Raw genomic sequence first — 144,179 nt, forward strand, 5'->3', positions numbered from 1 at the left:
GAGCTCATTAATTATTTTGGACAAATAAGTAAAGGTCTAGGAATGGGGGAGGAAAGTAAAATTTGAACATGAAGTAATGATCTAAAGTAATCCATAAGAAGGTGGAAATCATTGGAAGAGAAAAGACTTAAGATATGGGGCATAAAGACACACAGAAATATTTACATCTTCTTCCCCAGACTAGGGGGGGAGAATGTGCAGGTGAACATGAACTTTTCTTTCTTGGCCCATCATTCAGCTTAGAGAGGTCCAGCTGTTCACACCATCACCATCTCTCATGGCTCCCACTTAACAGCTCCAAGTTAATATCCGTGACTGCTGTGGAGAAGTCCTGTGTGCTCCAGAACACATTTGTTAAGTCCTGGCCACCCAGGTGTCAGGGCTGGGACCTTGGGGAGGTGAGGAAGATGGGCCCTCATGAGCAGGATGGCTGCCCTTCTAAGAGGGGCCCTCCGGTGCTCTCTGGCCCCTTCTACCATCTAAAGACACAGCAAGCAAAGAGATCCATCCACTACCCAGAAATCTTCCTCGTCAGGCTGGAAGATTGAACTTCCCAGAATTTTGAGAAATAAATGCCTTCTTTTTTATGAGCTACCCAGTTCATGGCTTTGCATTTGAGTGGTCTTAGTGAATGCTCACCCCTTCAGTCAAGTAACTTTGCAAATTATAGACCTCATATGTTGCCTTCCATTAAAACTTATCCTCCAAGCCTCATCGTCCTCTCAAAAGAAAACAAAAACAGAACATCAACCAAACATCTCAGCATGGCCTGCCTGCTGGGTTCCCCACTCTTACCTGTCCATTGCCAAAGCACCCAAGTAAGTGCATAGCCCCTGAGTTTTATGCGTTTCATGCCTCTCTGTGGACTGTAACTCTTCCCTCTGTCCTCCTGGCAACAACATCTTGAGTCTTCCAAACTCAGCTCAAAGTCAAGACCCTGGAGAACCTTCCCTTCCCTCCCTTCCTCTGTGGCTGGCTTAGTGGGCTCCTGTTGTGCCTCTCTTCTTCAGTGGGATCACCTCATTCACATGATGGTCCTCTGGAGCAGGTCTAGTTCATCCAGGTATCCCAAGGACCCAGGCATCATCTGCTACACTGTAGGTGCCTAGTTTATGTCTGTGAGGCTGAGTCAGTGGAAGCATTAGCTTAGACTGCCATGAAGAGAGAACTGAGGCAGGTGTGGTGCAACCCTGGCATCCCAGTACTTGGGAAACTGAGGCAAGAGGAGTGTTGGTTTGAGGCCAGCCTCAGCAACTTAGACCCTGTTTCCAAATAAAAAAATAAAAGGACTGGTGGTATAGCTCAGAGAGAGAATGCTCCTGGATTCAATTCCGAGAGAGAAAGAGAGAGAGAGAGAGAGAGAGAGAGGGAGAGAGAGAGAGAGAGAGAGAGAGAGAGAGAAAGAAAGAAAGAAAAGGAGGAGGAGGAGGCGTGCAGGGCATTTTCAAGTGATGGAGCTGAGAGATGCAAAATGGCTGTTTAAATTTAAATTCTAGGGACCATGTATTCTTTGCTTTGTTTGTTTGTTTGTTTGTTTTGTTTTGTTTTGAGTGGTACCAGTGTTCCTGGAAACCCTTCTACCTCCAGGCTACATTCCCAGACACCTATTTTTTATATTTTTATCTGGAAACAGGGTCTCTTAAGCCAGCAAGGCTGGCTTCGAACCTGCACAATCCTCCTGTCTCCGCCTCCCAAGCGTGGGGATTACAAGCGTGTGCCACCATGCCCAGCAAGAGCATGTATTCTTAAGTAGCATGTATGGTTCTTGGTCAAGCCCCTCTTCCAGTCCTACAATGGTGGTTCTCCACGTGGAACCCCCAGACCAGCGGTGTCCCCCGCACCTGGGAACTTCTCAGAATTGGGGTTTCTCTAACTAATCCAAACTCAGAGGCCCAGGGTGACCAGCGACCTGTGTTTAAAGGAGCCCTCCAGGTGATTTGGAGGGAGCTTCAATTTGAGTCATTCTTTTACCTTGAATTCAGCATAGACTAAGAAGCTTACACAAATCTCCTACGTGAGCAAACCGCTAGCGACCACCTGCATCTTCCTTTAGTCCCTAAGACCCCTGCCCTCTATGCAGCTCCACTCTCCCTTCTTAGACTAAACTTCTCACACCCCATTGTTTCTAATGGCAGAGCAGAAAGTTCTGGAGGATAAGTTGGAGAGCTTTTGATTAATGGGAAAAAGAGATATCTGGAATGAAAAAGGCCTGTTTATACTGGAACAAGTCCATTGGCTTCTGGGTTTATCCTGCTGCATTGGAAGAGAGAAAGAGACAGCCCTGAATAGCCAACAAATCGCCAGCTTGCAGAAGTCGGGGGCGTTCAGGTACTGCCCGGGACACACTTGAACTTAAAACATCATTGTTGCTTATCTGAAACTCAGCAATGACTGGGTATCATGTGTCTTTCTGTACTAAATCTGGGGCCCCTTGGGTAGAAACAGTTTCGTGGTGTGGCTTTTCTTCTCCCTAATGTTTTAAAAAATCCTTTCTTTCTTTCTTTCTTTCTTTCTTTCTTTCTTTCTTTCTTTCCTTCCTTCTTTCTTTCTTTCTTTCTTTCTTTCTTTCCTTCCTTCTATCTCTTTTGTGGTACAGGGAATGGAACCCAGGATCTTTCTATCTCTGTACTACACTCCCAGACCTATTTTATATTTTATTTGGAAACAGGATCTCACTAAGTTGTTGAGAGCTTTGCTAAATAGCTGAGGCTGGCTTTGAACTCGTGCAATCCTTCTGTCTCAGCCTCCCAAGTACGGGGATTACAAGTGTGTGTTGCCATGCCCGGCATAATAAATGGCATTTTTGAGTGGAATACACTGGACACACCTCATGGGGAGACCCAGTACTCCAAGGACACACGGAGCTAGAGAAAGAACCTCATCTAACTGAGTTTGGGCATTTGGAAGTGAGAGATGGTGAAACAGGTTGCTATATGCTCAGATTCCCAGCTTGGCCAGCAGGACAGAGCACACCTGTCTCCTTCCCTCCTAACCAGATACCTCTGGAGATACAGTAAGAGCCATTGCCCAGTTCCTGTGCCCTGATTCACAAGTACGGGTAGGTAGCACAAGCAACAACCACTTTTTTTTTTTTTTTTTTTTGGTAGAATTCTTCAGTGTTTATTTTTCTCTGCCAAACGTGTATTTGTAGGGTAAGGAAGCTTTGCTAAATCTAGTAAGAAAGTTGGGACTTAAAGTAGTTTGCTTATTCCTCCCCCCAACCTTTTGAAAATGGTTAGCAGTTGAATTATTTAAACTAGAAAGGGAGTTGGAAGGGAGGGCTGCCTGCCCCAGGCACAGCCAGGGGAGGTGCTAACTGTGGTTATCAAGAGATCAAAGAGCCCAGAACAGACTCCTTTGATCTGAGGCTTGTCAGAGTTGCAATTAGATCTTAGGGGCGCTCCCTCCCTCCTTCAGTATTTTTTCTTTCTTGTGGACACCTGGAAGCTACACCAAGACGTGTCCTAGAAAAAGCCCTTGCAGCAATGGGAAATCTAAGTGTGCCTTAGGACATGACAGGCATAATCTCTCCCAGAGGAAAGCCCCTTTTAGAAATGCAGTTGCTTTCATGCATTATTTTTGAGGGGTAAAATGTGAATTGTGACCACCACCACCCCAGACACACACCCATTTATACCTGCAAATGCACGTCTGTCCGGGTGTACTTTCAATCCTTTTTCTTTGATGCAAATAGAAAAGAAATCAATTGGCAGGGACTAACATTTGATAGCCTGGGTTTTCCACATGTCTGTTGGAGGGAAGATCCAGTAGGAGGATTGTCAAATCTAACCAAAGTCGGCTACATCTGCAAGACAAATTCTACCCCTTTTGATTTCTGTGACTTTTTTTTTTAACTCAGGGGCATTTTACCTCTGAGCTCTACCCCCAACCCTTTTGATTTTTTTTTTTTTGAAACACGAAATCACTGAGGGTTTTGCTAAGTTACCAAGGCTGGCCTCAAACCTGAGATCCTCCTTTCTCAATCTCCCAAGTATTGGGATTACAAGTGTGTGTCACTCTGCTGGGCCTTCTGTAACTTTATTTGCTGAACAGCATAGAACTATATAGTCATATTTAGAGCCTGGCTGTTTCTTCCCATTACCCCTTTTTGGGGTCTTTAAAATCTCAGTTATGGAAATCTCTAGAGCCTTAATTTCCTCTAAGTATATCCTATACAACTTGTTCTGGTCCAAAAGTATAAAGAATAATGGTTACACTTCTGTAGCTGAGCCAGACACTTCTCTATCAGTCTCTGTGTGATACAGAATGTCTCGTGGTTTTAATGTTTGTTTCTCTAATGGACAAGATTTTGATATGTGGTCTCCTAATCCTAAGTCATTGAAATATTAGTTCTCATCCTGACCTGGTCTCCCGGGAACAGAGCCAGCATATCTGAATCTCTGGGCTCTGCATTTAGACTGTCTCCCTGCCGACCTAGCCTAACACCAGGATGAGATTAGATTTGCTGGAGAGGGTGGAGAATGTAGGTCCCTGTGAAATAGCAGTCTAGCCTCCTTTCTACTTGACAGAGGAGGGCGGCCATCTCTGCCTTCTCCAGCCCGTGTTATCATACACTTCCCCTCACATTCTTCTCGCTTCTTCTTCTTTTTTTTTCCTATTTGCTTTTAAAGTACGTGGGCTGTCTGGTGAAAATAGAAAAGAATTCTTCACCAAAGATTCATCTGAATTTCTGAATGAGATTGTCTGAGAAAATGTAAAGTGTTTTATATAGAAGCTCAGAGAGATGAATGAATTTATGCCACATTGAAAGATGTTTGCTGACGTGAAAAAAAAATATTATAGTGGCCTTCCTGTGACTTTGTGATCTTTAAATAGAGACGAGAGATGGTTGGGAACCATTTTGTCTCAACCTGGCGCTGGGCACCATGTCCGATGGGCTATAATCCCATCCTATTTGAAGGTGGGGAGGTGGAGAACACATGTGACCAGTTCCTCATACATCAGTTCAACCTCCTGGAGCCATGGCAGTATTTAGGAGACAGAGGAGAACCCTGAGGAGACTGATAAGTCTTCCCATCACATCCTTCATGTATACTAAATACTTCTTGAATCCCTTCCTCCATCCTCATCTCTTCCATCATTTTCCCAGTTTGGGCAGCACAGTGATTCACCTGATAAACTTCTAAGGGGCCTCGTTTCTCTGACTCATGTCTTTTAATATTCATCCTCCAGAGGGAGTTTTTGAAAACACCTACCTGTGGGCCATCCTTTAAGGCTCCCGATCACTCAGAACCCCACCATCCTTATCTAGCATATGTGGTTGTCCAGTCTGACCCCGTCTCCCCTGCAGGAGCATTGGCTTCTTCCCGACCCCGTCTGGAGTTTCCCTTTCCAGAAACACTGCACCACAGCATCCCATGCTTGCCTTTGCTAATGTGGTTCGTTTCTCTCCGAGGTCCAGTCTTTTCTCTTTCTCTCTCACTACTTCTTTGCAACTGCCCTCCAAAATATCTCCTCCAGGAATCATTTCACAGCGGGCTCCTTCTCACTAGTAAGTGCCTGACCTTTTTCTTCCTCAGTGGTCCCTGAGTTGGTCTCAGCCCTCAAAACATACCCATCACCGGGCATGGTGGCGCACGCTTGTAATCCCAGCATTTCGGGAGGCTGAGACCGGAGGATCATGGTTTGTGGACAGCCTCAGCTACTTAGTGAGACCCTTTGCAACATAGTGAGACCTTGTTTCAAAATAAAGAATAATAAAAAAAAAATAGGGCAGAGGGTATAGCTCAGAGATAGAATACCCCTGGGTACCGCAAAACAAAACAACAACAACAACAAAAGAAACAAAAATAACCATTTATTTATCAGAAAGTATATGTTGATAATTTTTTATATACCAGATACCGTGCACCCAGGAGGTTAAAGTAAGAAAACTTGCCCTAATGAAGCTTTTGTGAAAAATAATCCATCTGCCTAGAAAAATTCTTCTAATGAGAAATATGCTTATCACTGACTCACCAGTGAATGAGGTATTTTATCAACCAGATTCCTATAAATCATGCACATTGGCCGGTATAAAGAGCTATAGCCGGTAAGCATGTGTGAACCGCCAAGGCATTCCTGGAACTCTGGGGTTTGTTACCTGCAACAGAAAAGCCTACAAATATAGAAAGCAATTGTTGAAAATATATTAGTTGACTCAGCGAGCCACCAGGACGGCAGCAGGCCCAGGTGTGGAGCTGAGCAGAAACTGAGGATAGAGAAGCCCTGCTCCGTGGCTGGTGCTCCTCTGCAGAGCAGCAGGGAGGACGCTGCTGAACCACTGTGCTGGGCAGTCACTGTGCTCTGGCAGCCAGAGCACAGCGACTCTACTTGGGCATCGCTAGTCCCTCCGCTGCCACTAGGAGAGAGTTACCCTCTGTCCTCACATCTGAATGTCACGGGCTCCTGTTCTTCCTGGGGCCATCTCGTTGGTGAGCCCTGTGTGAGAGCCTGCAAGGGATGCTGGGAGTCTGGGTGCAAACCCCAAAGCCCCCAGGGGTGGGGAGGACTGCCTTCTGGGGTCTTAGGCCTGGGGGAATTCTCCACATGCAGGAAGGGTCTGTGGGCATCCCAGATGGTGACCAGAGTGCACGACAGATTTTCTTTTTTTAAATCAGAGGATTGTGATATCTCACCCATGGCCACTTCATACAGTCTGAAAATAAATATTTGTATTTTTCCGGCACTAAGAATTGAATTCCTGAACTTCCTTTGGGGATTAGATTCACTTAAGTTTATAGAAATCATTTCTGTAGAAAGGGGTTTATGGAAAGAGGGATCACAATTCAATCACATGCCTGACTCTCTGGAAGGTGTAAAAAATTAAACAAAATAAAAACAATGCAACAAAAAAGTATTGGGAAAATATCTATTTTTCCTCCTGTCATTTTTCCTCCATCTTGGCCCTCGTCCTTTGCTTAATCCTTTCATTTCCCTCCCTCCCTTCCTTTCTTCTGTCTTCTCTTTCCTTCCTCCCCTTCTCTCTCCTGCCCTTCCTTCTTCCAATACTAAATTTCTCCTGTTATATGTCAGGCACTGAGAACTCAAGGAGGAGTAAGCAACTTCTTTGGGTAGATCCTAAGATAACATGTTAGGTTTGGACCATGTTTTCTTGTTGTTGTTGTTGTTGTTTGTTTTTGTTTTTGTTTTGTAGTACTGGGGATGGAACCCAGGGGCATTCTACCTCCAAGCGATACCCCCAGCCCTATTTTTTACTCTTTATTTTGAAACAGGGTCTCACTGATTTGCAGAGGGCCTCACTAAGTAGCTGAGGCTGGCTGTGAACCGCGATCCTTTGGTCTCAGCCTCCCGAATGCTGGGGTTACAAGTGTGCACCACCACGCCCGGTTGACCACGTTGGTTTTGAAGAGGCTCTGGATCATGGTGGAGGGCATGTAGCATTGGTGGTTGGATATAAAGGGCATAAACTTGGGGGAGAGATCCAGGATTAGGGTAAAAGATAGAGATTTCGTTTCTGAAGTTATCTTACCAGGAAATCCCTAGATCTCCTAGTGACTAGAGAAACCTAACAATATATGTCTCAAAGTGGGAAATCGGAAATCTCAGGCTTAGTCTCTAAAGTCTAGTATAGAAGCTAAAGTTTGCATCCTACTAGGTCTCAGTCTCTTTAAAGTTGAAAAAAATGCATTTAGGAGGAGTTTCAAGGGTTGACATTGGAAAAGATACCGAACTGGCAGTTGGCTCTGGGTCCTTCTATACAAATCTACCTATTATTCACTTTGTGAAGGGCTAAATTAACCTGGACTTGATTAGCTCCTCTTTACAAAATGAGAACTAAATGATCTCTGTGGATTCTTGTGGTTCCAAATTAGCCTGAGTGACTACAGTCTCAACCTAGATATGCGCGAAGCTATGTTCTTGTGTTCTGCAATTTAAACTTGTCTTGAACTTCCAGAGGTTGGCATGGCATGCAGTCCCTTTCTAAGTCATCCAAGTGACTCATCCTGAAAATAAACACCTTTTGGAGAGGAAAAGAAAAAGAAAAAAAAAAAAAAACATGTATGACCAGTACATCCTCAGACACTTGTGGCTGCTGTTGACCTGTGGCCACCTTCTTGCAAACCCACATAGTCCATTTAGGTGCATGCCTGTGGTGGCGCTATTGCTGGCCCAGCTCTTTGCACTGTGTGACTCTTTAAGGGATGGTCTTTATGTGTTTCCAAGGCCTCCCTCTTGGTCTGAATTTCTGGCTTCAGCTGTTTCCCCCAACATATCCATCTTGTCCCATGGTTGGGCCTGGAGAACTTTGACTTAAGGCCATTGGGGACACGGCTCTGGCAAGGGATGGAGCCCTGACTTAGTTCTTGAGAAAGATTCTTATGAAAAGAGCGAGACTAGCCCCTCCCTGCCCTTGGTTTCCTGTCCTACCATATGATTTCTCTCTTGGTCCTTACCAGAGCCCAGCTGATGCTGATGCTATTAGCCTCCAGAGTGTGAGCTGAGAGAACCTCTTCTCCTCATATGTATCTAGCTTCAGGCATTTCCTTATAGTAACAGAAAACAGACCAATACAGTCAGTTCACTCCAATCTACCAGAAGAGAGCAATTTGTAGACCTCCTTGTTTACATTAAAGTTATTTTTCCCAGGTCAAGAGAACCTCCAAGAGGATTTGGCTATCTCTAGGATAGAGAAGTTGCTGGCAATTTTTTCAGTGGCTACATACTTTCATATGGAATAAGTTAAAGAGTTCTGATTAACAATAAGAGAAAGAAGGGCTCAAAAGGTAGAATGAGAAAATCTCATTCTGAGAAGGGAAATTCTGTTAAGCAGATACACTGACTGGTCAGAACTTATCTACCAGAATCTGACATTTCAACAGAGCCTGTGGGAAATTCTGTGGTGTGCTGGTCGGGGATGTTTTTCTTTATGACTGAGGACAAACAGAGGTCATTACCTCCCACTCAATGACTGCACCCCGTGAACCCCATCTGCAAGTGGTGGCCACAGGTGGTAAACAGTCCTCCATACTTTGTCTCTCCTAGAAGATAAAAGTGAAGGCCGACCACAGATGACCCACGAGGGCTGGGGGTGAGATGTTCACCCACAGCATAACCCAGAGTGGGAGGGCTGAGTGATTTTCAAAGAGAAGGCGGCCTGGGAAGAGCCAGTCGGGGTGCTGTGTAAGAAGACAAAACAAACTAGAAACTTTTTCACCGGCTCCATCACCCTCTGCAAGTGTGTTACCCCACAGGGGACCATCCGTACCTGTCCATGATGAGCCAATACAGCTCATTAAAGTGGTTTCTCACTCTTCCTGAGCCCAACATGACCTTCAACTAATATCCATCCCTTAACAGAAATAATGACCTCATAGCCTGAAATGCAGGAAGATTTTTATTTTCTTCATCATCAAATGGAAGTATGGATCTAGAGCCAGAGAAAGAATAGACTCATACCAGTTGATTTGGTACCTAATTTCTCTTTTTTTTCCTATTTTTTTTTGTGGGGTCCTGAGGATTGAACTCAGGGTGTTTTACAACAGAGCTACATCCTCAGCCCAACTTTATTTTTTATTTTGAAACAGGGTTTCACTACATTGCTAAGGGCCTAAGTGTCCGAGACTGGCCTTAAACCTGCAAATCCTCCTGTCTCTCAACCTCCCAAGTACTAGGATTATAAGCATGTGCCACAACAACCAACTCGATATCGTACATTTAAAACATGTATTTTTGTAAGCAGCCTCACAATCCTGGTCAACTGTTAAAGAATTTAGGTTTCATTGAGAAATCTACATCTCATCTTAAAGCGGGGAGATGATAGTATCTTCCACTCTATTTTCTAAAGATGAGGTTCACGATCTGTTAGGGATACTATGCATTGGTACAAGTATGATGATGTTTTTTCTCTGAGTGATACCTTTCCCCTTTGAGTAGACCTGTTTGTGAGGGTCCAGGCTGATGCCTGCTTGGATAATGTGGCTGCCTCAGCCAGGGAAACTCCACCAGAAGACTATTTGTGTCTATGCAGAACATACCATATTGGACAGACATGTTCTCCTATCTGACTAAGCCACACAAGGACAAACCGTATATAAGCCACAGCAACAAGCTGTTCAACAAGATTCTCTGAGCTCCACTCTGCCATTTGTGAGGCTGAACACTGGCTCTGTCAGTGCATTCCCTTGTAGCCACTGGGCTATTCCTCAAGATGACGGTCAGATGCTCATACACAGAATTCTTCCATCATTAAGCGATGGTAGTCTGTGCCACAGTGATATCCTGCTGCCGCAATCGGTGAATGACCTCTGGACAATGACCAGTTCTCCAGTGATTGCTCAGAGTACCCTGGCTGAGGCCCTGATAGTTAGGATCAGGATTTGTACTTCCCAATAAATTAAGTGGCCTTGACTTCATGCTTGTCTGAGTGTCTGTTGAGAATCCATTACAACAGTATCCTGGCTGTGCTTTCATTCATCCCGTATTTTGGGCAACCCAAGAGAACAGAGTCCAGCAGATTGACTTCAGCCGCCACAGGCTGGTTTCAGGAGCACAGTGTACACAGCCGGTCATTCCAGGACCCTACAACCCAAGAAGGTGACTTGCTTGGTTCTTGGCCTCCTAATTAGAAGTTAGCTGGGGAAAAAAAAAAAAAAAAAACAAGTGAAAAGGTGCATTTTCATAACTAGTGGTTTGCTATAATTAAAGTTAAGGAAGGGTTGTTACTTGGGCCAAACAATCAGCTGTAACTTTGAGCAAATTAAGTCCAATGCACTGTAGTGGCATGGTCCCCCTACCCCCTTCCTTTCTGGAAAATAAAACAACCTCGGGCAAGTGTCCTGTGCTTCCCGAGGAGCACCGTGGCTCTGCAGAGGCAGAAGAGCAAACAGTGAGCACTGAACTGAGCTGTTGACTTTGCCCGCAGGTTAATTAAGAAAGCTGTTAGCAATGAGGAAAAGCCTGCTCCTTCTCAGCTCCTATTGACAAAATCCATGACATCGGCAGAGCTGGTGTTTGTTCAATACTAAGAAGACGTGCTAGAGGCATTTAGGGGAAAAGGCTGACAAGGAGATCTTGAAGTCCCGTACCCAGTGTCCTCCGTTCCTGTCAGCAGAGGTGATGGTCTGAAATCCCTTGTGTCCTATACGTTATGTAAGCAGAGGGGTTTAGGGCTTTGGGTCTGCTCCAAGAAGCTGTCTGGTTTGCTTTTCATGGGGTAATCACAAAGGAGTACCATGCTGGGAGACTGGGTCCTGGTCCTCGAATGTGCTGGCTGGTATGGACAATGGGTTTGACTATTTGGATTTGTATTTTTAGTCTGTATCCCCTTGATACATCCAGTCTTGGGGAGCACAACAAATCTGCCTTCCCTCTGTAGCAACTTTCTTGGTGGGAATATATTCACATCTCCAGTATGGAATGGTAGAGATGCTTTGTCCATGAGATGGGATTTCTGTAATTGATAGACAGATGCATCTTGCTGCTACTGGGGTCTATGCAGGACTGATAAGGGATTTGAGAAGAGGCAGTGCTGGGATAATCCTGCACATGCATGGCCTCAAGGCTGACCTTGCCCAGAAAGAGGCTCCCAGGTTGCTAGCTAGCTAGGCTTTGTTTCTCTTGAGGGTTAGTTGCTCCTCTTCCCAGCCTTCATTCATCCTTTCTTCCCTGGAGTTTGCCCCCTCAAAAACACCAAGAGTCTTTTTCTTGTGGTCTGGACAGATACTCAAGGATTTGTGAAATTGCTTAGGGAAAATGGAAATAGAGCAAAGAATTTGCTAGACCTGAAATTGGCCTACACTCCGTCCTCTCTCTCTCCCTTAGGGAGGCCACCACTGGTTGGTTCCAGTAGGACTGGCCTAGGGAAGGAGGAAAGAGAAAGCCAGAGAGGAGGAACCTCTGTCAGGTGGCCCCAGGAAGGCAGGGAGACGGAATCGACGCACTCATTATGTTTTAATAGTTAACTCATGACTGCAGTAGATACCAGTTTACAGCATGATTTCTTAAGGTCTTGACTTCATCTGTCAATATTTGAGCATCTTTAGGGATTTGAGCTCTGTAGCTAATCCTGAGATAATGTGAGCCCCCCCCCTTTTTTTTAAAGTCTGGTGGTAAAAGGGGAAAATATTGACTCTCAAAAGTGAGTTCAGAGATTTGAGAAATAAGAAATTTATGTAACCTCCCTTCCTCTGGTGCTTAGCAACATGGATATTGTCTGCCTGGACAAAGTGACTAGCTAGTAACATTGAAGAACCCAAATGAAAATTAGGAGGAGAGGCCCTGCAAATTGCACGGGAGGGCCTGACAACGGCCTTGAGGACATCTTGGCAGCAAGAGAAGGAGACTGAGGTAGAGTTGGAGAGCCAAGGTTAGCGTAGGGGGATGAAAACGCAGAGTGAGGGAACTAAATGCACCATGAAGTAGATAAAAGAACGAACCAGAACCAGGTCCTGTGTCAGAGACATAGATAAGGAACTCTCTATTGGTTTTAGACAGAAAAAGTCTTGCCTGATAAATACCATTGAGTTCTAAATTTTAAATCAGTTCAAGTAGAAATTTTTAGCCCAAAGCTTTTTGCACAATAACATTTGTTATAGTTTGGACAAGTGTTCCCCTGAGGTCTACATGTTGAAGGCTTGGTCCCCAGCGTGGTACTGTTGGGAGTTGCTATGGATCTGTAAGCAGTGGAGCCTACGAGAGGTCCTTAGGTCATTGGGGGCATGCCCTTGACAGGGTTGCAGGACTCTACTCACCTATCTCTCTCTCCCTTTCTCCCTACCCCCCCTTCCTGTTTCAAGATGTGAATGGTTTGCTCTGACATGGGCTCCCTGCTGGTGCCATCTGAAACCCCCGGCAGAGGCCTAAGGTAACAGGGCTGCCAGATCTTAGACTGAAAACTCCAGAACTAGGAACTAAATAAACCTTTTCTCTTTACAAGTTTATTGCCTCAGGTATTTTATTTTATTTTATTTTTGGTGGTACTGGGGTTCCTGGAAGCCCTCCTACCTCTGGGCTACACTCCCAGACCTATTTTATACTTTTTAATTTAGAAACAGGGTCTCTTAAGCCAGCGCGGCTGGCTTCGAACCTGTGAGATCCTCCTGTCTCCGTCTCCCAAGCGCGGGGATTACAAGCGTGCGCCACCACGCCCGCCAGGTATTTTATTTTAGAAAGTGAAAGTTGATCAACACACCATTCCATTCTCACTTTTTTTTTTTTTGTCTTAGAACCACTTCTACCTAGATCCTAATATTTCAGGCTCTCCACCCCATACACTGTTTCTCTATTAATAGACACCCCCATAGTTCACTCCCTTTGTTCGGCTACTGAAACTACAGATATTAAAATTTCCCTAAAACCTCATTCCCCTTAGGAAATCTTTCCTGTTAATTTGCTTTTAAATTTCTGATGGCAGGAGGTTTTCCCATCTTCGAATCCCACAAGACCTTTACTTACATAGCTGTCCCTCGGAATCAATTCCAGGATCCCCAAGGATACCAAATCCAATGATGAGCAGGTCCTTTTTATAACATGGCATTGTATTTGCATAGAACTTACGTACATCCCCTCATATACTTTAAATCATTTCTAGATTACTTACTATGACTAATACCATGTAAGTGCTATGTAGAAAGTTCTTACACTGTATTGTTTAGGGACTAATTTTAGGAAAGAAAGTCTGTGTATGTAAATACAAATGAAATTTAAAAAATACTTCCATCCACCATTGATTGAATTCACAGATTTATAAACCATGAATACAGAGAGCTAACTGTATATCTCTCAGGTATTTCTAATATTCTAGCTTGAATCATAGTTATTTTTATGAATATCTTATTTCTGTTACTGACCAAAATGTTATTGACAAGAGTCCTCATCATATCTACCTCTGAGTATTCATCCCCACCTAGAATAGAGTCCTGTCTTTAACATACAGCACTCAAGGTTTATTGAAGGGAATCAGATACTACTGAATTGATTTATACCCACCCTCTGTGAGCTCAGTAAAAACTAATTGGAGAAATAATATAAACAAGAATACTAATTATGCAGCTGATTTTTTAAAAATGTCACTTCCATGTGAGAAATGCAGAAAAATGAAATTTTAACCATATGAGCTCTCTGGTAGTTCTGACTGAATGAAACTCTAGAATAACAATTGAATTGCATTGTAAACAATAGTATTGATTGCCTGGGAAGCCTCTTTGCATTTAAACTGTTAGAGCGGATCATCTAGATAGCCTGGCTGTGGTTTTCACTTGAGCGAAACAGTCAAATGCCCAGAGTCTAAAAGCAAATTCACAGCAAGATGGAAACAGAAAGACACTGCAGAAACTGTCCTACCAACTCACTTGATGAAATACTGGCTGCTGAGATTGGCTGCTGTGATGGGTCTAAGGAACTTAGGAATTGCCATTTTGGTTTGAGACAAAGATTCTACCTTAAGCTGTGGACTGGCAGAAGAATTAAAGCTCTTTACTCTCAGAAATCACGGGCTATGATCCTCGTACATTAGGGTAAAGACACAACCAGGGTTGGAGAGAGATTAGGACTTCATCATATTTTATTTATCTTACTCTTATTTAATATATTTTACACATAAAGATAGTGGTTATCAGAAGATAATAGTGTAGACATTCCATATAATCAGCATCTTGATTCAACATGGTATTTTTTACACAACTGCTTTCAACGTATATGAGACAAAACATTCCAGATGAAATGGACATCTCTCCCTCATTCTGTTCCCTCTTCCTTTCCCAGCAGTAATCGTTATCCTGAAGTTGATATATTAATTTCTGTCTGTGTGTCCCTACTGACACTACGTGAGGTGAAGCCATGAGGCATACACTGCACTGTTTTGTGGGACAGCCTGATGTGCGGTCTGATCTACTTGACCAAGGTTCCCACTCCATCCCTATTAATGATTAGCTGTGCAGCCTAACTCAGTTCTCTGTTACAAAATGGAAATGACAATCTCTTTCACAGTTTTTTATGATCAGTAAATGAGTTAAAATGCAGAAATGTTGTTCTTACTGCTGTTTCTGGAACATAGAAAGGACTATATAAGTATTTGCTTTGGGGAAGATGTTGACTATGATGATGATACTTTCAATTTACACACATTATGCAAAAATATCCCTCTACAACTTGCTTTTATGAGATTTATCAGTGTATCTGTATGTAGATCTATTTCCTTTATTAATTCTTAATACACTGTTATTGGAATATGCCATTTTTATCTTTCTGTTTCCCCATTGATTTCTTAAATTGTTTCCAGTTTTCTTTCTTTCTTTCTTTCTTTCTTTCTTTCTTTCTTTCTTTCTTTCTTTCTTTCTTTCTTTCTTTCTTGTACTGGCGACGGAACCCAGGGGCATTCTGCCTACAAGTTAAACCCCCAACCCTATTTTTTATTCTTTATTTTGAGACAGGGTCTAACTGAGTTGCAAAGGGCCTCACTAAGTAACTGAGGTTGTCTGTGAACCCAGATCCTCCTGTCTCAGCCTCCCAAATGCTGGATTACAAGCCTATTTTCAACTACTGAAAGGCAAAACAAAGTACCACTTTAGTGGTTATTTATTTCTGTGTCTTTATCCTTGCAGTTGAATACTAGTTTGGCTGGGTATAGAATTCTTGGTTTTGAGTTATTTTTCTTCATAGCTTTGAAGCTATTGCAATATTGTGTTCTTTCATCAGTAATATCAGTGTCTAATGATGATAGTCTGATTCTTGTACTTGGTAGATTTATGTTCCTTTTTGAAGCTTCTAGGATTGTCTTTGAAATTTTGAAATAGTACATCTGGGTAGAGATTATCTTTACTGCATTCATTATATTATAGCTTCTTTCAGACTGATAGCTGATGTTTTACTTCAAAACTGAGAAAATATTGTTATTTTCTGAAATATTGACTCTCTTTTAATCTCTTTACCCTGTTAATTTAGAAATCATATGATATGGTTTAGATCTGGAATGCCTCTGAAAGCCCATGTGTTGAAGGCTTGGTCCCCAGTGCAGTCATTCTCAGAGTGGGGCTTTTGGGAAGCCATTGGATCATGAGGGCTCTGACCTTATCAGTAGATTAATCCATTGAGAGTTGAAAGGACTCCTGCAAAGTGGTGGTATCTATAGATAGGTGGGGCATGAATGGAGAACACAGGTCTCTTGAGGTATGCTCTTGGGGTGATATCTTGTCCCTGACCATTCCTCTCTCTCTTTCTGTCTGTCTCTCTGCTACCTAGCTGCCAAGACCTGAGATTTCCTCTGCCATGCACTTCCACCATGATATTTTTGTCTTACTTCAGGCCCAAAGCAACTAATTCAGCCCACCATGGATTGAAAGCTCTGAAACTGAGAGTCAAAATAAACGTTTGCCCTGTGTTGTTCTTGTTAAGTTATTTTGATCACAGCGATGAAAAGCTGACGAACAACATCACATGAAAATGATCTTTGTTATTTCCAGATCTATTACTTATCTCAATACTTGTTTTGTATTTTGCATCTCTTATTCTGCGTAGTACCAAGAATAAATTTCTCTGCAAACCTGGAATTCACTGCTATCCAATTCAGTTAGGTTCTTATGGCTTTCTTGAGTTTTATTTTCAGTTCAGGCAGAATTTATAGGGCAAAATGTACAGCTATTCAGTATAAATCCAAAGACTTTTGACAAGTATATACACTGATCTAAACAACCTCAGTCAAAATCTACATTTTGATCACTCTAAGAAGTTTCTTTATAATGTTTTGCTGGCAACTCTCCTTCCAGAGGCAAGCTCCTAATCTATGGCCCATTTTGAGTTTTGTACATATAATAAGATAGGAAATTGAAGTTCTTTGGTGTGTGTAGTACCCACACTTGGGTGTGTGCAATACCCAATTACAGTGCCAGTTGTCCAACCTTTTTAGATATTGTTCTTTTGTGTTTAAAATAGCGTTGCTCTAGCCAGGTGTGTTGGCGCACGCTTGTATTCCCAGCATTCGGAGAGGGAGACCAGAGGATTGCTGTTCGCGGACAGCCTCAGCTACTTAGCAAGGCTTTTTGCAACTCAGTGAGACTGTTTCAAAAATAAAAAAAAGACTAAACAATATGCCTGGGGGTGTAGCTTGAAGGTGCAATGCTCCTGGGTCCCTCTCTAGTACCGCAAAAAAAAAAAAATTATATATATTGTTATTCTAGGAATTATGCATTTCTACCTACTTAATACTGCCCCATTTGACATAAAATATGAGTATCTTGCAAAGGTATACTTATATATATTACATATATCTCTGTTCTTTTATAAATCAGTCATAAATTTTATTTCTGTATATGTTACATAATCCCAAACACCATGTTTTTATAGTTGATTTAAACTAAATTTCCCTTAAAAATAATAATAAAAAAAAAACACCAGGCAGGCTTTTTTGCTTACCCACATATTTACCATGACTGGTGTTACTCATTTCTTCCTGTATAACTAAGTTTCCATCTGTTATTTCCATCCAACCTGGATAAATTTCCTGAGCCCGTCTTGATGTGTAGGTCTACTGGTTATAAATTCTCTCTGCTTTCGTTATCCCACAATCAACTTACATCTCATTTATTGAAGGATATTTTCTCTGGCTGTGGGCTTCTAAGGTGACAGTGTTCTCTGGGTTATCGATGTCACTTTATTGTTGGCTACCTTCATTGTTTTCCATGTGCATTTTATTATCCTTATCTTTGTTCTTTACCATAGAATTATTTTTCACTTCAAATGCTTTATAGTTTTATCTTTAACTTTGTTTTTAGCAGTTTGACTATGATGTGCTGACATGCGTTTCACCCTATTTTCTCTCCTGCCCTGTATCTCCATTTACAATATATTAGACCACCGGTCACTGAGGATTTGCTTATATTTATTTCAGTATTTTTATTCTGTCAACATTGGTTCTAAAAATGTGTTCAAGGTCACTGACAATGTCTTCTGTCATTCCAATCTGTTATTAAGCTTATTCAGAGACCTTTGTGTGTGTGTGGAGGGGTACTGGAGATCGAACCTCCCAAGTACCGGGATTACAGGCATGTGCCACCACACCTGGCTTTTTAGGGATCTTTCATTTCAGATTATTTCCTCTCTACTATTTCCACTGATTCTTTTAAATAGTTTTAATATTATGGATGAATATTCATTTCATGTTTGTTCATGTTTCATTTTATACCCTTCAGCATATTTGTAATTGGTATTTAAATATCTTTGCTGCTGATCCCAACATCTGGATCATTTTAGGATCTGTCTCCTTTTTCTCCCCCATGACTATAAATCTAACCATCTGCTTCTTTCTGGTTCTAGTAATTATTTTTTTATTGCATGCTGGACATTGTAGATAATACAGTGTAGAGAGACTTGTTTCTACTTTCTTCTTTTAAATTGTGTTGTACTTTATTCTGATGGGAAGTTATATAATTAGTAAATCTTGATTGGATCAGACTTTGTTTTAGGCTTTGCTAAGATGTTCTGTTTCCTTTTAGTCCTGAGTTCTAGGGTATGGCCTTTGCTCTAGGGCACAGTTTGTATTCATAAGGTGGGGCTTTTCCATGGTCTCAATCTTATTAACACTTTATGTTTTCAGCAAAGTTTCTCAATTCCAAGGTTTCTACACATTGCTTGATCTCTGATATCTCTGCTCCCAGCAGCAACTTGACAGCGTCAGGATCCGGGCATGCACTTCTCAGTTCCTGGCCCCAACATCCCAGGGGAAGCTCACACCCGTTTCCTGGGCCCAGCTCTGAGCAGCTCCATGCAGTCCCCACTCTCGCTGGCTGGCATGCTTCCACTGATTCTAGTTGCCTCCGAAGAATCTTTTGAGTCAGTAGTGGTCATACTGGGCATCTTGATCTTGTTTCTGATCTTAATAGAAAGTTCTTGAGTATTTTATTATGTATCGACTTAGGATAAATCAGACAAATTGGTTTCCACCGTTTGAAAGAAGTGTCTTCTTCATTCTGCTTAGAGATTTTTCCTGTGGATACCTACTGGATCATATTATTTTTCTCTTTTGTAATCTAGTCAAATTCTACATTTTTTCACCCTTAGTTTATTAATGTAATATATTATGCTAAAATTTCAAATGCTCAGTTTTCTTGGGTCCCTATAGGTTATACATTATCCCTTAGGTGATTTTCTGCAGAATGTGCTTTTCAAACATTCAAGCCCTTAACATTAGAATTATAAAATGGAATAATAATAAGCTTTAAATTAGAGGATGCTTTTAAAAAAAAAGGAAAAAGGGCTTAAACCTACAAAGGTTAATCGATTTTAGTGAAGATACGGATTCTGCAGTCTCTTCTTGTGTTTCGAGACGATTACAAATTTAAGACAGAGGTAATATTGTCAACTGGAAAGGATTTCGCATCCTAGCTCTGCCACCTCTGAACTTGTTTAATCATTTATGCCCTCTGAACTTCAGTTACCTTCTTTACAAAATGGGGGTGGAGTCAGGAGCAGTGACCCACTCCCATAATCCCATGTACTCAGGAGGCTGAGTCAGGAGGATTCCAAGTTCGAGGTCAGCTTGGATAACTTAGTGAGACCTTGTCACAGAATAAAAAATTAAAAAATGGCTAGAGATGTGACCCAACGAGGGTTCAGGAGAGCTGGAAGTCAGCTGTCCAATGACCTGTGTTTCCAGCGGAGCCCAGACACCACAGTGCAAGCATGCCTGTCCCCAGTCTCCACTCTTAACACTGACATTCTACCAGATGGTTTTTAAATTCCCAAAATACTGTGGGTAGACTTACTCGGCCATATTACACCTCCCCATAAGAAAGTTCGAGATCAAAGTTTATCATATCGTGTTGGCTCTTGGTGCAATGTGGGGGATGCAAAACATGTGCTAAACTCTAAACTAGAATATTGTGGAAGTACTCTTGACTTTGAGATCAGATTCTTTCTATTCTTAACTTGGTTTCTGCCTCTCACTACTTATGGAACTGCTCAAGATTTGTGACTCTTAAAGAGAGAATTATATGTATTTCCACTCGTATAAGTTTTAGTGGGTGGGTATCGTGATAGTTAACTTGGAATGCCTAGATGACACATTATTTCTGGGTGTGTCTGTGAGGGTATTTCTGGATGAGCTCAACATGTGAACTGATGGACCAATACAGTGAACATCATCCAATCTATTGATGGCTCACTGGAATAGAACAAAAAGTGGAGGAATGAGTTGGGCGTGGTGGCACACGCTTGTAATCCCAGCATTCGGGAGGCTGAGACTGCAGGGTTGCAGTTCACGGACAGCCTCAGCTACTTAGCGAGGCCCTTTGCAACTCAGTGAGACCCTGTTTCAAAATAAATAATAATAAAAAGACTAAAAAATAGGGCTGGGAATGTAGCTTGGAGGTATAATGCCCCTGGGTTCCATCCCCAGTACCACACACACACATATACACACACACACACACACACACACACACACACGCACAGTGGAGAAATGATAGGCCACCTGCTCTCTCCCTGCCTGTGCCTGCCTGGGCTGGAACATCGGGACACTGGTCCTCTCTTGCTCTTAAACTGAGGTTTACATTATAGGTTTCCTGGTCTGGAATTACATCACTACATTTTCTGGGTTTCCATCTTGCAAATGGCAGATCATGGGACTGTTTACCTTCTCAAACCATATGATCCAACGTTTTAGAATAAATATCTCTCACGCTGGGCATGGGGGCGCACGCTTGTAATCCCTGAGCCTGGGTGGTGGAGACAGGAGGATCGCGTAGGTTTGAAGCCAGCCGTGCTGGCTTAAGAGACCCTGTTTCCAAATAAAAAAGTATAAAAATAGGTCTGGGAGTATAGACCGGAGGTAGAAGGGTTTCTGGGAACCCCAGTACCACCAAAAAAAAAAAAAAAGAATATCTCTCTTTCCCTCCAACACACACACACACACACACACACACACACACACACACACACGCACCACTTTTTCTATTGGTTCTGTTTCTCTGAAAAACCACAATGCAATGCAGGTATCAATTATAGGATAAAATCATATGGTGCACAAGTTTAGAAAACATATACAGAAATACACCTTGCAGGAATATAAATCACTAGCAGAATTTTCATTTTTCATCTCACTTATAAACTGGTATTAGCTGGGCGTGGTGGCATGCTTGTAATCCCGGCATTCGGGAGGCTGAGACCTGAGGATCGTGGTTCGCGGACAGCCTCAGCTACTGAGTGAGGCCCTCTGCAACTCAGTGATACCCGGTTTCAAAATAAAGAATAAAAAATAGGGCAGGGACTGTAGCTCAGAGGTCAAATGCCCCTGGGTTCCATCCTCAAATCTGCAACAACAACAAAAAAAAACAAAACAAAAAACAAAAAACTAGTATTGTATTGGATACTTTAGCGATGTGGATCATCCTGAAATTTTATTATTCACATGACAACTCACATGAATTCTGCTCTTTCTTTGGATTTGCATAAAGTTGATTAGAATTTTACCATATCACAGAGCATGGAATAAAACGCCTTAGAATACCTCAGATAAAATGTTCAAAATGAGATGCTCTTCCTAATTCCATCATTTAAAAAACACAGTTGATAGTGTTATCTTGTACACTGTAGCACTCATAGGTTTTCCAAGCCTAGTAATTAATGAATATTAAATGTCACTCTCCCATGAATTCTCACTACTGAAAGCCCCTAGGAATATCACCCCCACTTCATAAATAGATATCTGCCAGGAGACCTGTTAAACAAGTATAAAAATGCCTGTTTACCTGCGTCTCCAAGCTTGAAATCTGGATTCTTCCTCTACAGAAATAATCACTGTTTGGTCACATTTTTACCAAACATGAGTTCAACTCGTCCTATTAAAATTCATTAACAAAATCACAATGACACTACCTCCTTATAAAAGAATTAACTCTTAGGCCGGGCGTGGTGGTGCACGCTTGTAAACCCCGCGCTTGGGAGGCGGAGACAGGAGGATCGGCAGGTTTTGGCTTAAGAGACCCTGTTTTCAAATAAAAATATAAAATAGGTCTGGAAGTATAGCCCGGAGGAAGAAGGGCTTCCAGAAACCCCAGTACCACCAAAAAAGAAGAAGAAGAAGGAGAAGAAGAAGGAGAAGAAGAAGAAGAAGAAGAAGAAGAAGAAGAAGAAGAAGAAGAAGAAGAAGAAGAAGAAGAAGAAGAACCTCTTAAAGTTATTTGAACCAGCTAAGTGTGGTGTGACACACCTGTAATTCCAATACTTGGGCGGCTGAGACAGGAGGATCATGGTTCGTGGACAGCCTCAGCTACTTAGTGAGGCCCTCTGCAACTTAGTGAGACCCTGTTTCAAAATAAAGAATAAAAAAATGGGGCTGGGGGTGTAGCTCAGAGGTAGAATGCCCCCAAATTCCATCCCTACTACCGCAAATATATATATATATATTTATATTTATATATAAATGTTTATATATTTTTATATATTTATATATTATATATATTTATTTATGTATTTATATATGTTTATATATTATATATTTATATGTTTATTTATATATTATATATTATATATTTATATATTATATTATATATTTATATATATAAATATATATTATATATTTTGGCAGTACACTCAGCTGGCTCAAATTACTTCTTTTATAAGGAGATAGTGCCATTGTGATATATATATTTGAACCATCTCTTCTCATGCATTTTGAGGAATTTTTTTTCACATAGCCAGAATACTTTATAAAGAGAAAGAAATCCTACTTTCCCCTTGAATGTGTGGAGACCTAACCCAAAGCTTGATTCTGAGTAGTGGCGTCCAAATGTATAGCTATTTCTGTTGAGTGTTTTTGGAATTTCACAACTTTTATATTTTTCTTAATTTTTATTGTTACTTTGGGGGACTTTTTCCCGGACAATTGGAGTTCTCAAAATCATAGGACACTTCCTTCCATTTTTGTGGCAAATGTCATATCTTTTTTTTTTTTTTTTTTTTTTTTTGGTGGTACTGGGGTTCCTGAAAACCTCTGGGTTACACTCCCAGACCTATTTTATACTTTTATTTGGAAACAGGGTCTCTTAAGCCAGCATGGCTGGCTTCAAACCTGCGCGATCCTCCTGTCTCCACCTCCCAAGCGTGGGGATTACAAGTGTGTGCCACCATGCCCGGTCAAATGTCATATCTTGACAAGCAGGAAGACAAAAGTGATGGGTATAATAGCAGTTGGGTTGGAAGCAGATATCTTTCATCTACTTTCTGAGCTCCTGATTCTACATAAGTTCCTGATTCTCACCGTCACTGTGGGGACCGAGCTCTCCTACTTTGCTTCCAAACTGCTCTCTCTACTTTGCTTTACACATGCACCCTCCACCCTTCAAGGAATATTGTCCATATATAATCATTTACTTATATTTGGGTTATTATTTATGTAGAAGAGACAGACACTCTTCTAACCCTGAGAGGTTGAGATGCCCAAGGCGTCCAGACACACTGCTCTTCCTGTATCCAATGGGTCAGCCAGTGCATCCTTTTCTTCCAGAAAAGACTGGTAATTTGGGAGCTTCTCATGCCTTCTAACTTACATCAAAAGATGTCCTTTCTTCTGTGCTCTTAATTAAGAGTATCATTTACTACTACTGAGTTAGTGAAACCAGCCTTATGATAAAGAAAATACATTGAAATAATGTTTGTAGAGTCAGGTATTCACATTTGAGTTCCATATTTTTTAATAGAGCTCCATATTTTTAAAGGATATGAAATTCACTCCCATGGAGCCACAGAGGTGATGCCAAGTTCCTCCTGAGCACATGTTCCCATTTCTAATCCACACCTGACTGGACTCTTTGGGCAGCACCAAGACTCCTGTTTGTCCTGTATTTAAACTCATTTTATGAAATGAATGGGTAACAGAAAAGAGATTGACTATTGCTAAAATAACTATTCCTGGGCTTGGCGAATACAGTTTTTCCAAAAATGAACCCAAAACAGAATATTTTTAAAATCCCAATGCCTATATATAAAATGGAACCACAGCTTTGTGGTTAAAGTGTGGATTCTGAAGCAGTAGTAGCCCGGATACGTATAATCCTGCCTCACCTGTGATAGCTGCTTCACCTTCAGCAAAAGCTTAACCCTTCCATGGTCTACTGTTTTCATCTTTAAAATGGAGATAATAAGACCTGCTCCCCAAAGCACTGAGAACAGCATCTGGCATTAACTAAATGCTTAATTAATGCAATTATAAAATGCTATTATTAGGGTGATGATCAGGTACCATGCCCAATGCTATCAATAAAATGCTACCGACTGACCACAGAACAGATTCTAGAAATCTCCTGTTGGATCAAAGAGAAAGAAAATGTTTTGCATCTCGCTTTTTCTCTAATACACATTCCTTTATACTATCGGAAAGCTCTTTTGAGCCAGGCATGGTGGCACACATCTGTAATGCCGGTACTTAGGAGGCTGAGATAGGATCACAGGCTCGAGGCCAGCTTCAGCAACTTAGTAAGACCCGTTCAAAATTAAAAAAAAAAATAAAATAGGATGGGGGAGTGTGTGGCTTGGAGGGAGAATGACTCTAGGTTCAAACCCCAGTACCACAAAAACTCTTTTGATTCAGCCAATTTGTGAAAAGATACCGGATCAAGATAATATAGGCCAAGGGGCCGTATGTTTTAAATATGATAACAGGGGTCAGGCAGATCAGCATGTGACTCACACCACGTTTAGAACTCTGAACGCTAGCCTAAGCCCTACATTTCAGAAAATAATCACAGTGGGTGGCTTGGTCAGCTTCTCCACAGAAACAAAAAGCCATCAGAGGCCAGAGGGAATGAAGATATTTGCCTTCGCTGTAAGAATTCCTCATCCCACATATAAAGCGAGGATTGCTGTCACTACACGGAGCTTTGGGGAAATGATGATATGACTTGTGGAAAAAATTAAAACTTACTCATCCACAGCAGTTTTGCAACCTCATCCTAGGGGGAAGGGAAGAAAGGTCAGTATTTCTCTTATTTCCTCCCCATCCCGATTATTCAGATCCAACCTGACATTTCATCATCAGAGCTTATTTTCCAGGTCATTAATGTGATTTCTCAATGTTTTGTAGCCTTTAAAAACAGCAGCCTCAACATCAATCATCATTTGTACTTTTTTTCTTTTTTTGTCCCACTATCTTGTTTTTTTTAAATCTGTTTTTCATTGCTTTTTTTTGTGAGTATCAGATCTCTGTGCATCAATCCAAGCTAATCCAACTTCATACATCAATTTCAAATCTCCTACGAGAGACAGACCGAAAAGCAAGGCAGTCCATTTTGTGAATTATAGAAAATGAAAGAATAGCAAAATTAAAGCTTTAAAAAGTATATCTGTTGCTATTCACTTGCAAAGTGAGGAACCAGGCTACCAATAGAATATACAATAATAGAAATCAGAATACACACTATTACAAATGAAAGCAGAAGATGTTCTAAGTACGCGGTGCTACCTACCAGCCGGTTTCTCCTGTTGCTACCTTCTAACTCTATGTCTATTTCTCTCACCGCTGAACATGCTGTGCTCTGCTTATAAATAGGGAGGGCTTCTCTTTGCTCAAATTTAGATCTCCCAGAATACAGAAATCTTAGGTAAGCCAGGATTTAAGTTCAGCAGAAAGAAAAAGGAGAAGAGGAGAAACAGCTGAACCCCAGGTACTTCATTGACCTATTATCAAGGACATAAGTTAAATCAGTCCAAGGGAATGTGCAGAAATCCTAACCTTATCCTTAGTAGTTTTGTTACCCAGAGCCTTAGGTCTTGGGCATATGTGTGGGTATGTTTAATTACTATGTCTAGACATATGTAAAACTTGGGCCACTTAGCCCAAAAGAAGCTCAATAGGATTTTCTTTAGGGCATTTTTAACTGTGAAATTGCGTAGGACTCTCAGTTATTCTCACTGCCTGGTGTCAGGGCAGCTCTGAGTATCTAATGCTCAACTAGACACTTTGGACCTCTGAAGTATTTCTGTGGCTTTCCAAACAGGACCAGTTTTCCCCTGCTAAATATCATGAGATGCGATCACCATTCTTTCAGCATTCGAAAGCTCCCTTCCCACACAGCACCCTTCAGAAGCCTTGCAGTCACATGTTTAGGCGTTTCGAGTCTGAGCTAGAACAGAGTATTTGAAGGGTCTGTGTAGAAAGAGGTAGGTTATGATGTAAGACCTTTTTATTTTTTTTTAATCCAGCATGGATTTTTTTTTTTATTTAAAACAAAATTGTTTTGGCAGTTCAGTTTCAAGGCCTGCCTGTGGAAATTTATTCGAACTGTAAAGCAGTTGGAGTATTATTATATTTTGTGGTTATTTCTTGGGGAAAAATGAAAGAGTTTTACCGGGGACATTAGAAGCAAATTGAGAATTCTACCTTCACTGCGGTTCCAGTTTCTGGAAGTTATTTATGTCTTTCTCCTCCTTTCCACCTAGGACACATGCTTTTTCACTTTTTTTCCTTTTTTATTCTCCCACTCCAATGGAGAGTGGGTCACTTCTGCACTTCCATGCCTCCATAAACACATCCCTCTTGACAAGTCCCCAGCAGCTGGGACAGAGGATCCAGTGACCACAATGGTAACAGGGTCAAGAGGGAACCTTCCTCCAGCCCACTGCTGAGCTCAGAGTGCCCGTGTCAACTGTGTTAGTCCTCGGGGACCACTGGTCACAGGGGAGGCCACTGACATTATCTAATTACTGACTATTTATAGGATACATCAATAACTCTTGCCACATTTGATATTTAATATGCATATGAACTTTGCAAAATAGGTATGATTTTTACCACCATTGTGTGTGCGTGTATGTGTGTATGTGTTGTGTGTGTGTGTGTGTGTACTTGAGGATTGAACTCAATGATAACACCTATCTCCATTTCTAGAAAATGGGAAAACAGGTGAGTATATTTTAATTGAGGGAAGGAGAGAGAGGGGGGGGAGGGAGGAAGGGAGAGAGAGAGAGAGAGAGAGAAGAGAAGAGAAGAGAAGAGAAGAGAAGAGAAGAGAAGAGGAGAGGAGAGGAGAGAGAGAGAGAGAGAGAGATAGTTTCTGGGAGAAGTAAGTAGTAAAATAATGAGACAAGAGAAGGAAATTAAATTTTAGTTCCCAGAGACCCCCGAAGAAAGTAAAAATATAAATGAACATGGCTAATGTGTGTCTTTGCACTAAGATGGGTTACCATTGGCATACATAAATATTTTTCTAAGTTTTAGATCTATATGGGATGGAAAAAAGTAAAAAAGCCAGGTGTGGTGGCACATGCTTGTAATCCCAGTACTCGGAAGGCTGAGATCTGAAGATCTGTAGGTTCAAGGACTTAGCAAGTCACTGAGACTTTCATTACCCTAGTGAGACCCTGTTTCAAAATAAAAATAAAATAGGGCTGGGGATATAGCTCAGTGGTAGAATGCCCTGAATTCAATCCCCAGTAACACACACACACACACACACACACACACACACACACACCTTCAACAACAACAATAACAAAAAACCCACCACAAAAAATCAATAAGTAATAAAAAGTAGAATTCAAAATATTACTCTCAAGAGCCAAAGCAATTCTGGCTCACAATTTTAATATCCATTTGTTATTCTAGGACGTGGATTCTGCAGTGGCAGGATTAGCAATCTGTAATTCCTCCCTGGATGGGCACTCTGCCTCCTCCTGGAAAGACTTCCTCTCCTGGGGCTCTGCTCCCTCCTGGGAAGTGTGACAGCTGTTCTGTTTAGGGCAGGACAGAAAAGGTCTTTCCAGGAAACTACCTCTCCTTCTACCAAGAAAGATACAAATATTCTTTGGTGGGCATATACCTCCTATGCAAATTTACTCTGCACCTACTGATGTATCAGGCTTGTTTAACAGTTGGTAAATTAATTTCACATTCAGTCTCAGCCTCTCTGGCAGAGCCTGGAGCAGCCCCACCCCCTGGCCTGGCTGCCTGAGGTCCTTTTCTGCAGAGGCACAGGCACCGCCCCATGCTAACAGGCACTCGCCTCTGCATTGGCTAATCACCAATATGTTCTGTTAAGTGAGATTCATAGATGCTGATTGCATTTATTGCATAAATTACTTCATTATTTAAAATCAGGTCATTGGAGCCCCCAGACCATTAACATGAAGGCTATTAACATAATTTCATAAGCTAATAAATCAAGCACAGGAAAAGAATTAAGGGGGTTCTTCGTGATAAGTGTTTCTTCAGAGATTAAGGAACACAATTTTCTAACGCATATATTAACATTTTACGAGTGGATTCACGCAAGAGCGGGTTTCCCCCTCTGTATATACAAGGCTAGCTTCGTCTTTTCTGTGCTTGGCTTGTGAAGCTGGTTTTCAAAAAATTAAGGTGTTTTATTTATTTTTTCTTTCAAATAACCATAAAGCAATTTTCAGCAGGAACTATTAGCCTTCTGTGATGGGTGCTACCTATAAAATTCTTATCTCTTTACTTTTCTTAGACCGTGGGAGTTTTAGGGTAGGGTAAAGGGGCAAAGAAAAGTTAGAAGGAAAAAAAAAATACCTTGGATTGATCTTAGATAATGCGGTTTCCACTGGAGGTGAATTTCAAATGTATCGCTAGTCTTAAGAGGTTCTAGTGAAGTTCTAATTATCTCTCTAATTATAACACATACTGAGGTTAAGTGTTCTTATCAAATGGTGCATTAAAAATGGGTTTTATTCCCAGGCTGGATGTAATAGGATGTGATACTGGCCTGAACACACAGAAATTGGTTCCCTCGTTCATTTCACTCACCAGATTGTGAGGGATTCTGGGGGAGCCGGAGGAAACGTCATTATCCAGCGCGATGGTGTTGCCTAGAAACGAACATAAGTTCCAATGTAAATTAGACGATAACAACTTTATCCTTTGTGCAATTTGTGTGATGTTTTTAGCAAATAGTAACCGATGGATCATAATTGACGCGTGCAGCCGGCGGTTAGCAAGCACTGAGGGTGGTTTTGTAGGTGAACTGGGTAAGATGATGGATTGGGGGGTCTTTCTACGGACAGGTATAAGTGACCACACCACACCTTTTTCTCTAGTTGTTACTGATTTTGAATAGTCCCTGAACAAAGTTAAAGTAAAACTCCCCTGGCCCTCTCATGTCTGTTTGAAACCCTGCATTCGTTTCTCAATGCATTTTAACATTGGCAAAACCGTTCTCAGCATCCCTTCTGGGCACCGCGTGGCGGGACTGGCCTCTCGGGTTCAGCTTTGTTGGCTTCACGGGTCCCCCTGCTCTACTCTTTTCTTTCAGATCTTTTTAAGTGCTGTTTCCTTCCTACCACAGGGCCTTTGCATAGGCTTTGCTCTCTGACTCTAATGCCCTCCTCTGCCCTTTGAACACATTGATTCCTATTTATCCTTCAGAACCCAGCTCTCAAGAGCCACTTCCTCCAGGAAGGCTTTCCTGACCACTCAGGAGGTGCAGCCCGTCTCAGATGTGATAATCCTGGTATAGTTTCATTTGTGTATTTGTAACAACTATAATCATTTGTGTGTGCATGTGTATGTTACTGGGGATTGAACCCAGGGGTGCTCTATTTCTGAGCTACACCTCCAGTTCTTTATTTTGAAACAGGATCTTGCTAAATTATCACACACTAGCCTTGAAACTGAGTTCCTCTTGTCTCAGCCTTCCACCTACTGGGATTACAGGTGTATGCCACCACGCCGAGCATCAGCTGCAATTTTAATTTTGTAGTATTGTTATTTTTTAAATTCCTTTCCTCTTACCTCATTACTCTATCCTCTAAAGGTAGATATTATATATTAGTTTCCTATTTATCTTTGGAGAATTTTTTTTTTTGCAAGAACAAATTCCCCTATTGTTAACACACCCACACAACAACAACAACAACAACTATACTATGTGGCTTTCCTTATGATCTCCCCCTCCTTCAACAATATACTCTGGAGTCTGTTGTGTAGCAAGACATAAATAGCCTCCTCTGCTCCTTTTTATAGCTGTGTTGTATTCTAAGTATAACTGTTCTATTGTTTGTTTGTTTGTTTTTTTGGTGGTACTGGGGTTCCTGGAAGCCCTTATACCTCTGGGCTACACTCCCAGACCTATTTTTACATTTTTATTTGGAAACAGGGTCTCCTGCGTGGCTGGCTTCGAACCTGCGCGATCCTCCTGTCTATGCCTCCCAAGCGCGGGGATTACAAGTGTGGGCTACCACGCCCGGCTAGTTCTATTGTCTATGTAACGATTTTTCTTGCTGGGCTGTTGGGTTGTTTTCTTTTACTATGACAAATAATGCTACAATAATATCCAAGTGTATATATTATCTTATCCACATGTGGATGTTCCTTGGGGTAAATATATAGAAGCAGGATTGCTTTGCTGGTCAAAAGATAAATGCATCAGTGGTTTTGGTACCTGTAGCTGTGGGCTACATGGTTTCAGTTTCATCAGCAAAACAGTATCTTTTTAATAGCCTTGCCAGTAGTGTTGTTCAAGTCTTTACTGGGAGGTGAGAAACTTCTAATGTGGTTGAGAAACTTCCAAACATAGAGTGAAACCAAATGACTTCTCATGTGCTTAAGGACCATTTTATTTTTCCCTATGTGAACTGTCTGTCCATGTTCCTTGTCCATCTTCTCTGGGGTGCTTTGTCTTTTCCTTTCTGTTTGGTGTACATTTTCTCCTCTGGAAGCACAATCATTTATCTGTGATGTGTGTTGTGGGTAGTTGCCCTGGCTTGTTATTGGATGTATGAGCTTCCATGATTAATATTGGCTCCTTCTACTAAGATGCTAATACGGGGTAAGGGCAGGCCTCACATCTCTTCTGTTACCATTCTGTTCCCCAAAGCTCACTTCTTCATCTATAATTCCGTGAGACTCATGGATGGCGTGTAAAGCCTCTGCAAGCCTACAAACCTGCCTTCTCCTCTTACCTTCTGCCTTTCAAGGTCTACTGTGTCCGTCTCCCTCTGCATCTCTGAGGCTGGGCCGTGGTGGTGCTGCACACCAGAGCACGTGGTGGCCAACACAGGGTCACCCAAGAAGTGCCTAAGGGCTCTCTGCACCGAGTGCCCCGCTTCGCTCTCAGCTGGTTTCTCCATCAGCTATGTGCTCTCTCCTCCATCCCCTGACCCTGTTCCACCTTTGGGCCTTGTCTAAATCTGTGAGGGGCTCCAGGTTGTTCTGCCTGGCTCCTGTCTTCAGCGAACTCTCTGGTTAGATCAACCTTGCCCAGGGAATTCCCACCTACCTTTCTCACAGCACTGATTTCCTTTTTTAGAAAAATGTCAGGGGCCGAAACCATGAGGTCTCTGCTGCACTCTTATGGTGAGCCCCTGGAGCCCTCCCTGCTGCCATATCTCCATCACCCACCTCCACATTCTCAGCCTGTCGTTCCACTCGGTGCGCCCTCTTCTATCCAGCCCCAGCTCAGCCCATCTCTCGCCAGCTCTCCCCAGCTGGAATTAGATCCAGCCCCACCCCCCATTAATAGTTTGAATAAAAGATCACGTTGTAGATTATTCCTGGAAGGTTTGTGTAAGGCTTTCTATCTCCCAGAACAGAACCTTTTTTTGAGGGTGGAAATGTATCGTGTTCTTTGCAATCCTCCTAGTGGTCTGCAAGAAGTCGTCTCTAAGGCATTTATGGGCAAGAATTGAAATGCCATTTGCTCCTGGGAATATTTAGTTTTAATTTAATGTGAACAAGGCTCCTGGACTGGGCAGCAGGTTGTCTTAAGAAGATAAGAGTTAGTATGGCAGGTAGTTTTTTACATTATGGTCCATGAAGACATTATGTATGTGTGTATAATACACCTGTGCACACACTATTACATTCTGGGGGGAGGAGAAATATGAGCCTGTTAGAAGTGAAAGACAGAGCTGGGTGCAACGGCGCATGCTTGTAATCCCAGTACCTGAGAGGCTGAGACAGGAGGATCGCGGTTCACGGACAGCCTCTCACAGCTATTTAGTGAGGCCCTCTGCAACTCAGTGAGTCCCTGTTTCAAAATAAAGAATAAAAAATAGGCAGAGGGTGTAGCTCAGAGGCATAATGCCCCAGGTTTCAATCCCTAGTCTCTCTCACACACACACACACACACACACACACACACACACACACACACACACAAACACAGTAGTGAAGGACATTGAAAATACTTAAAAAAAAAAATTTTTTTTTTTTTGCATTTACCAAGGAGCCATTCTGCTCCTTCCTTAAACAGCCTGCCTCATGATTCTGCCAAAGTATAACTTTCCTGTGTTTTTGATTTGGAACAAAATTTCTCCTTGAATGTTTTGCTAGTTAACACGGTAACCATTGCTCAGCTGGTATCACCCTGACAGGTTAACACAGTTTTGCAAGTGTTTTTTTGAAAGTGTTAAGACATTGCTGAAGCAATCTAACATCTCACCAAGTTGTCTTGTGTCCCTCTTTGCTTGTCTTTGGATTCTCCTTCCTGAGATAGCACTTCCTAATTATAAAGTCTTCACAGAAAAAAAAATAGCTCATAAATATTCGATGGTGGAAGGATTCATCCGGATGTTTGATCTGGGATGGAGTCCAACGATCTTCCCCACGGCACTCTGATTAAGCTCTGCTCGTGGCTGCCCGAAATGTATACCACATTTTCCCAGCATCCCTTGCAGCACCTGTCTTAAGTTCTGGCCAATGAGATGCAAATACAAGTGTCACGTGGGATTTCCAGAAATAGTCCTGAGAGTAAGAGGAGGAGACTGACCACCTTTGAGACAGTTTCTTTCTGTTAAAGAGGGTGTTGACATAATAGATGAAGTCCAAGCAACCATCTTAGACTACGAGATGCTAATCAGTCCTTCACTGCAGATAGTAGGGTGGCAAGATGGGGAACACCCCAACTGATGACTTTCTTGAAAAACACCCCAGCCACTCCCTACTCAAAAGAGCAAGGAGACCTCTGTCCTGTGTCCGTCTCTGTTCTTTAGTTTCATTATTAACAGCTTACCCGAATCCTAAATCAACCGAGTTGTAGAAGAGAGCAGAACACCAATAAGCCCTCAAGACTCAAATCCATTCTCTAGCTGGAAAAAAAATTCATTAAAAGAGAACAACAACAAAAAACGACCCAAATTGTATGATCCCAGGCACAGTCTTGGCCTCACAGTTCACACTGAAGGGCCCCCCAAGGCTACTGTCTAGAACCCATTTGGAAGGTTCTAGAAGAGCATGAGCAAGAGGAGACCACAAAGGCACCTAGGAAGCTGGAACATAATGAACACGGGGGCATTTTAGACTGGCTGCGTTTCAAACACACAAGACCTGGGACCTAGAGGTGTGGTGTCCATTTCTCAGCCATGTCGTTAATTTTTCTTTATGGTAATGAGCATGTTAAAAGAACTTTGTAGTAATAATATCTCTTCTTATTTAAGCTACTCTTAATCTGGCATTACTCCACAAGGAATAATACCCCAAAAGAAAACTGCCCCAAGGAGGTTCCTAGCAGGAACGTAGTACGCGTTGCTAGAGAAGCCAAGTTCCAAAGAGGAAAGGATTCGCCCTAAACTACCCGCTCGTCAGTGGCTCAGAGAGCAGGGCATGGAATTCTGTTCCCTTGAGCTCTTGGGTCAGTGCTGTCTCCTCAGCACCCTATTTTATTTGCCCACCAAATGTACACCCAACCAGGGAAACTGGCTGCGCCCTAGAAAACTGAGTGCAATGGAACGTTGGGCTGTACCATGAGCTCAAGGTTAATGCACTCGGAGCTTTTACCTGCCATCCACGAGAAACTGAGCTTTCCAAATGGCCACTAAAAGTTCCTTCAGGTTACAAAAAAAGATTTTACATGTCTTTCTCAGGAAGTCTGAGATCTCAAAGGTACTGAGAGTGCGCAGATGGGCTGGGCATGGTGGCACCTACCTGCAGCTCCAGTATTGGGAGACTGAGACAACAGGATTGCAGGTTCAAGGCTGGCCTTGGCAACTTAGCAAGACCCCATTTCAAAATAATAAAATAGGGCTAGGGGTGTCACTAAGAGGTAGAATGCCCCTGGGTTTAATTCCCAGTAAACACACACACACACACACACACACACACACACACACGGATTGACAGATGAGCCAGTCACAGTGACAAAGTTTTGCTTCAGACAATGGAATGAAAAAATAAGTCTAACTTTTTTTTTTGGCTCTAGATGACCATTTTCCAAATCAACAGAGTTCATCAAACAATAATATTGCTGTTTTTCATGAAAAATTCTAGTATGTTCTTTTTTTCTGCCAAATATTTCAGTGTGTTCCTCACTCATTACAAATTTCTCACACCTGTCTTAGTATAAAGGTGCTAAATCCAAGTTGGATATAATTATTAGTGCTTGGAGATGATGCTTCTCCCTGGCCCTCTTCCCTGACTGCCTTGTAAAAGTCACCACATCTTGACATCTCAGGTTTTTAATGTTGAAAAAAGTCCTCTTAGTTCCATATACAAATAATCCAATGCCCTCATCTGCGAATGAGAAAAATCAAGGACTCAAGAAAAGAAAGATGGTCCCCAGGATTACAAAGCTAGTTGTGGTTTGAAGAAGACTTTATATTTTCGGGCTTTCATATTTTCGGGCTGGGTGCAGTGTCACATGCCTGTCAATCCTAGTACTTAGGAGGCTGAGACAGGAGGATCTGAGGCCAGCCTCAGCAACATAGGGAGACCCTGTTTCAAAATAAAGTTAGTAAGAAGGGCTGGGAGTGTAGCTCAGAGATAGCAAGTCACTGGGTTCTGTCCCCAGTAATAACAACAACAACAACAAAGAGTATCTTTTCAGTTGCTTTTGTGTCTTTGCAGAACAGATTAAAAAGAAACATATTTTCCTCTCCTGTTTTCTTACCAGGCATTGTTTACAGTCATAAATAGGGCACCAGGAGGTACTACTATATACAATTTCTCCAATGATGTTTCCCCCAGGGAACAAGATGTATCATAATCATTTATTTCTTCTTATTTTTCTTGTCAACTTTTTGTGCATGGCTTGAACTGGCTGTTCTTTACACTGTGTGTGTGTGTGTGTGTGTGTGTGTGTGTGTGTGTGTGTGTAGATTTCAGAGCAGAAGCACATCTTGCTTATGTAACCAGGCTTCTATGTCATAGTGGTGCTGGAAGCAGCTGTTGCTCCCAGGTGTGGACAAAGCCCATCACGACTGGAGACCCTGACCCAGGGCTTGGAGAAGGTTTCTGAGAGCAGGCAGCATCCTCTTTGGGCCTACCAAGTTGTTATGTTGAGCAACCTGTGCCTACAGTGAAGGCCTTTGGTACCCCAGCAGTAACTCCAATGCCTCTTACTAATATCTACATAGGATGAAGTGCTGGTCCCCAGACTCTTGCAGAAACCTGCAAATATACTTTAAAAAAGATGCTTGCAAAGAGTCATGATGCAAAGAAAAAGAGCCTGAGATTCAAGCTACCATGCTACCTTTTGTGGGATAATGTCCCCACCCTGTCCACCTATAGTGTCAACCAACATACTATATGGCCAAAACTGTATTCACTGTTATCAGGAAAGAATAAAACACTGAAATGGAATATTTTTGTGGAGAGTAGAAAGAATCATAGATAATATAACAAAAAGGTGGTAAAATACACACTTTTTCTATATAATTTATCTGACCCGCTCCTGGGAAATTCAATATTTTACGTCCATTGAAATTGATTAGGATGTGGTACTTTGCACCTCCTGCTCAGGATGTTTAGGAGATGTGAGCGGGCTTTTCTGGCTTAAACTCAGAAGAAAACAACTAATGAATTCATCAAGTATTTATTTAGCACCAGCTCAGTACCCAGGGGCCTGTGTGACTGAATACTGGCATTGTAGTTTGGGCCTGTATGATTCTTGGGGTACAGTATAAACATCACATAATTTTTTTAAAGTGGTACTGGGGTTCCTGGAAGCCCTTCTACCTCCGGGCTACACTCCCAGACCTATTTTATATTTTTGAAACAGGGTCTCTTACGCCAGTGTGGCTAGCTTCGAACATGCGCGATCTTCCTGTCTCCGCCTCCCAAGCGCGAGGATTACAAGCGTGCGCCACCACACCCGGCTAACATCACATAATTTGTACAAATGCCCCAGCAAGGACCTTCTCTGGAACAGGCAAAGCAGACTGTTTTTCCGTTGCTGTTTTGAGATTGACACTTGACGATCATTGCTTTTATTCCATTTTTTTTTTCTTCACGGGGAATACAAAAGTATGAAAATTCTTGTCACTAGTGTTTAATGAAAACTAATGGAAACCAGTTGTCATTCAGAACACAAAGACTATAATTGGTTCCACAATAACTCAGTGCATCTAAAATAAAAATAAAAAAAAAAAAAACAAGCCACAGGGACTTGTAGCTAAGCACATTTTTTTAACACATTAAAAAAAAATGATTATACAACCAACCCCTCTCAAAGTCCCACTCAGACGACAGGGAGAGGACAAAAACACACATCAGTAAGGGATCTAGGAACAAAAGAGGAATAACAGTATTGTGAAAGCTAAATCGCAGATGGATGGGTGATAACCAGCGTCTAGTTAGGAATAAGTTGCATGACGGGAGCCTGTCACGGGAGAGCCAGGGTGATGGAGCCTCGGAGCCCTGGGCCGCCGCAGCAACAGAAGCACCGGCTTCCTCTGGGAAAGGGCTGAAAAGAGGAGGAGAAGGATAAATGTGGATTGAGGGATAGTTGGACTTTTAGACTCTCTGTGGTACCTGGGACTGCCAGCCACTCTCCCATCCCCATTTGGCACGAGGCTGGAGCTTCATTCTCAGAAGATGTTGGCTGAGAAGGTCCTGGGCTGGGGAGCACTGGGATCATTTGGGAATTGAAGAAAGTAAGGGAGTGCCTGCCCACCAAACAGGGGCATCTACAGCATCCGTTTCCTCTTGTTCCTGGTGGCCAAGCTTGCAGCTGGGCTGGAGAGAGAAAAGTGAAACTCCCTCCCTGGGTAAATGGATTGGCATGTGAAAACGTGTTTGCAGATAGTGTGACCAAGAAGATACAGTCCGCATCTTGCATCTCAATGCTTGAACCTTGTGCATGTTAGGTTAGATGGCATGGGAAGGAAGGGGGCAGATGGAACTAGTTATCCAGGGGGGCTTGATACAATCACCAGGGTCCTTAAAAATGGAATAAAAAGCCAGGAGTGGTGGTGCCAGCCTGTAATCCCAGTTCTTGGGAGGCTGAGACAGGAGGATCTCAGGTTTGCAGCCAGCCCTGGCTACTTAGTGAGGCCCTCTGCAACTTAGTGAGAAAGACCCTGTTTCAAAATAAAAAATGAGATAGAGCTGGGGGTTTAGCCCAGAGGTAGAACAGCCTTGTGTTCAATCTTCAGTACCAAAACAAAACAAAGAAACAAACAAAAAAAAGCAAAATGAAAGAAAGAAAGAAAGAAAGAAGGAAAGGAAGAAAGGAAGGAAGAAAAAGGAAGAGAGAGGCAGAAGAGAGAAAGACCAGAAAATGACCTGGCTCCTGAAGCTGGTTTTGAAGATGGAGGAAGGGAATTAAAAGTCAAGAAATGTGGGTGACTTCTACAATCTGGGACAGGGAAGGAAACAGTCTCCCCAGGAGGTTTCAGAGGGGAGTACAGTCCAGCCAACATCCTAATTTTAGCCCCGGGAAACTGTATCAGACCTCTCACCCCCACAACTGTAGGATAATAACTTTGTGCTGTTTTACCTTTGTGGAAATTTGTTACTTCTGCAATTTTGGAAAAATAATACAGGTACTGAGAGGGAAACCCTTCCCCCCAAATATTAGAAACATAGAAAGACAACAGTCATCTGCAAAGCCCACTCATATATTCTCGGATACTATTGGTTTTTAAAACTTAGTGAGACCCTGTTTCCAAATAAAGTATAAAAATAGGTGTGGGAGTATAGCCTGGAGGTAGAAAAGCCCCTGGGTTCCACCCCCAGTAACACACACACACACACACACACACACACACACACACACGGACAGCCAACAAGTAACAGGTATTTAAAGGAAATTCTGAATACAACATGCAAAGACCAAAATTAATAAACGTGTTAGAAAGAAGAAATCGTCCATGGAGCAGAATAATATCAAAAGAAGCCAGCCTTCAGAAAGATAAAGTATACTGCATTCATGAAACAAGAATAGAGTATTATTTAAAGAGAATAGTCAGAAGACTTAGAGCATTTAATACTGAAATATTTAAAAATAAATACTAAACAGAAAAGGTTGATTTTAAATTTTTATTTATTTACTATGCTATTGGGGATTGAAGCCAGGGTTGCTCTAACACTGAGCTACATCCTAGCCACTTTTTGTATTTTATATTAAGACTTGACCTTGTGGTTCTCCTGCTTAAGCCCCATTGGGTTTCTAGGATTACAGGTACAGGCCACTGCACCTTGAACAATGTCTATTTTTGTTTTTGTTTTTGTTTTTGTTTTGTGGTGCTTGGGATCCACCCAAGTTCTTGTACATGCTAAGTAAGCGCTCTACCACTGAGTTATACCCCCAGTGAAGTAAAGTTTAAGAGCCTCCAAAAAAAAAAAAAAAAGACAAAACAGTTAAAGGAAAAAGAAAATTAAAGTATCTATAAAGGCTATTCAAGAGGAGTCTCAGAATAAAGTAAAAAAGTTAGCAGATTGAGTCAGTGTAGCTACAACACGAATAAATAAATGACCTCTAGCTGAGCGTTGGCTGCGCACACTTGTAATCCCAGTATTTGGGAGGCTGAGACAAGAGAATTGTGCAGGTTCGAAGTCAGCCTCAACTACTTAGTGAGGCCCTTTGAAACTCAGTGCGAGCTGAGCGTGGTGGTGCACGCTTGTAATCTCCGTGCTTGGGAGGTGGAGACAGGAGGATCACGTAGGTTCAAAGCCAGCAGATCCTGTTTCCAAATTAAAATTTAAAAAAAGCTGGTGTCTCTGGGAGTATAGCCCAGAGGTAGAAGGGTTTCCAGGAATCCCAGTACCACCAAAAAAAAAAAAAAAAAAAAAAAAAGAAAGAAAGAAAGAAAGAAAAGAAACTCAGTGCGACCCTGTTTCAAAATAAAGAATAAAAAATAGGGCTGGCTGGGAGTGTCACTCAGAGGTAAAATGCTCCTGGGTTCCATTCCTAGTACCAGAAAAAAAAAATGACCTCTACTGAGACACATCAGTGATTCTTCTTAGAATTCCAGTAATAAAGTGGTAATACTGCAGATGTCTAGAGGAGAAAATATGTGGGCTGGGTATGGTAGCATATGTCTGTAATCCTAACTACCTAGGAGGCTGAGGCAGGGGGCTCACAGTTCAAGGCCAGCCTCAGGAACTAGGCAAGACCTTATCTCAAAATAAAATGTAAAAGGGTTGAAGGTGGAGCTCAGTGGTAGAGCACCTCTGGGTTCAACCCTTAGTCAAACACAAACACACACACACACACACACACACACACACACAGGAGGGAGGAGGAGGAGGAGGAGAAGGAGAAGAAGGAGGAGAAGAAGGAGGAGGAGAAGGAGAAGAAGAGAGAAGAAAATATAATCATATACAAAAGATCAAACCTCAGAGGTCTCAAAAACATTGGAAGGCAGGAGATTAGCGCCTTAACAATTCTGAAGAAAATAATTTCCACCTTGGAACTCGTATTCTGACTGCCAAAGAAGTAGATACGTATTTTCAGACATTCTCAAAGACAAAGGAAAGGTCTGTTATAATAGCCTCGTATGTACTCTTTCTCAGGAATCTACTAGAAGGTACAGTCCTCCACAATGAGGAGGAGGAAAGAAAATGCCATGAGCCAAGAAATGGAGCACTCTACAGATGAGAAGGGGAAGAGAGGCTGGGAGCGAGACTCTCCAGAGGCCCAGGAGGGATGCGCCCAAGGCGGGACTGAGAGGTCATCTCACTGCTGTACTTGTTTACTGGAAGGGCCAGCTTATTGCAGAGAGTGCTAGCTGGTCTACTGGTTACCACACACCCCAAAAGAAGCAAACGACGAACTCCAAGCAATTACTTCCTCTGGAGCTCACAGCAGAAATCCTTACTAAGGAAAAAAATACTTTTAATTCACCAAGAGGCCTCATTATAAATAACTATTTATGAGTTGGGCGTGGTGGCACATGCTTGTAATCCCAGCATTCGGGAGGCTGAGACAGGAGGATTGTGGTTAGTGGACAGCCTCAGCTACTTAGGGAGGCCCTCTGCAATTTAGCGAGATCCTGTTTCAAAATAAAGAATGGAAAATAGGGCTGGGGGTGTATCTCGGAGGTAGAATACCCCTGAGTTCCATCCCCGGTATCGCAAAAAATAACCATTCATCACAATGATAGGGAAATACAGAATGATGATTTAGCTTGAGCTGGTGATGTGTGATGTGGTCCAGTTACGCAAGAGAGTGGAGAGGGGAGTGTGCCCTGTGCAGCCGGCCCTGGCGTCTGTAGACTCCTCACCTGCGCCATCAGCCAACCTGGGTCTAAAATACTTCTCAACAACTGCATCTCCACTGAGCACATACAACTCTTTTTTCTTGTTATTATTCCATAAGCAGTAGTTTTACAACTATTTAGATAACATTTACATTGGATTTGGTATTATAAGTAATCTCCAGATAATTTAAAGTATACAAGGCTGTATGTAGGTGTCATGTAAGTGCTATGCCTTTTTATATAAGGGACTTGACCACAGATTTTGGAATCCAAGGGATATCCTGAAACCAATCCCCTGTAGGCACCAAGGGATGATGGCATATTATTTATTACATGATAGATTGTAATTCTTCTATATTCTTTGCAATAAGGCTGAATAGCACCTGTCAAGAGTGCTATTTCTCCCCTCCAATGAGCCTAGCCTTGTGAGGAAATATGGAGGGGTCACCGGTACACCATTTCTGAGCCCGGCCCTTGGGAAGCTGTGCACACACCCTTTGGCTCTTCAGAAACCCTGTTGTGCTTTGTGTGAACGCGCCTGACCTAGCTGCAAGAGCATCGGTGGAAGAACATGAGGGCTCAGAAGAGCCATCTCAGCTGCGGCCACTGACTACCCAGTCCCTAGTCAATCTCATAACTATCACAGCTGCATGTATGAGCTCAGCCAAGAGCAGAAACATTGCCCTGCCAAGTTCAAATTGCTGGTCCACAATACTCTGAGTAAATGCATGGTTGCTTTTAGCCAATAAGTTTCGGGCTGGGTTGTTACACAGCAAGAACTAATTGATACTGCATGTGTGTGTTTGGAAGAAGGTGTGAATGAGATAAATCTAAATTTTTTATGTTTCTATGTAAGTCTAAAAAAAATCATGCAACCTATCAGAAGCATGTGATAGAAACGCAGAGACAAAACCAGTGGCCAGACATTTTTGGGGAGGGTGCTGGGGGGTTGAACCCAAGGGCATTCTACCTCTGAGCTATACCCCCCAGCCCTATTTTATTGTTATTTTGAGGCAGGGTCTCACTAGGTACACAAGAGTCTCACATTGCTGAGACTGTCCTTGAACCCGTGATCCTCCTGTCTCAGCCTCCCAAGTACTGTACTGGGATTATAAGTGTGCACCCCCATTCCTGGTTCAGTGGCCAGCTTTGAAAGTAGATAATCTAAAGCATGTCAGGCCAGGGTCAGGAAGGAAAATACTTTTTTCCTGCAGACTGTGCTTTTTTATCATAGGTTTGGTAATATTGTTTGATTTTTTAATCTTTAATGATGTATACATTTCATTTTGCTAAAATAACAAATTAAGAGGAAACCAAAAAGAAAAAAATAACTAAACTTGTCAACAATCGGTAGGCAGCCGGTGCATAGCATCTGCCGTCGCCAGCTGTAGTCATGCGCTTGACACATGCTCTGGCCGTCAGAGGAATTTTCAGCTACGATGTTGCCACGACAAACCCACATTTTCCTTTTGAATAGTATTCAGTTTTCATGCTTGTAGTTGGTGCACAGTGGGCAAATTGAAAATAAAAACATGCGTGGAAAAATTGGATGCCGTCTTTCAGGAGCTGCAGGTGTTCAAGTTAATTGTCTTCTCTCGAATAACGGAAAGCTGGCTGCACCTAAAAGCTGGGCATGAAAAAATGGGTCACTAACCACTTTTCTTTTGGCAATGCTGTTGTATTGGCATGATTCAAAAGTGGAGCAGATCACTACATTGAACATGGTGAAGGAGCATTGTCAGGACAGAACAAGCCAACAAGATGTGCACATAATGGCCACGGAAATGACTTATCAGACAGTCACCCTCTCCCCAGTACTTCTCTCTGTGCTTCAGATGTGTTGTTCTCTCTGGAATGATTGCTTTCCTGGGTTGGGAGGAACAAAGTACTATGGCATTGGGAAAAAGTTATAGAGGGTCAAAAACAAGATACTCGATATTGAGCGATATGTTTTGTTAGGATAGGTGAGGGTATGCTGCACTAAGGAAAAAGCCCCAAATCTCTGTCTACATGTACAAAGTGAGTCTGCAGAGGGAGTCTGATTATCCAGGTGCCTTGAGGATCCAGGATGATATAGGCTGCCATTACCACTTTTTCTAGGAGCTGACCCAAAAGGACGCACATCACTTCTGTGCATATTTCATCAGCCGAAGCCACTCGCATCACCTGGTCTAAACTCAGAAGGATGGGAAAATGGAATCCTGCCATGTACACAGGAGGACAACTGGAGTATTTGGGGACTCTTACAACTCAATTGGGTCTCGTCTATGCTCTTCAACACCAGATAGAATATAAGTTAGGTTCAGTTTTATCCAAAGCACACTCTTCCTAGATAGGATTTATATCAGAAAATCATTATGAAGAATCTGGCTGGAGGGAGGAGGGCCCGGAAGGTTATACGAGGTCCTAAAGTTATGTAAAGTAATGTGGCTTCTTTTTTTTTCCTCCTGTGGTTGAATGAGGCAGTGCAGTATTTGCACATCAATCCTGGTCTCCCTTAAGTGGCTTCTATAATAAGATAAATTTTTTTTTCACCCGTCACTAACCAATTTATTTTTGCTTGCCATGGGAGTCTTATTTGTGCCTGCATTTTAGAGATTGTGAGTCTAAGGAATACCATCTCCTGCCTGTTTAAGAACTGACCCGAGGTGCCCTGAAAATAGAAATGCAAAATGCACAAAAAGGAAAGCTTTATTTATCTCGGTCTCAAAGCAACACTTGGCTTTGAGAAGGAGGAGTGATGGGGGCAGGACCTGGGGGCCTGGAAGTTCAAAGAAGCGGAGTTTTTAAAATGAGACCATGTGGACTGGAAAGTGGTGGCAGCATGTTTCCAACCCTTGGGGACTAATAAGGAAAAGAATTTTCCTGGAATTTTGTGTGTGAATAACATCACCGGTGACCACTGTCCTCCTCCTGTGCATACAGATGGAAGTAGAGAAGTGGGGCTTCTGAACGTTTAGCCCAAATCCCCAAACCCTTTGATCCAACAACTTCAAATACTTTGTGCACCAAACCCAAATATGGTCAGTGCCTCCTTCACTAACATCCAAAGAACCAGAAAGCTGAAGTCATCGGAATTCTATATTACTTTGGAGTTAGAAAAAACAAAATCACATGGCACTGACACCCGCTGAAATCAGACGCACTTTTAAAAGGAAAGCAATTCCTAGCATGTTACGGGGTGAGGGATGATTTTGGTCAGCTTCTTAACTTGCCTGAAGTGCATGGCACACGCAGGCAGAAATAGAGCGTGGCAATGAACATTTACCTATTCTTCTGAACACCAACCCTAATGATGGATGGATGCTACCAATCAGGCTGAATTATAAGTGGTTGGTCTTAACCTAGGCATTAATGAGATGCATTGTGGGGACTCACATCCCTGGTCATGGGCCTCCAACTTCTACCCCTGTGTTAGGGCTCGAGTTCTTCCTCACTAACCTGCGGGTGTCCAGTCACCCCTGGGTCTGGGGGTGGTCTGAGCTGGGCTGCTCTGGGTTCTCAGCTCCCTCATGCCTGGGTCTCATACCACTTGCATGGGGGTACTCCTGGCCTCTGGCTCTTTATAGTGTAAAATGATTAAACATGTATAAATGACTAAATTGTATAGATTCCATTATATAGACATAGCTTTGTAGATTTTCCTCTTAAGGTCTTTTGATACTTTATTAATTGATTTCTCTAGACCAGTGTTTCTTAACTTTGGCACTACTGACATTATGGGCAGGTAATTGTTTTGCGGGAAGGCTGCCCTTTGCAGTATAAAATACTTAGCAGCCTCCGAGGTCTCTACCAATTTGATGCCAGTAGCACCCAATCCCCTCGTTGTGGCAACTAAAGAATGTCTCCAGACATTGTGTCTCCTAGGGACCCAAATTGGCTAGACTGGCTAGACTACCAGTCCCCAATAAAAATATAACACAAGAAAGAAATGGCAGCTCAGAAGTCACTTATTTATTTATTTATTTATTTATTTATTTATTTATTTATGGATGGAACCCAGGGGCATTCGACCTCCCAGCTACACCCACTGCCCTAATTTTTATTCTTTATTTTGAAACCGGGTCTCACTGAGTTGCAGAGGGCCTCACTAAGCAGCTGAGGCTGTCTGCGAACCGCGATCCTCCGGTCTCAGCCTCCCGAATGCTGGGATTACAAGTGTGTGCTACCATGCCCAGCTCTCAGAAGTCACTTTCTTTTTCTTTTTCTTTTTTTCTTTTTTCTTTTTTGGTGGTACTGGGTTTCCTGGAAGCCCTTCTACTTCTGGGCTATACTTCCAGACCTATTTTATATTTTTATTTGGAAACAGGGTCTCTTAAGACAGCGAGGCTGGCTTTGAACCAGCGCGATCCTCCTGTCTCCGCCTCCCAAGCACGGGGATTACAAGCGTGCGCCACCACGCCCGGCGGGAAAGAGATGATTTTCTTTTTCTTTTTTTTTTTTTTTTTTTTTTTTTTTTTTTTTTTTTTGGTATTGAGGTTCCTGGAAGCCCTTCCCAGACCTATTTTTACATTTTTATTTGGAAACAGTGTCTCCTAAGCCAACGCGCGCGGCTGTCTTCGAACCTGCGCGATCCTCCTGTCTCCGCCCACAAGCGCGGGGATTACAAGCGTGTGCCACCATGCCTGGCTCAGAAGTCACTTTAAAGAGGCTATACCAAACCAAAGGAAACTAAACTAGCAAAATTAATTTTCATGGTATTTTAACATAGCTAAAAGTTCAACATTCCATCAATACAAAACATTACAAATGAGATAATTGTTTCGCCTGTGTGTGTGTGTAGGTCAGGCGCATGTCAAGGGCTCAGTAGCCACATGTAGATATGTAGATAGTGGCTGTCTCTTTGGACAGTTCAGGTCTCGGTGGTTGCATGTTTGCAGCCCTCCAAATTCATAGGCTGAAGCATGAACCCCCAAAGGATGGTATTAGGAGTTGGGAGACGGTTACATTTTAATGAGGTCATGAGGCAGAGCCCTCACTATGGGATTAGTGCTCTTATAGGACTCTAATCCTAGACTCTAGAATGGAACTAGAGCTCTCCCTGTGAGGGTACAATGAAAAGAAGCCATCTGCAAACCAGGAAGAGACCTCACCAGACACTAGAGCTGCCAGCACCGTAATCTTGGATTTGTCAACCTCTGGAACCATAAGAAAGAAGCATTTGTTATTTAAGCCATACAGTCTGTGGTATTCTGTGACAGCAGCCCAAATTGATTAAGTCAATGGATTTGATTTTTCTCTAGTATTTTAAGCAAAAACTTTACTAATTTTGTTCACTGGTTGTCTGGATACCATGTGTATCAGTCAGGTTTCCATTAATGTAACACATACCTGAGACAATCAACTTATATAAAGAGAAAAGGTTTGTTTTGACTCATAGTTTTTGAGGTTTCAGTCCACGATCAATTGGCCCTTTTGTTTTGGTCTCTTGGCAACACATCATGGCAGGCAGGCATGGTGAATAAAATTGCTCCTCTTATGGCTGGGACATAGAAGAGTAAGGAAGAGACTGGCATCCCATAATTCCCTTGGAGGGCAGGCCCCTGATGACTTGAACTACCCCATTATTCACCATTCCTTAAGTTTCTACCATTTCCCAATAGCACCAGGCCAGGGACCAAGGCCTTTGAGGGACAGTCTGGTTCCAAATTCTAGCCCCATGATTCTTTGTCTCCTGCCTAGAGTGCTGGAGTTTACATTCTAGAAAGCCAAGGACTGTACCAGTCACATTTAAAGTTGTCCATTCATTTCCTAGCACAGGCCCTGACACAAAGCTAACAACATTACTGAATGAAAACGAACGTGCGTACCCACGCAGACAGGATGTATGCAATCAACCCTGACCTCTTTACTGCCCTGGTGATGGAGAGTGGGTAGCTTGGGCCACTCTATTTAGTCAGTTTGTGCCAACTGTGTGTGGATACATTGGCACCTAAAGGTTAGAATACTGAGAAATAAAGGTATGGCTGACCCTCAGCCATGGTCTATCAAGATGATTATATTCAGGATATTTCTACTGATGTAAACGTCATATGAAATGCTAAACCATCCACAATACTAGTCCATCACAATGTGAGATTAATAAAAAATTCTCTAGCAAGCGTTTTGGAAGACTAGTTTGTTGTTTTGTTTCATTTACTAATGGACGAATACTATTTCAGTGCTAGTTAATAGAGCCATGTAAGAAAGGAAACAAGAATCCAGTTCCCTTGCCTATAAAGAGACCCCCCCCCCACTGAAGATCACAATTCAGAGAGCTAAAGTGGGTCGCAGAAGAGCACCTGAATGTAAGCGCGTAACTGGTCCTGTCTCTTCCTGTGTAAGATTTAGATCTTCTTCTTCGTGTGTATTTTCCAATGTGTTCTATTGTCTGCAAATCTTCTTATCCAGAAAACCACTTCCAAAAGTACCGACAGGATGATGAGGAAGATGACTTCTCTTGAATTCTTTCATCTTAAATGAGAATGATTTGAAATCTTCCAACATCGTCTGCTTCCCAAACTTGCGTGATCATCAACATCCTTTGGGGGGGGGGGTTCTTATAAGACTAAAGGGGCAGGAAATATAGAAAGTAGAAGACAGCAACAATTAACAAAAAGACAAAGAGGTTTATGAGAAGCAAGAACTAAAAGCAATATGGAGTTGTGTCAGACAGTTGATGAGTTAAATTCTACATCTATATATTTATAGTTATATTTTTATATCTATCTCTCTCTATTTTTTTTAAAAGAAATCTAGAAGGATGCTCCCTTCAGACATTCGATTTTATTAGCTCTGGTGCAAGACATGATTATCACATGCTTCTAAAGCCTCATGAGTAATTTTGATGATTGACCACACTTGGGGACCAGTGACTAAATTTCCAGTATGAGTTAAAAATGGGGTAAGAGATAGGGAGTCATATCTGGAGATTTTTTGTTTTCCCCTTGTGAACCTTTCTCTGGACTAAGTAAGATCTTGCCCTGTGCTGGTGATGTCCTGGACATAAGTGAGATTTAGTGAAAAGAACTTTGAGCTGAAAGTCAAGACAGCTAGATTTGATTTTGCCTTTTATTGGCAATCTGTCTTTGGCCAAGTCATTTATTTTTGCAATCAGTTTTTCTACCTGCAAAATGGATTTTGTAAGCAATGACTCTTCATTTATGTCTGTTGAAAATGTGATTTGAAATGTATTGAGGCTGCACAGGATACATTCATTAAATCTGTTATGATTATTCACTGGTATATAAAACAAAAGATCAGAGTCTCTTCTCAATATTTCTCCCCAAATGTTCCCTGGCAGGCCTGTTCATTGGCAGAACATTGCTTTTATCATTCTCAGATGTCATCCTAAGGTCCAGTCTGATGAAGATAGAAACACAAAATGGCCACAGAAATATAGTAGAAATAAGCATAAATACACATGGTTTCTCTGTCTCAAATAAACTCAAATTAACATAAACTAGTCCCATAAAATTATTTTTGTTTCACAAACTAGTTCATTCATTCATTCATTCATTCATTCATTCATGCAGTACTGGAGATTGAACCCAGGGGCATTCTATTCTGGGTAGAATTGATCTGAGCTATACCCCAGCCCTATTTTTTATTCCTTCTTTTGAAACAGGGTCTCACTAAGTAGCTGAGGCTGGCCACAAACCTGCGATCTTCCTGTCTCAGCCTCCCAGGTTCTGAGATTGCAAGCATGTGTCACCATGCCTGGTTCACAGTTACTTTAAAATATATGCCTTTTTTATTTGAACAATATTTCATATTTAATGCAAAGATTTTAAAGCATCCTTTTGCTAATATTTTTAAATGATAGGGCCAATTGCAATAATATTACAGTTAATAACTAAGTATGAAAACATGGCTAGTTAGAATCAATCTGCATATGGAAATTTAATTAATGTTTATTTTGTTCAAATCAAATAATTTACATAAAATTTGAAAGGTATTTATTTCATGGCATGTTTTCATTTTATTAAAGCTCTGATACTTTATAAATATTACAATGGTTCTAAATAGTTATTACTTTGAACTAACCAGAATGGTATAATAATAATAGCTCAAATGTGGTAGCAAATTTATTTTCATGGATAGCATTATTATACAACCTATCAAGTGTTTTTATTTATTTATTTATTTTTTTTTTTGGTGGTACTGGGGGTAGAACCCAGAGGCTTTCTACCTCCGAGCTATGCTCCCAGACCTTTTTTTATTTCTTTCTTTTATTTGGAAACAGGGTCTCACTAAGTTGCTGAAAGCCTCACTAAGTAGCTGAGGCTGGCTTCGAACCTGTGCAATCCTCCTGTCTCAGCCTCCCAAGCGCGGGGATTACAAGCATGCGCCACCACGCCAGGCTTCTCTATCAAGTGTATTTAGTGTTTGTCTTTGAGATAAAGGGGGAAAAAACACATAACTATCTGTATGAAATCTTGGTGATCTAGAGAGATAGAAGGCTATCCAACCCTGGATGCCTCTCCGATTGGTTCCTTATCTAGCCCAAGAAGAGGCACACATGTGGAAACCATCTCAGATTGAAGCCAGAACCATTGTCTCTTATAAAATACCACCCTCCTAGACTGTGGAGAGAAGCTCTTTGTCCCCATCTCCATCCTTTTCCCTAAAACTTCTCTGAAGCTGCAGAACTTGGGGAAATAGTAAAGCTTCCTGGCTTGGAATTTGTCTCCATCTGGGATGCGGAGTGAGACGCCTGGCCCTGACATTGCCACTGATTGCTGGCATGTTCACAGGAGCTCCCCAGCCATGGGTGATTCCAACCAGTACAAGTCACTCCATCCACTGGAAAGAAATAATGGGGAGTGAGTCCCACCCCTGCAACTCCTGGGCTGTTTCTACTCACTACCACATTCTGTGCAGATGTCTTCCGCTGAATTCCAAGGCTGCTTTAATTTGGTCCCGCCCTGTCTGTGCCTGTCCTTAGCCAAATGGGTCTCACGGATGCCTGAGCAGACGCCTTTCTCCCTGTCTTCAGTGAGCTTGTTGCTCAGCCCAAAGCACAAACCTCAGAGAAATCTTGCCTGCCTCATCCAGCTCATACTATGGAACTTGTTCTAATCTAACAATTTCATCTGCAACAAGTAATTTAGAGGTGCTAGGTTGTATGATATACCCTTTGATGTGTGAGTTTTTGTTCCCCGGTTAAATTGTGAGCTCTTTATGGATAACTTTTTAGAAAAAAAAATTAAACATTTTTAATTGACATAATTGGACATATTCATGGGATGCACTAGGATATTTGAATACATGTGCATTTTATTGGTCAGATTTTTGTTGCTGTGACCAAAATTCCTGACATGCACAACATAGAGGAGGGATTATTTATTTTAACTCACAGTTTCAGAGATTTCTGCCCATGCACTTGGCTCCAAGGCAGAAACATCATGGCAGAAAAGCAGGGCAGCCAAGAGCTGCTTAGCTTATGGCAGCCAGGAAGGAAAGAGAGATAGACAGACAGACATGTAGTGGGGGAAAGGGAGAAGTGGAAGCTGAGAAGAATATAAAGCCCTTGGGGCACACCCCCAGTGCCCCACCTCTTCCAACTAGGTCCCACCTCATGGTAGTCCATTCAGCTATGACTAGATTACTCCATCAACTGGATTAATCCACTGATGAGATTGGAACCCTCATGAATACAATCATTACCTAAAAGCCCCACTTTTCTGTACACATGAGATTCAGAGGACATTCTAGATCAAAACCATCACATACACAAACATATAATGAACAGATCAGGCTAGTTGGCATTATCCATCATATCAAATGGTTATTCTTTTGTGTGTGTGTTGGAAATACTTCAAATCCCTTCTCCTCACTATTTTGAAAGATGTACACGATGAACTATTGTCAACCATAGTTACCATACCGTAGAGAGCATTAAACATTGCTCCTCCTAGTCAACTGCACCCCTGTACCTGCCAACTCACCTTTCTTCCTCTCCTTCCCTTCCCACCCTTCCCAGGTTCTGGCACCCATTCTTCTACTCTCAATTTGTATGAGATCAACTTTTTCAGCTTTCATGTATAAGTGAGAACATGCGATATTTGCCAGTGTTTTTCACTTAGCATAATGTCCTCCAGTTCCAAAGGATAACTTTTGTGACAAATGTCTTCTGGCTAAATTCTCATTTTCCTTTTTCTCCAATGCTAAACCCATGGTAGGTGTTTAATAATTCACAGAATCTTGGGGTTGAGGTTTTTGGAGTCCTGCTAATAAGAAAATAAACACTATTTTATTATATAATAGTTGATTTTATTATATAATATTTTATAAAGAAAACATAAGTATAAATATAAAATATAAAAACTATTTTTATATAATCATCTATTAGAGAGGTAATCCTTCCTCAACCCTCTTCCTCTTCCATCCCTTCTTTTTACATTCGTAAAAAGAATAGGGGAACTATTTTCTATTTTCTATTTTATTTGAAAACAGGGTCCCACTAAGTTGCTGAGAGCCTCACTCAGTAGCTGAGGCTGGCTTCAAACCTATGTGATCCTCCCATCTCGGCCTCCCAAGCGCAGGGATTACAAAACGTGCGCCACCACGCCCGGCTTCATATTCTCATTCTAAGATGAGCTTAGTAGTGTGGGGAAAAGATTTTTGGACTATTTTCTTGGTAAAAGAAGCAAAAGAACGCAGAGATGTAAAAATAATAAAATGAGCTGGAAAGTATTGCTTGGAGGTAGAATTCTCCTGTGTTCAATCCCCAGTACCACATCCCCCCAAAAAACAACAAAACAAAACAAAAGACACTGTGTTCTAAATTGGAACAGAATCAACCACATGCCAGCACTTTGCTATTTAACTAAGGCCTTTAAAAACATACACACAATTAATGGAAGCAGAATAATACAGAATTAACAATCTATATAAGGGATCAGTTCAAGGGAAACTTCCTCTCAGAGTTCCTGGATTTGTGTATTCTACAGCTGCTTTGCCATTGCCTGAAAGGTAATTAGGAGGTGATAATGATATGTGCCCTCCCTTATCAAAGTCATTAACGCGTTATTATTGTTGTGAAGCCCTGGCTATTGCTTGGTCATGGCGATGCTGCCTTAGGCAAGGGGTCCTGATCAGCCTACTGGGATTTCTGCTGTGATGGCGGAATTGCATCTTGGGGGTGCATTAGCAGGTTCCATTCTCTGTGATTATTTAGAGTCTTATTTCCCTAAACCTTGCAGGTTTCTGAGAACCCCTAGGGCTCTTCTGAACTCTGTATTTGACCCACAACTTCCCTGTCTTCCAAACTGTCCTCTGTGAAGCGGGGATAGAATAATCCGCCCTGCCCACCACGTTGCACGTCCGTGGTACTGGGATATTTGGCTCTCAACCCATATATCAGTGGAATTGTCCTTATTTGAATTTAGATTCGATAAAGACAGTACAGATTCTCCCAACACCACTTGGTTTCCCAGCTTTGATTATCATCATGTACAGATATTCACTCACATTGTGGTCATGATTCTGTAATTTATCTCTGAAAACAACCTAGAAAACTATGGGGATATGTGTTTATATCACTTCTTCACATTTTAAATATTTCTGCAAGTTGGAGAAGCAAATACATTTGGGTTGGTTCTAAGATCTCTGAGGCTTTGTTGTATTAGAAAATAATCCATATGGCTTTCTCATTTTTATATATCTTATTTTTGTGTTTTTAAATTACATGACTCTTGAGGGTAGAAATTTATCTGATTTGTTGATCATGAGCCTCCTGAGTAATTTGAGTTATGATGGCTTAATGGTTTTTAAAAGAAGCATGAATTTAAACAAATAAATGTACACATTTTAAGAATCAAATACTATGAAAGGCCTTTAAGAAATACAGGGGAAAAGAGAACACAGCAGTTCTCCTGGCCCACTCTCTTCACCCCCCGCACTCTAATTCCCAGAGGCAGCTATTTTTAATTAATTTCAGCTGTTTCTCCTGGTATTTCCCTCTGCCTTTCTAAATAATATCTATTCCTGGCTGCTTCATTGTTTAGTGACTCTTAGAGTTGGTGACAATTTGTCTCCTACCCCATAACACTGTTTTCTCTTGTTCTTCTTTTTGGTTAAATCAATATGCAGGGTTTATATTATTATAACTATGTAAATAATGTTCGCTACCGACCTAACACTATGCTATAATTACTTTTCTTTTCTTGTACAGATTTTTGTTTTTCTTTGAGTTAATAATTGCCTTTTTTTTCCTCCTCCAGCTTGGCTTTGTATAGAACTATCCCTACATCCTCCCACAATTTCCAACACACCCAAAAACTTTCAATGTAGTATTGCAGAATAGATCATCTGTCAGTGTCTAAAGACCTCCTTTTTGAGGCCCTTGTCTTTTTCTTTTTTTTCCCCAACCTAGACTGGTGTTTCGGAGGGCACTGTAGCATTGTGGTCATAGGGCTCTTCCCTCTGCCAACATCCGGGTGATTGTCTTCACTCCCTTCTTGTGCAGGATCCTCTCCTCACCTTCTCGGTTCCCATGTTTTCCTCTTTCTTGTTTTATGGCCTCATTTTGGCGGCACACCCTTCCTGAGAAAGAGTGCCCGTGAGGTAAATTTACTGAGAACTTTCCTGTCTGAAAATATTTTTATTCTACTCTTGCATTTGTTCGGAAGTCTGGCTAAAAATAATTCTCACTCTGATTTTAAAGGCATTGAACCATTCATTATCTTTTTAGCTCTTGGTGTTTCTGTTTACAAATCCAATGTTATTCTGATTCCCTGACATTTTAAAAATTTATTTATTAATCTACTTAAAAATAGTAATCACCCCTATTTCCTGTTAACATACATAGTATGTTTCCAATGGAAAAAATAAAAATCAGTGAGAAAAGTGGTGGGTTTTTTGTTTGTTTGTTTTTGTTTGCTTTTATAATTTTCTGGGTCTCTCTCTCCTCTCTCTCCTCCACCCCCCCCCCTCTCTTTTGCAGTACCAAGGATTGAACCCAGGGGCATTCTACAGCTTTACCTTTAGCCCTACTTTTTTATTCTTTATTTTGAAACAGGGTCTCACTAAGTTGCAGAGAGCCTCACTAAATAGCTGAGGCTGGCCGCGAACCTGTGATCCTTCTGTCTCAGCTTCACAAGTACTGGAATTACAAGCATGTGCCACCACACCTAGGTTGTGAATCTCTTTAAAGTGAAGCTTAGGTCGACTTCCGGGAAGATGGCGACCGAGAAAAGCGGGGCTTAAGAGTCCCGCTAACAACCAATCTCCATTACCACAAAAAGAGCGCCTTTCATAGCCAGAAAACACCATCACCAGAAAAACAAAAAAACCACCAGGCTCCAGAGAGAAAGCGAACTGAGAACAGAGCTCAGGGCCACAGAGGAGACACACGCGCCCGAGGACGCGGCAGCAGCGCCATACTGCCGGCGGCAGCGGCGAACTCAGCGGACGGCTACAGCAAGCCGAGGTGAGCCGATGCGGAACAGCCAGGCGGGATCTTTCGGCGCAGACAGCATTTAAAGCTCCCAGTGGCTGAGCTCAGCACACGCTGCAGGGATTCAGCGTGGAAATCAAAACCAGAGAAGAAAAAATACGCCAGCCTCATGGCCGAGGGCGTGGCAGAGGCGCCATATTGCCACCGGCGGCGGCAGCAGCAGTGAATTCACCGAGTCCAGTACAGCTACATCTACGTACTCAAGAACAGTGAGTCAAATTGCGGGCCACAGAGGAGAAATCCCAGTATTGTGCCTCCTGGGACTTGACCCAGTGAGAGAGTGGTGGTGGCAGAGATATCACACCATAGGAGAGCGTGCACCCTGGCACCCCCCATAGTTTAAAGCAGCCTCTATCGACTCCCTGGGTCGGAGACTCTGTGATACAACCCAGTAAAGGAGTAGTAGGGTCTGAGATAATACAGACTCGAGATCCAGAGCACCTTAAGTGAAGCCATAGTGACCCAAGCGAAGAACCCAGAGAAGGCACAAACCTCCGAAATCATGGGAAAGAGGAATAACACTGAAGTAATGAATGTGCACAACCCCACAACATCAGAACCTGATAAAACAGAAAATCAGAGATTTCTAGAAGATCAAATCAGGAAAATAACTGTAGAAATAATAGAGGTGCTTCGAAAAGAACTCAGAGAGAGCCAAAAAGAGATAAAGGATGCAATTAATGAAGTAAAGGCCTCAATTCAAAGCACAAACAACCGATTAGACCACATGGAGAACAGAATCTCGCTCTTAGAAGATGAGCAATCCAAAAATGAATGCATAGTTTCTAATCTAGAAAAAGATATCCAACAGCAGGAATCTGACATTGAAGAAATATGGGCCCATCTTAAGAGAGCTAACCTAAGAATAATTGGAATAGAGGAGGGAAAAGAAAGTGATACCAAAGGGATCAACAATCTCTTCAAGGAAGTAATAGCAGAAAATTTTCCAAATATAGAGCAAGAGGTTGATACACAGATCCAGGAAACTTATAGAACTCCCTTTAGACAGGATCCGAGAAGAGGATCCCCACGCCATATAATTGTCAAAATGACCAATGTGGAAGCCAAGCAGAGAATCTTAAAGGCAACAAAAACAAAGGGCCAAGTGACATTCAGAGGCAAACCAATTAGAATCACTCCAGACTTCCCAAACCAAGTCATGAGAGCCAGAAGGGCTTGGAGTAACATATTCCAAACTCTGAAAGAAAACAACTTCCAGCCAAAAATTTCCTATCCAGCAAAACTTTCTATCAAATTAGATGGAGAAATAAGAAGCTTCCATGACAAACAGAAACTGAAGGAATTTATGTCTTCAAAACCAGCGCTAGAGAAAATACTCAAAGAGATTAACTACAAAGAAGAAATAGGTAACACTCACCAGAACCAGAGAAACAAGAGTTTCCATCCAACAGACAACTAAGATTGGTTATCTGTGGAGATTCATTATTTATGTTAGTCTTTTACCTATCTCTAAATTGTATTGTTTGCCTTTATTGTTGTTAATTTTTAGGATTTCTAGTTGGAATATTAATATACCTTCAGATATAGCATTTGGAAATATTTTATCCAATTCTATTAGTAACTTTTAACTCTGTTTACATTGTCTTTGGATATACAATATTTTCTTTTATTTTTTAGGGAGTTTGTATATTCTTCTGTTGCCTGTGCCATTGAAATCATATCCAAGAAATCACTGCCAATTTCAATGTTGTGAGGTTTTATGACCCAGATTTTCTCCTAAAAGTTTATAGTCTTAAGATTTATATTTAGGTCTTTTATCTAGTTTGAGTTAATACTTGTATGTGGGATTAGGTAAGGGTCCAATTTTATTCTTTTCCATGTAATTATTATTTTTCAACAATATTTAGTTAAAAGATTATTATTTCTACCACCAAATCTTCGTGGAAACCTTGTCAAAAATAACTTGACAATATAGGGAAGAAGTTAGCTCTAGGCTTGTATTTAACTCCAATGGTCTATATATCTGCCTTTAGAACAGTACTACACTGTTTCAATTATTGTAGCTTTATATGGTTTGAAATCAGAAAATATACATCTTCTAGCTTTGTTTTTGCTTTGAGATTGTTTTGGGTATCTAGAGTCCATATTCCATATCAGGATAGATTTTTTTCTGAAAAATAAATATATGATAGTTTCACCTAAAAAAAAGAAAAAAATATTCTCTGGTAAGAAAGAAAGCAAAAAGAAATATTGAAATGTTATCTTTAAGTCATCAAAAGCTTGGTATCAGACAAATGAAACTGTTATGTGAGATTATCATTTTTAATTTTGGATAAATTGCTATAATACTAGATGTCAACCACTAAGCCAAGCATGGGAGGGAGGGATGGGGAGAGAATGGGATGGGGATCGGGTGGGGGCTGACTGGGCGATGTGTGCATGTATGTCTACAAAAGTTTGTATCCCACTATGATGTATGAATACAGTGCACCAATAAAATAAAATTAAAAAAAAAATAAAGTGAAGCTTAAGGGACAAGAGTTAGATTCTCCTATCTGTTGCAATATGTCACTTTGATTGAAATAGACGAAGAAAATCTGGCCTCAGACAAGTAGTTGGAAATCGGAAGAGTATTTTAGTAAGCTTTCCAGTTAATTGGGGCTTTCCTCTGACATCTCAGCAAAACATGGCATGAAATAGTTTCTAAAAGTTTAGTTGTAATGTGGAATCTGAAATCATATTGATGAACTTTTTATACTTGGTTATACCAATCCATTGATCTGTTATTCACATTATTGTTTATTATTATTATTATTATTATTATTATTGTTGTTGTTGTTGTTGTTGTTGTACTGGGGTTCCTGGAAACCCTTCTACTTCTGGGCTACACTCCCAGACCTATTTTTTATACTTTTTTGATTTGGAAACAGGGTCTCTTAAGCCAGCGTGGCTGGCTTCAAACCTGCGCGATCCTCCTGTCTCCGTCTCCCAAGCGCAGAGATTACAAGCGTGTGCCACCACCCCCGGCCACTTTATTATTTTTTATTGGTGCATTGTTGTCATAGCATAGTAGGGTATGAGATGGTAGAGGTATACATGCACACGTCAATCATTTAGCTCTTTCCCATTCCCCTCCCTCTATCTCATGTTTGGCTCAGTGACTGACGTGTTTATGCATGTAAGGCATGCACATTAGGAACTTTTCCTCTTCCCCTTTCCCATCCCCTTTAGTTAGATTACCTTATTTGCTCATCTATGTATTCTTTTCTTTTACTTTTTTCTTTTTATTTTTTTTGGTACTGGGGATGTAACCCAAAGGCACCGGACCTCTAGGCTACACCCATAGCCCTATTTTTTAGTCTTTTTATTTTTATTTTTTTTTAATTTTATTTTATTGGTGCACTGTATTCATACATCATAGTGGGATACAAACTTTTGTAGACATACATGCACACATCGCCCAGTCAGCCCCCACCCGATCCCCACCCCATTTTCTCCCCATCCCTCCTTCCCATGCTTGGCTTAGTGGTTGACATCTAGTATTATAGCAATTTATCCAAAATTAAAAATGATAATCTCACATAACAGTTTCATTTGTCTGATACCAAGCTTTTGATGATTTAAAGATAACATTTCAATATTTCTTTTTGCTTTCTTTCTTACCAGAGCATATTTTTTTTCTGTTTTTTTTAGGTAAAACTATCATATATTTATATATTTATTTTTCAGAAAAAAATCTATCCTAATATGGAGTATGGATTCTAGATACCCAAAACGATCTTGAAAAAGAACAAAGCTAGAAGATATATATTTTCTGATTTCAAACCATATAAAGCTACAATAATTGAAACAGTGTAGTACTGTTCTAAAGGCAGATATATAAACCATTGGAGTTAAATACAAGCCTAGAGCTAACTTCTTCCCTATATTGTCAAGTTATTTTTGACAAAGTTTCCACGAACATTTGGTGGTGGAAATAATAATCTTTTAACTAAATATTGTTGAAAAATAATAATTACATGGAAAAGAGTAAAGTTGGACCCTTACCTAATCCCATATACAAATATTAACTCAAAATAGATAAAAGACCTAAATATAAATCTTAAGACTATAAACTTTTAGGAGAAAATCTGGGTCATAAAACCTCACAACATTGAAATTGGCAGTGATTTCTTGGTTATGATTTCAATGGCACAGGCAACAGAAGAGTATACAAACTCCCTAAAAAATAAAAAAAATAATGTATATCCAAAGACAATGTAAACAGAGTTAACAGTTACTAATAGAATGGGAAAAATATTTCAAAATGCTATATCTAAAGGTATATTAATGTTCCAACTAGAAATCCTAAAAATTAACAACAATAAAGGCAAACAATACCCTTTAGAGATAGGTAAAAGACTAACATAAATAATGAATCTCCACAGATAACCAATCTTAGTTGTCTGTTGGATGGAAAATCTTGTTTTTCTAGATCTGATGTGTGTTACCTATTTCTTCTTTGTAGTTAATCTCTTTGAGTATTTTCTCTAGTGCTGGTTTTGAAGACATAAATTCCTTTAGTTTCTGTTTGTCATGGAAGCTTCTTATTTCTCCATCTAATTTGATAGAAAGTTTTGCTGGATAGGAAATTTTTGGCTGGAAGTTGTTTTCTTTCAAAATTGGGAATATGTTACTCCAAGCCCTTCTGGCTCTCATAACTTGGTTTGGGAAGTCTGGAGTGATTCTAATTGGTTTGCCTCTGAATGTCAGTTGGCCCTTTGTTTTTGTTGCCTTTAAGATTCTCTGCTTGGCTTCCACATTGGTCATTTTGACAATTATGTGGCGTGGGGATCCTCTTCTCCGATCCTGTCTAAAGGGAGTTCTATAAGTTTCCTGGATCTGTGTATCAACCTCTTGCTCTATATTTGGAAAATTTTCTGCTATTACTTCCTTGAAGAGATTGTTGATCCCTTTGGTTTCACTTTCTTTTCCCTCCTCTATTCCAATTATTCTTAGGTTAGCTCTCTTAAGAAGGGCCCATATTTCTTCAATGTCAGATTCCTGCTGTCGGATATTTTTTTCTAGATTAGAAACTATGCGTTCATTTTTGGATTGCTCATCTTCTAAGAGCGAGATTCTGTTCTCCATGTGGTCTAATCGGTTGTTTGTGCTTTGAATTGAGGCCTTTACTTCATTAATTGCATCCTTTATCTCTTTTTGGCTCTCTCTGAGTTCTTTTCGAAGCACCTCTATTATTTCTACAGTTATTTTCCTGATTTGATCTTCTAGAAATCTCTGATTTTCTGTTTTATCGGGTTCTGATGTTGTGAGGTTGTACATATTCATTACTCCAGTGTTATTCCTCTTTCCCATGATTTCGGAGGTTTGTGCCTTCTCTGGGTTCTTCCCTTGGGTCACTATGGCTTCACTTAAGGTGCTCTGGATCTCGAGTCTGTATTATCTCAGACCCCACTACTCCTTTACTGGGTTGTATCACAGAGTCTCCGACCCAAGGAGTCGATAGAGGCTGCTTTAAACTATGGGGGGTGGGTGCCAGGTTGCACGTTCTCCTATGGTGTGATATCTCTGCCACCACCACTCCCTCACTGGGTCAAGTCCCAGGAGGTACAGTACTGGGATTTCTCCTCTGTGGCCCGCAATTTGACTCACTGTTCTTGAGTACGCAGATGTAGCTGTACTGGACTTGTTGAATTCACTGCTGCTGCCGCCGCCGGTAACAATATGGCGCCGCTGCCACGCCCTCGGCCGTGAGGCTGGCGTATTTTTTCTTCTCTGGTTTTGATTTCCACTCTGAATCCCTGCAGCATGTGCTGAACTTGGTCACTGGGAGCTTTAAATGCTCTCTGCGCCAAAAGATCTCGCCTGGCTGTTCCGCAGCAGCTCACCTCAGCTTGCTGTAGCTGTCCGTTGAGTTCGCCACTGCCGCCGGCAGTATGGCGCTGCTGCCGCGTCCTCGGGCGCGTGTGTCTCCTCTGTGGCCCTGAGCTCTGTTCTCAGTCCGCTTTCTCTCTGGAGCCTGGTGGTTTTTTTGTTTTTCTGGTGATGGTGTTTTCTGGCTATGAAAGGCGCTGGTTTTGTGGTAATGGAGACTGGTTGTTAGCGGGGCTCTTAAGCCCCGCTTTTCTCGGTCGCCATCTTCCCGGAAGTCTCAGTCTTTTTATTTTTGAAATAGGGTCTCACTGACTTGCAAAGGGCCTTGCTAAGCAGCTGAGGCTGTCCGCGAACCATGATCCTCTGGTCTCTGCCTCCTTCGGAACGCTGGGCTTACAAGCATGTGCCACCACGCTCAGCTCTTATCTATCTATCTATCTATCTATCTATCTATCTATCTATCTATATTGGTGGTACTGGGTTTCCTGGAAGCCCTTCTACATCTGGGCTATACTCCCAGACCTATTTTTATATTTTTATTTGGAAACAGGGTCTCTTAAGCCAGCGCGGCTGGCTTTGAACCTGCGCGATCCTCCTGTCTCCGCCTTCCAAGCTCGGGGATTATAAGCGTGCGCCACCATGCCCAGCTTATCTGTATTTTCAATGGATGTTCTTCTTTTGAGTGACTCTGTAACCTCATACAGTTGTTACTTGGAACATACTGATTCACTGATGTATACATAGCTCCTAAATGTTGATAGGTTTTTATATGAGAACTGTGTTTTCTCTGCAGTTCTGAAACTTCAAAATTCTGTGCCTTGGTTGGGTCACTCCATGATCATTTTAATCTGAAGGTCTATGGAATTTCCTTTTACTGTTTCTTTGACAACTGTTTCCTTCTCATTCCCTGGATTTCTTTCCTGGAACTATTCCTGCTCATCCTTTTGGCCCTTCTGGATTAGTGTCACACTTGCCTCTTTTTTCTCCTAATGCTTGTTTTATCTTTTTGTTATACTTTGCTGAAGATTCCATCTACTTTATCTCCCAAACTTTATAGTGAATTTTTATATTAGGACTCCTACTTTTTGGTTTTTAGAAAGTCTTTTCGGTCGTAGGATTGCTCCATTTTTTAATAGTGCCTATTCTTGTTTTCTGGCTGCAATGTGTTCTAATCTCTCTGTGGAAATGAATCATGCTCTATTGGAAGTATTTTTTAATCTCCACATTGTCTTTCTTCCTCTGATGCTCTCATTTGCTGTGCCCTTATTTTGTCACTGTCTTTCCTATCAAAGTCTTTCCCCAAACACGTGCTCCTTGGCTGTGAAGAGTGCGCTCTCACCAAGTGCTCCACAAGGCTGCTGACTGAAGGATGCTCTCCCGGAAGAACTGTCAATAAACCAACAGTTTTAATCAGGGCACATCATATTTTATGCACTTCTTCCTTTAAAGCCCTTTCATTTTCCCGCAGAAGAATCTTTTAAACATCTTCCTGGGGAGTATAAGCCTTTCTGTACTACCGAGATGGTAGATGGAAGAAGATGCCCAGAAGAGTTTGATGATCAGATGCCTACTAATGGCCCCTATTTCTGTGCCTAGAGGCCTTGGTCCTGAGCCTGTCTGGTTGAATTTCTGGAAATAATAAACCATCTGGCTCTGGGGATGGGACGTGGTGATGATGGTTGATCTAAAGAGCTAACTGTGCTTTCTATTGATTTTCAGTCCACCCTTGACCTCGTGTCTCTGCCTTCTGAGGGCCCCAGGCCTTCAGTTCCTGGCTTTTCCAGAGCTCTAAGGAATGACTAGCTTGTTTGTTATCAGGCTGCCTCTGTGGATTCAGAGCAGCCTTTTCTGTTGTGCTTAAATGCTCCTCCCTCCCTCAGCAGCTTTCCATCCAGAAGACATTTGTTGACATCCTCATCCACTGATGTCCTTCCACTTTGCTGTTGTGTTCATTCTTTTAGATTTAAATTTTTGTTTTATTTTACTTAAGTGGGTGTGCAGGATGAAGTGGTGATGTGTGTGTGTGTGTGTGTGTGTGTGTGTGTGTGTGTGTTGTGTGTGGGTTTTCTATGTCCACATTTAAGTGGCTATGCATTTTATAATTTTGTTGATGATTACTTCTGAGCTATTTTTAAAGAAATGTTGACCTTAACATATTGATAAAATGGGAATGGGAATTTACATGCCATATTTTCATAACCTTTATTTCAGTGTTGATACCTGCAAAGACTGAGGTTTCTCTTATTAAATCAGACTATTAACACGTGAAAGCTAGATGTGCTAACCAGGACCGCAGTTTGTCATCCAGGCTTGTGTTACCACAAACCTGGGACTTGGCATGAAGCTTTACAAATAAAAGCAAAGCAAACAAGAACAGCAACAAAACAACAAATTAATACATTGCATTTTTCCTTCAATATATATTTTAATGATTACCTACTCTGTGCAATGAACTGTTATATGAGTGGGATATGTCACGATGAATAGAAGTGTTTCCAAGCTTAGAGCCCACAGTCTAGTGAGGAAGCCTGTCAAGAAAACAGAAAAATATTATGTAATACATTTAGTGTTGGTGAAGAAATCTGAACCCAAAGAAATGGAAGTAGCAATCCCCTTTTAGTGACAAAAATGCCTTGGTTACATTTTCGTGATTCTCTTCACATAGGAAGCAGTAGACTTGAAGGTTGTGGCTACTGGGAGAGTTGGGAATGGATGGGTGTAGGTGTGACATCTTATCAGTCTCTGTACCTTACAGAAGATATCACAGAGATGATAGGAAGCCTCCCACACATCTCAGGAAACGCCCCGATCTTTGTCCTTCAGAGTTGGTCTAGTGGCATACCTGGATCCAGTGCCAAGAAGAGCCCCACATAGACCTGGAAGTGATATTATTATTGTAGAAAGCATATCATCGTCATTAGTTGTAAACATGTTCGTGTAATCTTGGAGGACAGGTGGAAGGTCCTACTCAACTGCGGGGAGCCAGATGGTACAGGAGAAGAAGCATGGGCTTTGAAGCCAGGGCAGCTGGGTTGGAATTCCATGTGTTGTTGGATGTGAGGTTTGGGTCAAGTTACTTGATCTCATTATACCTCAGTTTTCTATCATATTAAACTAGGATGATAATACCTAACTCATGGATTCATTCTATTAAACAGGCAAAAGCTGACAAAGGGCCAAGAGCAGTTCTTGATGGGACATGTGTGTAAAACAAATGGAATATATTCTTCCCTTCTTTGCCACGAGATCTCTCAAGCATCACTCGATGCTGTTCTTGCATGTAACCTTGCCCTGCATGCACTGCTGGGCTTGAAGCTAGCTAGCACTTAATGCATTTGTGGAATAAATGAATTAAAAATAAAAATGGTTAGCCGGGCGTGGTGGCGCACGCTCGTAATCCCCGCGCTTGGGAGGCAGAGACAGGAGGATCGCGCAGGTTCGAAGCCAGCTGCGCGCGCTGGCTTAGGAGACCCTGTTTCCAAAAAAAAAAAAAAAAAAAATGTAAAAATAGGTCTAGGAGTGTAGCCTGGAGGTAGAAGGGCTTCCAGGAATCCCAGTACCACCAAAAAAAAAAAAAAGTTTGAATTCTGTGGGTTGAGGTAGTGACCTGCTAAATGAATCACTGTTTACCCCTTTTTTTCCTTTAGACTGGACCTTCTTAATAATTTGCTAGTACTGATATACCGGTATTCTTTTCTGAGCTCCTAGATGACTAGTTCTGCCAACAGAGCTCAGGAACACTAGCACTGTTTTGAAATGGCCAAATAACACCTCAGATCCTGCCATGCTATGTGCACTGTGGTAAGGAATAAGACAAGTACCTGGGAAGTAAAAGAGCTGTCCAAAGCTCTGGTCTGTCTTCATTCTTCATTGCAAAGGCCATTTGGCAATCATTCCCTCCGCAGCCCCACAGAGGATAAGAGAGGCTTTGGCTGCGAGGCCCCATGTTGTTGACAGTAAAGAAATGGTGGGACTTGGAACTCGCGTGCTTTTTCATGTTGGCAGCTTTCATCCACAGAGCTGGACAGTGGTACATTCCAGTCCTGTCTTCCTTTTGCTTTTATATTTCTAAATGCAGGAGCAATGTTTGCATATCTTGTGTGTGTATGTGTGTGTGTGTGTGTGCGCGCGCGTGTGTGTGTGGTACTGGGGATGGAACCCAGAGGCATTCTATCTCCTGGGTACAACCTAGCCATATTTCATTTTTACTTTGAAACAGGGTCTCTCTGGGTTGATGAGAGTCTCACTACTTGCTGAGACTGTCCTCAAACCTGTGATTCTCCTGTCTCAGCCTTCCAAGTACTGGGATTACAAGCATTTGCCACCACACCCAACTATTGCTTATCTTTAAGTTGTTAATATCTAACTTAAACCATTGTATAAATAATGAGGGCAATTAATAAAAAAATTCTCACCTTGATGCTGTTCTTACAGCAGCAGTGATCTGGGTGGTATCTTCCTCCGCTCCCTGTGGGGTCAAAGTTCCTTGGCAGCCAGCACCTTGGACCACTGCAGAGGACCTCGCTGCTGGGAGCAGCATCCTGCAGTGTAGAGTTTGGCGCTGGATTTTAGCCTCACTACTGGTTGGTCTTCTCCACCCTGTTAACGATACTTGGTGTGCTAAGGCCAGACCTTACTGGTTTTCATTTACTCCCATTGTAATTAGCGCCCCTTACTCTGAGGAGACCTACAAATCAATGGTCTCTTCTCCCTGTTTTCCCAAGCTCTCTTAAAACTTTATTATTATTAGCCGGGTGTGGTGGCGCACACTTGTAATCCCCGCACTTGGGAGGCTGACAGGAGGATCGCATAGGTTCGAAGCCAGCCTCAGCTACTTAGTAAGGCTCTCAGCAACTTAGTGAGACCCTGTTTCCAAATAAAATATAAAAAAGGTCTGGGAGTATAGCCCAGAGGTAGAAAGCCTCTGGGTTCCACTCCCAGTACCACCACAAAAAAAAAAAAACTTTATTATTATTATTATTTTTAAAACTCTCTTATAGAGATTATTTTGTGCTACAGCTTTTTGGTTCTTTTTGCTTCTCCAATATTATTGCTTGATCCTTTAATTTTTTTTTAATTCGGAAAAATAGATCTCCAAGGCCCCACTTATTTCTCCTATGCTAATGACATAATCTGCATGTACATTTCCACCTTCTAGGAAATTCATAATCAACATAGGTAAAAAGCAAACTTGCTATCTTTTTGCTCTAATCAGTGTTCTTCTCTTTTGGAATTTACTTTAGTCTACTCCATAGTTACTTATTTTAGTTGGTTTTTCTTAATTTTCATATCTCTCTCTCTCTCTCTCTCTCTCTCTCTCTCTCTCCCTCCCTCCCTCCCTCCCTCCCTCCCTCTTTCCCCCCCTAGCTACTCAGGTTAAACATTACTAATGTGATATCAAATGTCTAGAAATCTAAAACTTTTTGAGTATTGAACTGATGTCACAAATAAAAAAATTTACATCAGGAGTCTTTGTTTCATTCACAAAATAACTAAAAACATTATATAAAATTACCTCCAGGCTATATGTATATATTTATAGAGTGTAGATATATATAAATATGAAACATTTGTGTTTAGACTTGGGATCTATTGCCAAGAGTTCTCATGTATATGCAAATATTCCACAATCCAAAAAAAGTGTAAAATCTGATTCCAAGCATTATAGATAAAGGGTACTGAGTATGTACATATCAACCCAATTCTATATCTTTTTCTCTATAGATTTATCCCTAAAACTCCCTTGTCGCTTGATCTATGTAGATGACTTATGAATATCTGATGACTTACCTTGATTCACTGTTCCCGCCCTTGCATTTAATAAGGTCAGGCCAGAAGGGCAGTGGTAGTGCTTTGAACTGAAGATCCTTCCATCCCATGAAGGCAGGAGGGCAGGTACAGTGAGTATTTTCCAGAAAAGACTATATGGCTTCAGACAAAAGAGATTTAAAATAAAATTCTGAGTACTTAAATATACAACATTTTTAAAGTTAATTTTTTAAGAATAGGACCATCTCAGCTTGCCTAAGTTGTCTAAAATAGCCGAAGGTTGGATTTTTGAGCTGTCTGGTGCAGAAATGTGAAATGTTTTATGCATCTCATAGAGGATGTGATTTAAGTCTTAATTTTCTTTCCCAGAACAGTTTTGGAAGAGTACAAATTTTCATTATTTCCCAGGGATTCAGATATGGTTGGTAAAACTCAAGAATAGACAAGACTGCCGGGTGTGGTGGCGCACGCTTGTATTCCCTGTTCTTGGGAGGCGGAGACAGGAGGATTGCACAGGTTTGAAGCCAGCTTCAGCTACTGAGGCTCTCAGCAACTTAGTGAGACACTGTTTCCAAATAAAATATAAAATAGGTCTGGGAGTATAGCCCGGAGGTAGAAAGCCCCTAGGGGTTCCACCCCCAGTACCACCAAAAAAAAAAAAAAATAGACAAGACCATTGAGTGGCCTTGAAGAGTGAGAGTTACACAGACTCACATTATCTTGAGCATGGGGAGGGAGAGGTCATGGACCACTTCATCTCCAGCAGGTGTTGTTGATGCCCAGCGTGATTATATAGAGGAGAGCAAGCTCACCAAGCAGAAGGAGGGGTTGCCTGCTGAAGCCCTTTACTATTGCAGGACTTTCCCAGAAACCCCCTTTTCTGCCTGCAGCTGTTCATGAGATTCTTCAGACTCATCAGTGGTCTTTGTACCCACACCTCCCAACCTTGTAGAGACTGAGGAGTAAGGGAATCGAATCTCAGTCAGCCTCTTCGACTCTGAGTGCTCTCCCTGGAACCTCCAATCTGGTCTCTGTTTGGACCTTAAAATGTGAAATGTGGCCAGGCGTGGTGGCACATGCTTGTAATCCCCGCGCTTGGGAGGCGGAGACAGGAGGATCGCGCAGGTTCGAAGCCAGCCCTGCTGGCTTAAGAGACCCTGTTTCCAAATAAAAATATAAAAATAGGTCTGGGAGTGTAGCTCGGAGGTAGAAGGGTTTCCAGGAACTCCAGTACCACCAAAAAAAAAAAAAAAAAAAGTGAAATGTGATGCCTTTTCTCCACCAGACACTGGAAAAGGAGGAGGGGGGCTATGAAGCTTACACTGCAGTTCATATTATGGCAAGAATATTTTAAAGAAGTGGTTCACTGTGTCTAAGAAAGCCGCTTTAGTTAACTGGGATTTCGGTCACTGTTCCTCAGGATATAGCGTTAAGAATAGCTGGCTGCAGCTCTCTGTTCTGGGTTTCCCAAATGCTTTGTTTCTTGAGCTACATTATCATAGACTTTGCTACCTTTTCAAACAACGCATGTAATAAATGACTTCTCCAGGAATCACTGTCAGGCTTACCTGGATCTTTCTCTCCTTGTTTTGCCCTTAGTAATCTGTTGCTTACATTTGAAAGCCTTCTGGGGACTGGTTTTCATCTAGCTCACTGGAGAGAAGCAGTTACTCATGGAGAATTTGGTTGTCGAAGGGACTGTTATTCCTGCAAAAATCTTGGCTCATGGGGTCTGCGTACAGATACAGACACATTCGCCTGGGGTTATCTCGGTTCGCTCTACTTATGATGGTGGGTTTTTGTTGAATCCTCAGGACCTGTATACAAACACTGGCATGCCTCAGATCTTTTCCTTCAATTGCTATTTATACCTGCAGTATCTCCAGCTAGAGCCTACAATATTTACTCTTAATTGGAGAAATTAGAAACAACAGAACTCACCTCATGACCTTGAAGTGGAAGTGTATAAATAAGAGGATTGTGGTTGTCTGGCAGAATTTCTAAAAGCCGGCCTACCTGACAGCAATGGTACCAGATGGTTGAGTAGAAAGGTTGATGGACTTGCAGAGCTTTGGAGTTCAGTTCGCACAGAGTGCAGCTCTCAGCTTCTTTGAGACCCATGCTGTCTGTAACCAGACATAATTAAAAGATTAAAGAGACATTTGGAAACGGGAAGCTGGTCACTTTTTAATCAAGGAGATTGATTTTTCCAATCCCAATGCGGAGGTGGAATTTTAAATAATTTATAGAGTAAAAATCAGTGGCTTGTCACAACTTGGCTAAAAGAATAAAGGCCAGGGGGAGGAGAGGGCTGTGTTTCTCTCTTCTCCAAGTGCCTTATGGACAGGAACACATAAAGGAGATTGTAGATGAGACGTTCTCCAGTTCTGCCTGAAGAATGAAGATTAGCTTCTTCCCCTCCCTCCGGCTTCCATTTCTCCCTCTGGCTGGAGGTCTGGACACATTCTCCTCACTACTCAGCAACATTTCTCTTTTATCCCACAGATACCAGGCAGGTTCCAATCAGGTTCAAGCCAGAGTCTCCAGAATGGGGATGGAGACTAGAGCCCAGCCACAATGCTTGATGTTCTCGTTGGCATGAGGGGGCATTCCAGGGGCAGCATTATTGAATTTCTTGTAATCACAGTCAGCAATTCTATAGGCTAGAATGGAGGGTTCTGTGTTCAGGGTCCTAGATCAGGATCCTTCTGACCCTTAAAAGAAAAAGAATCCTCCAATATTAGTGTAGGTGCCAGAAGATACTGTGATAAATTATAAAATATGTTTCTAGAAATCTTGGTGTGGAGGGGAAGAGTTGGTTGGAGGTGAAAAATGCCCAGGAAAGTCTACAAGAAAAAGATTATCATCAGAGGCTACTCTATTTTGTGTTATTTGTTTGTTTTTCTATTTGTTTGTTTGTTTTGTGGGGGAGAGCATTAGATTGAAAAAGGATTAAAGAAATTTCTCCTACCCCAGCCTGAGTTTTCAGGGCCTCTGGAGGGCTGGCAGATCCTTCCTATGTTGGGAGACAACTGGATACTTGAGTCATGTTGGAGCTCCTTTGAATGCATCTGTTCTGTTCTGTCACCTCTCCATTTTCCAGATGAATTTTCAAGGCAAAAGCAGATTTACCTTCAGACAAACAACAGTCTGGGTGAAATTCCAGGATCTGGTTTGCCTTGAACCAAGGTCTCTCTGCAGCTTTTAAAGTCCGGAGGGGCTTTGCCAAAGTAGAGGATGGAATGGCGAAACCCTTTTATTCCATAGATTCCCCAAGGAGGTGGCCACTGAGTGTGGCTACATTGCCACCAAAGTCCATCAACCAACAAACAGAAGCAGCCGATGACTGGCCCTTTCCCACCAGCTCCTAGTCACCTGCTGTGACTCTGGGTGACAGGGGTGGAGTAGAGAAGATGGTAGATAGATGGAGGATACATAGTGTGTACTGTGGTAGTGGGGGGGGCAGGAAGAAGTACCACCCACAGAGGGAAAGAAGGTGGGTGTGGTGGCACATGCTTAGAATTCCAGTACTTGAGAGGCTGAGATAAGAAGATCACAGGTTCAAGGACAGCCTTAGCTACTAAGATCCTTGCAATTTAGTGAGACCCTGTTTCAAAATAAAGGATAAAAAATAGAGCTGGGGGGGGGTAGCTCAGAGGTAGGATGCTTCTGGGTTCAATCCCCAGTACTGGGGAAAATCAAACAAACAAACAAACAAACAAACAAAAAACTGGAGAAAGAGAAATACAGAAGAAGGGAGGAGACAGCCTCATATGGTATCTGTCTGCCATCCCTTTGGCCAGCACAGTTAGAAGCTGAGAACCAGAACATTTGTCACTCATCAAGAGACATCAAGAGGACAATTTATTTATAGGATATTTTTTCCTGAAGAACTTAACTGATTAGAGGTGTTGCTGGAACAGAGGCTCAGAGCCCCTTCGTGGGAATTGGCTAAGATTCCTGGCTTTCTCCTCTGACTTCTGAGGTAGCAGTGAACAGATCAAACGTAGGGACAGAAAACCACCTGTTTTCATACAGACTGTGGGGCTGAACAAAGCAGTGAATTCTAAAGATGAACTGTCTTGAAGGCCACATTTCACATCCATGCCTTAAGTACGTTCATTTGTGTTCCTGAGAGAAGGGTGTCGCAATATTACAGCTCTATCGTTTCGACACTCGGGCTTTTTGCCTAAAACTCTAAATTAGGCTTTCTCAACTGTAGCAAGATTGACATTTTGAGCTGGGTAATTCTTTGGGGGATGTCTTGTACATTGTAGAATATTTAATAGCGCCCCTGGCCCCTACGCACTCAATACCAGCAGACCTCCCCTACAATTTTAATTGTGTCAGCCAAAAATATCTCCAGATATTTCCAGTAACCTCTGGGAGAGCAGGGCAACATTTCCCACAATTGAAAATCACTGCCTTAAAGGAGCCTATAATTTGTATTAAATTAGTGAGCCAATTACAAATCAGGTTGAATCGCCACTTATTTATTACGCTTTCATATAAACAAATAATAAGACCCACTGGGCATGTGCTGTGGGTTTGAGCCATCCTGAAATTATTCTTTCATAATTGTTACCTACTCTGCTGGCACTGCCCTTTCAACACAGCAAAAACATGGTAAAATGTCCAGCACACCAAGTTAATGGTAAATTTTATGTTATTGCCTTTGTTCAGACTCTCTTCCTTTTCTGGGAGTGCCAGATACCTCTTTGGCCTCCACATCGCCTTAAATATGAGACTGCTTTAAAGAATTCCCTGGCAGTGGGGCTACAGGCAGCAGGACTCAGGTGGTCTGGGGGAGACATTTGTATAGAGACCCCTCTACTTTTCTTAAGCTATTCCAGACAGAGGCCACCCAATCCTCATATGTGCCTGGTTGGCTCAGTGAGAGCAGATCCTGCTGTTAGTACCCATTAACCACTGGCAAGGACGCTCAGAGTCTGTATTGGTTTCATGGAGAAACAAGTCTGGCTCCAAAGAGAAGGACCTTGTCTTAAAGGCTCTGGAAACATTTTGCCCCAGAAAAGGAATAAAAAGCGATCAATGGCTCTCATAGAGCTTTCTGCTCAAGTCATTTTGGTAGGATTAAGGGTGCCAATAAACCGAACAGTGTCGCCATCATAGACTAAAACATGCAGAATCTAATTTTAACCACGTTACCAGTAAATGTAGGAGTTCTGGGGCAACAATGAGGAGTCTGGCTGAGTGGGAACCCAGGGAAAATTAGTAAGACCAAAAAACCAACAGTAGCCTGTAGGGTAGCTGTGAAGAACTCTTTACTTTAAAACTTTGAGAACAGGCAGAAAAATTTCTTTTATACTTTGCAAATCCATTATATATGATCAGATACATGTTGGAGAGGCCACTATCCTTAAGCATCTTCCAAAACTTAGGCCAGTTAGAAAGGAATGGGTATTTGGGGGTCATTAAAACTTAACATACCCAAAGGTCAAGTTCATTGTAACTAGTCCTTTCCAATAATGGAAATTGGTATTTCTTAACCTTTTGCTGGTTGAAGGAGTAAAACAACAATGATCTTGTTGGGTAAAATTACTCATTGCTACACATTCTGAAAAGTTTCTTCGAATGTCTTTCTAGTAAATACAAATGCTTATTCCGGATAATAAAATGAAACGGAATAAGACGAAATAAACTCCTAGCTGGGATCCTGTCCCCGTAAATGCTGACTCTCTTTCTTGAACCATTTTGAGAGGCCTGGTTAAAAACTGGGTCTGGCATATAAATCTTGCTGAGTTTCCAAAGCTGTATTATGACTTCTTCCTTCCCCACATAAATGATCTGCTTATCATAAGACGTGGGGCTGTCTGGTTTTTAGTTGACTTTCAAACACGATGTGACTCACTTCCGGACGATCTCTTTCTTTTCATGGTTTAAATATCAGCTCTTGCCTCAGCCCTCTCCAATGTACCTCCCCAGTCCGGACTTGCACCTGAACTCCTGCTTCTTACACCACATCACTTTGTGGATACCATAAATCAAACCGAAATTCAGAACCCGAATCCTTGATCCTCACCCAGCAACCCTTTTCTTTCTGCAGCCCTCCCCAGCTCAACAAAGGCCAACCATGCTTTTCTATTTGATCAGGTCAGAAATATCAGTGTTATGATTCCATCTCCCATTACCCACCTCCAATTCATCACCAAACAGTTGACTCCACTTCAGAGAGCCCTGTCTAGACTCTGGATGTTTCTAACTGCTCCCATGCCTGGCCCAAGTCCCTCTTGACTGGTTGAATACACCAACTCCCTACCTCTCTTCACACTTCCTCGCTTGGCCTGTATGGTCCATCTTCATGGCACAGCAGCAAGAAAGACCCTTGACAAATTGCTGTTCTGTTCAAAATCATCCCAAGCCTCCCTGTCTCAGAGTCAAGCCACACATGATGCTACCAGGGGCATCTCCTGACCCACTTGCTCTGGTTCTTGCTGTTCCAAGTCTAATGGTCCAACTTTCCTCCTTGAACCCACCTGGAATTCTTCTTTATCAGGGATGCAGCTCTTTCTCTTTACCTACTTGGACTATGGTTTCTCTGGAGGCGACCTGGCTCTCTCTTTTACTAACTAGGAATCTGTTCTATTCTCTTCTTAGCTTTGAGGGCCTCCTGACCCCTCTGTGTAAAGCAGCAGCAGCCCCTTCGCCCCCATATCTCTCTCCCTTCCTTCCTCCTCTCAGCCTCTGCATCATTCAAAACCCATCCTGCATGTTCTCTTTATCCTGTGGACTGTGAGGCTTAGGAGGGCAAGATGTTATTCTGCTCATTACTGTATCCCTGGACCCTGAGATTCGATGGCAGCTACATTCCAAGGATGTAGGACACATCTGTGGAATGTGTGGTCCTCCAGTCTCACCCATGCATGGCTTCCACGCTCCTCCGAATCTGGCTGGAATGTTCCTCCCCCAGTGGTCTCTGCCTTCTCTTGACATGTGATTGCTGCGCTACACAGCGATTTCATGGTTAATTTATGAAAAACTCCGTGGGGCTGGAGTCAGTTTATATTTTCCTTGCTGAGTAGTTGCAAAGTGGCTGGTATGTTGTTGCACTGGAATGTTAAGTTGAATACATCTTATATTCCATCAATATATGTTTTATAGATTATATGTACCCAAACAGAGTTTTACAGGCTTATGATTTTTCATGCACAACATGATACTTAAGCTCCATGACCATGAACTCTCAACAATGAGCCCAAATTCTTTTCCTATTCAGTGAGGATTTGGGGGGGAGGGGTTGTTTTTTTCTATCCTTTTTATTTTTCAGTTGAGTTAAGATTCAATTTAACATAGAATTAACCTTTTAAAAGTATACAGTAATTCAGTGGTATTTAGTACATCCACAGTGTGGTGTGATTTTCACCTCTATCCAACTTGAAAACATTTTTATCATGCCCAAGGAAGCTCTGGTACCATTAAACAGCCATTCCCCACTCCCTCCTGCCACAGCCCCTGGCAGCCACTAATCTGCTTTATGTTTCATGGATTTTCCTCTTCTGGATAGCTCATCTAAGATTATATAATATGTGACCTTTTTGGTTGATGAGGATTTTTGTTGTTGTTATTGGGTTTTTATTTGTTTTTTTTTTATATTTTATTGGTACTATGAATTGAACCTAGAGGCATTCTGCCCCTCAGCTATACCCCAGTCTCTTTTGTTTGTTTGTTCGTTTGTTTGGAAATAGAGTCTTGCTAAGTTGCTGAGGCTGGCCTCGAACCTGCGATCCCCTTTTCTCAGCCTCCCAAGGATTGGGATTACAGGCGTGTGACACCATGTCCAGCTTATTTATTATCCTTAAGCAAGGTTTCACTAGGTTGTTGAGAGCTAGCTAAGTTGCTAAGGCTGTCCTCAAACCTGGGATCCTCCTGTCTCAACCTCTGACGTATGGGTATTATAGGCTTACACTACTGCACCTCACTTTGATGAGGTTTTAATATATGTGACTGAGATGGTCTCCATTAGAACAGGACTTTGTCTTTGATTCTATTGGCTTGGACAGCAATATCTTTACCCATTTTTTTTTCCTCTCAAGTACACACCACTTTCAGAAGCCAAGTAAATGAACACAAAGAATGTTCGCCTGAGTTATCACTGGTGTTTACTGTATTTCCAACCTTCATCTCGTCTCCCTCCCTTCAGGGCCCTTCATTCTCCCTTTACCTCCCTATTTGCCCTCCTTCTCTTGCTTCATGCCTGCTGGGATGAAGGCATCGCTGATAAAAGGCTGAAGGCTGAAGGGATCTGATGAAAGTCCATAAAACTATGAAAGGTGGGGAAATCCATGCAAGAACTTGCTACCCAAATCTCAGAATCTTTTTGAAGCCTAAAGAAAAAAAAAAAAAAAAGCTAATTTAAGGGAAAAATTAAAAAGCAGTTTTACGTATGTAGTTGATTTTATACACACAAAAGTTGTTGCCCTGGTAAAAAGATAAATACCTTTAGGGTTTATACAAATATATAGACAAAAAAAATCAGTAACTGGCCTGGTTTAGGAAAGTGGGGAAAGGGATTGCACCAGAGGGCAGTTACCATCCTCTCGCACAAATCACCCCCCTTCGCGGCAGGGCCGGCTCATGGTGATTAACTTTACCCCATCAAGTGACCTGATACACTGTCTCTTCCGCAGAAATTTTCCTGGAGTTGCAGTCAGCATCAGATTCCCAAGACCAAACTAGAAATGGTCTTGGGTCAGATATTAACATTTTCCTAAGTTTGGGCTGTTTCAGAACTTGGACACGAGACAGTAACAAAGGAAAAGAAAGCCTTCAAAGCCAGCAAAGTATTTTCCTTGTTTCCAATGATAGAGGCAAATTTTGATTTGAGAGGAGGCAAAAGTCAGGTTTTTCACATTACTTTAGGTTATTTTTTTTATTAGATAAAAGTTTATAGCACAAAGTTTTTTTTGTAGTACTGGGGGTTGAACCCAGGGTCTTTTACTTCCAAGCTATAACCTCGGTCCTGTTTTTTGCTTTTGTCTTTTTTGCAGTATTGGGGATTGTTGCTCTGTTCATTACCAGGGCGCATTGAGAATTAGCTGAGTAGTTTTGAAAGCTTCTGTTTGTGTAAATACCTGTGGCAAAAACAACAGTTCCCCTTTTCTGCTTTTACCTCAGCATGCGTCTTTGCATTTAGATTTTGTAGTGATTTACAAGTGGGGAAAGGGAGTGGGTGTCGATGCACATAAAATTATCCTGGACCTGTTGTGTTTAATTCCATCTACTGTAACATCCCAGTACTACGTTCCAATCTTGATTTGGCCACCAACCATTGCATCATTTACAAGACTAACGGTAATATGTATGATGTGCCCTAGGATACAACTAGACTCCTATGGAACAAATAAATGGACACACCGAATGTTGTTTCCTTTTGCCAGGGAGAGTTGACAGCCAGATGGGTAGACTCAAATGCCCACCACAAATGTAGAGAGATGGGTTTTCATAAGCTGAGGCCTTTGCTGTGTGAAATTAGAACAACTCAAGAGTTTTAACTTCTGAACTTGAGGGTGGGCTGGATTTTTAAGTCTGGTGAAACTTAGCATAAAAGTGAAAATAACATCAAGATTTCAGGCATCAGGGAGAGGCTATTAATCTGGAAACAAAAGGCATTCGGCCAGTTAAAATGGTGATTTTTAAAGGAGGAGTCCAACTTTCCGAGCAGTGGCTCAAACCCAATCAGGTCTTTCCAAGTGGAGTTGTAGTTCATTCTCCCAGATTATGTGGTTTGGCAAAACTCAGAATGAGTAAACTTACTTAGATGGGGAAAATATAATCAAAAGAAAATAATGTTGTAGAGTCGTCTGGCCCAAGCCAGTATTCATGAATGGGGAAGGTGTGTTCACTAGTCAGGAGAACATGTCCAAGCCAAGGCAGGACAGTCACTTGAGATAACAAATCAATGACAACTGTGTTGACCTATATGCTTTACAGTAGGAAATAAGTAAGCAATGGGCTCCTATTTATTTAGGATCTGTTTCATGTCCAGTACTAATCTAGTATTGTTTGGTCTGCAAAAGCTTCTCTCATTTAGAATCCTTACATCAGCCACCACTGTCACCTCCAGCACAATTATAGGGATTTTTTTTTAATGCCATCTGTTGACTAGTTTTCCTTAAGTAGAATAAAACCAAGATGAGAGGTCTTCAGTATTGTTCAATCAACAAAACTTCAAATTCAGTGGTAAGAAACCAGACAATCTTCATGGCTCAATTAACACAACTATCTATCTCAACATTAAAATCAAACATTATGCATTTTCAACATCTACTAATCTTCTTAGTTCTTCCCGACTTAAAATATCTATGTTAAGTCTTTTTTTTAGTTTTAGTTCTCAATTTTAGGGAGAAGTTTTAGTCAAAAGAAAATGAGTTTTTCTTTCTCCATAAGGCAACTAAAGGACTTTCTCCCATTATATCCTCAGAACCCTATTATCAATAAATGTGGCAGCTATTTTAGGTCATCTTGAATCATCTTTGGAGCTTTAAAATGATTTTTCACTGTGCACATACATTAACGGCATCTTCCATTCTCCAAATGCACTTCCTAACAAGGAAAGTGCATTTCATTTTGTCTTCATTTCAGCTAATGTTTATTTGAGGGACCTAAACATTTTTGGAGGGATATCATTCACATATCATACAATTCACCCTTAGAGTATACAATTCAGTGGCTTTTAGTATATTCACAAGATCGTACCCAACACTATCAGCTGATTTCAGAACATTTCATCATTCTCAAAGAAGCCCCATAGCCACTAACATGAAGTTTATCTATTTGATTTAAATGGCATCACAAACATGTAACTTTCTGTATTTGAATTTTTATGAAGCATATTTACAAAGTTCATCTGTGGTGTCGCACGTCTTAGTAACTGATTCCTTTGTGTGGCTACATTATGTTCTGTATGGATATACCATATTTTGTTTATATACACATCAACTGATTGACATATGGTTTGACCTACTTTCAGGTTGGTATAAATACTGCTATGAACATTTGTATCTAAGTTTTTGTGTATAAAGCTAGAAAATACATTTTTAATACTGTTGAGTATATACCTAGGAGTAAAATTTCTGAGTGTCTGATAATTTTATGTTTAACTTTTTTAATATCTGCCAAACTGTTTCCTACAGTGGCTGCACCATATTACACTTTGATCGATATGGAATGAGCTTCTAATTTCTCCACACCCTTGTTATTATTGTTTGTTTGTTTTAAGTAGACATAAAGTGGTATGTCATTATGATTTTTTGTTGTATTTCCCTAATCACTAATAACGCTGATCACCTTGCCATGTGCTTATTGACTTTTGTATATCTTGCATATCTTTCTTTTTATGGAGAAATGTCTACTCAGGTCCTTTTCCAATTTTTAAAATTGGATTTTTAACCTTTTTATTGATGAATTTTAAGAATTCTTTATATATTCTGGCTACTATATCCTTACTAGTAAATCACATATATCATTTGCAAGTATTTTCTCCTACTCTGTAGGTTATCCTTATACATCCTTGATGGTGTTCTTTGAAGCACAAAAGTTTTTAGTATTTATGAAGTCCAACTTGATTATTTTCTGTTTCGCGTGTGTGTGTGCGCGCGCGTGCGTGTGTGCTTTAGGTATCATTTCTAAAAGATCATTGTCTAGTTCCTGGTTTAAAAAAAAACAAAACCTTTGTTTTCTTCTCCATATTTTATGGTTTGCTCTTACATTTAGATCTTCAGTCCATCTTGAGTAAATTTTTGCATACGGTGTGAGGTAGGATTCCAATTTCACTTTGCTTTTCTACTTCTAAAACTAAGTATCTTGACAGAATAGACGAGCGAGTAACAACCCAGACTCTAGTGTCTGCCGACCTGCTGCCTCTTAAATTCCTCTTCATTAGCGCTTAGTTGTGTGATCTTAAGAAAGTGCCTCGATTCCTCTGTGCCTTCCCTTTATCGTCTTGTGAAAGGGGATATATCATCACTTATGTCACTGAGATGTGTGTATTAAAATTCAAATCTCAAAAAATTGTCATCACAACTGAGTCTGTGCATTTAAATCTGATGCTATTTATAATAAGCACTGACGATTAGCTATTATCATCCCTGGCTCCATGAACTCTCCTCACATTTGAGACTATCTCATTATCGTGTCTAAGTGTGTTCAGTTGCAGATTGATTTATTTACTCTTCTTCTATCTTATCATGAACAGATACATTTTAATGTACCTTAACTATTTTAGGAGGACTGTTTTTGGGATGAGTTTATAGTAGTCGTCCATCACAAAAAGAAGCAACGTATTTGAGGAAAGATAGAGGCTCATACAAATAAAGAGACTTAAAAGCAAGGCAAGTGTGTTAGTTTCAAGGGCTGCCCCAGCAAAGAATTACAAACTGGGTAAAGAAGCTTAAACAACAGATATTTACTTTCTCAAGTCTGAGCTCTGAGTGCTGGAAGGGCTGGCTATCAGGACATCCATTCCTATCTCCTTTACTTAGCTTATATAGATGGCCATCTTGTCCCTCGGTCTCATTACATTTGCAATGAACTGAAGTGTGTCCTTCCAAAATTCGTATGCTGGACCTCTAATCCTCACTGTGAAGGGCTAATGAGAGATAGTTAGAGTTGATGAAGGTGCAGGTGGGGTCCCCATGATGGGACCGGTGTCCCTAGAAGAAGAGACACCAGGATTTTCTGTACTCACCTGTGCTCTCTCTCACTCTTTTCCTGTCTGACATGTGAGGATATGACAAAAGAGAGTTTGTCACCAAGAACCAAATCAACAGATGTTGATGTTGGTCTTTCTAGCCTCCAGAACTGTGAGACAGTAAATCCCTGTTAAGTCATCCAGGCTGTGGATTTTGTTATGGAAGCCTGACTTGACTCATACAACCTTATCTTCTCTTTATGTTTGTCTGTTTCTGTGTCCAAATTTCTCATTTACAAGGACATAATCATATCAGACTCACCCTAACAACTTCATTATAACTTGATTACTTCTGTAAAGATATTATCTTCAAAGAAGGTCACACCCTGAGGGTCCTGGGAAATAGAAGTTCAATGTGTCTTCCTTGAGGGTGCTTGGAGGGTGATTCAAATGATAACAGAAAACAAAATATAATGAATGCACATAGCAGAGGCATGCATCTTGAGAGATATGCTGAGAATAGAGGAGAAAAAGGGGATAGGGACAAGTGGAAGATCATAAGGACCAGGTACTGGAGGACATCGGTAGTGGGGCGTTAAAGCATGCATGCGATTGGATTGGCATGTTATTTCTCAGGTAAAAGACCTGAATATGCTTAGGTGAAAACTGGGAGCTTTTCCTCCATCTAGACAAATTGAATTTCACACGGTACATTGTGGTCCCAGTTTTGTTTGGTCTCTGCAGGGCACTATGCTCTTGGCAAGGTGTTTCATGTTGACAGGGCTCTCTGCTTTGGGCTTCTTCACTGCCAGTTGTCCTACTCTCTCGAAAAATAAGTCTCACTTTTTCTGAGCTTAGTGTGACTCTTATTATCTGCCTCTGCAGGGTCCCCATCCATGCAAGCGACTTCAGGTAGGAACCAGTGGTCAATTCTTCCAGGGAATGTCCATTTTTTGATGCAGAAATTAAGGTATTGATGGATTTTTAAAAGAGATGTGCTCATTGAGAAATTCAATGTACTCATTGTAAAAGAATTTTTGTAGTTGTTACAGTACTGGGAATTGAACCCGAGGGCATTCTACTTCCTAGTTACATCCCCGGCCTTATTTTTTATTCTTTGTTATGAAACAAGGTCTCACTAAGTTGTGGAAGGCCTTGATAAGTAGCTGAAGTTGGCCGTGAACTTGTGGTCCTTCTGTCTCAGCCTCCCAAGTACTGGGATTACAAGCATTCACTATCACACCTGGTGAAAAAAAAAAAATGTTTTGGAGAGGAAAATTTGCATTTCTGTAACCTCCACCATGGAGCCAGACCTGCTGAAAAATAACAAGAAGCTGCTGGGTTATTTAGAATTACTTGCCTTCTAATGTAAACTTAGAATTCTTCAGAAGACAAGTTAAGGGTTGGTGCTTCCTGAGGTTTGGCTTCAACTACTAATTAATGCACCATGCCTCACTCCAACTAGGGAGAAAGCAGGGAGTGAAAGGTGTGCCTTAGGGAGACTCGTCAAATGGATAATTCCAGAAAGTCATTCCTTTTGAGCTTGGAGTCATTAACTCCTCCAGTAACCAACTGTGAGAGTTATGTTTGAGCTTGTCTTGGAAATTACGTTAAAAAAAGAAATGGACAAAAAGGCTGCCGGCGTGGCTGCCAGTTTATTCACACGTCTCAAGCAAGAAGCTGCATATACTTGTTCCAAAACCTGTTTGGAATACAACTGTCATCCTATAGAAGATCCATCTGCGTTAGCATCAACACCTGCTACGGCTGCGTTGGGTTGCAAAAGTGGTTAACGACGCTAAGGCAACTCATTCCTCGCGTTGTTTTCTGATCCAGGAAAAATATTAAAAGACTTGTCCTTAGGTATACACAATCATATCGGCAGCACAACTCAAAGGGAACTCTTTCGAGGCAAGCTCACTATCTTGTGCCTTGTTCAAAATCTGCAACTCCTCAAAGTGCTACCGACTCTGGGTTCTTAATCGCGTGGATGGACATGCCAGAGGGGGAGGGAATTCCAACTCTCATCGTACTGAAGATACGTATTAGTTTTCTGGGGCTGCCATCACAAAGTACCACAAACTGAGGGCCCTAACAACAGGGATTTATTGTCTTATCTTTCTAGAGGTAGGAGGTCCAAAATCAAGGAGTGGGAGGGTTGGTTTCTCCTACGGGCTGCGGCTGTGAGGGAAGAAGCTCTGCAGGCCCCTCTTCTGGGCTGGTGGGTCGCCTCTGTCCTCTCCCTGGGTCTCTTCCTATTGTCTCTCTCTGCACATGTCTCTGAATCCAAATTTCTCCCTCAGTAAAGCCTCCAGTCAGATTGCATTAGGGCTTCGTTTTCATTTGATTGTCTCTGTAAAAATAATTATCTCTAAACAAGTTCAAACATTAGAACTTTAAAATATAGACTCCTAAGGGGAGACAAAGTTCAACTCATGATGGTGGGAAAGGGTGGTCTCTAGTAAAAACCCACATCAGAACCACCCACCTCTGTGAAGGCGTGACCCAGGGTAGCCTCATGAAATACTCAGTACAATAGCAGACCCTCCTGTGGTTCAAAAACAAACCTTCTTGAAGAAGTCAGGTCAGTTTTACTGTGTTAAAATACCACATTTGGCAACTGCTCGTTTTGCCTCTTCTGTTCTGAATTAATTTGGGGATGTCACCTAATTTCTCTGTGCTTGTCTCTAAGATGATGTGATGATACCCGCTCACAGAGTGGGGTAATTAAATAAGGTAATGTGGGTGGGTCGGGCGTGGTGGCGCACACTTGTAATCCCCGCACTTGGGAGGCTGAGACAGGAGGATCGCACAGGTTCGAAGCCAGCCTCAGCTACTTAGTGAGGCTCTCAGCAACTTAGTGAGACCCTGTTTCCAAATAAAATAGAAAATAGAAAATAGGTCTGAGAGTATAGCCTGGAGGTAGAAAGCCCCTGGGTTCCATCCCCAGTACGACCAAAAATAAATAAATAAATTAATTAATTAAAGAAAAATAATGTGGGCAAACTCTTAGTGACCTGGTACCCAGTAAATGTGCCACACATAGTAATTGCTCTTACTTTTTTGTTGTATTTTATATCTTTATTTTTATATTATTTTAGTGGTGTATTTATTTATTTATTTTGGTGGTATTGAGGTTCCTGGAAACCCTTCTACCTCTGGGTTACACTCCCAGACATCTATTTTTTATATTTTTATTTGGAAACAGGGTCTCTTAAGCCAGCACGGCTGGTTTCCAACCTGCGCGATCCTCCTTTCTCCACCTCCCAAGAGCAGGGATTACAAGCGTGCGCCACCACGCCTGGCTATATATATCTTTATTTTTTTATTTTTGGTAAATAAAAAGAGGACTATTGAAGTCCTTACTAAATTGCCGAGGCTGGCCTGGAACCTGCGATCCTCTTGTCTCACCCTCCCAGGCAGTGGGTTTATAGGCATGCACCGCTGTGCATGGATGTATTTTGTATTCTGCTAACAGGATTGTGGCTTGGGGGCCAGGGCTGCATTGTTCATATCTGGGAGCATACAGAGGGTCATGAGAGGGAGAGAGAGAGGGAGAGGGAGAGGGAGAGGGAGAGGGAGAGAGAGAGAGAGAGAGAGAGAGAGAGAGAGAGAGAGAGAGAGAGTGTGTGTGTGTTAGTTCTGAGTCAGGGACAGGTTTTAGAAGCTGGATGATGCTGAGGAGAGTAAAATGACTCCAGGTGGGGATATGATCTACACTCCCAGACATCCCACTCATCTAAATAAGCTACAAATTTCACAGTATCGTCTATATGATTGGATTGCCTATGGAAACTGGCACAAAGTGGGATTTGACAGGAATCTGTTTTAAGGGTAGAGACAAAAATTCAGAAGGGAGTAGAGACCTAGGATCTGTGAGCAGAGAAGATCTGACATTCATAAGAGTACTGCATCTTTTTTTCTCCCACTGTGGTACTGGGGATAACTACAGCCCCAGCCTTATTTTTTATTCTTTATCTTGAAATAGGGTCTCACTGACTTGCAAAGGGCCTCACTAAGTAGCTAAGGCTGTTCCTGAGCCATGATCCTCCTGTCTCAGCCTCCCAAATTCTGGGATTACAAGCGTGCACCACCATGCCTGGCTAAGAGTACTACATCTTTAATCACCTATAAATAAATGAGTGAATGGGGAGTATAGACCAAGCTCTTTAAGATAGGATTTATCTACTGATACACAACCTGAAAGTTCACCTTGGTTGATTTTACCGGCCTCAACATTCTTCAATATAATTTATCTGTTGCTTAATGACTGGTTTCCCTTCTACTTTCCGATTTTCTTGGCCTTAATGTTTTGTTTTTTTTTTTAATCTGGCCTCATCCATAAAAAGAATCTCTGTAACTTTTTCCCACGCAGTGTGTATACGGATTCCGATCGTATTCTCTGTGCTTCTGGCCACTTCCAATCACTTGTAATCCAACCAGACGTGTCACTTAGGAGAGAAGTTCATTCTGCTCAGCAGAGAATTTGTAGGCCATCCAGAACCTTCCTCCACACCATTTTTTCCAGCCTCATTTACCATCATTTCTTTCAACACACTTTTGAATCTAGGCAAATCAGCGACCGTTGTTCCTGATCCCCATTTTCCATGTTGCTTCGTTTCCATGGGAGAATGCTGTTTAACTCCATTTCCTCTTCATCCTCGCCCACCCCATCTCTCAGTCAATGTACATCTCTCAGTCTCAAAGCACATGTACCGAACCAGGGCTTCCAAGTTCCAACTTAGAAAATACCCCGCCCCCCGAACCTTCTAAAAGGAACCAATTATGCCGGTTCTTTGGTAGTATGTTCTGCAGATGGTGTTATGCATCTCATCTGCCAGTCCTAGCTGTGTTTTTAACTACATGCATAGGGAGACTGTTGCTTTCCTCTTCAGAGCCTAACTCATCGCCTGACTTAAAAGGAGAGTTCGATCCCGATTGTCGTGAAGGGGGCGAATGAACGAATGAAGGCAAATAGAATAGGGAAAATCCAACGCATCACAGATTCCAAAAATAATCTCTATGTATCTTTGGAATTTATTTCACACACATTCAGAGAACATCAAACGCAAAACTTCAAAGTAATGAAGCCAGCCTGTGCAGATCCGGGTAGGGTGGGGTGGCCTGGAAAAAGGGCAGGAATCCTGATGGGAAGGGAGGAAACCTCTCACCAGTCAGCAGTCTTTCCCCAGCCTCAGTGGCTCCTAGGGCGCACACTTTTTAATCCTAGCATTCGGGAAGCTGAGACAGGAGGATCGCGGTTCGAGGACAGCCTCAGCTACTTAGTGAGGCCCTCTGCAACTCAGTGAGACCCTGTTTCAAAATAAAGAATAAAAAATAGGCCTGGGGTATAACTCAGAGGTAGATTCCTCTGGGTTCCATGCCCAGTACCACAAAAAGAAAGAGAGAAAGAATGAAAAAGAAAGGAAGGAAGGAAGAGTAAAGAAAAAGAAACCAAAGGGCTCAGAGCACAAGAAGACAGGGCTGGCTAATTAATAAATGATTGAAAGTCCTTGGAAATGTAAGTGGTGTGTGAAGGCTAAACCATAATACTACAAAAATAATTATTGACCACCGTCTTCTTTAAAGATGTAAATGGCTCTCTCTTTTAATCTAAAGTGGGTTCTTCTCTCTTTTAATCTAAAGTGGGTTCAAGAACCAGCAGTGAGTTTAACCCCGAGGGCCAACCAGGGATCACGCAAACCATTCAATGTTCTAAATGCAATGACAGTGCTGACCGTCCACCTTGGAAACAGATTACAGCAGCTATTGACGAGGAGCAGGAATCAATGTTTTTAGAAAATTGCTTGGAAACAACATGGTCAACAAAGACCATGCAAACATACCCCTACAGAGCTTAAATAACAGAACAACACAGTGACCTCGGCCCCAGGAGACACAAAAAAGATGCCCAGCCCATCCAGGGGTCCCACACTGCTGCCTTTAAGGCCGCATAGCAGGGTTTTTAACCTCAGTCTTCTCGGGCGGTTGTAAGTGCCCTGGAACATTCAGCTGCACAGAAAGTCTTATCCTGGTTCACTCCTATACTCTGTTTCTCTCCCTTTCCCTCTTCTTTGCATTTTTTGTTATCTTTGGCATTCGCTTTTTGAAAAACATGTGCCTCACTTGGAACACATCCACTAACACAAACAACCTGAAATGTTTCCAAACAGCCCCAACCGCTGTGATACGTGGGCATCTCCCAGGCTCCCGGCACCCGCGGAGGCGCAGGAGGGAGAGCTTCTTGTGAGCCATAATAGACCCTGACGTGTTCATATCTCCATTTTAATTCTGCAGAGACTGGTGTAGCTGGAGTCTCTGATAAAGCTGATGGGGGTGGGGAGGAGAGGGTGCAGAAAGAGGGAAGGGGAGGAAGACCAAAGGATACCGTGCGAGCTTCCAGAATGAAAAATTGTTCTGTGCATATCATTAACAACAGAGCAAAACGAGAAAAACTTGCTTCTATAAATTGTTACTTTTCCCCAAAAAGCTCGAGTAGAACTCCTTTTATTGCCTGTCACGGAGGGCTGAGATGTTCCTTGTGGTTCCTTGTGGTTATGTGGAGTTTGTTGGGCTTTAGAAAAAGCAAGCACCAACAATGCATTTGGAAAAAAAAACAACAACATGCTAAATAACATTCTTGCCGAAATGTGTATTCCACACTGAGACCAGAGAGCTTCCCAAGCAGGGTAAATTAAATGTCTTGCTATTGAGTACGGCGAAATCATCACAGAGCCAACTGCCACAGAAAATACTTAGAGAGAGTTATCCTTGGCACCCTGTATTAAATCCTTTCAAAATGCTTGGTCCACTCTGGGGCAGTTTTCTTTCCTTCTAGACTTCACCATGAGGCTGGCGTTTGCAACTTTATCTACTTTTCAATTTCCTGCTTCTCACAGGCTGTGGCTTCAAAACTAGTATGTTGGAGTCGTGGCAAGATCTAGCCTGACTGGCTCTTGGCAAGAGGCTGTTCGTAAAGGCTACAGGCTCAGACGTTCATTTGTTTTTATTGTTTATCCATTTTTATTGGTGCATTATGGTCATATATCTTAATGGAGCACAAGATGGTGGAGGCATACATGCACATGTCACACCACCCAGTTGAGCTTACGGGTAAACGGGTACCATGAAAGGTAATAAGAGGTGAGTTTATAGCCCAGAATTGAGACACCTGATGGAGATTTATATGAGATGCTCAGGTTATACATAATTTCATTTACACTGACTTCTTGGTTTAAAATTTCCTATTTTCAGGATGACCCAATTTGTTAAAACTACATTTATTTTTATTATTTATTTATTTATTTCTGTGGTACTGGGATGGAAACCAGGGGCTTTCTACCTCCAGGCTACACTCCCAGACCTATTTTATATTTTATTTGGAAACAGGGTCTCACTAAATTGCTGAGAGCCTCACTAAGTACCTAAGGCTGGCTTTGAACCTGCGTGATCCTCCTGTCTCAGCCTCCCAAGTACTGGATTACAAGCATGTGCCACCATGCCCGGCCTTACATTTTTTTAATTAACTTAATTTATAAGTTTACCTCTATTAAAGTGAATATAATTTTGTTGCAGAGAAAAGAAACCTGCACACACACACACACACACACACATACATACGAGCCTATATTCTATTACTTAACACGGCCACACTTTGTACTTTTGGTATACTTATTTTCATATATTTCCTATATGAACACTTGCAAACATAGTAGCTGCCATCTTATTTATAACTTTATATTCTGTTTTTAAAGTATACTCTCAAGGCAGGCATGGTGGTGCATGCCTATAATTCCAATATTTGAGAGGCTGAGACAGGAGGATCACTGGTTCAAGGACACCCTCCAGAAGTAGTGAGACTCTTATCAACCTAGTGAAACCCTATTTCAAAATAAAAATAAAATAGTGCTGGGGGGTGTAGCTCAAAAGTAGAATGCCCCTGGGTTAAAGCCCCAGTACTCACAAAATAAATAAATAAAGTATGCAATCTCATAATTATTTTCCTTGTTGCTATGTCTTTATGACTACCATTTTAACACCTATCGAATATTCCACTATGTTATCATCTACTTAATTATTTATTTTCAAATTTTTACTATTGGAAATAACTGTGTAGTGGACAGCTTCCTGAAAACAGCTTTTGTTTGTTTAATTGTCTTGAGTGATTTTCTTCAGAGGCCCAGAACTAAAATTGCCTGGAGAAAGACTCTAGCAATTTATAACTAAGTCTTTAAAAAGGAAAATTTGAATGGGCATTGGTAACTCTTGGCCCTTAAGTACAGTTCTTGTTTAATGGGAAACAATGTGGTTATTTAAAACACCGAGAGAAATACTGTCTTGAATCGATCAGCAGGGGAAGGGGGCCGTTGGGTCAAACATAGAAGACTATTTTGTTTAGAAAAACAATCTGTTTTCTCTGAGCCTTTGGGAAGGAAGAAGTTGCCACAATGATAGCAAAATTATTTCACATAATACATCAACAGAAAATTTTATTCTTCTGAGAGAGGGCGGGGGGGGGAGGGAGAGAGAGAGAGAGAGAGAGAGAGAGAGAGAGAGAGAGAGAGAGAGAGAGAGAGAGATGGGTTTAGGAGCCTTGGGATGGGAAGAAGAGAGGTAGGTAGGAAGAAAGAGGAGGCTGGTCAACAATGGAGCAGAGAGAGGCCAGAAGACATTCCCTGAGAATTACAAAGGGGTTGGACTCTGGAACAGGGATGCTCTTATTCAGTTTCAAATTGTTGCCTATTCTGTATGATGGCGTAACCCATTAATTCCCGGTCTTTAGGGGAAGGCAACTGCTCACAGGAGCTTGGCTTAGAGGAAGATTAGGGACAAGGGCTAGTGACTGGTCTGAAAAGTGAAGAGCACGAGGCAGAGCTCACTGGACACAAGTCAGGGTGATGGACGACAGAAAACTTGAGTATCCTCACTGACGCTGCAGAGAATGCTGAAGGCACTACAGGACGGGCTCAGATTTACATGGGTGCTAAACAAAGTAAGACCTCAGAGGGCCAGTGCTCGTGGCCCTCAGAGAGCAGACACGGGAGGTGCAATGAAGTTAGCAGTTTAAGGCCTAGGTATCTGAACCTACAAATTAGACTGTTGGGTTGAAAGTAAAACTAACCACTCTCCCATAAACCCCAGAGTTAATATTTCAAAAGCAAGGCCACTCTGGTATTTTTCTTTTGCAGGCTCGAATTAGGATTTTTGGGTGGCTCATGTATGTACTTTTTAAAAAAGTTATGTTTGTTTTTGTTTTCATACAAGGCAGGCAGATCATGCTTCAGGACCCTTCTTCCTATGACCTGTGGACTGGGCTAGCCCGTGCCGGGGGAGAGCTTATTCCTGCAACTCCAGGAAGCTGGGTGAGTAGCTGTCACCTTGAGAACTTGATATGTGAAAGGCCTATTGTGAGTCTTCAGCTGTTGTCTTTGCAAAGCAACAGAATGCTCACACACACACACAGGATTTGAGGCCATGGACCGTGGCTGAAAGTAACTCCACGTGGTCAGCCTGGATTTCAGAGATGCCAGCACTGGGCTAGGGAAATGCAGCGGTTGGTTCTGCTGCTATGGGAAAAGGGGACTATTTCACAGTGGTAACAAGGGCCCTGCAAACGCCAATAAGATAATGTGGAATGTGTACGTGAACCGTGATTGGCACGTGGCAGATACCAGGGAAAATATGGGAACTGGCATCCCCATGGCAGGGATGACCTAAAAGTCAATGACAGGGTAAAGGGACCACACAGACAGTTTACATCGACTGAGGGGCATCAAAGGACGGGCACCTCAACCAAATTGGGGTTCACCAAAGCAGAAGAGGGGGAGCCGGGATTCCAGACCATTTAAAGGATGAGATTTGCACAGATAGAACAATACCTGCCACTTACAAAGTGCCTAGATATGGTAGACGCTGCTCTAGGCACCTGCATATTATTTTAAAGTGTGTACTAATATATATGATCATTTGAAGAATTCTAAAAATGCAACTCATTCATGTTCCCACGGGTGGTGACAAATTTGAACTCAATTTTCTCTGAAGCCAAAGCGTGCGTTCTATTTACACCAGTGTTTGACTTTTGGGGGGGTCATCAACCCCTTGGTGAGTTTGATTAAAGCTATTAAAAATGCATGTTACCATAAAAACGCGTATGTATACATAGATGGGAAAATTTATATACAATATCAGGGGTGTTTTCGGACTGCCCTTGGGCATCCACTGTTAATTCTGCTCTACACCACCCATGGCATGGAGGGGTGACTGTAGCATCCATGCATTCTTAAGAGTTTGCAGTCAAGTTGGGCATAGTAGCGCATGCTTGTAATCTCAGAACTTGGGAAGCTGAGAAAGGAGGATTGCAGGTTCTCAGCCAGCCTCAGCTACTTAGTGAGGCCCTCTGCAACCTAGAGAGACCCTGTTTTAAAATCAAGAATAAAAAACAGGGCTGGGAGTACAGCTTGGAGGTAGAATGCCCCTGGGTTTAATCCCCAGTACCAAAAAAAAAAAAATAGAATTTTCAGTCACATATGTGTGACAATGTGTTTTCTTTAACTCAATTATTAAGATGCCTGATCTACTAAACATACTAAATTATATTTTTTTCATTACTTAAAGTCTATTTATTTATTTATTTATTTATTTATTTATTTATTTATTTGTGGTACTAGGGTTCCTGGAAATCCTTCTACCTCCAGGCTACACTCCCAGACCTATTTTATATTTTTTTATTTGGAAACAGGGTCTCTTAAGCTTGCGCGGCTGACTTCGAGCCTGCGCGATCCTCCTGTCTCCGCCTCTCAAGCGCGGGGATTACAAGCGTGCGCCATCACGCCTGGCAAAGTCTCTTCTTTTTATCTCTTATATTCACCAATTTTTTTAGGCGGGCTTTCTGCTATCCAAGAAGGCGTTCTCCGCCTCAGCTGCCTGGACCGGGAATCCCGTGTCAGGATTGTGTAGACCTTGACAGAACCTTCATCCTGTCCAGCCGGACTCACCTTCTGATTTGGGTCTGTCTGGACAGGATGAAGCCCTCGATCGTCCTCTCCATCCTCATGAGCAGTGCCTTGGACTCAGTATTTTGCAAGGTTCTCTTCATCCATTCGCTGCCTTTCTTTTGGTTCCCCATCTAAAATGGGGCTAAAATCTAGATCAGTGAGGGTCTGGTATGAAGTATTTGGTGTAAATTGCAATGTTCTGAGACCAAAATGACATTAAAGATGTAATGCAAATAAAATGCAGCACAGAACCTAGAAATAATACACTATTTTCTCCTCAATGCCAAAAGGTATTTTGACATTTTGTACTTGGAGCTGGGCACGGGGATGCATGACTATAATCCTAGTACTTGGGAGGCTGAGACAGGAGGATCACAGGTTTGAGGACAGCCTCAGCAACATAGGAGATTCTCAGTGAGATTCCTAGTGAGACCCTGTTTTAAAATAAAATATAAGATGGGCTGGTGTGTAGCTCAGAGGAAAAATGCTCCTGAGTTTGATCTCTAGTACCATACATGCACAAAATAATTTGTATTTAATTTGTATTTAGAAACTTACCATATAGAAAGCTATGTAAATTCTGTGTAATTGTCAGTATACCTACTCTTGTTAAACACTCTTGGCCATTGTAAAATATTTAGAAAATTACAGTAAGAAGAAAACAAAATTAAGGCTGAGACAGGAGGATGGCACAGGTTCCAAGCCAGCCTCAGCTACTTAGTGAGGCTCTCAGCAACTTAGTGAGACCCTGTTTCCAAATAAAATATAAAATAGGTCTGGGAGTATAGCCTGGAAGTAGAAAAGCCCCCAGGTTCTACCTCAGTACCACACACACACACACACACACACACACACACACACACAGAGAGAGAGAGAGAGAACAAAATTAGTTTCAGTCTAATGCTGAGATAATCCTCATGAATATCTCTCTGATCCTTATATGTGGATGTGACTTTATCCTTATATCAGGACACACACACACACACACACACACACACACACACACTGCCTGTAATCCTAGTACTAGGTTCAAGGACAGCCTCAGCAAGTAGTGAGACACTCTTCAACCTAGAGAGACCCTGTTTCAAAATAAAATAAAATAGGGCTTGGGGTATATTTCAGAGGTAGAGTACCCCTGGGTTCAATCCCCGGTGAGACACACACACACACACACACACACACACACACACATACACACACACTGGCTTTAATAGGGAAAGTAATCACATACATTTTCAAAACAATCACTGTTTTCTATTTTTTCTTTCTTCTTCTTTTTTTTTTTTTTTTTGCTGGTACTGGGGTTCCTGGGAGCCCTTCTACCTCCGGGCTACACTCCCAGACCTATTTTATATTATTTTTATTTAGAAACAGGGTCTCCTAAGCCAGTGCGCGCGGCTGGCTTTGAACCTGCGCGAACCTCCTGTCTCTGCCTCCCAAGCGCGGGGATTGCGTGCACCACCACACCCAGCAAAAACAATCACTGTTTTCATATTTATTGACTTTAAGATGCAGATACAAAATATAATAATACTAAGACTTGTAAGTGGTACAGATACTAGTCACTATAGTATTACATTAGCTACTTTCAGATGTAGATAAAATTATAGCCTCAGACATGGATGATGGAGCTTTTTATTTAATGAAAACAATGCAAAAATAATAACTCCTTGATACTGTTTTGACAATGTTTTTCTCCATTTGAGTCATATGACCACACTCCCTGGGAGTTTGGAAGAAAAAAATAAAATAAATTTTATGAGAGTCAGGTCACAAGGAAAACAAACAAAAAATTCCAGAATAATCTGTGGAGTTTCACACTGTCAGGCTTACAACTACACAGCAAGCCATTGGGACTGAGCGGTGACATGTCGAGAGGAAGAACCCGGAGCTCTAAAAGCTCTTCCTGTTTTATTTCACTCACGTTTGAAGCATGTTGGTGGTCTTGTGAGAGGACCCAGGGAGAGGGAGGAATTAATCTACATCAGGGGGAAGAAAAACATGATTCCCTTTGTCTACCAGAAAATAGAGCTGCTCAACCAAAATTAAGCCTTTCTGGTGAAAGTCCAGTTCTTAGACTACAGGAAAAAAAAACTCTTAGGACTTCTATCTTAAAAATTATATTTCCTAGCTGGGCATGTTGGCACATACTTATAATCCCTGTGCTTGGGAGGCTGAGACAGGAGGATCGTACAGGTTCAAAGCCAGCCTCAGCAACTTAGTGAGACCCTCTCTTTCTTTCTTTCTTTCTTTCTTTCTTTCTTTCTTTCTTTCTTTTTTTGGTGGTACTGGGGTTCCTGGAAGCCCTTCTACCTCCAGGATACACTCCAAGACCTATTTTATACTTTTTAAAATTTGGAAACAGGGTCTCTTAAGTCAGCGTGGCTGGCTTCGAACTTGCGCGATCCACCTGTCTCTGCCTCCCAAGCACGGGGATTACAAGTGTGTGCCACCACGCCCGGCATCATTCACTTTTTAAAATGAGTTAATTAATTTTCATTGGTGCATTGTAATCATACATCTTGATGAAGTTCAGGATGATAGAGACATACATACACGCCGTACTTTTTGAGCCCTGCCCCAGTTCCCACCCCACTCCCTCTCCCTCCCTGCCTTCCCATTCTCAACACACTGATTAGCTTTGATAAGTTTTTTTTTCTGAGTACTGATGATTAAGATTTGGTCCAGGACTGGGGATATGGCTTGATGGTAGAGTTCTTACCTAGCATGTGCAAGATCCTGGGTTCAGTTCCCAGCACTGGGGAAAGAGAAAGAAGGAGAGAGAAGAGGAGGGGAGAGGAGAGATACAGTTTAGATCATGAAACTTCAGGGAAAAGGAAACTCTGTGCTGAGCCAGGCGCTGTGACTGTGCAGAAGAGGGGGCTTGTGACTCAGAGTACAGCTGCCGGGAGGAGCTCCCCACGCAGGGGATGGTCCATAGACACAGCAATGCCAGTCAGCTCTGGACAAGGAGCCGCACAGGACCGTGGAGGCACAGAAAGTAAGTGTTTGGTCTATTGGAGAAGCAAATAGTTCCAAGAGGCAGGGATCTGTGGTGTTCAGGGCGATAGAAAGAGCAGTAGATGGGCCTGGGAAGGAGATCGTCAGTGTTCTTGGCTATAATGCTGAAGACTCTGAACAGAAGCTCTGTAAGACAGCAAGTCCCATGCCCACTTTTATCCATGGAGAAACTGAGGCTTGGAGAAGCCCCAAATCACAGTGCAGAGCAGCCCCCAATGCTCTTTCTATTATTTATTGATAACACAAATAAGAGACAAAAGTGCAGCCTGCACTGCTTTTCTGCTCGATTGGTTAGTTGTCATGTGGGTTGAGAAGAGGTAAGTTGAAGGAACTAATCAGAGTTAGCAGCAATGGTATTGATCCCTTCAAATCAATGCATTTGAGAAGCTGCTGTAGAGCTCACTACTGCAGTTGTCACAGCTTTAATGACAAGATGGAAACCTGCCTGCTTCATGTCGCCAGTGTCTGGAGCCCCTAGACCACAGCAGGTGCTCTGTCAATGCAAAGGAGGTAAACCTGGCTCCAGTCCCATTTCAGTATAAAGAGGTCTATTAAATCTGAATTCAATCAAGAAATCTGATTACAAGTTGATTGGAAGACATATGCACACAAACATATTGGAAATGATTTCACATCCCTTAGTTATGGATTTGGGGACTTATTTTATAAACCCTAGGATCTTTGGATTTCCAGCTGACAGCTACCTAACATTTATAGTATTGAGAGAGCATAGTGGTGTAAAGGTCACAGGGTTAGGGGTGAGATTTAGGTTCAAGTCTTCATTCTACACTTTTTAACGAAGGGGAGAGGGGTGCTGAAAATTGAACCCGGAACCTCGCACACATGCTAAGCGCCCATTTTGCCACTCAGCACCACTAGACCTTTTTATTTTTATTTTTTTTTCGGTACTGGGGATGGAACCCAGGGGCATTCTACCTCTGAGCTACACTCCCAGCTCTATTTCTTAGTCTTCTTTATTTTTGAAACAGGGTCTCACTGAATTGTGAAGAGCCTTGCTAAGTAGCTGAGGCTGTCCATGAACCACGATCTTCTAGTCTCAGCCTCCAGAATGCTGGGATTACAAGCATGCACCACCACACCCAACTTCTACACACTTTTTTAAACCTTAGATAAAGTTTATTTAACCTTGGATAACTTCCATAAGTTTCTGATTTATCATCTCTAACTTAGGAATGTTAGCATTACTCTGCAGGGTTGTTGAGGAATATTAGAGATAAACTACATACCAAGTCCTTTTCACATAGTAGGTATGCAATAAATTGTGCTTATTATTACTTCTACCTTAATTTTTAACTCTGTTATACTTCCTGACAGATGGTCATTTTGCTGGACAGACTTCCTAGCTTTGAAATCCATGCATATATTCTGTGGAATATAATTTTCTCAAACTTTGAGCAGTGAAATTAAATATAGAACAATCCTGTAGGTATAGATCACTTCAGTTCAGCCCTATGTTCTATCTATGAAAACATCACCATTTATTTAATAACTGATGTCAGAAGAGGTTTAGAGCCATCTGTAGAATAATAGTAGAGCCGGGTTTAAACAAATGTCTTTATACTTAATTCCCTCCACTTTCCGACAGAATGAACAGTTTTATTAGAAAATAATCAGTGTGTGGATCTCTTTTTTTTTCCTGCGCATTCTCTCCACCTTCACTAGATAGACCCTCTTCATCTCAGTGATTTTTGTAGAGTCGGGCTTTTAACAGATAACAATGAATTTTAAGCATGGTAGTTCCTGCATCCTTCATTCTGTGGGGAAATTGATTTGATTGCCACAGTAGATTTTGAGTTCCAACCTGGGGCAGCATGGAAAATTTACAGAAAAAAAAAAACCCACACAGATAACTCGGCCACATAAACGATATCTTTATAGGACTTATCTTCCTTCTCTAGAAAAAGCGCACAGTTGCTCTCTTGCTATGCATTTCATTGTGTTAGAAACATAAATCTGTTATAAAATCACTGGAGGACTCTGCTGTGCAACTTAAGAAAGCAGATGCTCGTGAGTTTTACCAAGTTTCTATCACTCAGAGCATCCTGCTCCTACCCCATCCCCTCGGGAAATTTTCATTAGAAGCTCGAGACATGTGAGTTAATAGAGTCTGTGATCCCTATTCTGTTTTTCCTCTAAGCGGGTTTCCTAAGAGTATTAATTTACATTCTGTTTCAACAGAGACTTTAACACTAAAAATGTCAAATTATTACCCACGTCATTTTTGTCACTTATTAGAGACACCTGGGTTGTCAGTCCCCTTTCACCTGAGAAGTTCACGCAAGATGAGTTTCAACTGCTTTGCTGTGATCCCTGCTAAAAATTCCGCACTTGGGAAATTCTGCATGCAAATCTCAACCTGTAGGCAAAAGTTACCTTTTAACCTCTAACTCCCCCATTCAATCCCGGCAAGTTTCATCCTGTTTGGTTGTAGAGATGAAAGTCTAACAGTCCAATTTGTTTGCCTTTAGATCAGCCATACCATGTTCCCAAATGGTTTGCTGTTGTAGCAAAGATTAATAAAAAAAAAAAAAGAGGAGGGGATTAATCCATAATACAGAGGCTCTTATGGGGAGACAAAAGTCCAAAGTCCGTTCCAGAGAACCCCTAGTATTTGTTGAACCTAAGCCAGTCCCAGTGAAGGAAAAACAGGGCTGGAGGATTCTGGTACCCACAAATCCCTGCCCTTTCCTGCCCGTTAGAGTTTCACCAGGTGAAGGTGTGGCCCCATAGGACTTTACATCACAATACAGATCAGAGTCTGGAATAAGAACGCATTGACTTAAAAGAGGTTTCCCCTGACCTCACAGCATCAAGCGCTCTCTCATTCTTCCTTGTTATCATCTCCTTACGAGCCAGTTCTGGGCCTCTAGCCACTTGTTCAAATGTGTGGCAGGAGTCACGGCCTGCGTCCGCTGAGGGCCACCTCTGCCACTCATGTTAGATGTTGGAAGGTTGGATATTAAGGCAGAGTCACAGAACAGCTTGTTCACCCCAAGTTCTTACCTGCTTCTCCTTGGGTTTGAGTTAATGAGTCAGCCTGATTCTTCTTATATAAAGGGCAGACTGACTTGAAAACTCCTCTCTTTGGGGGACTTATGTGTTAGGTGGTTTTCCACTAAAGGAGAACGTGGGACAAGTGCCCAGAGTCTTTTTTTTTTTTTTTTTTTTTGGTGGTGGTACTGGGGTTCCTGGAAGCCCTTCTATCTCCGGGCTACACTCCCAGACCTATTTTTACATTTTTATTTGGAAACAGGGTCTCCTAAGCCAGCGCGCGCGGCTGGCTTCGAACCTGCGCGATTCTCCTGTCTCTGCCTCCCAAGTGTGGGGATTACAAGCGTGTGCCACCACGCCCGGCTATGCCCAGAATCTTTAAAAGTTCAAGGAAGCTGGACATGGTGGCATATGCCTGTAATCCCAGTCCTTGGGAGGCTGAAACAGGATTGCAGGTTGTTGACCAACTTCAACAAGTTAGCAAGACCCTGTTTCAAAATGGAAAACCTAAGAAAGAATGGAAGTACATAGCTCGGAGAAGAATACCCCTGGGCTCAATCCCTAGTACCAATAAAATAAAATAGATATTAAAAATAAAAATTCAAGTAGCTCGATCTCAAGGGATCTTCCTGCACGGTGACTCATTTCCTCATGAGCTGCAAGCATTCCTAGTGAGAGCATAGTTTGATTGGTAGTACAAAATCTCTCCCATCCAAGAAGATCTCAAATTAAGTTACTTCACTTCCCTGTTGTATATCTTTCCATAGTTTCTACCTCTCTGTCAAAAAGATGATTAAAATGCCCATTCGTTACTTTGCAGACCCTCCTGCCTCTTCTCTCTTTCCTATTCCTTGCCAGATCTCACCAGTGTCCCTACAAAGGGGCCTCAGGATTCTGCCCCAGGCCTTTGCACATGCTCGACCCTCTGCTGGAATGTACTTTTGCATATATCTGCATAACTTATCCCAGGGCCTCCTTTAAGTCTGTACTCAAATGCTACCTTCTCAAGGGAGCTTTTTCCGCCATCCCATCTAAAAGTACAACTATGACTTCCAATACTCTTCTCCCTGCTATCTCCTATTTTGAGTTCCCATATTAACAAGCCGCAACCTAACTTAGTATGTAAACAGATACAAACCTAGCTTGGTAGTCCATTTTATGTTGATGGCATGTTTCAGCCAATCACAAGCAGCTGAGTGTCAGCCAATCACAGTCAGCATTTCAGCATATCACACCCAAATAAGGGGTGCCTAGAGCCCTTCAGGCAACTGCTTCTCCTTGCTTCTGAGTTTGGTGTATGTCCTCTCTCAACATCTTCTGGTATCACTTCTTGTATCACTCCTTGCTCAAATAAATCCCGCAGTGGCTTTATTTAAGTTTTCTTTTTACACTAAGTAGCTTGAAAACATATCTCAGCATCTGTTGGCTTTTTTTTTTTTTTTACAGTATTGGGGATAAAACCCAGGAACATTCTACCTCCGAGCCACACCCCCAGCCCTATTCTTTACTCTTGAAACAGGGTCTCACTGAGTTGCAAAGGGCCTCACTAAGTAGCTGAGTCTGTTTGCAAACCTGTATCCTCCTGTCTCAGCCTCTCAAATGCTGGGATTACAAGCCTGCGCCACCACTCCCAGCTAATCTGTTGGCTTTTAAAAACATAAGCCACTTGAGGGTGGGGATTTACATCTTTTGGGGTCATTCCTATTTCTTTCACGCCTAGTTGTGTGGTGCACGGCACATGTTTGGAGCTAGATAAACTTTTGTTGAATAATAGCGTGTGTGAATGGAGAACAGAGTGAGAGCCATACGCCACCATTCCTGACTGTCTTGGGTCAAGGTCACCCAGCTCATCCCTCCCCAAGGGCCACATAGTCCTCATGGCACCTCTGTGGGAGATCATCTGTGCTGCCCCAATGCTGGTGGCACCCCTGAAAGCCTGAAGTCCACTGGGTCCTCTTTTCATTGGCCAATGACCCAGCCAGGGTTCAACCAGAGTTCCTTGGTTCTTTTATGCATAAACTGAGTATCGCAAGCCTCACCCTCCTGTGGGTACAGATGTGATCATATTTACAATGAAACGTGAGTCATACTACGTGTCAGCACCCCTGCTACCCCCCTGTGCTTGCAAGGCCTCCATCTAGCTCCCTGGGTTCATTTCTTTTCTTTCTTTCTTTCTTTCTTTTTTTTTTTTTGTGGTGGTACTGGGCTTCCTGGAAGCCCTTCTACCTCCAGGCTACACTCCCAGACCTATTTTATATTTTTTATTTATTTGGAAACAGGGTCTCTTAAGCCAGCGAGGCTGACTACGAACCTGCGCCATCCTCCTGTCTCCGCCTCCCAAGCGTGGGGATTACAAGCGTGCGCCACCACGCCCGGCTCCCTGGGTTCATTTCTACCCACATCCTCCCATGCTTGTGTTGCTAAGGCCCCTGTCAGTGCCCTCTGAAGAAAGGTCCCCTCCGTAACCAGCTCCTGGACCACTGGGCGGCCCCTTTGCTCTGCACCAGGCTTCTGGGGGCTCTGGAGGAGTGAGGAGAGGAGGAGGCCCAGCCAGCGTTTGCATTCAGGGCGCTCAAGGTCTTTAGTGACCACAGATGCCCCTGAGCTGTATTTCTGATTACACAGTTTATAAGCAAATGGTCAGGCCAGTTGGGAGTGTAGAACTTGTGTTTTGTCCTTGCCCCCCAATTTCCCCTTCTCCTTCCAGTTGCTCATGCAAAATAACACCTTGGACTTCCATACCCAGCACAGAAGTCCCTGCAAACAAATGTAAAGACTGTCCGGAGGTCACCCAGGAGCCAGAATTTACCAGTCTCTGATCTCACAGGACACCTTATGGTGCATCTGCAGCCTGTTTAGAGGGTCCCTTAGCGTGCCCACCGACTCTTGGTTCCTGGCTCCTAAGGTCACTCAGACTTTGTCAAGAAGCCGTTCTTACTCTTCCCCTTAAATTCTCGGGAGTGTTAAAGTTGCCTGCCTGGAATGCACCCCACGTCTCTCAGGGTTTTCTGAAAAACCTCAGGAATATTTCTGTACACAAACCCACTTCTTTCTTTCTTTATACATAAAGTCCTTGAGGGAGCACAAACCAGCTTAGCCCTGCTGGATTTGAGGCTATTTGCCTCTTGGAAAATCAGTTTGCTTGTTGCACATCACAGTGAAAAGCTTCCTGGTAGAGAATTAAAATAACACCCTAGGAGCCGGGCGTGGTGGCGCATGCTTGTAATCCCAGTGCTTGGGAGGCTGAGACAGGAGGACCGCACGGGTTCGAAGCCAGCCTCAGCTACTGAGTGAGGCCCTCAGCAACTTAGTGAGACCCTGTTTCCAAATAAAATATAAAAAATAGGTCTGGGAGTGTAGCCCAGAGGTAGAAAAAAAGCGCCTGGGTACACACACACACACACACACACACACACACACACACACACACACACATCTTATCCAGGAACTGCAAGCTGGGGGCCGTTGCTAACTCAAGTTCTTTACTACACGGTGTGTGGCCTGGTGTGTGGCCTGTCTGCTGCTTTAAGGGCTCAGTTCAAAGTCCACCATTTTTTATAAATCGGTATTTCTTGTGCAAAGGGTGCCCTAAGGTCACGCTGCCTTGAGGATCTGTTTTTATCAAAAAATGTGAGCTGTTTTTATTATCAAATGTTTTTTAGCCTTGTGACCTGAAACAAAGTTTCACAAAGGGTTGAATGTTGTAAACTTAAAAAAAAAAAAAAGCCTGCCTACTTCAGCATTTTAATAAACGAAAATACCAATTTGTAGTTAAGGCTGAACTCTCCAAGAGCCTAAGCAGCCGACACGGATTCCACTTGGAATCGCTGCTGATTTATTTATCCTGGAATACATGCAATGCCATTATGCCTTGGTGACAACAGAAACAAGCTTTGGCCAGGTCTGTGCATAGTTGGGGGATGAAGAAAATAAGTTTTGAAAGGCAATGGGCATTGCTGATTATAGATTTTTATTAGGAACAGATGTGTGGCCGTGGTCTTCAGTGGTAGACACGCTGTTACTGAAGCAAGTCAGCTGACTAAGTACCATAATATCTTCTTTAGAGAAAAGAGAAATATTCACAAATTAAATTCATAATCTTTTCCTTTAAGGGCGTGCCCGACCTTCAAACACAAACGCTATGATATTTATGCATATGTTGAATAGCGTACAGTGAAACAGGAAGCATTATTTTTGTTAACAAATCTCCGGGCTAAAGCAGAGGTTTAGAAAGTAATTATAATTTTTTTTTTTTTTAACCACTGTGCTAATGCTTCGGACCGCTCCACTTTTCATTTGTTTTGGTTTCCCTCTACAGACACTTTTCTTCTCTCACAGTACAACACTGTTCCTGCCAAGTTATACACTACAGGAGCATTTGTGTATTCCAGGCCCATGTTTCTCCCCCTTCAAGGACAGTTTGAACCTTGAACATCATTAGCCTCCCGGTGGTGGGCTGGATCAGCTAAGGAAGAGATTCTAGATATTATTAATCCTCTCCTCCTCCTCCTCTTTCTTCTTCTTCTTCTTCTTCTTCTTCTTCTTCTTCTTCTTCTTCTTCTTCCTCTTCCTCTTCCTCTTCCTCCTTCTTCCTCCTCTTCCTCCTTCTTCCTCCTCTTCTTCCTTCTCCTCCTCTTCTTCCTCATCCTCTTCCTCTTCCTCCTCTTCCTCCTCTTCCTCCTTCTTCCTCCCCTTCCTCCTCTTCCTCCTTCTTCCTCCTCTTCCTCCTTCTTCCTCCTCCTCCTCTTCATCCTCCTCCTCTTCCTCCCTCTCTCTCTGTCTGTCTCTCTGTCTGTCTGTCTGTCTCTCTCTCTCTCTCTCTCTCTCTCTCTCTCTCTCTCTCTCTCTCTCAAATCCACCATTGTCTCCAATTTGATTGAGATGTCTTCACTTAAAAAAAACTCCCCCCAGACTTTCAAGAGATACTTTTAATCATTCAACAGAGGCTGGAACCTGTTCACACAGCCACACCTAGCTTCAGAAGGGGCTGGAGTGGGCAGTCACTCTGAGTAGTCAGGTGCCACTAAAGAACCGGGGTTCAACGTGCAGAAGAGGGAATGGGTATTGGGAACAACGAGAATTGCACCAGGCTTGTCCCAAAATACAGTCCTCTCACTAAGGTCTTCATTAAAATTGTCTTCATTAAAATTTGGTATTGTCAAACATTTTGATTTTTGTCAATCTGATAGATACTTTTTTCTAATTTTATATACATGTCCTATTTATTTGTGTGTGGGGGGGTAGGTGGTATTAGTACTGAGGATTAAGTCCCGGGACATGCTTTCTGGGTCAAACTACACCCCCAGCCCTTTTTACTTATTTTTTAAATTTGTTTTGAAACAGTATCTCACTAGGTTGCTGAAAGTTTCTGCTGTAGGCTGGCCTCCAGCCTGTGATCCTCCTGTCTCAGCCTCCCAAGTGCTGGGATTACAAGTATTCTCACCAAACCTGGCTCATATCCTATTTTTATTCCTCCACCATGCAGATACAATTTTAATATATTTACATGATGGGTATTATTTGGTATGCATCTTTAAAAAATTATAAAATGAATTCATCCTATGCCCTTTTTTTTTCAACTAAGCACTGTGGTTTGGGGGTTTGACTTAATGATTCCTCTCTGATCAGAATCCAGATTGTAAACCTCATTGGGTGTGTGTGCCCATGGCTGAATGAGTCCTCAGCCCCTTTCTGAGGTAAAAGATAGCAGGTAACTGCAGAGGGTCTGAAAGCAAGCATATCAGGTGGGACTGGATTCAGCTCTGAAGGTATGAAAACCCAGCCAACAGTGGCTTCACAGATGCAGATAAAAATTGTTCCATTTCCTATGTGGTTCCAAAGCATGATCTCCAATACGTGAAACCAGTACCACCTGCGATGAGGAACCCAAGGTTCCAGGCCCCACAGACCTTCTGGACCTTCTGCGTCCTCCAGCCGATTCATGGGGCCGCTGGAGAGTGGCGGCCACAGGGTTCCTGTAACAGGAGATCCTGGTGGTTGCAGACAGGGCTGGCACTACACCCTGCCAGCCATGGCACCAAGAACCCTGGTTCCTTCTGTCTCCCCACTCTGATGTGTCCAGCATCTAACTTTCATCTTCTTGGGAGCAGTCTATATTTCAGACACCCCATCTGCATTCTAGTAGGGGAAAAGGGTGAATTTGGAATGGGTGATGCCTATATGGAGAAATCCTTTTTGAGTGTCCTCTGCTTCCATCTCTGGTGACAGAGTCACAAAGCCACGTGCAGGTGCAGCAGTCTGCCCAGGGGAGTGTGTGATTAAATGTACACACGCCATAGTCCTCTGTGGTAGTCAGTTGCCTGTCACTATAACAAGATACCCAAGATAATCAATTTCTAAAAAGAATAGACATATTGTGTCTAATGAGTTTGGAGGTTGCTGTCCAGGATTGATTGATCCTATGGCTTTGGGACTGGGGTGAGACAGCACATGCTGGAAGGAGCACATGGTAAGCAAAAACCACTTACATCGGGAGTCCCATAACCACCAAGGTCCCTCAGTGCCCTTTTGAGTATATCTCCAGTGACCTAAGGACCTCCTGCAGTGCCCTATCCCTTAAAGATTAAATCACCTCCCAATAAAACCAAACTGGAGACCAAGCCTTGAACACATGGGTCTTTTAAGAATATTCCAAAGCTGGGCGTGGTGGCGCACGCTTGTAATTCTCGTGCTTGGGAGGCAGAGACAGGAGGATCGCGCAGATTCGAAGCCAGCCGCGCTGGCTTAAGAGACCCTGTTTCCAAATAAAAAAGTATAAAAAAAATATATAGGTCTGGGAGTGTAGCCTGGAGGTAGAGGGGCTTCTAGGAATCCCAGTACCACAAAAAAAAAAAAAAGAATATTCCAGATCCAAACTGTAGAATCCCTTTAATCCCAAATTGGGATTCTGTCGGTAGGAAGAATGGAAGGAATTGATGCCCTGTGTAGGCAAATCGGCGATTCTACTGTTTGTACTTAAAGGCAGACAACTGAAGGAAGGAGGGAAGCAGTGAGTAGTTGCCTTCATCTGGTTTGTAGCTTTTTGGATGCTGGCCTAAAATGGAGGGAGGATCGTGACCCTTCACCAGCGCGTACGCTAGAAGGACATTGCTCTATCACAAAACTACCATCTTTGGAATTTATGACCGGCAGCTCCCCTTTTCCCCTTTTCCCTCGGAGGAGACATTCCATAATCCATAATCACCAAATCGGAAACACTAGCCTCCGCGCTGAGATTGTGATCGTCTTGGAAAACCTCAGCAGCCATTCTCAGAGAGGGCGTGTGGTGATGGGTTTGTTTACGACGCCCCACACAGCAGCGCAGCCCAGGCGAAGGGATCAGGTTTTTTGTTTGTTTGTTTGTTTGTTTGTTTGTTTGTTTTGGTGGTACTGGAGTTCCTGGAAGCCCTTCTACCTCTGGGCTACACTCCCAGACTCATTTTATACTTTTTTAAATTTGGAAACAGGGTCTCTTAAACCAGCGCGGCTGGCTTCGAACCTGAGCGATCCTCCTGTCTCCGCCTCCCAAGCCCGGGGATTACAAGCGTGCGCCACCACGCCCGGCTGGGGATCAGTTATTTTCCCTTGACTATCTCTGCAGCGGACTTGCCTCCCCAGCTCCAGGGGTTTTGTTTTGCTTGTTTTTGTCTCCTTCTTGTCTAGGTATGCTTGGGAGGCTCCTGCCAGGGAAGAGAACTGGGGTCTTTATCTCAGTCCTCCGAGATGCCAGCGTGGGTTTTTATCCTTAATCCTTTGCTTTCTCGTGAAAAAGCAAAGCCACTAGGCCCTGTCTGGAGCCTGGGGGGCTGGGAAGTGCAGACAAGCTGGTTTTCAGTCAGCCGCAGGCTGGCTTGCTCCCTCCTCCCACCTTCAGCCTGGACGCTTCCTGTTCCCTCGCTCTGCAGAGTGGATTGTGCCCATCAACGCCACAGGTGGATCCACAGCCACCTCCAGATGAGCAGCTGCAAAGCCCAGGGACGTTGAGCTGTTTGTGGCCCTCCTCCCTCTCTCTGTACCCTGGCCAAGTCACACACACCTGGGATTGCAGCAGCTGCCCGCAGCCCCAGCCCCTTGCCGCCAGGTGACCAACCCTGGCTCCACCTGCAACCCTGCAGGGCGGCCAGCCCCACCTTGCTAACTAAAGGGTGGGAAGGCCTGAATAAGACTCACTTTATTCATACCCCAAAACTCCCTCGAATTTCCTGGCAAATTAGGAGAGATTAAGGTTTCCTATGAAGAAAGGCCAGATCTGACAATGGACCAGCGTGGTCACTTGGGGATCAAACTAAATTGAACCTGAGGCCTCGATTCTAAAACGAGATCAAATTCTCTCTCTTGGCATGGAGCGTGTGTCAGACTGAGACTGTAAACTCAGGCTGTCCACATTTTCCTTCTTTGCATAGAGATGTTAGTTTGTAATTTTAAAATGAACCGGCCATGGTGGCGCATGTCTGTAATCCCAGTACTTGGGAGGCTGAGACAGGGGATCACAGGGTCAAGGCTAGCCTCAGCAACTTAGCAAGATCCTATTTCAAAATCCCAGCATTCGGGAGGCTGAGACAGGAGGATCGTGGTTCCATGACAGCCTCAGCTACTTAGTGAGGCCCTTTGCAACTCAGTGAGACCCTGTTTCAAGAATAAAGAATAAAAAATAGGGCTGGAAGTATAGCTCAGAGGTAGAATGCCCCTGGGTTCCATCCCCAGTATCACAAAATAATAATAATAACAACAACAATAATAATAATAATTAATAATAATAATAATATAATAAATTAGGGCTGGGGTGTAGCTTGGAGGTAGAATGTCCCCGAGTTCAATCCCCAATACCAAAGAGTTAAAAAAAAAACTTTTAAAAATTAAAACTCAGCAAGAAGACAAGATAAGCAATCAATCTGGGTTCTTTAATGTGAATACAGGGATTCTATTCAAGAAATCCGAATAATAAGAAATCTGCATCTTCAGAGAAGAAAAAAATCCAGTAAAGAAGACAGACAAGCTGTTCATATAAATTTGGCCTTCTTGCCCAAATAGAAAAATGATAGAAATAAGCTAGAGGAAAATATAGAAATAAACTGTAGAAACGACTATAGAAAAAGCTATAGAAACTACTAACTTGTCTGGAGTGTAGCAACAGCTTGGGGGGGTGGTGATTTCTGAGCTGAGTTTTGGAAGGCGAGCCATTGTTTGTATCACCTCTCTTTGTGAAGATGCTTTACCGCGACCCGTCGTCAGGCTCTTGCCTCTGATGGTGTCTGACACAGTCTTGCACCATGATCGCTCCTAACTCCATACCTGAGAATAGTTCAAGGCTGAGAGCGGTAATCACCTTTGGAAACTGCCAGAAAACATGAATAACTTTTCTGAGGCCAACTTTCTCAAGGAAGTAATAAGAGGACTTTTGTGGCTAATGTCAGAGTACACCAATGTCTTTTTCTGGCTCCCCTCACAGCCTTGTGACTGTGACCACGAACTACAATCTATCAATCCATTGTCTTTTCTTTTTTCTTTTTGGTTGGGGATTAAACCCAGAGGTCTTCTGTCTCCAGGCTACAGGATACACCCCAGCCCTTTTTAAAAATTTTATTTTGAAAAAGGATCTCATTAAGTTGCTGAGAGTCTTGATAAGTTGCTGAGGCTGGCCTCTAACCTGCAATCCTTTTGTCTCAGTCTCCCAAGTACTGGGATTAAAAGTGCGCACCAGGCCTGGCTTGTTTCTTTGAAAGCTACTGAGATTTAGGGCCTGCTTGTTACTGAAAAATAACCCAGCTCATCTTAAATAAAGCAAAAGCTGGATTAATCATAATGCACTGTGTTGACCTGCACATATATGCCTCTCAGCCCAACCTCAGGGTCATTATCCACACCACTGGGCAAAGACCATGGTGATCTTGTTAATGGACTGATCTCAGTGCCTTGCTTAATGCCTGGCGGTCAGTAAGCCCTCAGAGACATCTGTTAAATAAGTAAATAAAATTAAAGAGCCCGTGACCACGGACACAGATCGTAAAATAAACACAGAAATAAGAATGTGCTTTTTACCAAAACGAAAGAAAGGCTTGCGTTAGCCAATCACATGAAGGATAGTTTTCCAAGATCTGTTTATTCCACTCTAACTAAGTTCTATATGTCTAACTGAAGTCCACACTCAAAAAATGAAGGCAGGCGTGGTGGCGCACGCTTGTAATCCCCGCGCTTGGGAGGCGGAGACAGGAGGATCGCGCAGATTTGAAGCCAGCCTCACTGGCTTAAGAGACCCCTGTTTCCAAATAAAATATAAAATAGGTCTGGGAGTGTATCCTGGAGGTAGAAGACTCCTGGGTTCCATCCCCAGTACCACCAGAAAAAGAAAAGAAAAGAAAAGAAAAAAAAATTAAAAATGATCCCTCTCTGTACCTTTAAACTAGAAACTGCCTTAGGTTTTTCTGTTTTCTGCACACCCACTTCATATCTCAAAGAATTATATTGCTATTCTTTTTTGTGTGTGAGTGTGGTACTAGGGGTGAAACCCATGGACTTTTCTACGTCCAGGCTATACTCCCAGACCTATTTTATACTTTATTTGGAAACAGGGTCTCACTAAGTTACTGAGAGCCTCACTCAGTAGCTGAGGCTGGCTTCGAACCTGTGCCATCCTCCTGTCTCAGCCTCCCAAGCGCTGAGATTACAAGCGTGCGCCACCACACCCGGTTCTATTCTTTCCTTTTTGAAACAGGGTCTCACTAAGTTGCCGAAGGTCTCACTAAACAGCCGAGGCTGTCTGCCAACCTGCGATCCTCCTGTCTCAGCTTCTCGAGTACTGGGATTACAAGCGTGCACTATCACACCCGGCCCCTCAGCCCTATTTTTATTTTTATTTTTGAAACAGGGTCTCGCTAGATAGATGAGAATCTCACTACTTGCTGGAAAGAAATCTCTGCTGGGGGCTTTGGAGAAATTTGTTTCGGGACATACTAGTATCTAGACTTGGTTTGTACAAGTGGAAACAGCGGCGTGGTTGAGTGAACAAGGACGTGTGCCACAGTGTTGGGTTCGAGTAACGGGAGGGAAGCCCTCGCTCCTCTTTGGAGTCCGCCAGGCTCAGTATCAACTCCCAGGCGACAGGACTTTCTGAAGTATCCATTGCTTTGAAAAATACACCGTCCCTAATATGGCAAGTCTAATTGTAGTGTGTTACCATTCCACAGTGTAGGTCAAAGATAAGAGGCACTGCCGGGCGTGGTGGCGCACGCTTGTAATCCCTGCGCTTGGGAGGCGGAGACAGGGGAGTCGCACAGGATCGAAGCCAGCCTCAGCTACTGAGTGAGGCTCTCGGCAACTTGGTGAGACCCTGTTTCCAAATAAAGTATAAAATAGGTGTGGGAGCCGGACGTGGTGGCGCACGCTTGTAATCCCCGCGCTTGGGAGGCAGAGACAGGAGGATCGTGCAGGTTCGAAGCCAGCCGCGCTGGCGTAAGAGACCCTGTTTCAAAAATATAAAATAGGTCTGGGAGCGTAGCCCGGAGGTAGAAGGGCTTCCAGGAACCCCAGTACCACCAAAAAAAAAAAAAAAAATAGGTGTGGGATTATAGCCCAAAGGTAGAAAGCCCCTGGGTTCCACCCCCAGTACCACTAAATAAATAAATAAATAAATAAATAAATAAATAAATAGTCACCACTTAGACTTCACCTCGTCTGCACATATGCCTCTGTGGCAGATATTTCAAAAGAGGCGAGGTCATGCACAGGCAAATGTCTATCACAAGAGTCAGGCTTCAAGAATCCACTACCTACTAGAGAGGTACCGCTTTCCCTTGTACTATTCCACCAACTCTGGACCCATGGCTGAATTTTCTTTCCTTCCTGCGGTTCATTAATGTACCCATCATTTTAGGGAAAAGTTTAAATAAATGCTTTGTCTACTAGAATCATATGGCATGGGATTGCAGCCAGAGGGAGGCATATGTAATGACTTAGTGGGCTCACTGTAGAGAGACTCATAGAAGACTCATTAAAAAAAATTCTCTAGCCGGGCGTGGTGGCACAAGCTTGTAATCCCAGCATTTGGGAGGCTGAGACAGGAGGATCACGGTTTGCAAACAGCCTCAGCTACTTAGTGAGGCCCTTTGCAACCCAATGAGACCCTGTTTCAAAATAAAGAATTAAAAATAAGGCTGGGGGTGTAGCTCTGATGTAAGACTACCTCTAGGTTCCATCCCCAGTACCACAAAAACAAATAAAGAAAAGAATAAAAAATAGGGCTGGGGATATAGCTTGGAGGTAGACTACACCTGGGTTCCATCCCAGTACTACAAAATAAATAAATAAATAAATAAATAAATAATAAATAAATAAATAATATAGGTCTGGGGGTATAGCTCGGAGGTAGAATGCCCCTGAGTTCCATCTCCAGTAGAGAAAAAAAAAAATCTCTTAGCACCTTGCCTCACATTAACTAGGTATCTAATAAGTGTCCTTCCTGCAGGTTAAGTATATACCCATATCCTATAACAAAATCAAGTTTATACTCATACAAAATTTACAGTAAATAGGTCACTGTCGGCTTTTTGATAATGGGAAATCATCGGGTTTGCTTTTAAGATTTATTGGGTTGGATTTTTTGACACATTATAAGCAACGCTTTATTGCCAACTCCAAATAACCACAGGTTTGCAGAGATGTAGGAGCTACATCACAAGGAATTTTATTTCTGAACCATTTGAGAATAAGTTGGTGGCCTGGTAGCCCATCACCTAGAACACTTCGGGGTGGCTTTTCCTACGACCAAGGAACATTCTCCTGGAGAACCACAATACAACCGTACAAGTCAGAAAAGCAATAGTGACGCCGGGCGTGGTGGCGCACCCTTGTAATCCCCGCGCTTGGGAGGCAGAGACAGGAGGATCACACAGGTTCGAAGCCAGCCGCGTGCGCTGGCTTAGGAGACCCTGTTTCCAAATAAAAATGTAAAAATAGGTCTGGGAGTGTAGCCCGGAGGTAGAAGGGCTTCCAGGAACCCCAGTACCACCAAAAAAAAAAAAAAGAAAAGAAAAAAGAAAAAAAAGCAACAGTGATTCATGGCTGGCCTGGGGTCCTCTGAGACTAGTCAGGTTTCTCCAGTGGCCTCAGCCGTGTACTTTATGACAAAAGGGTCCAGTCCGGAGCCACACAGTGCACCTAGCCACTGGGGCTCTTCACTCGTCTCCTGCTAGAAACAGTTGTTCAACCTTGGGCTTTTCCTGAGCCTGACCCACTTTTGAACTAAGTGCACAGGAGACTTGCCCGGTAGAACGACATATCGACATATCGGATGTTCCTTCAAGGTTAGATTCAGCGTGTGAATCTCTGGTCGAAACAATGCAGAAAGTGCAATGCTCCCCTTTACATCTTGCTTGGAGATGGAGGATTCTGATTTGTCCTCTTGTGGGTGGTGTTCAGTTCAGTGGCTTTAGCCCTCACCACTCCGTATCCTTCGGTGGAAAACTTCCCAAGGTGCTTTGCTTCAGCGGTTCTAAGTGTCACACCGTACCTCTTACTCAAAATTGGTTTCGAGTGTGCCAGGAGAGGGAAAAAAAAGCACTCAATAAATGAGGTATAAGTAAAATATCAGGAAATCAAGATTTGTTTAGCTTACCAAAATGCACTTGGATAAAGCTAAAAAAAAAAAAGTCGATCTAAGGTCCCATTAGGGAGATGAGAAAGGAGGCACCTGGCCACACTGTGGGCACTGGATGATACAGCCACAAAACGCCCCTCCACGGACTCTCATACAAGATCGTGTGTCGGGGTGATTTTCAAGTAAACACATTTGTAAATCGCTTGGCAAACGCGTCCCGTGGCCACAGTTTACTTCTGCTTCACATCACGGTGGGGACTTGGCTGTACTGGGTTCCGTAATGGCAACAGCTAAGCTTTTCCAGACAGCCCTGCGTGCCCCGGGGGAGGGCAGACAAAGCAGCATTGTGCACTTGCACAAGAGTCGCTAGTGTGTGCAACGCTGGTGTACCAGCAGCCTGAACTTCCCAAACCCACGGCGCTTCCGGCCAGCCCGTGCTTGTTAGCTAGAGAGCCGGAGGCTGGCAGAGCCCGGGTCCCCCTTCTGCGCCGTGTTGAAAGACGATGTCCAAGACACTTTCCTCCCCTCTGGTCTTTTAAATGACCAGAATGAGTACTAGGAGTGGTTTTGTCATAACCCAACAAATGATCTCTTTCCCACATATTTATTGTTATTTCATTCCCAGACTCATTTAGGGAAACCTACTAGTATTTCTTGTCTCTGCAGAGTTTTCATAGCTGACAGCTTCTGGTTTTGACCACACACCAAGCTCTGGGCAAAGTTAACTCTAAGTTCTCTCTAATTCATTTTATCCAGCCATCTAGCCATGGATTTTTATTGAGCACCTACTTAGAAGTGGGTATTTTTTTTTCTCCTCTTTCTCCTTCTTCTCTTTCTTCTTTTTCTTCTTCCCAGGGGAATCCTACTTCTGAGCTACACCTTCAGCCACCCCTCCTTTAAAAAAAAAAAAATTCTTGCTAAGTTATTGAGGGTCTCACTAAGTGGCTGAGGCTGACTTCAAACCTGCGATCCTTCTGTTTCAGCCTCCCAAGTATTGGGCCTATGGGCATGCCCTGCCACACTTGGCTTGCTTTTTTAAATCTTCTAATGGTATTTTTTTTTTTAATGGTAGGGGTGGGGGGGGTGGGGGGGGTTGTTGAACCCAGGGCCTTTCCTACCTCCGGGCTACACTCCCAGACCTATTTTTTACTTTATTTGGAAACAGGCTCTCACTAAGTTGCTGAGAGCCTAAGTAGCTGAGGCTGGCTTCGAACCCGTGCCATCCTGTCTCAGCCTCCCAAGCGCGGGGATTACAGGCGTGTGTGCCACCACGCCCGGCTCTCCTAATGGAATCTAAGAGGGAGCTGGACAGAAGGGTCTTCCAGGGAGAGGGGTTAATCCAGGAGCTGCATCTAAAACAATGATAGGAGGATTCTCCAATAAAGAAGGGGGCAAAGGTCACTCTACAAAGGCAGGAGAAAGAGGATTGTGGGAAGATTAGAATGTAGCAAGCATTTCCTTTAGGTGGGGCATGCCCTGCAGAGGCAGGGAGAGAAGACCTGGAGAGCCAGGCAGGAGCACATGCTGGAGACCGCTGACTGCTCTTGAAGGGGGTTATACTGTGCTCTGGGACAGGTTCTTTTCCAATATGTTGTATGGATTAACACTTGACTTTCCCAGCAACTCCATTGAGTTACTGCCAACAGCTTACAAAAGAGGTAACTAAGGCTCAGAGAGGTCAAGGCCCTTGCCCAAGGTCAAACGCCTGGGAAAGTTTGTCAACTAATTGGGTTTTCCCCTAAGGCTTTTCAGAAGCCAAGAGACAGGCAGTAGGCTTGAGAGTATCAGATTGACTGAAACCAGGGGCATTCTACCTCTGAGCTATAATTCTAGTCCCCCCCCCACCTCACTCTTCTTTATTTTTTTTGAAATAGAGTCTCACTAAATTGCTGAGTCTGGCCTCAAACTTGAGATCTTCTGGTCTCAGCCTCCCAGGTACTCCCCACCGTGCTCCGCTTAGATAATTTCTTGATAAATTATCTGCATAACAGATAAAGTATATGTCACTTTCTCCTATGGAAATTTATATTGTTTATTTAACTACGAAATGATTAACTATCTCTAGGGCTTATCAATAAAGCAATCTAGTAATTGAAGTCCTCTGGGATGGAGTAGATTATACATGGAAATTTATAGTTAATGGCCGATTATACTTAATGATCAATTAGCTTGGCTAATTTTGCTTTTCCTCCTTTTCCCTAGTAACATTTTGTCAGAGATAAATAGAAGAATCGGCAGACTTGAGAAAAAGAAAAACTAGCAACTGTAATGCAATATATGCAAACTGCCTTAAACCATTCTGACTCTTCCTTAGTTCGTTTCATTTCCAGCAATTTTTCCTAAGCAAATAATCAGAAATTTCTCCTAAGCAAGGAATTTGACTTAGATAAAGGACACGGGTTCCTCCGTACAACTGAGCACGGTCTAGGTGTTCTAATCAAGTTAAGACTGATCCGGGCGTGGTGGCGCACACTTGTAATCCTAGCATGTGGGAGGCTGACACAGGAGAATCACGGTTCGAGGACAGCCTCAGCTACTTAGTGAGACCCTCTGCAACTCAGTGAGAACTTGTTTCAAAACAAAGAAAAAAAAAATAAGGCTGGGGGTGTAGTTCGGAGGTAGAATTGCCCCTGAGTTCCATCCCCAATACCACAAAAAAAAAATAAATAAATAAATAAAAGTTAAGACTGGTACATCAGGACCCACCAGGGGTGGCACCATCTTGATCATACTTTTTGGAGTTCTAGTATTCCTCTTCCATCTTAGGATTGTGGAGAATCCTTGGACAGCACTAGGTCTGCATGTATATTGCCATGGTAAGTTTCCATGGAGAACATCATAGCCCCTTGGGCAGGAGCCAGGCCAGGGAGGAGGCTGTCCTCGGGACTCTTGGTTGTGTGGACTCTTGGCCACTTGCAGGTGGCCGCGGGCCTCTGAAGGACCCAGTCCTCTTTCCCACCTCAGAACCGGCCTGGCTCCTCTCCCTCTGCTCTTGAGAAGTTCAAAGCCTCCATCTTTTTCCTCCTGTGACTCCAAGTTTGCCCACCCTCCCTGAGCACACACTTTGGAAAACAAGGGCCTGCCATTTTGTCGCTGGGACTGAGGAAAACCCAGAGTGCCTTGATCTAAGGCTCCACACAGGTTTTTGGGAAAGAAAGGAGAAAGAACTGTGTTGTTTTATAATTAACCTACAGCTTAGAAAGTGGGCCTAGTTTGCTCTCAACATTCCACATTAAAATTTTAATAAGGTATGCCATTTTCAATATGATGAAATAATAAAAAAAATAAAAAATTTTAATAGCCCTCCAGTTGCATTTATGTTACTAAAAGTCTGGAAAAATCTTTAAATGTCCTATTAAATGGATTATACATTGGAACAATATATAGAACACGGAGTTATTTTTAAGGCTATTTTAGTGATTTGGAAACAGCTGATATACTTGTGTGTGTGTGTATGTTCCTAGGGATTCAACCCGGGGGCATTCTACCTCCGAGCTAAAGCCCTGCCCTATTTTAATTTTTATTTGAAAGTAGGATCTTGCTAAATCGCCGAGAGCCTTGCTAAATTTCTGAAGCTGGCTTTGATCCTCCTGTCTCAGCCTCCCAAGTACTGGAATTATAGTCATGTGCCAAAACACCTGGCTGACAGAATCATTTTTATAAAAAAAATTACAGCTAGGCACCATAACACACACCTGTAATACAAGCTACTCTAGAGACCGAGCCAAGAGGACTTTAAGTTTGAGACCGGTCTGGGAAATTTATTTTGAATTTTTTATTTAAAAATTAATTTAAATTAATTTTGAGACCCTGTCTCAAAAGAAAAAGGACTTGGGAGCCAGGCCCAATTGTACATGCCCTGAAATACCAATACTTGAGAGGCTGAGATAGGAGGATTGCAGGTTCGAGACCTGTGTCAGCAACTTAGCAAAACCTTAGCAACTAAGTGAGGCTGTGCTCCAAAAAATAATAATAACAAGTGCTGGGAATACAGTGCAGAGGTTGAATGCCCTTGGATTCAATTCCTAGTATAAATAAATAAATAAATACATACATAAATACATACATACATACATACAACCACAACTATCAAAAGGGCTGAGGATATAGGTCAGGGGTAGAACACTTGCCAGGTATGCGTGAGGCCCTGAGTTCAATCCCTAGAGCCAAACACACATTAAAAAAAAAAAAAAAAAGTGGGTTACAAAGCAGGGTATGGAATTTAAGACCAATTTCAGAATTTATTTACACATGTATCATAGACAATCATTGTTTTTATCAAGAGTAATAGGATATATTACCATATGTTATTATTATAGCAATAGGATCCATTATTATATATATTATTAATAGGCTGAGGTTTATGTTTGTTTCTATGCTTCTGTACATTTTCTCAATTTCTTCATATGCTTTTGGGATGACACTCTGACAAAGTTCATTGGTGTGTGTGTGTGTGTGTGTGTGTGTGTGTGTGTGTATGCACGCACATGTGCACAATTGGCCCTTTTCTCTGCAGTAATTAGTCACTTAAGTAGTGACCTATATTCACATATTTATTGGTTGGGAATAGGAAATGAACTTGAAAAGGGAATAAAACAACAATGTGGAAAGAAAACATAAGACAGAAGGCATAAGATACACATGTAAATATTAATCTGGATAAGAGCACTCAAGTGTTTTGTAAGGATTTTTTGTTTTTCCTTTAGAGATACAATAAATAATACAAATACATATTTTATTTTGACCAAAATAAGCTCCTGAGTGATGTGCAATTTCCAAAATAGACCTGATGTTGGAGTATCTGTATTGGGTGATGGATCCTTTCCTAATTTGTTGTGTGATTGAGAAGCCCATAACCTCTCTAGAGTTTACCTTCTTCATCTTTAACATTGTGTTTATTTAACAAATGCTTTCAGAGCGTGCACGAGATGCCACACCCCCTTTTGATTCACAAATATTAAGGAAACGAATCCTCATTTCTACTCTACCAGAAAATATTTTTATCTCTACTTTATATATACAGAAACTCAGAAGCAAAGAGGGGTGTGAACTCATCCAAGACCACTGCCTTGATCTGTTTTCTGTTGTTATAACAAAATACCCGAGACTTAGTAACTTGCAAAGGGTACAAGAGGTTTATTTAACTCATGGCTCTGGAGGACCAAGAGCCTGGTGCTTGGCCTCTTTCTATTGAGGACTTCATAGGTGAAGAGCAGACAGGTGTGTGCATAAGAGAAGATGCTTTTGAATCGCTCACTCATAGACGAATCCATTTCAACAATACCTCATCTGTTTCACAAGTAAAAATCAATCTCTCTCCCCAAACCATTATGTTAGCAACCAGATTTTATATGAGTTTTTGATTATGACAAACCATATCCAAACCATAGCAGTCCTAAAATCAGAACTCAAATCCTATTGTCTGACTCCAGACTCCATTTTATCAGCCCTTGTGTTGTTTGTGTTATGCTAGACAAATGACTTTTTTTTTTTTTTTTTGGTACTGGGATTGAACCCAGGAGCATTCTACCTCTGAGTTACACCCCCAGCCCTATTTTATTGATTTTTATTTTGGAACAGGATCTCACTAAGTTGTGGAGAGCCTCACGGAGTTGCTGAGGCTAGCTGCAAACCTGTGATCCTCCTATCTCTGCCTCTCAAGTTCTGAGATTAAAGGCTTGCACCATAGCCAGCCAGAGGAATGACATTTACACGTCAATCATTGGTTGTGTGCAAAACACCTTCATAACCCCAGGCACATCGCTTCCCTGCTCCTAAATCTCTTTTTCTGTTTTATCCCTTGAATTTTCGTTTGGAAATCCAATTGAGAAAATTATCAGATTCCCTCCAGGTTATATTTTATGAAGCAATGACTCTGCTTTCCTTGGTATTTATTCCCTAAATTTTCTATTCTGAACTCACCTGCTCGGCATCAATACTGAATTCAGCATTGGAGAAGAGAGACCTGTCATGAGAAAGTTTAAAATATTGTTCTTGTGGGGACATATTCTTCAGTATGGTGATACTAATCTGTCCAAGTCAGCAGCCTGTTGCTTTCTGGCTAGGTCAAGAAGAAGAAGAACAACAACAACAACAAAAAAAAATCAGTTAACCTGTTTGAAATAACAGTAGAAATAAAGAGAGAAAGAGAGAATTATTTTTACTTGTTAGAGCATCCTTAAACACAACAGGAAATCTCCATTTTTTAGAATCTACTAACTTTCAAAATATGTTTGGACTGCAAACCTCAGCTTGGGAATGGACTTCCTAGATTTTACTCTTCCCTTTGTGCTACCAGGAAAGAATTTAATTACCCACATATACAAGGACTACAATCCTGTTTCTGAGGGATCTGAGTCCAACCTCTGACCTTAGCAGGATGGGCAGGGGTACAGGTCCAGATGGAGGCCTCCACACCATATCTGGGATTATTTTTACCCAAAGTACAACTCAAACAAGTTCATTATTAAATAAAACAAGTCTTCCTCTCTTATCCTGACAAATACACCTCCACTGCTCAGACTAGGAATACATGCTCTGGCAGTGCAACTCATCCTTGTGACGATGGTCCTGGAGAAGAAGCCACACCGGCCCTGGAGCTGCAGGGAATCCGGGACTCTGGCTCACAGAGCATGGCCAGCTCAGGGTGGACACAGCCCCTTGGTCCACTCCTTCCTCACCCTCTGAGTAGGGCGGTGACAGAGCAAGCCAGCGAGCAGGGCGGGACTGTACGAAGAACTCTGGCTGGGTCTGAGTTATAGTTCCCTGTATAACTTCACTCATCCCAAGACAAAAGGAGCTAGGAGATGATGATGTAGAAAATCAATCTTCCACGATGCTACTCTTTGACCCTCCTAGAGGGAAATGCCCTCTGCCTTTTCCTTCCTTAAATTTTAATCATACTTGTGTATTTTCCATAATTAGATTTTGCAGGTTGAGTTCTGAGAGGCCCCTCTCATGGGGACACCTGGGGTACTTCAGAGCTCTCACTTAGAGAAAATTAATCATTCACTGGGCTCCACCCCGAGCTGAAAGCCGGAGGGTACTCTTAGAACTTGTAAAAAGGAAGAACTTTAGCAGGTGGTTCATAGGATAAGAAAATATGGGCAGAGGAAAAGAGGACAGCTTGTGAGGTCCCATTAAATGACTCCAGTTGATGGAAGGCCAAGTTCTAAGATGAAGCCTTTTGTTAATAGGGTAATGATGACACCCTCAATTAGGTACTAGGTACTGTGCTAAATACATACATACATACATACATACAGACTTATATATAGCACATGTAATATACTATATACGATACTATATATGTCTTTTATGTAGTATACATAAATGTCATTTTATACTCACAGTAACACTTTGAAGAAGAGAGGTTTTCAATAACTTGTCTGGAGTGGTTAGTTAAGTTGCATATCTGAGGTTATGATTTAGATTTTGTGCGTGTGTGTGTGTGTGTGTGTGTGTGTGTGTATGCGTGTGCTGCTATGGATTGAACCCAGGGGCATTCTACCTCCAAGCTATACCGCTATCCCTTTTTTATTTTATTTTAAAACAGGGTCTCACCAGGTTGATAAAAGTTTCACTACTCGCTGAGGCTGGCCTTGAACCCGTGAGCCCCCTGTCTCTGCTTCCCAAGTCCTGAGATTACAAGTGTGCACCACCACACCCAGCTCATGATCTGGTTTGTCTCACTGCAAAACCTGAACTCTTAACCACTCTGCCGCGTCCAAGTACAACTTTATAAAAATAAATAGGCAAACTGGAAGGATCCCAGGAAAGAATAGACTTCTATTAATGACCTAAGGAAAGCTTTGGGTATGCTGAATACAATGAAGAAAAATGGCCTGGGGAGGCACCACCCAGAGTGCGGCTGCCTTCTATATGTGTACAAAGCCTGAGAAAGAAGGCTTCAGGACATCCTTCTCCCTGGCAGCCAAGGGCCATGGGCATAGGCGTTGCGGTGATTCTAAATCCAAGTGTTTTGGACCAGAGCTAGTAACTTAGATCCGCAGTCTATGAAACTCAACGATTTCATTCTGGAATTCTGGAAGTCCAGACAGTGTCCCCATTCCTCAAGTTGCACCGACACAAATCTCAGAGAAGCAAGCTTGGTGCAGAGTTCAGTTAGAGTGACTAAGTCCCACGCCCAAGACTGGATCCAGAGCTGACCTGGGGAGGAGGCCTCGAGAGAGCAATCCCCATTCACTTGTGTTTTCATGAAGACCAAGAGAAACAACCCTTGTGGTTCCTGAATCCCTCCCTCATCACTGCTTCTGTACAACTGTGTATGTGGAATCGCATGCAGGAGAATGACTTGGAAATGATGAGATCTGTTCCTCTGTATCTGAGCAAAAGAGATCAGGAGTCAGGAGAAAGTAGAATGAAGGAAGCCAGGTGGAGAAGGTAGGGGAGGAAAGGAAGAGGCAGAGAAAAATACAGGTGGGAGAATAGTTCAAGAGGCCACTGGGCTACTTCTCCTGTGTGTGCAGGAGAGACGAAGGGAAGCTGGTGCCTAGGAATCGCCTGTGTACACCCTGACACCTCCGCCATCCCAGTACCGAAGATGGAGAGTCACCAGTGGTCCCTGGGCGTGGTGGGGGGGGATGCTGACAAAGGGTGAGGCTGGGGAGGCTCATACTCCTCTACCATAAATAGTTTGCCTTTACCATAAATCAGGGTTTGTGCCTCCTGATTTGAAATCTAGAACCCTGAGGGTTTGCATCCACCCACTCGTCCTATTAAAGGGAGAGTTTGTGCTACATAAAGATAAATTAGTGCGTTTCCCCTAAAATTCTATCTTCATCTTATACTTTTTTTTTTTTTTTTTTTTTTTTTACTTAAAGGAAAGCACAGTAAACAAATGCTGAATTCTGGTTAAACACTTAGGCAGGCATGTCCTCAGGGGTGAAGTGTACTGATGTCTGCAACTTGCTTTGAAATGCATCCAAAAACTAAGATGGATTGATGAGTGAATAGAGGGGTGGGTGACGGCACAGCCAGGTGGAAAAGAGAGTGCAGTAAAATGTTATTTATAAAGTCTGGGTGGCTGGCATGTGGCTATTAATGGTTCAGGGTTTGTTTGGCCTTTTTTTTTTTTTCTGTACTGGGGATGGAACCCAGGGGCATTCGAACTCCGAGCTACCCCCACCCCTGCCCTATTTTTTATTCTTAATTTTGAAACAGGGTCTCACTAAGTTGCAGAGGGCCTCACTAAGTAGCGGAGGCTATCCGCAAACCACGATCCTCCTGTCTCAGGCTCCCAAATGCTGGGATTGCAAACATGTGCCACTATGCCCATCTTTAGGCTTTTTTTTTTTATATATGTTTGAAATTTTGGGAAAATTTCTTACTACAGAAAAGAGGTTCTTAAAAAGATAACTATGCAGACACAAGATTACCAACCGTTTTTATCATGCATTAAAAAAAAAGCCCACTGAATAAGAGGGTGTCTTCTTTTATTTTTACCTGTTTCTTTCATCTTACCTTACTTTTTCTCTTTGGCAGACTAGTGAGGCACAACTATTGGTATTTAGTACAAGCCTCTTTCATTCCCCTGCTTAAAACTTAGGAGGAAATATTACTATGCCACTATTTTTATAAACCAGGTTAATAAGAGACAGCCAACTGTAATTGTCAACTATGAATATCCTATTTGATGATATGTGAAACGCATTTATTCTATACATTTAACATTAACTAGTTAACAAATGCACAATAGAGCTGAATAAATTATCCAGGAAGAATTTTAGGTTTTTTTATTTTTGTTCCAAGATGGACTTTAGTAACGAGATGAAATCTAACGTACGCCAATGTCTAGGAATGACTTTCATCATTAAGTGAGAACACTGACACATCATATCTTAAAGTGGGATCATATCCTGAAGTTGATCTATACTGCATAGATTCAATGGTGTGTTTCTGGGTGTTTAAATTTTAAATCGTGCCTTATAACTGTCACTGGCTCTGGAGTAACTGGAAGTTAAGTGTAAAGAAGAGGAAGATCATTGTTTATCTGTCTTTTTTCTGCTTACCCAAAACTCCCCGAAAACAAGCACATAAACTTCAAAATTTAGTATTAGGCCATTGCTGTCTAAGACCTCACCAAAATTAACCCCTGCTGATATATTTTTGCAGGGACTTTATTTTTTCATTTTTGCTTTTGCAGTACTGGGGATAGAACCCAAGGTCATTCTACCTCCGAGCTATACCCCCAGCCCTATTTTAATTAATTAATTTATTTATTAATTTATTGTGGTACTAGAGATGGAACCTAGGGGCTTTCTACCTCCGGGCTACACTCCCAGACCTATTTTATATTTGTTTGGAAACAGGGTCTCACTAAGTTGCTGAGAGCCTCACTAAGTAGCTGAGGCTGGCTTTGAACCTGCGTGATCCTCCTGTCTCAGCCTCCCAAGCACTGGGATTACAAGTGTGCGCCACCACGCCCAGCTCCAGCCCTATTTTTTATTCTTGATTTTGAAACAGGGTATCATTGAATTGCAAAGGGCCTCACTAAGTAGCTGAGGCTGTCCACGATTCTCCTATTTTAGCCTCCCAAATGCTGGAATTATAGGTGTGTGTCACCACGTCTGGCTTACAGGGCCTTTTTTTATTTTCAAATTATATATAGTCATCACTATCCTTAGGGTCTTTTATAGTATTTTTAACTTAAATTATGCTCATATAGAGCAATATAAATAAGATATATCCAGGAATAGTGAAGAAGTTGTCAATAAAAGATTAAAAAGTATGCACTGCTTTTAAAATATACTCAATCACTTAAACTTCAGAAAGACGATTTTGTTTCAAGGAAGTAGTGAAATCAGGATTTTTAAGTGAATCTTATTTTGGGGGCAAAACATGTGAATTTCAATTTCAGATATTTATACAGGATAGTAATTTTTTAGCTGCATTTTATTTAAAAGGTTAATATTCTGGCCTTTGAATCCAAAAACCAAATAAAGGAAATCCTTATTTCCCAAGCCTATAAAGTAAAAATACTTTAATTATAAAATGATAAGCTCCAAACTTGCCACTTTTATCGATTTATTATGATGAGTTTTTAATGAATCCCCCAAATGATGAAAGTCTGGTTTCTGATTATTCTTAGAGAAATTTAGGATAACTGTATTCTTTAAATATCAGACATGTTAACCAGTCCGCTCAGTTAGTGATTACCCTGCTCAAAGTTTGACTATCAAAGAGATTTAAGATGCCAGAAATTAAAAATCCTTTGATGAATATCAAGACTATGGTTAATAAAAAAAGAAATCACTTTGGCACAGAGGCAGTGTGGTGCTTTTGAAAAGCTCTTTGTCACTAATAGTCAAGGTTTTTTTTTTTCTTCAAAAGATAAGAATAATGGTTCAGTGTTAGAAATGTGAGCCATCTAAAGAAAGCAATATGGTAATATAATTGATATCCAGTGAATTGCTTACTATTTTTAAACAAATTTCTTTTCACTAAGTAAAACTGTTTCTCCCTTTCCTCTGAAAAGCATGAAAACCTTGAATGTATCTCAGGAGATAAAGGAACAAAAACTATATTTAAATCCCTTTTGGAAAAACCACGTTTTCATTCACACTTAGAAAAACACAGAAAAATTTTTTTTAAAGTTGTGAGTTATCCCACCGGCAGCGAGAGTCACAATAAGGAGAAAGAAAAGATAACATAAAAAAAAACTTATATACTACTGCACTCAGACAGTAAAGAGCATACCTCACTATAGAACTGATTCAAAATACAACTTACCCCTCCTTATGACAAGGTGTTTGTGGGAGTACTGGTTGCCGAAGAGGGTAGAGCTGTGATAATGAATTATAGAATACATCAGAGCTCAGAGTCTCAAGCAAAAAAAAAAAAAAAAAAAAAAAAAAAAAAGCAGAACAACCACAACAAAAAAAGACTATCAGAAAAGTATATTTAGAACCTACCTTCCTCCCAAGTGATTGTGATAGCTCAGAACCCTGCTTAGACACGCAAACTCCAGTCACTGACCAGCCGACACCCACAAGCCATTTCCACGCAAAATTCCAGAAGTCATTGTGCCTATAAAATAATCACAGTCTGCTCTCCGGGGAGGATGTGTGGTCCATGCACCCCATCGGGAAGGCACGATTACCCCAGCTTGAACAGGGCAGGCTGTCAGAGACAAAGTTCTTCTTAGTACTGACTTTTGCACAAGCAAAGTGCTACCAGAGTGTCACCGAATCACTGACAAAACCGCACACCCTTCCTGGGAGCTGTGCCCGGTTATCCCTGGCATTGCCACCTGCGCTACTTTTCTGTCTGAATTTTTTTTTCTAACTCACCACACCAATTCCCTGAGAGGATTTTTAACCTGGAACCAGACTGATAATTTAAAGAAGAAAACAAACATATCCACTTCAGTTGGCTGCATTTTAAAATTACTCTCCCAGAACACAATTATTCTTCTCTTCTGGTAAACGCGTGCTTGTGTATATTAAAATAAAGAGAGTGTATAAATTAACAAGTCAGTGCTGCCCTGCGACACAGGATAACCCCCCAACCCGCCCCTGATCCGTGACAGGCTTACCAGTTCCCCAAACAGGAAGTTAGGGTAGAGGCATTAGGAAAAAAGAAATGCAAAAAAAAAAAAAAAAAAGAAAACCAAATGAAAGAGACATGGTAACCTAAACCAATGTTCTTTGCTGGGCTTTAGGAGCTAAGGTAGTAACACCCGCTATTCCACTTTTGTTCCGGCACGAGACAGATCCGCCGAGGCCGGGCATGGTGACATACAATGGGTATTAAAACCACCGTCAGTCTTAGCAAATTAGGCAAATTGGCGATCATTTGATGGCATTCTATTGTTGCTATTGTAATCACAGTCATTTTCCCTGGTAATGGTGCTTCTCGACGAAATGCCGTTCTCCTACAGTAATCGTGAGAGATGCCAAAAGATTCGGGGAATGCAGCATCTGCCTTGAAAAAGCTCTTCAGATTCCAATTGGCATTTTACTTTATCTTGAAAATTTATTAGCGATTCAGATCATTCCAGGCTTAAATGGAAAGGTGAAAGCAGTGTAATTTCAATCTATGAATTATTCAATCTCAGCCTGGCGAAATTGCCATCCGTGAACTGATGCTCTGACAAGTCCCTTCCCAGAGCCTCCATTACGCTTGTCATTTTTATTTCTTTATCTACGATCTCGTTCTCAGTCACCAAGCTCCGTCCCTTAGGGCTCAGCTTCACAAACCAAGTATTTCAAATTGGCAATAACTTAAATGTGCTGCTGTCTCCGATCTCCGTCTCCACGGGCTGTTCCCCCCCCCACAACCAAATTATTAAAAACCACATCCATGATGATATCTGTGAGGCTCCTCAATTGGATGAATTAAACACACACACACACACACACACACACACACACACACACACACACAGGAGGGCATCAAAGCAAAGAAGAGTTATGTTCCGCTAACATCACGGGAGACGATAAGGTGATGCTCTCTGTGTCTCGCTCTGTGCCCCATCCTGGTTGCTTAGCGTCACGCGGAAGAGAGCCAGTGCGAATGCAGGCTTGCCTGGCACCCTGGTTTCCAGCCAGAGTTCGATGAGCTGTGGATGGCAGGGAGACTAATCCAGACCACTGTATACAGGGCGAAAACGGTTATTTAGCAAAATCAGAAGACTCCGTCAGAGGACCCAAATTCGGCTGCCACTCTCCCAGGCTCCACCTGCGTGCGCACCACCGCCGTCCCAAGGATTCTCTACTCCATGGCTGGTTGGGTCACTGCTAATCCACAGCTGTCCTCCGTCCAGAGAGGACTGGGGTGGTTTTGGGTCAGTGAGTCGGGTTCTTCCTTTAGACCATGTTTTAACTGAGAAATAGGAACCTATGCCAGTCCTCTGCGACTGGCCTTAGGTGTAAGCCAGACAGACCGTGGTAAGCATCGGCTCTGTGTCCTAGCCTTGATTCGTGCAGGTAGAGCTGCAAGGCATAAGAAGCCCCCAAACTGGTCACACACTGGCGGGAAACGAGCCATGTTCCGTCAGAGGCAGTGTGGTGGCCGGGCTCCGAGCAGTACCTGCTCAGCTGAAAATTCATGCTGCAAAGTTAGAAGCCACCGTGCGCATGCAGCCTGTATCTCAGCTCCTGGCTAAACAAAGGTAAATGCTCCTCCTGTGAGAAATGCTCAGGGGTAGCTGGAAAATAAAACTTTAAAACTCTGTGGTGGCATCCCTAGTCGTACCCCGGACGTGGCCGCACTGTGGCCAGGGACTGGCAGGAGCCTGTGTTCGCAGCAATGCAGAAAGCAGCCACTATGACACGGTAGTCAGCTGACTCGCGGGGTGTCATCATTCAGTGTCCGCTGCAGAATCAGGCCCGCATCTAAGGTGGCACCAGACAGGAGACCTTGGCCATGAAGGTATCTGCAGGAGAGCAGCCTTCCTCCGTCCATCCCTGGCAGGCATTCTTGCTTTTTGTCTCAGGCAGTTTTAACTCCCAGCCTTCAGCATTTAACTGTTTCTATCCTGCTTGCTGAGATAGCAGGTCTTTCTGCAGTGACCATCCCCATAGGGAATGAGCAAAGACTGAGGCTGTCCCTCTCATGTGGCTCCGTTTCGGTGTCAGTGGAATTGCTGTGGGAGAATTCTTGCCTGTGGTTTGGTTTTAAAAATGCTTCTTTTTCTTTTCTTCTTCTTCTTCTTTTTTAAAAACAGGTAGAAATCACCTTAAGGTACTTATATGCTATAGTGGACTAGTAAATTGTGCCTAACAGAATGGAAGTGAGATAGAGAAAGACTCGGAGGTGAACTGGTCCAGCCGGAGCCTTAAATCATGGTCTGTTGCTGCAAAAGCAACTTGCGTGCTCTGATGTGAGACATGGGTTGCCCGTCCCAATTAGTCTGACAGTGGAGAAAAAGCCTTATATGGAATTACCCCAGTGATTTGAGGAATTGCTAAAATAAGAAAGCAGTCATTACCAGGCATTTGTTTAATGACTGTAATCATACTGAATTAATTTAACTTGCTGCAATGTTTAATGGAAAGTCAATTATAAATTTGTGCTAAAAGAATAACAATACTAGTCCTTGTATTGCACCTTGCTTGGAGGAGACATCTTCTGGAGATACCCTCGTGTCCTTGATGTTGACAGAGTGCTCAAAATGTGCTAAGTGCACTGGGTGTGGTGGCGCACGCTTGTAATCCCCGCGCTTGGGAGGCGGAAACAGGAGGATTGTTAAGGTTCGAAGCCAGCCGCGCTAGCTTAAGAGACCCTGTTTCCAAATAAAAATATAAAATATGTCTGGGAGCATAGCCTGGAGGTAGAAGGGCTTCCAGGAACCCCAATACCACCAAAAAAAATGTGCTAAGTGCGTCGTGGAACAATCCATGACCAGCTTCTCTGAGGACAAGTGCATTCTGATGGTGAAGGTCACATTCATATCCTGTGAAGAGCACACAGAGGGCCACATTGACCTATGGATGTGCACTTTAAAAGGCTTTCAGTGATTTTCTTCTTATGAATTTTATTTTTCTGTTTGAGTCTCAGTTGCTTCTCTTAGCGCGTATGTCACTTAAACAAGAGGCACTTTTTCCAGGTATGCAAACAGGTCAAATCTAGATAATAGGCAGGCACTTTGGTGTACCTTTGTAATCCCAGCAACTCAGGAGTCTGAGGCAGGGGGATTGCAGGACTGAAGTCAGCTTGGGAGCTGGAGCCGGGCATGGTGGCGCATGCTTGTAATCCCAGTGCTTGGGAGGCTGAGACAGGAGGATCGCACAGGTTCGAAGCCAGCCTCAGCTACTTGGTGAGGCTCTGGGCAACTCAGTGAGACCCTGTTTCCAAATAAAATATAAAACAGGTCTGGGAGTATAGCCCAGAGGTAGAAAGGGTCTGGGTTCCACCCCCAGTACCACATAAAAAAACAAATAAATAAAAATAAAAAATAAATGAAGTCAGCTTGGGCAAATTAGCCAGACCCTGTCTTAAAATCAAAATCAAATAAATAACGAGGGCTGGGAATATGGCTCAGGGGTAAACTGTCCCTGAGTTCAAGCCCCAGTACCGGGGATGAAAGAATGTCATCTCTGTAATTGTGGAATCATGGTTACTATTAAGTGAAATTTAAAAGAAGGGTGTGATCTGACTTTCAGGGTGAGCTGCAGACGTGCTGAGAAGTGCTTCCAGGGGAGAGCCACGCACAGACTTCTCTTCCTGCCCCCTTTCCAGTGCTCATTAATAGAATCCAATAGTGTCATAAATTTGCCTTTCTGAAACTCCCTTCAAGAGTGGCTATCCCGGAATGATACAAATCAATATGTTTTATTGTAATTCCCCAGAAGCACTTAAACTTTCACACAGAGTTAAGATTCTAGAAAAGATGTCGCTATTGAATTGCAGAATTTTAAGCACCAACTCTTAGGGTAGGAGGTGGTATATTGGGGGGTGCAGAGTTCTACTAAAGGGAAGGTTTTTCCTGCTACGTCCTATGCTTGCCCTAGCAGCTCCTAAAGCCACTGTGTGCCACCAACATTGATGGTGGGTTTGCTGGGGCAGCAGGTACCCTGACAGCTCTTCACTCTCCTGAAGGCATCCCATCTTCAGGATGGGATGACTTGTGACTTTTCTCAGGTATTATCCACCAAAAAGTGGCACACACATTGGTAATTTTTATTTATTTATTTATTTGCTTTATTTTTTTATTTTTTATTTTTTTAAATTTGATCTTTGATCTACTTTTATTTTTTTATTTTTTTATTGGTGCACTGTGTTCATACATCATAGTGGGATACAAACTTTTGTAGACGTACATGCACACATCGCCCAGTCAGCCCCCACCCGATCCCCACCCCATTCCCTCCCCATCCCTCCCTCTCATGCTTGGCTTAGTGGTTGACATCTAGTATTATAGCAATTTATCCAAAATTAAAAATGATAATCTCACATAACAGTTTCATTTGTCTGATACCGAGCTTCTGATGACTTAAAGATAACATTCAATATTTCTTTTTGCTTTCTTTCTTACCAGAGAATATTTTTTTTCTTTTCTTTTTTTTAGGTGAAACTATCATATATTTATATATTTATTTTTCAGAAAAAAATCTATCCTAATATGGAATATGAATTCTAGATACCCAAAACGATCTTGAAAAAGAACAAAGCTAGAAGATATATATTTTCTGATTTCAAACCATATAAAGCTACAATAATTGAAACAGTGTAGTACTGTTCTAAAGGCAGATATATAAACCATTGGAGTTAAATACAAGCCTAGAGCTAAATTCTTCCCTATATTGTCAAGTTATTTTTGACAAGGTTTCCACGAACATTTGGTGGTGGAAATAATAATCTTTTAACTAAATATTGTTGAAAAATAATTATTACATGGAAAAGAATAAAATTGGACCCTTACCTAATCCCACATACAAGTATTAACTCAAAATAGCTAAAAGACCTAAATATAAATCTTAAGACTATAAACTTTTAGGAGAAAATCTGGGTCATAAAACCTCACAACACTGAAATTGGCAGTGATTTCTTGGATATGATTTCAATGGCACAGGCAACAGAAGAGTATACAAACTCCCTAAAAAATAAAAAAAATTGTATATCCAAAGACAATGTAAACAGAGTTAAAAGTTACTAATAGAATGGGATAAAATATTTCCAAATGCTATATCTGAAGGTATATTAATATTCCAACTAGAAATCCTAAAAATTAACAACAATAAAGGCAAACAATACAATTTAGAGATAGGTAAAAGACTAACATAAATAATGAATCTCCACAGATAACCAATCTTAGTTGTCTGTTGGATGGAAAATCTTGTTTCTCTAGTTCTGATGTGTGTTACCTATTTCTTCTTTGTAGTTAATCTCTTTGAGTATTTTCTCTAGCGCTGGTTTTGAAGACATAAATTCCTTCAGTTTCTCTTTGTCATGGAAGCTTCTTATTTCTCCATCTAATTTGATAGAAAGTTTTGCTGGGTAGGAAATTTTTGGCTGGAAGTTGTTTTCTTTCAGAGTTTGGAATATGTTACTCCAAGCCCTTCTGGCTCTCATGACTTGGTTTGGGAAGTCTGGAGTGATTCTAATTGATTTGCCTCTAAATGTCACTTGGCCCTTTGTTTTTGTTGCCTTTAAGATTCTCTGCTTGGCTTCCACATTGGTCATTTTGACAATTATGTGGCGTGGGGATCCTCTTCTCCGATCCTGTCTAAAGGGAGTTCTATAAGTTTCCTGGACCTGTGTATCAACCTCTTGCTCTATGTTTGGAAAATTTTCTGCTATTACTTCCTTGAAGAGATTGTTGATCCCTTTGGTTTCACTTTCTTTTCCCTCCTCTATTCCAATTATTCTTAGGTTAGCTCTCTTAGAATGGGCCCTTATTTCTTCAATGTCAGATTCCTGCTGTTGGATATTTTTTTCTAGATTAGAAACTATGAGTTCATTTTTGGAATGATCATCTTCTAAGAGCAAGATTCTGTTCTCCATGTGGTCTAATCGGTTGTTTGTGCTTTGAATTGAGGACTTTACTTCATTAATTGCATCCTTTATCTCTTTTTGGCTCTGAGTTCTTTTCGAAGCACCTCTATTATTTCTACAGTTATTTTCCTGATTTGATCTTCTAGAAATCTCTGATTTTCTATTTTATCGGGTTCTGATGTTGTGGGGTTGTGGGCATTCATTGCTCCAGTATTATTCCTCTTTCCCATGATTTCAGAAGTTTGTGCCTTCTCTGGGTTCTTTCCTTGGGTCACTATGACTTCACTTAAGGTGTTCTGGATCTCGAGTCTGTATTATCTCAGACCCCACTACTCCTTTACTGGGTTGTATCACAGAGTCTCCGACCCAGAGAGTCGATAGAGGCTGCTTTAAACTATGGGGGGTGCCAGGTTGCACGTTCTCCTATGGTGTGATATCTCTGCCACCGCCACTCCCCCACTGGGTCAAGTCCCAGGGAGTACAGTACTGGTATTTCTCCTCTGTGGCCCGCAATTTGACTCACTATTCTTGAGTTCGCAGATGTAGCTGTACTGGACTCGGTGAATTCGCTGCTGCTGCTGCCGGTGGCAATATGGCGCCGTTGCTGTGCCCTCGGCCGTGAGGCTGGCATATTTTCTTGGTTTTGAGTTCCACTCTGAGTCCCTGCAGCATGTGCTGAGCTCAGCCACTGGGAGCTTTAGATGCTCTCTGCGCTGAAAAATCCCGCTTGGCTGTTCTGCAGCGGCTCACCTCGGCTTGCTGTAGCCGTCAGGTGAACTCGCCACTGCTGCCGGCAGTATGGCGCTGCTGCTGCGTCCTTGGGCGTGAGGCTGGTGTATCTCCTCTGTGGCTCTGAGCTCTGTTCTCAGTCTGCTTTCTCTCTGGCGCCTGGTGAATTTTTTGTTTCTCTGGTGATGGTATTTTCTGGCTATGAAAGGCGCTGATTTTGTGGTAATGGAGATTGGTTGTTAGCGGGGCTCTTAAGCCCCGCTTTTCTCAGTCGCCATCTTCCCGGAAGTCTTCCACATTGGTAATTTTTAAAAGCTCCCCACAATCAAGGCGGGCATGGTGGCAAATGCCTATAATCCCAGCATTTAGGAGGCTGAGACAAGATGATCACAGTTTGCGGACAGCCTCGGCTACTTAGTGAGGCCCTTTGCAACTCAGTGAGACCCTGTTTCAAAATAAAGATTAAACAGTAGGGCTGAAGCCAGGAGTGGTGGCGCATGCTTGTAATCCCAGCATTCGGGAGGCTGAGACCAGAGGATCGCGGTTTGTGGGCAGCTTCAGCTACTTAGTGAGGCCCTCTGCAACTCAGTGAGACCCGGTTTCGGAATAAAGATAGGGCAGGGGGTGTAGCTCAGAGGTCAAATGCCCCTGGGTTACACCTCCAGACCCACACACACACAAAAAGTAGGGCTGGGAGTGTAACTCAGGGTAGAATGCCCCTGGGTTTCATCCCCAGTACAACAAAAAAATAAAAGGAAGGGGGGGAAAAAGGCCCCCATAATCAAATCTACCAGGTACCCAAGATTGAGAGCCATTTATAAAATAATACCATGCAAGCCGGGCATAATGGTGTATACCTATAATCCCAGTCATTTGAAGGCTGAGACAGGAGGGTTACAGGTTCAAGGACAGTGTCAGCAACTTAGTGAGACCCTGTTTCAAAATAAAAAGGAATGGGGGCGTATCTCAGCAGTAGAATGCCCCTGGGTTCAAACTTCAAGGCCATGAAATTAATAATCGTAATAATAATAATAACATTTGCAATTATAATAATAATGCCATGTACTTCGTGTGTTTGTGTGTGTGTGTGTGTGTGTGTGTGTGTGTGTGTGTGTGTGTCATTGGGGATTTAACCCAGAGGTATTCTACTCTGAGCTAAACCGCCAGGCTAATTTTATTTCTTACTTGGAAATAGAGTCTCACTAAGTGGTCAAGGCTGGTTTCAAACCTGCGATCTACATGTCTTAGCCTCCTAAGTACTGGAATTCCAAGCGGACACCACCACACCCATCTATTCTTTTTTTTTTTTTTTGTACATGTCAGTTTGTGTTTGGAAATGTAGACATACTACATATGTTATACACAGTTTAATAGGAAGATGGATAAATGAAAATGAATTCTGTAGTTTCTCTACCCCCATTCTTACTATATATATTCTCTACAAATCAATAAAAGGGAAATGATTTTAACAGGGGAGATCTATATCTGTGACACACTAGTGTCTCCTCTGCATGTGGGACACGTGACACGCCCTTCCGCAGCCCGTTTACCTTCCTCTCAGTACTGACCGGCTGTCCTGCACTGTGGCTCTCTGTTCTTGGTGCCTCCTCAGCTAACGTGGGAGCTCTGAGATGACAGGTGTACAGAGGTGGGGCACGTTCCCCTGGCTGGCCATGGTGCCCTCACCATGCCTACAGATCCGCAATCCTGCCAGGAGCGAGGGAATGCTAACACCCTCTTCCTACAAGACATCCTGAGAACACAAAGTTCTCCATTTGCTGCAGATTATTCCGAATCGCCTGTTTCCCCAACAGCTGCAGAACACCAGTTCTTAACCATAAATGTGACCTGAAGACGATTGAGAAATGAATAAAACTAAAAAAAAAGGGAGAGAAAAATGGGGTAGCATGCTTTATGAAAGTCAACCAAAACCCAATACGGCCAATAAATGTCAGTTAATTTTATATATTTATTCAAAAGGATAAGGTACCCATTTTATATATGTATGTATGTATGTATGTATGTATGTATGTATGTATGTATTTTAGGGAAGGAAGGCCAGTGAGAACATAGATCTCGATGCCTGTTATGGTTTGGGTCTTAAATGTCTCCCGAAAGTTGAAGGCTTGGTCAACAGCTGATAATGCTTTGGGGAGGTGGTGGGAACTCTAGAAGGTGGAGCCTAAGGGAAGGCAGTTAGGTCATTGGGTGTGTGCCCTTGAAGGGTAGATTGGGATGACAGCCCTCCTCCCTCTCTTGACGGGTCCAGCCCATCAGTGGCGGGGCTGGAAGAGATGATGAGTACCGGACGGCCCCGAACAATACCACACGGAGCCGGGAGACATGTCAAGCAAGATCTCCTTTATTTTTCTTCAGGCAACCCAATTTAAAGCAAAAAAGGCAAGGGGGGATTTTCCAGTCAGGAAACTATTCTAGCCAATCAAACTAAAGGTAGCGGGGGCAAGGAGATGCCCCCTTGCATCTGCTCGGCGCTATTTGTTGCAGGTCTATTCATCGGAAGTTCCAGCGGTTGTGCAGATCTGTGTTCGCTACATGTAGCCCATTCATCGGAAGTTTTGACAGGCGGTTATGTGGATGCCAACGCGCTTGGCGCTACCTGTCATCAGGCGGTTGAGCAGACCCCAACACTCTCTTCTCTTTTCTTCTCTTCTCCTCCACCCCCACCCTTGCACTCCTGTTTCCCAATGGCCATGGCCATGATGAATAGCTTTACTCTACCACATGCTCCCGGCCATGACATTCAGCCTGGGCATGTGCCCAAAGGAATGGGGCCAAGAGACCGTGAACTGAAGCCTCTGGAACCATGAACCAAAGCAGCACCTTAGCTAGAACTCCGCCCTCACCAGCACAGATAACGGAAAAGGCTATCTTCCCCAGCCCTTTGGAACTTTCCATTCTGATTTTATTTTATTATTTAAGGTTTTACTTATTTATTTACATTTGCCACACACTCTGGCAGTCCTGAGAAGTCTGTGGACCACTTCTCAGTAATGCTTTTCTATGCACAAGCAACAAAACAAATAGTATTCCAAAGGAAACTAATTAAATTTAATATTTCTCTCAAGTAGCTTTGCCTCAGAAAAGCAAAGCGCTTCCAAAATGAGACTGCAAAGCGACTTCCGATGTCCCTGTTCAAACAATTATGCAATAAGGAAGGACAAGCAAAAAGAACCTAGACGCGACAGGATGTTAAGAGGGAAAGAGAAGACTATAGCTATTAAATTTCACTAAACCTAAAGTGAATGTATGTTCTGAAAGTGACCTTTTTAGGGACCAGCATATTCTGCCTTTTTCACATTAAATATATATTTCTAAGTTTTTGATAGTTAGGCATGAAGGCAAATGATTCTTTTGAGGCTCCAAAATGGCTGAGGATTGCTACAGCATCATGCAATTAAAGAGGCAGGAAAGCCCAAGGCGAGTCAGGGTTCCTTTAATATTTGATTTCTAGTAAATTGGCTCTCTGGGTTGGGGGCAGGGACTGAGTTGCAGTGTTTGCCAATTTCCATGGTGTAAATGCTCACATCATGGCTGATTTCAAGATTCCAACAGTTTGACAATCTGTTAAGTTGCTGGATATTTGCCAGTTAGCTCTTGCAAACCAGTAGGAGTTAGCTCTGTACACCACAAATTGGGCTAAAATAGCAGGTTACTCTGCTCCTTCCAGAAGCCATTGTTTTATAAAACCTGTACAGTCAGCTCTTCCTATCTGTGGGTTCCAGATCTTCAGATTCAACCGACTACAGATTAAAAAAAAAATTCTAGGAAAAAAACTGTGTGTATATTGAACATGAACAGACCTTTTTTCCTTGTCATTAATTCTAAACAATATAACAACAACTACTTACATAGTACCTATACTTCCTTAGTTATAAATAATCTATAGATGACTGGATTATACTGGAGGATGTGCAAAGGTGGTATAAGGAACTTGAGCATCCACAGAATTTTGGTATCTTCAGGGAATCCTAGAGCCAATCCCCATGGATACCAGGGATGACTGTGCAGGGGAGGTGATGGCAGTAAACAGAGCTCTCTGCCATGTGAAGGCCTTAGGTAGTTTCCTGTATCTTTTATTCAGTCTCTTCCACACTTTGTAATTTTATTTCTTGTATTTAATGCCAACACTTTTACTCCCCCCCCCCAGTACTGAGGATGGAACCCAGGGGCATTCAATCTCTGAGCTGCACCCCCAGCCCTATTTTTTTATTTTTTATTTTGAAACAGGGTCTCACTGAGTTGCAAAGGGCCACACTAAGTAGCTGAGGCTGTCCTCGGACCACAATCCTCTTGTCTTAGCCTCCCAAATGCTGGGATTACAAGCATGCACCACCATGCCTGGCTAATACTTTTACTTTTTTGTGTGATTTTTTTTTTGTCAATCTAACAAATGTGGGTTGCTTTTTAAGTGGAATGGCCCTGGATGGACTGGAAAAAAGGTTTCCTCGTCCTTGTGAAGTTGATCAGCCTTTGGAGGGATCTAAGAAACTTGCAGGTGCATGTTTATGTATGAACACACACACACACACACACACACACACACACACACACACACACTCAATATTTTTTTGCAAGCCCTGTATAAGTCAAGTGCACGTACTAACATATAGTACTCACCATTTTGGATTTGCACCTGTTTCTAAGGGTTTTCCCACAGTTTAGCCATGCACAATATTTTGAGGCCCCCACAATCATGAAAGGCATCCTATAACTACATGATTATCATGAGGTCATGATATAAATTCAGACCTAGCAAATTAAATGGCAATTACCCTTTGAGAAACCATGTAACTCTAAGGATAATCACCATGTTCTATGTAATTTATTTTTAGATCTTTGGGGGTGCTAATTTGTAAAGCACATAGAGTCAAATTAATAATTACATAGCAAGGGGCTGAAAGGTAATTGCAAAATAATTGCATGCTATTTGATCCCTCCGTGAAAACACGTTTCATAGACTATTCCCCTAAACTATTTCTTTTACCTGTGGAACACTTTCAGGTTATTCTTTTTTCTTAGTTCCCTTTAGCACTAAGCCATATAACCCTTTTGCATAATATTATTTGGTAAAATATACTACACTCTTTTTTGTTTTGTTTTGTTTTGTTTTAAGTACTGGGGATGGAACCTTGGGTTATTCTACCTCCGAGCTCCACCCCAACCCTATTTTTTGTTCTTCATTTTGAGACGGTGTCACTGAGTTGCAAAGGGCCTCACTAAGTAGCTGAGGCTGGCTTTGAACCTGAGCAATCCTCTTGTCTCAGCCTCCCAAATGCTGGGATTACAAGCGTGCGCCACTACGCCCGGCCATACCTAGTTTTTATAACACTTAAGAGTTTAGTATAAAGAGCCGGGCGTGGTGGCGCACGCTTGTAATCCCCGCGCTTGGGAGGCAGAGACAGGAGGATCACGCAGGTTCGAAGCCAGTCGTGCTGGCTTAGGAGACCCTGTTTCCAAATAAAAATAAAATAGGTCTGGGATTGTAGCCCGGAGGTAGATGGGCTTCCAGGAACCCCAGTACCAAAACAAACAAACAAACAAACAAACAAAAACTAGGTATGGATCTTGAGATTTTTCCCTACATGATGTAAATGTTATTGGGTTTTTAAAGTTAATTATTGAATACAGTTACATAGCAAGGGGCTGAAAGGTAATTGCAAAATAATTGCATGCTATTTGATCCCTCCGTGAAAACATGTTTCATAGACTATTCTATCTTTGGAAAAATACACAGTGGTGTAGGATTCTTATTTGCTTAATGCAATGTTCTTTCTATCATCTGGATATGCCTGGGAAGTTTTTCTTTCTTTTTTTTAAATTGAATTCTGATGGCTCTTCTGGTTGCCCCCCATCCATCTCTCTCTCTCTCTGTCTCTCTCTCTCTGTCTCTCTCTTTCTTTCCCTCCCTCCCCCCCTCTCTCCCCCTCTCCTGTCACTCTACTTGTAATGAAAATCAGTGGAGAGTTGGAAATACAATTCAATAAGCACAGCATGGGGGAAAGTAGACACTGGAGAAAGTAGAAAGAAAGACACTGGGCAAATCATTCACCATCTTTCTCCCAAGCTTATAAATTTTAATCATCTCGGAATGAAAAAAATGTGTTATTTTGCTTTAAAAAGTTTAAAGTGGTAGCGCACGCTTATAATCCCAGTACTTGGGAGGCTGAGACAGGAGGATCGCACAGGTTCGAAACCAGCCTCAGCTACTTAGTGAGGCTCTCAGCAACTTAGTGAGACCCTGTTTCCAAATAAAATGTAAAATAGATCTGGGAGTGTAGACTGGAGGTACTGGGTTCCATCCCAGTACCACAAAGAAAATAAATAAAAATAAATAATAAAAAATTTAAAGTGCTACTTTTAAATACAAGCCCCAGACAGTAGTATTCCCTAGGATTTTGAGTAATTCTACTCATCTAAAATGGTCTAGTTGTATAAGCTGTGGGTGTGGTGGTACATGTTTATAATCCCAGTACTTGTGAGGCTAAGACAGGAGGATGGCAGGTGTGTGGGCAGCCTCAGCTACTTGGTGAGGTCCTCTGCAACTCAGTGAGATACTGTTTCAAAATAAAGAGTTAAACCAGGCATGGTGGCCCATGCTTGTCATCCCAGCATTCGGGAGACTGAGACAGGAGGATCACGGTTCGCAGCCAGCCTCAGCTACTTAGTGAGGCCCTTTGCAACTCATTGAGACCCTGTTTCAAAATAAAGAATGAAAAAATAGGGACTGGGGTGTGGCTCAAAGGTAGAATGCCCCTGTGTTCTATCCTCAGTACTGCAAAAAATAAATAAAATAAATAAAATAAAAGTAAAGAGTTAAAAATAGAACTGGGGGTATAGCTCAGAGGTAGAATGCCCCTGAGTTCAATCCCTAGTACTACAAAAAATAATAAGAAAAAATAAAATAAAATGATCTAATTGTACAGCATTACCTGCCCTCCTTCCCCATCACTTCTGGACCCTGTCTCTTGTCCCATCTTCTCTTCAGTGATTTCTTATTCTAATCACGCTCAGCCAATGGTCAAAAGCCAAAAGCTGCAAAAAGACAAGCATCTGGTAGAAAAATTATTCTTCGCATCTTAACAAGATATTAAGTCAAGTACTGTTTGGCGTCTACCTTTAGGATTACTCTTGAAGGCTAGGGCTTGCTATAATTGGTGCCTACAGAAGTAGCCCAAGGGTAAAATTAGCAAAAATTAAAGCTTTCCAATACTACTAGTGCTCTTCATGTATTTTACATGGTGAAGTTTAGAAGGGTCATTACATTAATATGTGCAGATGATGCTTACAGTTTTGCATATTTTTGTGAAACTTTCTAGTTCCCAAGTGTTTTACCAAAGTGACTCAAGTATGTTCTATTTCCAGAGGACGTGGTGCTGGGGAATGACAGTCTCTGTGCAGATGGAGACTGACAGTGGGTTTTCTTTACTCATATCCTTTCTGTCACTAATGCTTATGCCTCTGATCATTCAAAATGGAACCATCCACTCTCCATTCATTTTATCACTCAACACATGATAACCCAAATACTGTTACAACCACCAAAATTATTGCCCGAGTATAAAAGAGCAGAAGTAACCAGTCTTCTTCTTTTAAGAAAAATAAAATGAGAAAACCAGTGGAGAGCAAATAAATCCATACAGCAGGTAAGTGCACATTCGGATGAGAAATTAAAAATTGAGTTGATTCCCTAGAACTTGTTTGTGAAAACTCGGCTGCAGAACAGATTTATGAATGCTTTCTCGATGCACATCAGATAAATGAGCAGCCCTTAATATACAAACATCCAGCATGTAAACTTCATTGACTTATAAAGATATATAGGAGATGGGCTTATATTTTACAACTTCTGGGGATATTTGATACCCTTGAAAATCAAGAAGGGTATGAAAGAGGTAGAGACAGCATTTGGAAGAAGTGTGATTAACAAGAGCTCATTAGAAACAGTGCTTTATAGACAAGAGGATTGCAGGTTTGAGGCCAGTCTCAACAACTTAGTGAGAATCTGTTTCAAAATAAAAAACTAAAGGGTGTGGGTATATTTTAGAGGTAGAATACACCTGGGTTTGAGCCTCAGAATGAGAGGGAGGGAGGGAGGGAGGGAGGGAGGGAGGGAGGGAGGGAGAGAAAGAGAGAGGGAGAAAGAGAGAGAGAGAGGGGGGGGGAGAAAAGAAAAAGAAGAAGGAAGGAAGGAAGGAAGGAAGGAAGGAAATTCTACAAGGCACACATTTTTACAAATGAGGTTTTATGGGAGGTATTTATTTAGGATGGAAACTTTCTAAATAAATTTAATAGCTGATGAGTTGAAGAAAATAATTTAAAATGTGCTTAAGGTAGAAATATGGGAGCTAGAGGGATCAACTGATAGAATTTCTGAAGAGTCAGATGTGGTCAAGAGCCAAGCACAGGAGCTGGCGGGGAGCATCCTTGTCCTCTGAGACTTCCGCAGAGATGGTGTGGAGGTAGGAAGGAGGTCACAGCTCCTGCCTGGCTATGTGTGGGTTCCAGAATTAAGAGCAAAAGTTGCAAATATGTTCTGATCAGAAGACAGTCACTACTAACTTCTTTCTAGACATGATTATTGAGATACTTTTTTCTGTGTGTGGTACCGGGGATGGGACATTCTACCTTTGAGCTACACCCCTAGCCCTGTTTATTTTTTTTTAATTTTTAATTTTGAAACAGGGTCTCATTAAGTTGCAAAGGGCCTCACTAAGTAGCTGAGGCTGTCTGCACACTGCCATCCTCCTGTCTCAGCCTCTCAACTGCTGGGATTACAAGCATGTGCCACCATGCCCGGCTTATTTTTTATTCTTTATTTTGAAACAGGATCTCACTGAGTTGTAGAGGGCCTCACCAAGTAGCTGAGGTTGTCTGTGAACTGCAGTCCTCCTGACTCGGCCTCCCAAATGCTGGGATTACAAGCGTGTGCCACCACGCCCGGCTCGGTACATTTAATATAGTCCAAGAGTTAATAAGTTTTTGAGTCAACAGATCACATTGCCTTGGGAAATACAATGACATAGAAATAAATAATAAGGGCCCCGGCATTCGGCTCAAACCTTGGCCTAACCACTTACTAGCTGGAGGTCTTTGTTCAAAAGATTTATAATTGTTAGTTTTCTCCAAACTGAAATGGAAATTACAATAATAATATACCCACCTTGGAGAATTACTGTGAAAATCATCTAACAGTATACATCAAGAAATGTTAAGTATTATTTTTATTGCTACTACTCCTGAGGTAAACTAGAATTAAAAAACATTTTTACAGGGTGCTCTTCAGAAACATTTCCCCCATCCCATTTGTGTGCAGTCGATATTTCAGCCTCAGGATTAAGACTGTAATTTAACCTTCTTGATTTCTGCATGTTAGATTTGTTTTCTTATTCTATTCTCCTGAGGTCCTGTTGAGTTCTAAGTCTATCATTCAGTGTATTTATTGTTCTCCCCAACTTGTGTGATCTCATGAGTCCTGCACATCTAACCGCATAGCTGACATTTTCACCTTCTCCCTTGCCAACAGATCACTGTTGCTTTGATGCTACCATAGCGTCAGGCTCAATGAAAATATTTTATCTCCCAGCATGACTTGCAGCCAGGAAGAGTCATGTGATGCAGTTCTGGCCAATGTGGTGAAAGCAGAAGCCATATGATGAACTTCCAGGTTAAGTTTCTTAAAGGGGCCAGACCCATGTAAATGAAATACCACGTTTTAAACATGATGGAGAAGAGCCATGCATGGTGGTGCATGCCTGTAGCCCTCGTACTTGGGAGGCTGAGACAGGAGGATCACGGGTTGGAGGCTGGCTTCAGTGACTTATTGGCACTTTATTTCAAAATAAAAAAGAATTGGAGGTATAGCTTAGAAGTAGAATTCTCTTGCATTCAATTCCTAGCACAAGGGAAAAAAATGATAGAGAGGGAAATAAAAGGGCTTGAAGCATGGTAACATTGTGGAGCTGTAGCCCTTGCCCTTGACTTTTGCCTCCAAGCTCCTTGTCATATGAGAAAAACAACTCCTATTTGATTAAGCCTCAGCTACTAGGTTTCTAGTACACTTGGCAAATACAGGTCCACCCGCCTGCTCCAGATACTAATTAGAGCCTCCTCAAAGTATCGGGAGGGAGCCGGGCATGGTGGTCCAAGCCTATAATCCCAGTATTTGGGAGGCTGAAGCAGATGATTTCAGGTTCAAGGATAGCCTGTGCAAGTAGTGAGATTCTTCTCAAACTAGAGAGACCCTATTTCAAAATAAGAAATGTAAAAAGGGGTTGGGGAATAACTCAGAGGTAGAATGCCCTTGAGTTCCATCCCTAGTACTACAAAAAAAAAAAAAAAAGTATCTGGAGAAGAAAAAGAAACTTAAAAAGAACAGAGATAAAGAGAGAACACGGTGGTACATGATTATCAACCATCGTCCCAGTGCTGTTTTTACATTATCATTTACTGTGTAAAAACTGTCACATCAAGAGGCAATTGTTTTACCTGTGTTAGTCTTACCTTCCTCATTAGATTGTATATAGATTGTGTCTCATTTCCTGTAGAGTTCTGGGTGGGTGATACACATTCTGCATAAACTTGTACATCAGATGCCAGCCTCACACCGCTCTTCTCGTGGTAGAGATAAGATACCAGGGCTCAAGTGCCTGGTCCAAGCTCAGACCTCCCATTAACCCACCCTGGAGTCCTACAGCTAGACTCATGTCATATTCTCCTGGCTGGTGTTTATTTTTGTGCCCCCACACTCTTTGCGGAACTCACATAAAACCTTCCCTTGACGTATTATTTTCTCTCCCAGGTCTCGTTTTACTCTACCCCACATTTATTATCAAGCTCTTCAACATCCTTGGATATTAATGAAGGGGTTAAGAAAGTTTTTGTGTTCCAGGTGACTATACTCTGGTTCCAAGCACTGGTGTGTCTTGCTTACAATTCCAGGAAACCAGAGAGAACAGAGCAAGTCTTTGCAAAAGTAGTGGCCACAGGCTAAAAAGTTAACAGACTGATAAAGGGTCCTGACTTCCCTTTAGGACCCCAGTGGCCCCCGCCCCTCACTCCAGTTGCTCAGATCTCAGCATGAATGGCTCTTCCCTATAGATCGCCATCACTCTTGCTAAGTGGAAAACAATTTGTGAATTTCTCACAGCGCCCTGACGCCCTGAAACGGGTCAGTACGGGCACAACCATTTCCTGGATATTTAATAACACACTCCAACTGCTGCAAGTGCCACAGGGCAGACTCTGGGCAAGATTAGATAGGGCACTTACACCTGGCCCGCCATAAACTGCCTTTTAGTTGCATGCAAAGATTAACAAGCCCAATTTCTTTCTCTTTTCAGACGCAGAATAGTGAGACATGAAAGAAGGTTGTGATTATTTTTTTTAATTTTTTATTGGTTCATTATATTCATACACCATATTCAGGTAAAAAACTTGTGTGTACAGACATGTACACATCACTGATTTAACCCCTACCCAAATCCCACCCCATTCCCTTCCCGTCCCTCCTTCCCTTGCTTGGCTTAGTGGTTGACTTCGATACGTTTAAGTACATTGTGTGTTCTAGAGAATTTCCTTCTTCCCCCCTCCCCTCTCCTCATTTAGGTTGTCTTGTTTGCTCCCCTATAGGATTTCCTTTTTCATGTGATTATTTATAAACAATACAAACTTCTGTATAAAATGAGTGGACGTATTTGCCTACTCAAAGTGGAAGTAGACATTTGCCTGGTCGTTGACAGCTTTGGGGGTACGACTAGAAATGTCTCCTTTGCATTGGGGTGTTAGATGGTAGGTTTTGTTTCTGTCACAGCGATGGGGCTGAAGTGGAGGCCAAGTGTGGACTCTGTCTTTAGAAACTGGGCCCTGAGCTCCTCAGTACTTTCTGGTTCATCTGCTTGCAGCCGGCCTCTGTTCTCCCTGCTCTGGGTCTCCTGAGCCCACACGGGTGCCAAGGTATGAGAAGTAGTAGCTCAGCTTGGGAAAGAGGTCCACTTGGGCACATTATATTAAGCCCCTTACTTATCAGTGGATTCTGGTTGGCTGACCCCACCATTAAAACGAGTTTGTAGACCTCCATGGCCAGCTGTCATCTGCCTCCAGCAATGTGGGTCATTTGAGAGCATCCATCCAAAAACCTCTCAAAGACTGCATCTTACCAGATCATTTGAATATGTCCCACCTCCAAGCCCTAGTGCGCAATGGTTTGGTGAGTGTATTACACAAGCCTGATGTGAAACATGGACTCAGTAAGTTGCAGAGAGCCTCACTTAAGTAGCTGAGGCTGGCCACAAACCTGTGATCCTCCTGTCTCAGCCTCCTACATATTGGGATTACAGACATGTGTCACCACGCCTGGGTCTGAATCTGTTTTTCTAACGGGCCAATGTAATTAGATAAAATTTCTAATCAGCTCAAAATTTTTTTTAATCTCTTAATAGTGATAACCCTAAGTAAGGGTTATCACTGCATTAACACTAGTGAACTAGTCCTGAAAATTCCTAGTTAGTAAAACAACATTAAGCAAAATACAGAGTGCATGATGAGTAATCTGATCTAATTTTATTTGAGATTAATATATTGAACTATCAGCTCTAATTGTAAAATTATCTTCTGTCTACTTAGACCTGTAAGATAATACTCAGGTAATTGGGTATGGACTAAAAATTATTATTATTATTATTATTATTATTATTATTATTATTTGCAGGTCTGGGGATGGAACCCAGGGGCATTTGACCTCCGAGCTACACCCCCTGCCCTATTTTTTATTCTTTATTTTGAAACCAGGTCTCACTGAGTTGCAGAAGGCCTCACTAAGTAGCTAAGGCTGTCTGCGAACTGCGATCCTCTGGTCTCAGCCTCCCAGCCTCCCGAATGCTGGGATTATAAGCGTTTGCCACCACACCCGGCACTAAAAATTCTTCCTAGAGTCATTTGTCCTTTTGATTTGGGCAAGCAAGTATGTCTAATTGATTCTCCAATTCACCTCTTAAAACACAAAGCAGCCAGGCATGATGGCACACACTTGTAATCTCAGTGCATGGGAGGCTGAGACAGGAGGATCCTACAGGTTCAAAGCCAGCCTCAGCTACTTAGTGAGGCTCTCAGCAACTTAGTGAGACCCTGTTTCCAAATAAAGTATAAAATCGGTCTGGGAGAGTAGCCTGGGGGTAGTAAAGCCCCTGGGTTTCACCCCCAAAACCACCAACCAACCAACCAACCAACCAACCAACCAACAAACAGAAAGCAGAATTGTAAATTATAATTCTCTCTTCTCGAAAAAGTTTGCAGGAATAACAACACACTATGATCTCAGTTTTCAGTAACTCTTAACTGTTTGTATCTTCTCCTTGAAGTCTGTTCTTCCTAGTGGAATTATACCAGGTTTGCCATCCAAAGACTAGCTGTGTTCTCTGAATGAGAAACAAGAGAACCAGCCTTCCACCAAAGCAAAACTATTCCCTAGATAATCTTATCCAGTCAGCAAACACCAGGACAAGCAAAGATAAACTTCTTCTGGGCAACTCCAAGCCTGCACTTCTCCAAGAGGAATACCCCCAAGACTTCCCTGGGTGCCCAGGAATGATAAGGGGATGATGGGCCACAGACAGGAAACATATACATTCCCAAGGGGAGTTTATGCAAGTTAAAGAGTGTCCTCCCCCTACACACATATTCCCCAACAGGCTTGGAAGGGTTGTGATAACCTCTCCAGGGCTCTCCAGAGAATCTGTAAAGCCAAAGTCCAGACTCCTGACATAAACTGGACAGCCCTGACAATATACAGTTGCCCGGTGACATCTAAGGGCTACACACCTCCTGAGATCTTCAAAAAGGGTAAAGATCAAGGCTCCCCCCCCCCCCAGTTCTCTCCCATCTCCTGCCTACTTTTTTTTTTTTTTCCAGGTCTGGGAATGGAACACAGGGGCATTTGACCTCCAGCTATACTCCCTGCCCTTTATTCTTTATTTTGAAATAGGGTCTCAATAAGTTGCAGGGGGCCTCACTAAATAGCTGAGGCTGTCTGCGCACCGTGATTCTCTGGTTTCAGCCTCCCAAATGCTGGGATTACAAGCGCCACAAGGCCTGGGTCTCACCTCTGGATCCCACTTTTCAGGAATTTGCATCCAGGTGCAAAGTCCTAGTGTGGTGTGGCTCCTTCATCCAGATGCAAATCAGTTTTGCAAGATCAAAATTCTTTTGCTCTGGAACTGTAGAGTTGATCCTCTAAAAAAATTTGCATTTTGACTGGTAAAATAGGCACAGCCCCATGCTACAGAAATGAAGAGACAAAAAGATCATTACAAAATCACATTAGCAGACAAATAAGATACAAATATTCTCTATTTAAACTGCCTATTTTTTTTAAATAGGAAGAGACTAGAATTTAGGATGCTGAATTGCAGCCAACTGAAAAGAAGCAAAAAAAAAAAAAAAGGGGGAATTTTAATGAATTGCAACACAGCTTGAGATGCAAGCTAGATAATTAGTATCCATCACTGTAACTCCATGGAAACCAAACTGATTGAGTCCCCATCCTATGATTGGGGACAGAAAAGGGCTTGCATTTCAAAATTAGAGCACCATTTAGACTATAGCTTGAGATAGCTTAGTTATGAAGAATACTCAAGCCAATAGCAGAAAATTAAAAAAAAAAATCTCCAAGCAAATAATTTTAATGACTTGTACATGTAACCCAAGAGAATATTTCTAGGTTATATATATAAAAAAAGAAAGATGAAAATTTCGTCCAAATTTAGTTATACCTGCTTTTCTTCAAAAGTCCTATATCACTTTAGCCTTTGAATCATCCTCTTTCATCCAAATATATTGATAAAGCCGGGCGAGGTGTGATGCACGCTTGTAATCCCAGCACTTGGGAGGCTGAGACAAGAGGATCGCACAGGTTCCAAGCCAGCCTCAGCTACTTAGTGAGGCTCTCAGCAGTTTAGTGAGACCCTGTTCCCAAATAAGATAGAAAATAGGTCTGGGAGTGTAGCCCGGAGGTAGAAAGCCCCTGGGTTCTATCCCCAGTACCACTAAAAAAAAAAATAATAATAATAAACAAATAAATAAATTGATAAAGAAAACTAGGCATCTTGAGCCAGTGATGTAGTTAAGCGTAAAGGTAATAGAAAAGTAAAAAGAGCCGGGCGTGGTGGAGCACGCCTGTAATTCCCGTGCTTGGGAGGCGGAGACAGAAGGATCGTACAGGTTCAAAGCCAGCTGCACTGGCTTGAGAGACCTTGTTTCCAAATTTTAAAAAATATAAAAAATAGGTGTCTGGGAGTGTAGCCCGGAGGTAGAAGGGTTTCCAGGAACCCCAGTACCACCAAAAATTAAAATAAAAAAAGTAAAAAGAGACAACATAAAAGTATCGCCAGCAATTTGAAGATGGAGTTGCAAGTACCTTGACCACCAAGGACACAAATGTGGGTAATGACCAGTGTCACTGAGTGATCCCTAAGGTTGATCTAGATACTGGTCCTTGTCCCCAAAAAGACATGTGGAGTCATATCCTCAGGACCTTTAGGGCTATACATTAGCCCCGTGCAGACCAAGGACACCACCATACACCACCCACTGTATTAGAATTGCCAATGTAGAATCTGGTGAGATTATAATTTGTCTCTTTGTTTAGACTGTAAATATCTTAAGGCAAGAGAAGTCTTCCTGCTAGGCCCCTCCTCCAACCTAGCATCTGACATTTGACCTCTGAACCAATGACCATAGTAGGAGGTCTAAGGTAGACAACCCGAGAGACCCTGTTGGGAATCATTGTCCGTGATGAGGGACATGTGATAATCACACAAGGGTCTCTCTTCCTTCCTCTACCTACTCCCTCTCTGCCTTTCTGAAATCAGAACAGAGGTGGTTGTCTGTGTGTGCCTGGTCGAGTGAAGGTCCTAGTCATAATGGACTGCAATTGTAAAACCCTTTGCTTTTTTTTATTGTATATGACTACATTATTATTTTGATACCTTTGTGCATTGTAGTTGTATAAACTGTACCAGTACTGGGAATGGCTTAGGAAGATTTGAGAAAGCTCTGATTATTAATAGATATATTTCAGAAATAATTGTGTCAAAATGGCAGACCTGGAGAGAGAAAGGCTTGGCTTTGGTCAGGAAGCAAACAGCTACTGAAACTTAGATTGACTTAGCTCAAAGTAATTAGCAAGTCAATAGGAGAGGGGAACTAGGACTTTCTCTGTCTAAAGACAGATCTACATAATAACTAGATAATCTAGCTAGGATGGGAAGAGAGGGTCGACCTGACCTTTGATCATGACCTTCATGAAAGGACACCTGGGCTCCACCTTCTCAGGGAAATAAGGGG

This window comes from Muscardinus avellanarius (genome assembly GCF_963383645.1).
Source record: "Muscardinus avellanarius genome assembly, chromosome: 14".
In the NCBI taxonomy this organism is placed as follows: domain Eukaryota; kingdom Metazoa; phylum Chordata; class Mammalia; order Rodentia; family Gliridae; genus Muscardinus; species Muscardinus avellanarius.